The sequence below is a fragment of the Lutjanus erythropterus genome, chromosome 3, assembly GCF_056507025.1.
Source record: "Lutjanus erythropterus isolate fLutEry1 chromosome 3, fLutEry1.hap2, whole genome shotgun sequence".
NCBI classification, from domain to species: domain Eukaryota; kingdom Metazoa; phylum Chordata; class Actinopteri; order Lutjaniformes; family Lutjanidae; genus Lutjanus; species Lutjanus erythropterus.
Genome location: NC_139319.1, coordinates 38,386,506 through 38,502,719, shown reverse-complemented (window position 1 = coordinate 38,502,719; position 116,214 = coordinate 38,386,506). Strand labels below are relative to the sequence as shown.

At 38.9% G+C, this 116,214-nt stretch overlaps 8 protein-coding genes across 11 annotated transcripts; 1 reads left to right on the top strand and 7 right to left on the bottom strand.

Moving 5' to 3' along the window:
* Positions 1-12,450: 12,450 nt before the first annotated feature.
* Positions 12,451-17,614, bottom strand: LOC146330537 (uncharacterized). Its single transcript, XM_084711528.1, has 6 exons — positions 17,539-17,614; positions 17,112-17,441; positions 16,674-16,718; positions 15,349-15,390; positions 15,116-15,252; positions 12,451-12,840 (listed from the first exon to the last, which is right to left on the bottom strand). Exons 1-6 carry the CDS (start codon positions 17,597-17,599, stop codon positions 12,520-12,522), a joined length of 936 nt encoding a protein of 311 aa, XP_084567654.1. The 5' UTR covers positions 17,600-17,614; the 3' UTR covers positions 12,451-12,519.
* A 4,140-nt stretch (positions 17,615-21,754) lies between these two features.
* LOC146330536 (uncharacterized) lies at positions 21,755-25,307 on the bottom strand. Its single transcript, XM_084714163.1, has 6 exons — positions 25,175-25,307; positions 24,543-24,863; positions 22,987-23,112; positions 22,864-22,905; positions 22,614-22,756; positions 21,755-22,183 (listed from the first exon to the last, which is right to left on the bottom strand). Exons 1-6 carry the CDS (start codon positions 25,209-25,211, stop codon positions 21,782-21,784), a joined length of 1,071 nt encoding a protein of 356 aa, XP_084570289.1. The 5' UTR covers positions 25,212-25,307; the 3' UTR covers positions 21,755-21,781.
* A 5,168-nt stretch (positions 25,308-30,475) lies between these two features.
* Positions 30,476-37,151, bottom strand: LOC146330535 (uncharacterized). Its single transcript, XM_084714162.1, has 5 exons — positions 36,807-37,151; positions 35,966-36,130; positions 33,266-33,361; positions 30,822-30,853; positions 30,476-30,703 (listed from the first exon to the last, which is right to left on the bottom strand). Exons 1-5 carry the CDS (start codon positions 37,117-37,119, stop codon positions 30,548-30,550), a joined length of 762 nt encoding a protein of 253 aa, XP_084570288.1. The 5' UTR covers positions 37,120-37,151; the 3' UTR covers positions 30,476-30,547.
* A 9,623-nt stretch (positions 37,152-46,774) lies between these two features.
* dnajb1b (DnaJ heat shock protein family (Hsp40) member B1b) lies at positions 46,775-52,332 on the bottom strand. The gene is made up of 3 exons (XM_084716098.1): positions 51,926-52,332; positions 48,074-48,675; positions 46,775-47,127 (listed from the first exon to the last, which is right to left on the bottom strand). Exons 1-3 carry the CDS (start codon positions 52,134-52,136, stop codon positions 46,894-46,896), a joined length of 1,047 nt encoding a protein of 348 aa, XP_084572224.1. The 5' UTR covers positions 52,137-52,332; the 3' UTR covers positions 46,775-46,893.
* A 6,006-nt stretch (positions 52,333-58,338) lies between these two features.
* tecrb (trans-2,3-enoyl-CoA reductase b) lies at positions 58,339-75,798 on the top strand. Of its 2 annotated transcripts, XM_084716097.1 has the most exons (12): positions 58,339-58,430; positions 63,598-63,648; positions 69,785-69,836; positions 69,976-70,020; positions 70,822-70,925; positions 71,330-71,445; positions 72,034-72,139; positions 72,427-72,499; positions 72,582-72,625; positions 72,763-72,820; positions 74,722-74,810; positions 75,051-75,798. In XM_084716097.1, exons 1-12 carry the CDS (start codon positions 58,416-58,418, stop codon positions 75,222-75,224), a joined length of 927 nt encoding a protein of 308 aa, XP_084572223.1. In that variant the 5' UTR covers positions 58,339-58,415; the 3' UTR covers positions 75,225-75,798. The 2 variants fall into 2 exon arrangements, with proteins under 2 accessions (XP_084572223.1, XP_084572222.1); XM_084716096.1 differs by lacking the exon at positions 58,339-58,430 and having other exon boundaries at positions 63,296-63,648.
* A 2,451-nt stretch (positions 75,799-78,249) lies between these two features.
* ndufb7 (NADH:ubiquinone oxidoreductase subunit B7) lies at positions 78,250-81,961 on the bottom strand. Its single transcript, XM_084716095.1, has 3 exons — positions 81,687-81,961; positions 80,181-80,349; positions 78,250-78,421 (listed from the first exon to the last, which is right to left on the bottom strand). The coding sequence occupies exons 1-3, from the start codon at positions 81,796-81,798 to the stop codon at positions 78,334-78,336; spliced, it is 369 nt and encodes a 122-aa protein (XP_084572221.1). The 5' UTR covers positions 81,799-81,961; the 3' UTR covers positions 78,250-78,333.
* Positions 81,962-84,471: 2,510 nt separating this feature from the next.
* On the bottom strand, positions 84,472-96,891 carry LOC146330531 (transitional endoplasmic reticulum ATPase-like). Of its 3 annotated transcripts, XM_084716092.1 has the most exons (18): positions 96,498-96,891; positions 96,077-96,188; positions 94,325-94,497; positions 92,898-93,040; positions 92,493-92,623; positions 91,577-91,708; positions 91,373-91,475; positions 90,010-90,143; positions 89,727-89,862; positions 89,526-89,638; positions 88,775-88,939; positions 88,493-88,615; positions 88,177-88,389; positions 87,890-88,068; positions 87,645-87,774; positions 86,580-86,738; positions 85,676-85,827; positions 84,472-85,571 (listed from the first exon to the last, which is right to left on the bottom strand). In XM_084716092.1, the coding sequence occupies exons 1-18, from the start codon at positions 96,518-96,520 to the stop codon at positions 85,466-85,468; spliced, it is 2,427 nt and encodes an 808-aa protein (XP_084572218.1). In that variant the 5' UTR covers positions 96,521-96,891; the 3' UTR covers positions 84,472-85,465. The 3 variants fall into 3 exon arrangements, with proteins under 3 accessions (XP_084572218.1, XP_084572219.1, XP_084572220.1); XM_084716093.1 differs by lacking the exon at positions 96,077-96,188 and having other exon boundaries at positions 96,498-96,888; XM_084716094.1 differs by lacking the exons at positions 92,898-93,040; positions 96,077-96,188; positions 96,498-96,891 and having other exon boundaries at positions 94,325-94,466.
* A 3,425-nt stretch (positions 96,892-100,316) lies between these two features.
* On the bottom strand, positions 100,317-116,004 carry samd1b (sterile alpha motif domain containing 1b). The gene is made up of 7 exons (XM_084716090.1): positions 114,483-116,004; positions 111,028-111,274; positions 108,903-109,024; positions 103,893-103,941; positions 103,662-103,779; positions 101,865-101,979; positions 100,317-101,739 (listed from the first exon to the last, which is right to left on the bottom strand). Exons 1-7 carry the CDS (start codon positions 115,656-115,658, stop codon positions 101,596-101,598), a joined length of 1,971 nt encoding a protein of 656 aa, XP_084572216.1. The 5' UTR covers positions 115,659-116,004; the 3' UTR covers positions 100,317-101,595.
* Positions 116,005-116,214: the final 210 nt, after the last annotated feature.

Here is a 116,214-nt window from a genome sequence, read left to right as displayed (position 1 = left end):
TCTGTCTGTTCTCTCTGTGTCTGTCTGCTGCTCCTCTCTCAGTCTGATTATTCAGGTCTCTCTCTCCTCATGGGGATCCCTAAAATATCCCAGAATCTAAGGAAGTGTTCTCCGGACTTGGAAAGTCCGGAGCTTTGGCAGATTCTTTGGGGATTTCAGAGAATACAGCGGTCACACAGGTTTTCCATCCCACTGTACGGGACATTAAAACCCTTCTACCACATTAGTGAATCAGTAACATTAATTATGATAACAGGCTAAGCTGTTGAGAAGTTACATTAAACCAAAGTGAAATATGTCAGGGACGACTTTTTGCAACATCAGCGGCGTTCTTAAAGCAGGAATGAGAGGAGGAAACGCACGATGCAACAGAAAACAACATGTAACCAATCCAAACACCAAACAAAACCATTGTGATAGTGGGAGAGATCAACAGACTGACAGCCAGCAGGTGAACCAAAAGTCCCTGTGAGGAGAGACTGGGGGAGGCGTTACATTCTGTGTCAGCAGACAAGACCTTACTGAAAGCCTACAAGTAATATTGTTAAACAGTTTCAAATTGAAGCTGCACACTGTCCTCGCTGTGCTTTGTGCTACTTCTCCAGACTCCAGCCCCCCACGACCCCTCGGGAATAAGCGATACAGAAAATGGAGAGATGGATGAACTTCACAGTAAATTGATTTTTACAAAACTCAGTTTAAGGGCTTGTATCAAAAGTAAAAGGTCATGAACTGACCACATCCAGCAACAGAACAAGTCATGACATGTTTCTGCTCTCACTCACAGTCAAACTGACACCAAAGCATTTGTTCACAGACTCCGGGAGAGATAATACTTAACAAAATACATGAAAGTAACAATTTGCATGGTTTAATTTTAGATTTTATCCAAATGAGCAATACTGTTTTGCACTAGCTTTCTAACTTAACAAACGAGCTTGCACCGGTTCAAGAGGAGTTCTACTGAAGTCTGAAATACAAGATATCAAATTAGAGTTTTCAAGTTTTCAAAAGTAGTCTCCACAGAAGATGTCATTTGTAGTCCGTACCTGAATTTGACGATGTAACTTCTATTTATGTTGATCTTTATCAACAAATAAAAAGAATAAAGAAATATTTCACTTTTAGAGAACTTAACAGTGCCATCACTCAGCTTCCCTATATATGAACTGACAAAAGTGATTGTCCTCAGCCAGTGCATCAAGACTTTTCCTCACAAGAGAAGAATATACATACAAAAGTTAGTTAGAGTTAGTCAGACTTAATCATATTTACTACATTAATTCAGTGAATATAAATTATTGGTATTTAATACTTAATTTAATTAAGTGTCATGTAGTTAGATGCTGACCTTTTTGACAATGGTTAAACTCAATTTCTTGCCTGTTTCTGCTACATTGTACATATTTTTTTTAGCATACAGTCACAATACATTTCACTGAGTTTACTCGACAAGAAGTTCACTAAACTTTGAAAAAGTGGTTGGAAAATGTTGCCTCGGTTTTTTTGAGTTGCGTCTAAGCAACGTTTTTCAGAGTGCATGTTCATCAGTGTCACTAAACTTAAGGTTATTAAACATGTTCTCTCAACTGCAACTGAATTAATAATAATAGTAAAAAGTTGATTTTTACTAGAAAAGTTTGTTTTGAATCATTACAAAATTAGTCCTGAACCTGTCCTTTCAAATTCAGACAACTTAAAATTTTACAGTGGCCTGGAAGCTAACGTTTTAAAGTTAAAATATATCTCTTTAAAGTGTGTATTTCTTCAGACAGAACAGACAGACTTTAAAAGAACTGAAATTGTCATTTGAAAGTTGACCTGATTAAAAAACCAGGAGAGAATATTTAAGTCTCTGTCTCTCCATGTTTACCTCAGGTCATTTGTCTCTGTTACTGTCTGTTTGTTTCTCTGTATTTATGTCTCTTTCTTCCTCCTGTTCTTTGCATCTGTCTCTTCCATAGTTATTCTGTGCCTGCCAGTTGACTTCCAGCCATTTTAGGAATATCTGGTCTGTGTTTGGAGGGAGGTTATGCTTTTTTTGTTGTGTTTCTCCAGTCATACTCTCTCTCTCTCCCTCTCTCTCTGCCCCTGTGTTTTTTCCTGCCTCTCTCGCCCCACCATCTGGAATAGTTGTCCCATATTTTTCTTTCTCTCATTCTGCTGCCGTGGTTGTTTTCTCTTGTCAGGGCCTCTGCCTGACTTTGCTGATAAAGCAACATTTTATATCCTATGCAAGTTATTCACACATGTACACACACGCACACACACTCATACACACAGGACACCCACGTCATGCTCAGAGATCACTCTGAGCATTCAGGAAATCTAAGTGATGAAATAGATTTTCCTAACATGTGATAGTTGCATCTCTGAAGTGTCTTCTGTGGTCAGTGAGACACGCTGATAGAGACAGCTGTCAGCAGAGTCTCACTGACCGAATATATAATATATTTACTGCACTAAATCATAAAAACTATGACATGTCATCAGAGATTAGGGAAACATGCTAAGTTGAAATACTGTGTGGATCTGGGGGTGAATGGGGGCGGGGTTTGGAGGGTATGTAAAAGTGTGCATTTAGTTTGCCAATTTTTAAAATTATTTTTCATGTCACATTGGCAATCTCTTCAGGAGCGCTTTTGTTTTGTTTTTTTCCCTTAAAGTAAAAAAAAAAAAGTTCCCATACTAAGACAATACCCTAATAAGAGCTAACAAGCCATAATTTGTATAGACAAAAACTAGAAATAATTCATTTTATTAACCAGTAAACACACACAACTTTACCCTAATCAGACATAACAAGCCAAAATAGACAAAAACTATAAATAATACTCTATTAATTATTGTTAAGATTGTTAATGGATCTTATTAGACAGTAATTAGGGACACATTACTAAAGAACTGTACTGCAAACTGAGGTGTGTTATTTCCTACAGTGAGATCCTTAATAGACCTGTTTAAAGGTTAACTAGTGTCAAATAAATTATTAGATAATAGATAGATAATAATAAATTATCTTATTAGTGGACTGTAGAGTAAGAGTGACCAAAAAAAAAAGAAAGAGAAAAAGTTCAGATACTGGTTTCTCCAACAACAACAGCAAGTTCTCCTCTGAAATGTGATATCACTTCTTTGTCCTTTCAAAACACAAAAACCACATGATGAAAACCACATGAAACAGTGGATCAAACAGGTGTACAGACGCTTAGCGGCTTAACTGTAAACTCTCCAGTCAGGCATGAGACAAAAAAGCAACAGGGGAATTTACCTGTACGAAATCTATCAAATGTGCAACATTGGTTGACCTTGTTGTAAACTTTAGGTTGACATTGCGAGAGGGTGGACAGGGTTCAGACCAGCAGATCTGCTGTTGCAACAGTAATTTGGATATTGTGAAACAAAGTTGAATGAATATGATTTATTTAGGGCAAATAAACAGGTAAAAGTTTGCTGATTCTATCCATCTAAACTTTATGTCACTAAATTTAATCCTTTAAATCATTTTTTAGCTGTTTCACCCCCAATTATTGTTAATGATTGATAAAAACTGTGAGGTGGGGAGCAAAACTTCTGAAAGGGGGACATGGCATCTCTAAAAAATCCAGATTTTTCATTAAAAAAGAAGAAATGTTAAATGTGTTTTTCATTGAGCACAGCAGTGTTAAACTGGTTTAAACAGAATCAGATCGTATGAGGCATGTGTGTGCCGTATGGTGACACGGTTGGGTTTTTACTCATTTTTGTACAGATTTGAATGAAGTGTTTCATTTTGCAAAAGATCTGAGGTGTTCTCCTACTTGTGTGTGTGGTTGGGTGAATTGTATGTAGTGTTTTGACAAAATGAGCCCTGTTTTCAAAATTGTGCTTAAGCAACTGTAAAAAAAAAAAAAAAAAACTTTAATAATGGTTAAATCGAACAAAATGTTAATGGAGTTTGGTGGGCAGCCACTGAACTCCAACTCCAGCTAAACAGCTGATCAACTTACAGTAGAGGACTCATTGTTGCTTGTCATTATCAAAGTATAATGTTGTACTTGTCTTGCACTCCTGCGGTGTTCCTGGAGCCTGTCTGAGCTTCAAGTCTGAGGAGGAAACAACTCACCTCAACCACAGATCGTATATTAAATAGGGATTCATCCTATTTAATACACTGTCTATGGCTGCAACTCGCTATTTGGACTGCAGTACTCAGTTTTGAACGCTAGAGTTTTACATGTTGCTCCTTTAACCTCAAAGGATTAATGCATCAAAAGTGTGAAAATGTCTCTGGATGCTGAAACTAAGGCACTGACCCTTCAACAGAAGAGGAAGCAGGTTGAACATCAATTTAAAGCATGAATTATGAAGTAATAACACACACACATATGCTAATGAATACAGCTTTGTCCTTGTGGGCATGGATTAATGTACACACACACACACACGCACGCACACACACACACACACACACACACACACACACACACACACACACACACACACACACACACACACAGGCACAGATTATTACAGCACAGCTCTGCTGTAGTTCCCAGAGGAGAACCCGTGGCTATTTTTGGCAGTGTGGAGGACTTAATACTCTGAGAGAGGGAGTTTATAGGAAAAGGGATTGAATAACATAGGCGATCCTCTCTAGACTGAAGGAGAAGCAGGATGATTGCAGTATGTTCATTGGCATGATGACATAGCAAGACAAATCAGAATTTTAAAGGGATAGTTCAACGTTTTGAGAAATATCCCCATTTGCTTTTTTTGCAAGGAGTTTAATGAGAAAATTGATACCTCCAGTCTGTTCCCACGTTTGTAGCTACAGCCAGCAGCTGATATACTTAAAGATTAGAAGTGTGAGGAAACAGTTAGCCCAGCTCTGTCAGCATGAAAGTCCTGAGTTTGAATCCTCCAGACAACTGTGGGGCTGGGGAGTTTGTGGCTGGAGTAGGGCCTTTCTGAGTTTGCATGTTCTCCTCGTGTCTGCTTGGGTTCTATCCAGGTACTTCAGCTTCCTCCCACAGTCCAAGGACATGCATTACTTAGGTTAACTGGTGACAATTGCCCATAGGTGTGAATGTGGGTGTGAGTGGTTGTATGTCTCTATGTGTCAGCCTTGCGATGAGCTGGCGACTTGTCCAGGGTGAACCCCGCTTGTTGCTCAACGTCAGCTGGGAGAGGCTCCAGTCCCCAATGACCCTTCAAGGATAAGCAGCTCTGGACAATGAATGAATGAATGAATGTGTTTCATAAGTATGAGGACATCCTCCTCCACAGAGTCTGACATGATCCCCACCATGTTTAGACAGTAACCCAAACCAAACACTGGGTTGAGGTTAGGGTTAGATACAGCTGTCTGCCCAAGTTTCATGGCCATTGTTGGTTTTTTGACATCAAGGGAAAGGGGAGGGTGCGGTGAGGTGTTGATGCTACTACATCCTCCACACTGGTCCCTTAAAGCTCACCAATTAACACAGTATGTATTTTATTTAATTCTACAAAAACCAAAAAGTAAAATGACAACATACAGACAAAAATGGTCAACAAAGGCTGAACTTGAAAACTAAATGTGTATTTTTGATAATGTCGCACTTTAGCTTTAAAGGTGCTATTGACAACATTGATAATATTTAGCCACTAGAGGTCATTCTACCCCTGCCCCCTTTCATTCCAAGAACCAAACATCATGCATTTTACAAAGAGATAAACAAAACGTTAATTTTGGACCAGCCAATCTTAAAAACAATCACAATCTAAAATGTTTTTAAAGGAAAAGTGATTCTCTAAAACCTCTGTAGATGTATTATTTTTATTTTTATTTGTTTGTACAAACTTTTAAAGGGACAGTTCACCCCAAGATCAAAAATGTATATATTTCCCCTGCCCTGTAGTGCTTTATATCCATCTATACTGTTTTGGTGTGAGTTGCAGAGTTTTGGAAATATCAGATGCAGAGGTTTCTGCCTATTGTCTAATATATTTTTAATTGATGGCACTAGAACTGTGGTACTCAAAGCAGCAGAAAATACACTGAAAAAAAAACTCAGCAACAGTGTCTCTTTCCAGAAATTATGACCTGGTTGCTCAAAATAATTCCCAGACCTTGTGTACTTTCTTTCTATTAGAAAGAAAATAGTTCTGATAGATTCTAAAGTAGTTCCCATAGATTATAATGCAGAAAAAAAAATGTAATTCTTACATGAAACTGGTTATACAAGGGCTGTGGATTATCTTGAGTTACAGGGTCATGATATTTGGGTTTGAATTTACTATTTGGTGCCTTGAGCACCACCAGCTGAGCCCCATGTGGTCCAATTATGTTGGAGAGAAAGCAGACATCTCTACAGCTGATATCTCCAAAATTTTGTAACTCACAGTGGATAAACAGCACTACACTACAGGCCAGGGGGGAAAATATGTATTTGTGATTTTGTGGTGAGCTGTCCCTTTAAGGTTGAATGAAAGAAATTAGACTTCATAACAGGACTCTGCTTATGAACATTTGTCCCATTCTGGAAGCAAATAAAACATTAAATATTTCAAAGTCCTCTTCATGATCATTATGGAGGCTGCGTCCAACTGTCAGAATCACAGGGTTCAGTTTTATTGTAGCCTCTGCTTTTGCAAAATAATATGTTTCAGCAACTTTTGCAATTCAGAAAGGTTTTCAATTCCAGCAGCAGCACACTGAACAGCTGGATCTATTATTGGACAGCGGCAGCATTGAGAAACAATCTATCTCGGAGATGAAAGAAAACTCTGGCGATGAGAGCTCTGCAAGGGCATTCACATGCACCCACGAACACACAAGTGTGTGAGTTTTCTGTCTGTGACCTTGAAGCCAACTCAAAAAAAAGCAGGAAGATGAAAAGAGGAGGAAGACAAACGACGAGGACAAAAATGAGCATGACAAAACGAGGAGAGAAAAGAGCAGAGGTGTACAGAATAGGTGAGCAGCGAGGGAGGAAAGAAGGGCGGCAGAGCGGCACAGCTGCCCCAGTAAAGAACAGATGAGCCTCTTTTTTCGTTTCCCCCTCATGCTGCTCTCGCCGCATCCACGTGAGAGAGGAGGGGTAGGAGGGGGGAGGCTGGGAGGAGGAACATGAAGGGGATCAGGAGTGATGAACACTGCTGCATGACAATCCTGCTCCATCCTTCAGCCAAAAATCCAGCTTCACCACTTCTTTGGTTAAATATTGAGTCGTAAAAATTCATTTTCTTAAAAGCAGATGAAAGAAATAGGCCACGGGGGAGGGGAGGGGAAGGTATGGAAATTCTTTACCACCATTTGACTATTTGAATTGTATGCAGCAAAACTTAGATAAGGCAAGAATAAATCAATATCATCATGAAATATAAAGAAAAATCATTTAAAGAAGATATATATGAGATGAATAAATATTTAGAGATCAGGTTTATACTGTAAACAGACACAGTAAAGAGGGCTGCAGATGTACACATGTGCACACGTGCTCGGATTCAGGGTTTTATTGAGAACCAGAGTAAGCTGGTTTGGTGATTTTCTTGTCTAATGAGTTGGAGATAGAGATAAATCTGTTATGTGAGGGTTTTGGCCAGGCGAATGGGGAAATCGACTAAAGTATTCCATCATGATTTAGTCAGCCATGTTTCAGTCTCGAAAAAAAAAGAAAAAACCCTGAAGGAATCATTCCTCCTCATGCTGTGTCCATCCAAATCATCACACCAAAAATGGATGTGGATGAAATTTAACATGTTATGTAGTCATGATGGAAGCTGGGACTGATTAACACACGTCATTATTTATTTCATTATGGTATGTTTTTGTAATGAATTCTTTCGTGACAAACTGGGGGCTCATCTGGGATTTGAACCACCATCTTTCTCTTTTTAGAAAGATGTCTTAATCAAAAAAAGGATGAAATGAAACAAAGAAAAGAGACGGCAAGAAAGACGTTGAAGACGTAATGAAGCAACAACTACTTAAACTACTTAAAAAGATGAGAAAGACATAACAAGATGAATAAGAGGGGGAGACTTGACTGCAGGGAAAAGATGAGGTTCAGTTAACTACTTCTTACTTTTATACTTTGAGTACATTTCAGAGGCTGTACTGAGTCTTTTTTTTACAGTATCTGTACTTCTACTTGAATAAGGAATGTGTGTATTTTTCACACCTCTGGAGATAAATATTTACAGTAAGCAGCAGTCTTACAATGACTCATATCCTCAGTAGTCACGCAAGCAAGTATTTTGTGGGAGTTAGCCTTTCGCTTCGAGGAAATTGTGGTCGATGTCTCATTTAGAAACTTTCTGAAATCAGCCTCAGAGAGGAGCAATGTCTCTGAAAAATCAAGACATCATCTCTTTAAGGCTCTGAGCCCGGACGGAAATCAGCAAGTGTTGGGAAACCACAGCTTCTCCACAAAGCTATTGTCAGCTGCTTCCCTCTGCATGTGTGTGTATGTGTCACCGAAAGAGGAAAGATGTTGATGCATCAAACTCATTTATACCTCCTGCCATCATCAGCAGCCAGTGTCTGTTTTATGAAACTTAACTGAAAAAACATCGGCTCTGTAACTTGTTCTTTCCCTGCAGTGCTAACAGCCTTGCTAAGTGCTGACCAAATAAATAGAGCTAAAAATAGAAGAATGGCCTTCAGTTGCTTCTCTGCATACAAGAAAAAACAGGTCAACAGCCTCATTTCAGAGCTCATTATCTTTGACTTTTAAATTATATGGAGTGTCTATTTGTACTCCGGCACAAATATGCACACAGCACTAGATATTCCTTATTTTAGCCATACATGGCGACAAATTCACTGTTGCTGAGAGGCTGCAGTGGATGAATGGGTTAATTGCAAGGCTTCCCCTCAGGTGAATGGGGTTTGAGTCCCAACCTTTGTGACTAAGATTTGACAGTAGTGTGAAATTATGTCTCAGTGGTAGCTGTTCTTTACAGTTTGGTTAGGTTTTGGCAACAGTACTACTTGGATAAGTTTGGTTAGGTGTCTCTGCAATGTGGGTGTAAATAGCCACGTTGCCTATTTACACCCCAAGCGCAAATAGCATTGTTGGCTGCAGACACCTGGGTGCTTGTCTCTGCCATGCCAGGCAATACAAAGTAAAAAAAAACTGTGGTCCCAATTGTTTTTTCCCCCTTTTTGGTGTTTTAGAACAGACAACTAAAACAACACTGTCCTTCAACCCCCCCACCCCCCTCAAAATCTCGCAAGGAGAAATCAAACACACACAAAAAAATTTTTAAATACATAAACAGCAACAACAAAAACTAATTAAATAAATGAAACACATTCATAGAAATAAAAACATAGGAAGGGAAGTAATAATAAAAGGAATGTTCAAAATCTGTGTAAAGGAAAAAGGGAGTTTTTCTTCTAAGCACAGTATACATGTTAAAACAGAGTTGCTTCAAATGTGAAAACACTGAGATCTATGTAGTACTGAACTGTGGATCTGAGGATTTGATTTGATTCATTTTGAACATTTATCAAAAATAATATATATATCTAGAAAAAACCTAAAACAAGCAAAAAATGAATGAATATCCTAATCTACCAATAATCAATCTATTACATGAATCCATTCTCCTCCCCTTCAAACAATCCCACAGTTAAACCACTCTACTTCTTTATACCTAATCAACATTACCCCGTATAATTAAAAAAAAACCTGAAGTGAGGAAACAACAACAACAAATGTGGCCTGGTGATGTGCCGGAGCCACGGACCCCCAACACTATGGAAGCCCAGTGAGCCGACACATGAATGACGCTGCCTCTCTGAAAAATGTTATGCTGTCACTAAAGGAGTAATAAAGGCTGTTTTTCTCCTCACTCGATGATGATCGTGATGATGAAGGTGATTCATGGTAACTATTATGCTGTTCTGTTGCACTTAATTGCATCAGCACACTAAGTATTTAAATTTACCTGCATATTTGAAATTTCCATTACAACTAATCAAGCATTGAAGTCTAAGCATTGATTTTTTTGAATCTGCCAGATCAACAATTTCTGATAAAAAGAAATGGCTTGAATTTTCTTGCTATAATCTGTTGTATGATTTCTTATAGAACTGTTCTCCTCTACTTCTCTTTTTCTGTCTGCACTGCCTGTTTTATGTGCGTCTTACTCCCAGAAATATCGTACTGGCAGCGTTTCCCATCATTGCTGTTTATGTATGAAGGCCACAGTGTCTTCGTCTAGTCTGGTCTGAGCCATTTCAGTCTCACAGGGACAATATGTCCTCCCTCTGTGAAGGACAACGTTCCAGTGCAAGTAATAAAAGTGTCCATGTGTTTTAGTGTGTGTTCGTCTGTGTGAGCAGCATTCTGTGTGTGTTTTTATTCGTGTGTGCCCAAGTATTTTGTATGTGTGAGTGTGTGTGAGGCTGTTACATAATGACGTTTTCCCAAAGTCACCATGAAGGTCTGCATCTGTGGAGTGACTCATCCTGTTCTCCTTGGATGGCAGCAGCAGAAAAGCTGGACTCTAACACCATCTAGTGGACTGGTTCTGGAAAAGCACCTCCATAAGTAAAATGCCCATCTTTGTTTTTTCCTTTATGTCATTTTACCTGATGTGTCATTTAGTTGATTTTAAAACCGTGGAATGCTCTGGCTATTCATTATTACCATTTAGATATAAGTATGTACAGACTTGTGGAGTTAGGGATTACATGTGGCAGGATTATGTAATCTGGACCCGAAAAAGATAAATAACACATAATCAGATTGGAAATGTTATGTTTCATACTGATGAATTTTGGCCCCAACAAAAGACTGTTGTGTTTGATGATGAGGAATTTTGGCTCCAACGACAAGTGGCTGGGTGTCGTGGTCAGCAACGATGAATTTTGGCTCCAACGACACGCCGCCTGGCATTGTGTTTAATGGCGATGAATTTTGCCTCTGACAACAGGCAGCCGGGTGACGTGGTCAACAACGAATTTTGGGTCAGACAACGAAGTTGTCAAAGTTCAGGGAACATTACAGAAATAATGTTCAGGGAATGTTTCAAAAAATTTTGCAAAATGTTGTAGTTTTTTCCATAACGTTCCCTCAACTTTATTCTTTACAGAACATTCCAAGAATGTTTTCTGATGACCCTCTTAAAATGTTCAGTGACAACATTGCTAGAACATTGTGCCCTGATCTTCTTGAAAACGTTTTTAGCAGAAAGTTTTTGTAAGTTCCCAAATGTTCTAGGATGAGGTTCCCTCAACTTTATTCTTTACAGAACATTCTAAAAATGTTCTGTGATGAATTTATTAAAATGATCAGTGACAACATTGGTAGAACTTTGTCCCTAACATTCCTGACAACGTTTTCAGCGGGAAGTTTTTTTTAATTTTTGGAATTATACTATTTCAGCGTTGGAAAACATGCTTTGAAAAAAGAAATCTATAAATGTTTTGTTACATTAAAACATTAAAACATTATGACAACAATCCTGTTATATCTTAAGAAAAAAAATTCTTGACTGATCACAGATCACTAGGAACACTGATAAACTATTAACTATTGGCATTTGGACTATTAACATCTAACAACTATTGATAACATCAATATTCAAAAGTCTTTCAACAGAATAACTTGTTTCCATTCATTTATTTAAAAAAACACTTTTTAACTTCCACCTTCAACAACAAACAACAACAAAAAACCCAACAAACCCTAACCCTAAGTCCCTGAACAAGTGCAGTTAGAGGAAACATGTTTTCAAACAACATGTTGTTTAGCCTTTTTATTGACGTATGGAGCAAGTTAGGACATCTTCAGTGGGAAAAAGTGAAACAATTTTATGTTCACTCGCTCACAGGTTACAGGTGTGCATCACTTCCTTTGAGAAAGGTGTGATACACCCTAAATTACTGGCTTGGGTATTGGCGAGTATGCAAATCTATGTACCAATCTTCTTCCCAGCAGCTTCCAGTGTACTATTTTTTTTTAACCTGAGCCAGGCCATACAATTATAGAGGTATCACACCCATACAGGGGTAGCAATATATATACAGCAGTTAAATATTTATATGTTTTTGTGTGTTTTTTTTTCATATGGTGGCCAACAAGGGCAAACGCGCTGCATGTACAAAAACAAGTTACATATACAGAAATGAGTTGCATATACAGAAATGCGCCGCATATAAGAAAACAAATGCAAAAAGAAAACGTACATCCAATCATACAACAGAAGTGCTCCAGGCCTCTAGGGGCAATGCTGAGCTTCCACCCAAGAGACAGACAACGGGTTTAAGTATAAATAAATTAATTCATTTAAAACATGGATGTGCATGTATAGATATCCTTAATGTAATTTGCATGCAAAATAGGAACACTCATGCAGCAGGCAAAAAAAATCATCCCACAGCAACATTTCAAACAGCCATGTTGCATGGGAAAAGCATGGTAACCCTGATCAAAGGTCAACAAAAATTACTCTCTGTTGGACTGAATAATAACTGAAAGAGATGGTTGCCAAAATGTCAAACCCAAGATGTAATGAACCTGGAATTATCCTTTAACAGTATCAACAGTCAGTGTGCTCTTTGATTCCTAGAGGCCTGTCCTTTGGCCCGCAGTTTCCATTAAGGCTGTGATAGACGTGTTCTTCTAACTGGCTGAGATCCAGATGTTGGTAATGGCAGATGTGCCCTGCATCCACATCGTCATATTCACCGAGGCCGGTGCTGATGGCAGAATCTCTATGTTTCGATGTCAAGTGTGAGCAGAGGTCAGGTGGTAGAGGTGGGAGAGATGAAAAATCAGGGCAGTCTGGGGCCGAACAGCTACAGTGGAGCTCACATTCAGTTCTTACACCAGGCATCATTGTCTCATAGTCAGATGATATCTGTGGGATGAACAGAAACCTGTTGACAGTGAATCGTTTCTTACAGGAGAGCCCACATTATTCTGCAAATTCATTCATATTTACTGGACATGGTGGCATTTTCAGTAGACGAAAAACAGTGCAACTCTTAAAGGCTACTTAAACAAAGTGCTGCTATGATGTAAATGTTAACATCAGCATGCAATGCTAACATGGTGATGTACAGCAGGTATGTTTACCAGCTCGGTTTAGTGTGTCAGCATGCTAAAGCTGGATTTATGCTACGTTTAAGTGCTACCACACTGGTATGAAAGTAATGCTGTATGATAGCAACACTAACCAGATTTATCCACAAGGCTGTTTTTGTCTTTTCGTTGTGTTTATTGTTTCATGTATCATAGTCATGATAATTTGACAGATTATATAGGGCTTTCACACATCATGAGTCATTGTCATGGGGCCAGAGCAGAAGTAACAGTTTCTTTTTGTTGCTCTACCGTAACAACGTCCATCACGTATGTAGTCATATAATATAGTTACAGCAGCAGATTGAGGTCTGGTTGTCCTTTCTTGTCATTTGTTTGATTTTAACTTGTACAAATAAATATTCAACTAAAATAATAATAAATAATTAATATGAAATGATTCAATAAGTAATTTTAACATTAGTACAGCATCACATTAAAACAGTTATACAGCTCTTATTGTTGGTGTGAAACATTTGATGAAAATCTAATTGAAAATTGAAAATTAAATTGAATTTTGAATTTTATTAAGATAAGGAATATAATAGGGCTGCAACTAACAATTATTGTCATAGTCAATTAATCTGACGATCATTTTTCCGATTAAGGGATTAGTTGTTTGGTCAGAAAAATATCAATCAGTGCTTCCTAAAGCCCAAGATGATGTCCTCAAATGTCTTGTTCTGCTCACAACCCAATAATATTCAGTTTACTGTCAGAGTGGATTAAAAAAAAACAGATATTCACATTTAAGGGTTGAAATCAGAGAACTTTTTTTGCAATCAAACAGATTTAATGATTATTAAAGTAGTTGATTAATTTAATAATCAATTAATAATTGATTAATCATTTGATTGGAGCGGCTCTAGAATATAATATGAAGAAGGACACTGTCAGACATTTTTATTAAAAACATGAATAATGTAAACCATCGGTCTTCAACCTGGGGTCTGCAATCCCTAGGGGGCCCTAAGAGCTGCTGCAGGGTGTCAAACTAATTATTTTGTAATCATTTCTGCAAAGTTTTTTCTTCTCAGAAAAAAAAAACACATTAACATGAATCCAACATGTAACTCCATAAAGGCTAACAAGCTAGCTATGTATTATTGAAACATATTGGCCAATTAGCTGCATTGTTATCTCTTTCTAAGTGTAGCCCTGAGACACATTTTATTTTGTAATTTCACAATCAAGAGAGCCTGACATACCCTCCACCTCAAAAACCGAGAGCACAGAGGGTGAGGCTAACACATGACGTAACATTAGCCATGCATCTGACTTAGCAACTATGAATAAACTCAAACAAGAGAAGCCCAGAAAATATTCAATGCAGTGTATGTGGTAGGGGGTCCCTCCTCTGTGTCTCTCTATGGGGTCCACATTAAAGACTCCTGATATAAACAATTCATGTTTAAACTGTTAGTTTGTGGTAGTTTTTTTTTTTCTTCCATTGTGACTGGCTGGGTCAAAAGTTGTTCAGCATTTGTATAAAATAGCACCGGGTATTGATCATCAGGCTTGGAGAGTAGCGGATTACATGCAACAGGATTACATAATCTGGATACAAAAAAAGGTAACTGTATTCCATTACAGTGTTATGCCTCATAACACGGGTCATAACACCATTTACAGATAAAACAGCTACAGATACAGATACATTTAGTAACCGTGGGAATTATTATTATTAGTGAGATTACAGTTTTAAATCAAAAGTGATATACTAACATGCACAGTGTACACACTGGTGTCAATTCATCATCATGGCCTCTTGTGAAAAAATGCTTCACTGGGTGGGGATTTTATAATTTTTTGTCTTAAAATCAATCAATCAAAAAAATTGTGTACAACAGAGGAAGAGCTGGACAAACTAAACCCAACAATGAACATAAAAAAAAAACAATCATTATTATTATTGATCAGCTATTAATCTAAGCAAATTTATCTGCATTTATTTTGAGAAATGATTAATAATTTTTCAAGAAAAACCTAGCATTGCTATCCTGAGAGCCATGTTACTGCTGTGGGGCTAAATGTTTCTGTCATGCACGAACCTCTCTGTTCTGCTGCGGGACCGATCTTCCTGATTTTCGGTGTTTAACCAACAGCAGGAGGCAAAGTGTGAACAGACACACACTGAGTATGGCTGCCACACACATCACTGCAGTGAGGTACAGCGGCAGGTGGAGTTCTGCAGAAGAGAACAACAACTTGTTAACCTGGCAAGAGCCACTCACACGCACATATTATTAATACAGATGGACACACACATATGCATATTACTCACTGTCCACTGCACTGGCACTTGGAAAGAGGGGTAATGCAGTTACTGGAAAATTCAATAAATAAAAAGTATTAATATTGAACAACAAAATAAGGCAGGTGTGATTAGCATCGAGGTGTCAGAAGCTAAAAATGCTGCAATCTCAGAAATAAGGGTTCCAGAAGGGTTCTTCTTGAGGGGCTGAGGTTTTACCCAGAACCATTTACTTGTGAATTTCCCTTTTTTTTGAAGCAAGGGTTTGTCAAAGGTTTGTTGTAAGACTTCCAATCATTAAGAACGCTTTTCTTCCCAAAAAACATTTTTAGAAGAAAAATTTCTTCAAGGAATGTTGAAATCCTTTGAGAACTTTTAAATCAAGGGTTCTTTATACCACAGTATATCAATGTTCTCAATAGAACCCTCAGGATGGGATCTAGATAGAACCCTTGAAATATAGAAGGGTTCTCAGTAGAATCACCTGGGTGGGTTATAGATAAAACTCTTGGAATGCAAAAAGGTTCTCATTGAAGCCCATGAGTGCGCTCCAGATAAAATCCTGGGAATATAAGTTAATACACAGTGGAATGTCCTGGATGGGTTCTTGTTAGCACCCTTAGAGGGTGAAAAGATTCGGGATAGAACCCCGGAGAGTGGGCTCTGGTTGGTATCATTACACTATAGAATGGGTCTCTGTAGAACCACTCATAGGGGGTTCTTGATGAAACCTCTCACAGATGCTTCTAAGTATAACCCTCTATGTTGAGTTCTAAGTGGGGATCCAAATGGAACTTCTTTAAAACATTCTACCAGGAACCAAAAGGGGTTCTCTTATGAGGACAAACCAAAGAACCCTTTATGGCTTCAGTTACCATCTTTATTTCTAAGAGTGTATTTGCATGAATTTGAAATGCCATATGGCTATTTACACCCAGGTGTATATAGCCTGGTGTGGCAAAGACAACAATGGGTTGGCTATTTACACCCCCCATGGCAGAGACAAACCATGATCTTTTCCTAAACCTAAGTAGTATTTTTGTCGCCCAAAACTTAACCAAACAAGTAACAATAATAACAATTAAGTTTTAAAAAGATAAATAAATCAAAGAATAAGTCAAATACATCAAAATTAAAAGTCAACTCTGACTTCTAGTTTCACACTGGACTCAAACCATTCATCCACCACAATGACCTCTCTACATGGACTTTGTTGGTTTTTATAGCTAAATTAGCTAAACAGGTGTAAATAGTCAAGCAGATGCTGTGCAACTATTTTCATCCAGGTGCAAATAGACACTAATGAAAAAAAAATACCCAGACAGCTGATGTGTAGTTCCACAGATCATACTTACTGTAACGTGTAAGATTTTCTGGAGGGTTTGCTGCTGTGGAGGGTCAACAATAAAACATTAATTTAGCAAAACAGTTGTAGTTACAGTTGTAATAAGCTGTAATAACCACCATATACATATATATATATATATATATATATATATATATATATATATATATATATACACACACTAGCATTTTTATAGAAACAGAAAGTTAAGAAAAAGGGGAACATGTATGAGGGAAGTAACAGTGCTTATTTCTCATTTAGAGTACGAGTAGGCTGACATTTGTAAACCGCAACCTCCAGGTGGAAAGAAGCTATACACCATCTGTCTTGTGGGCTACGTATTTAGCTGTAGATTTTATTTTATGCTCTTGGATGAAATGTGCATAAGAGAAGAACACACATAAACAGTTAACCTATTGATCCTATGCTGTGTCATGATGAACTGTACCTTTGGAGACGTTCAGTTGAATGAAATCGATTTGATCAGACTGGGAGCTGATGTCCACCCCGCACCCGTACGTCCCGCTGTCCTCTGACATGAGTTTGTCCACGCTCACAGTGAAGAAGTTTTTGGTGGTGTTGTCGAACAGAGAGAAACGTCCATTTCTCTCCCACTTGTTGTGTTCACCTGTCTGTATGAGGTGACTGGAGGACCCATTGTCGTGAACATGGCTGAAGAACTTAACATTGTTCTGCTGACCATCTTGATATTTACATATGAAGTCAAATCTCTGACCTTCCACACCAGTAACAACTTTGGTTTTGACACTGATCAGAGCTGTCAGGCAGAATAAACTGTGTTAGTTGTGTTCATGTGTGTTTAACTGAACAGAAGTCAATTACATCAGCTTTAAAAGTCTAAATGCACAGCTCACCTTGGATTTGTAGTATGGCAATGATGGCCGTTGTTCTCCATGAGATCCACATCGGCCCCATCACTCCCAATTTATCTCTAGTCCTCGCAATTGAATTCTTCTCAGCTGTACAATGAGGCAGCGACCTGGATTATGTGTGTGTTCCATCAGATATTTTCAAGTTCATGTGTTTAAACCGCTTCCTCTTTCATTTGCAAAAAAGTCCACCCTGTTCCGTCCGTTCAGGCCATGAAAGTGAAAATCATGGCGGCCTCCATGTCTCAAAAAAAGAGACCTTTATGTGTCCTGCATATCTGGAAAGCACTGTTTTTTGTTTTTTTTTTTGTTTGGTTTTCAAGAAAACAATGTGGATTTAATTCACTGCATCCTTCCCATCCTCTGCAATCCACTTTAGTCATCTCAGACTGTTCTTGTGCTTGACACCAGTACTGCTGTCTGGAACCACTTCCTATAATTGTAATAAGCAAGCGTTAGGAGGATCAACACTGGCCAAAGTGAGACATTTTTCAGTGTGCTAAACTATATGTTATTAGTATTCTACGATACGTTAATAAATGATTTATTAACAATCAAAGTGCTCATGAAGTTTAAAGTCTGTGTAAAGGAAAAGTTTTTCTTCAAAACACACGTTAGAGCAAAGTTTCTGAAAATGTGCAAAAATATTGAAAATAGTTAGACCGGGAGACCGTTGTTCACAATTTCTGTGTTCAAGATTTTCTGGGTGGACTTGAAACATGGTTTGGTGACATGCTGGAGCCATGCTCCCCCAACACTATATAACCCTCACAAACCGACACACGGCCGACACGGCTCCTCCTCCCCTCACCCTCCCTAATGGTCAGTTACGAATGTATCTTCAGCAACTCTCTCGGTCCAAATCATCCCAGCAGCTCACTTCAGCTCACTTGAGTTCCAACAACCTGACACCGAAAGAAAAAAAAAAAAAGAAAACATCCTGTCACAGACCTCTGGTGACTCAAACATGTCTGGACATGTCCAATAAATGAGCGGAGAAAACTACTTGTTTCCTGACGGACAGACAGCTTGTTGCTTACGTAGATAACTGTTAGATGCCTTTAGTGGGCAGCAGAACCGGGCTCAGCAGCCTCTCAGTGAACGTGGCTGGTCATGGAGACAAACACAGCATCCCAGACCAACAGGGAATACAGTACCAAGGTTGTTCTGCAAAAAATTACCTTGGTACTGTAGCCCAGTCTCTATCGTCAAACTGGTCTCTGAGGTTGTTTTGGTCCCAGTGTTCACTGGAAGCTCTCAGTTTGGGAAGAGTTAGCTAATTGGACCGCTCTCCCTCTCAGATACATGGCAGTGGTCGTAACACACAGTGCTGTCAGCAACTGTAAATACCAATCAGTGTCTGCAGCAAATCTCTCCCTAACTGTCCAGTTAACAAGGGGAATGTAACCAACAGGAAAAGGGCAATATGGCTAAAAAAATAATAGTAATAATAATAATAATATCAATATACACATTTTCTCTAAAATAACATACTGTAAATTCTCAGATAGTGGAAACATGATGATCTTGTAGAATGTGATGCATTGCTGCAAACAGTATATAAATGAAGTAGTTAAAATGAGCACAACCTTAAAGTAGTAAAACACCATTTTACTGCTCAATGAGTAATACTAAATTTACTTTTGACACTTTCAGTAAATATAGCTATAATACTAACATTCATTTACCTTAGTTAAGTTTAGAATGACAAACTTCTACTTCTAGTGGGGTTATTTCACTGTACTTTTGCTTAGGTAATTGACTAAAATTACACACAACAAACAAAACAATACTTACAAACTTTGTTTTAAAGTATGTTTTATTCAAAAGTGCCATGTGTTAATCCTTGCAGTCATTGATATTTTAACACGTTATCAATAACATCTGTGCAACATCAGGCTACAATATTTGGTTTAAACATTCTGCTGACAAGTTCATGTGATATCTGGACATGTTTAAAATTTAACTGCGAAAGATTCAAGTTCGGGGGTCATACCATAAATGATATAAGGATGGAAATTTGTTGCAAAAGATCACAATCAATGCAACTTTGTGCGTAGGTAACTTCTTTGTTATCAGTCACTCTCTGCGCGCACTGTCTCCCTACTATTCTAACAAATGAAAATTCAAGAGGCAAGTCTGCATTTTCTTACATTTTTCCAAGCAAGTAAGCCTCACATCAAGCCTAACACAGCAACTCCATAATACACACATGATAATATGTTTCACAGTTTTACAGTAATGTGCAGGAAAATAGGTTTTGGTGGATCAATGTTCAGTGCTGTCTGGCCAACTCTGTGTCTTTATTGATATGACCACTAGGAGTCGCCAAAGTACCTTTAGCATACACATGGGGGCAGCAGCCAAAAAGTGCAGATGTGTGCATTAAATACTGACAAATATTATTACTGACACTGATTCATTGATGGTTAAAGCTCCCTCTCCATACTCACATGTTTCTACACACATTCAAATATGTATATGCATCCTGACATCATCAGGCACTGTCATATAATGTACAACCCCACTTCCAAAAAAGTTGGGACGTTGTGTAAAACATGAATAAAAACAGAATGTACAGATTTATAAAAACCTTTCAAACTGTATTCAATTGAATACAGCACAAAGATGAGATATTTTATGTTCAAACCAATAAAGTTTGTTGTTTTATGCTAATATATTTCAAATACACACACACACACAGTAATGTCATTAAGTTTGTGATACTTCATTGATAAATGAAGCGGTAGCTAATATGATCATAATGAAAAAAACACCTGAATAAATTAGTCCTGCTAAAAGGTCACTAGCCTAGCTTAGCAGATCAGCATAAACTGCTGTCTCTGCAGCTTTTTTATTTTAAGTCTACTGTGACAATGAATAATAATCAGCCTAAAAGCGGTTTCACAGTTTGGTTTGGTTCTCACTGTTTCTGTAGTTACTGATCTCGCCCTTTGTAAGGCTGTGCAATAAGTGCAACCAGTGAAACAAGTAGAATAGCTGTTCTGTGATGACAAAGTTCCATCAATAGTTGAAATAAAAGTAGACTGTATTAACATAGCATAAATGCTGCTCAAAGCAGACTGCAGTCCAATGTAAGAACACTGATGTTGCTCTGAAAGTGGCCACATTATGCTCATCTTCAAGCCCATACTTTTATTTGGGGTTTCTAATAGAATAAGTCCACACCATCACTGTAGAAGCACAGACTATAAAACTGTAGTCCAGACTCTGCCATCCACCTGACTGATAACAATTTCCAAAGCTATATTTTTATAGTTATACTTCTTGGTGTCGACGCCCTTTAATGCATGTGCTTCCTTTTTCCACATTAAAGAGTGTATTTCTGTCATCTATCGAATGCATATGTTGCATTTCATTGTCCCACCAGTGTTTGCAGTGATGTAGGTTTAGCCTCAGTCTTTTAGCATTAACATTATACCATGTATGCAGTTGTTAAGTAACTTAACATATTTAAGACACTTTTATAGGGTTCTCCTTTTAAAATGTGTCAGATAGAAATATAAAAAAAACAGCTGGAGACAGATTTCTCAGGTATTAGCATTAGCTTACATTAGCTAGCTACATTTATGAAATCTACCTGCAAAGGTCATCAATTGACAAAATCCACCATCATCAGCTAGAAATGAGAAGCAGCTTTTGTTTACTTTTTTGTGAAATCAATGACCTCATGTTTCAACAATTGCTACCAATTTTCAATGTTAAATTTGTCACTGTTATCGCTTTAAACTGCATATGTGTGGTGCGAGAAAGCTTGCAGGCGTAGCAATAGTAGCTAAGGATTGTGGGGCCTAGAGGAGGGTCAGTTTTGTTCCAAATGTGTTACAATGTGATGTCACTAAGTAACACAAGAAAGGCTGGATTTCAAATGAGGCATTTCCGGCAGTTCAGAGTGAGAAACTGCCTTTAGCAGATCTTTTGCAGGCACAAAAAGCTATATAACATTAAAGGAAAGGGAAAAACCTGAAAAGAATATTATAGCCACTTTAAAGTCTTAAAAGATTATCTCTCTCTCAAAAAAAAAAAAAACTTCACAAAAGTACATTTTAATCTAGGGCAGCAGTATCAGATTTCATTAATTTGTAAGGTAAATGTTACTGTGTACACACTGATCTCTCTAAGTTTAGACTGTCATCACCTTCACTTTATTCTATCAAGTACTGACTACCAAGCAAACAATCACACCAATCCCACCTTTGAGAGTATCTCAGATTGTTCCTGATAAATCCAAACCAAACCAAAGTGATCTGGGTCTCATTTCCATGGAATCACTCCCTGTTGGTTTGTTTGCCACCTGTCTAGTTGCTGTGTGTTTATTTTTACGTTTACTATGAGAACCGTCACCAGTTCTTTCAGGTATCGTAGCAGGCAGTGGTTTGAAATAGATCCCAGAGGCGTCGTCTTGAACGTTTGCAGCTGAATGTCTTGAACCTGTGGTACTTTTGATGTGGCAGATGTTTTCATAGATCTGAGAGGGTACGCTACACTCTGCTGCTGCAGATGCAGATGTTGGTGGGTCCTGTTTTGGGTGGTGACTACAAGAGACCCTTGTGGATAACTTTTTCACCGACTGTACTTCCGCTCCGATCTCATCGTTCTCACAGTCGACCTGTTGAAAATTGGCAAAGAAAAAACAAATCAGCAGCTGTTAGTTTGCGTTCTAACTGCGTCTTTGTATTAAATCTACTCAACCTCGATTACTGCAGCAGCCTTTTTACCTGCCTTAACCATCAATCTATTAATAGACTTAAGAATGTACAGAACATTCACTCCCAGTATCTTTTAGAGTATAGATTTTATTGATGACTTTTCATGCCCTTTTGGGTGCCTGTCAGATGACAAAACATGGCAAAGTTAGTTGTTGTTGTGGTTTTAGAAACTCAGAAATTTTTGGAAACCCCCTGTTCATACAGTGATTCTGAAAATACGAAACTTGTCATCAGCTTCATTTAATTGGCCATCAAGACGATCGTTGTGTTTCTCTGAAAAGGCAGTCAATCTGTGAAGAGACATGTTGAGCCTCAGTTTCTGTCACATACCTGCCCTTTATCTGCACTGACAGTGTCTGTGCTGCAGACTTGGGGGTGAGGTTTTGACGTTTTTCTGCGTTTCCTGAAGCACATCACCAGCACCAAGACAGTGAGCGCGGAAACAGCCGAGAGAGTGGCGAACAATACAGTGCCTGACCAAAATCAAAAGAGATGGCTTATCAGTTTCACATTTCAACTCTGTCACCAGCTGATATTCATGTGCCAACTTGACACGTCAAATCGTAAACCAGAAACTCACCAGTGCTGATGTTCTGCTCTCCTCCATCAGTGCAGTTTGAGGCTGTAAGGTTGGACTGAATATTACATTTATCTGTCTATCATTAATATTTTTTATGGGTTCAAATTTGATTGATTTGATTACCTGTTGGAATATTTGTAGGCCTGCTGGTGTCCATTCCAGATGGCATTTGTGTTGAGTAGGAAATACTCTGATATGGCCATGTGGGAGAACCTTCAGGTATGACAGTTGTTGTCTCATATGGAACAGCTGTTTGAGAACAAGGGTGAAAGAAGTAATCAACATCCTACTTAAGAAAAAGTCCCAATATGGCAATGTAAAAATACTTGATACTACGTACAAGTAAAAGTCCTTCATTCAAAATCTTTCTCAAGTAAAAATAAATAAGTATTATGAGCTTTATATACTTTAGGCATCAAAAGCAAAAGTACTGATTCTGCAGTAAAATGTCATGTGAATGCTTTATAATTTAAATATGATACTATCAAACTGACAGTACTTATGCATCGGTGTGCATGCAGCATTTTACTACTGTAGATTTTATATATAGTTTAGTCCAGTGGTTCCCAACCTATGGGTCAGGCCCCTCGTGAGGGTCACAGGATGAAGCTCTTCATGAAAAATAAGTCTAATTGCATTACACAGTGTGTGTGTGGGAGGTAACATCGCTCAGTGTTGCAGTAACAACTTGTAGTCAGAACTAGAGAGTCTGTTGGGCGGCTGCTGTCAGACTCGCTGCATCTGCAGAGCTAACTGAGCTAATATTAGTGACTGAGAGAAGCTGAGGCTCTGGGGGTGTGTGTGGCGAGGTGGGGGAGTTGGGGGTGTCAGTAGACCTTAGCCCTGCTGTTTGTCAGGGAAACATCAAAAGAAAGAACGCTGTCTGAATGCAGAATGCAGAAGTGCCAAAATACTAAGCAAAGAGTTGTTAAAAAAAAAAAAAAAAAAAGCATAACCTAAGCTGTTTCAAAGACTCAAGAGCGAGGGCTCGGGGAGGTGCTCTGAACTCTGAGCAGTCCAAAATGGTTGACTCTATGTCAGCATTGGCCCTGCAAGATTCAGGATGATTTTAAACAGTGAACCATCTTCAGCCCACGAAACGCTGGTTTAACCACTAAACACCCCCTCCTGTGAAAATTATGTTTTTTAACCTTGTGAAGTAGTTAACAATATGAAAGACACTCCATTTTATTCTGTTGATTTTTAAGTACAACACCAGTTCCAAAAAAGTTAGGACACTGTGTAAAAAGTAAAACAGACTGCAATGATTTGCAAAGGCACAATTTCCAAAAAGCTTATAAGCTATAAAGCTATAGTTTTGTGTTGAGAAATGCTGGACACGTAAAGTTCTTCATAAAGTGGTGAACCTGATCCGATCCTTCTGAACGACTGAGGCTTAATAACCAAACATTATACTCTGACCTTTTCCAAACAGGTGTTTTTTCAGCATTCGACAACTTTCCTAGACTTTTGTTGTTTTTTATCAATGTTTTACACAACATCCCAACTTTTTCAGATATGAGGATGCATACAGTACATACATTGCATACATAAAATGGTAAAAATACTTTTTCTACATTATGTGAGTAAATGTGCTTAGTTATATTCCACCATTGATTTGAAAATGTGAATGCAGAGATAAAAATAGAAGTTATCAGTATGTAAGATCATGCACATACCTTCATTCACAGTCAGATGTACTGCTGTGAATGTATCAAAACCAGGCCTGTCCACTCCACACCAGTATCTCCCCGAGTCCGACAGCTGGAGTTGACTGAAAGTCACAGTGAAGACTCCGTTTCCCAAGTCCACCAGAGTTATCCTCCCCGACTCCACTTTTCCCCCAGATCCTACTGTGATCATTATATCTTTACTGTCTTTGCATGGATCCTTGCAGAAGTATTTTTTGTTATACCACGCTAAATTGTGCGAACACTGGAACGAGACTTCTCCCCTCTCGTGTCCCTCTACATTGATGTCTCCTCCTTCTGTCCACATAGCTGCCACAATTAAATCATGTTACAAGAGTTAGAGCATCTTTGAGTGGTTTAAATGAATGAATGGATGGTTTCATTAATGTTTCTGCAACTACAGACATTTTTAAGTCCCAGCAGTGAAATTTTGGATCTATGTTAAATTTGTCATATGATTCTGTTATGAAACATCTTGACATAAAAATTATTACTGAATAATGTGTTTTGATAGCATTTATGAATCATTTATGGGTCCACTTTTGTTCACGTCCCACAACTAAAATGAGTTAATTCAGTCAAAAATGCTGGTAGTTGCAGAAACACCCTAACACACTTACCATAAAGAAGACAGAAGAAGATAGAAATGGTCTTCATTCTTACTGATAGTTGATAGTCCTTTATTCTGGGTAGTCCCTCCAGGTATTTATTTATTTATACCTATCTGTTCTTAACTGCCTCCTAGCAGTGGTTAAAGGTTTCATCGTGCTCTACCATGGCACAACCTCGAGCAAAGGACCATTATGTGCTCTCTTCCTGTGGTTTATGAGGGAGAGAGGGAGGGGTGCTGTGGGCGTCAGACATTAACCCAAGAGAAGAGGAACACGTATGTGGGAAGGTGAAGTGAAAAGTTCAGTGTTCAGCAGTTCCACACTAGTTCCAGCGTCATCAGATTCTTGTATCATCATGTGTGGTTTGCAAGGTGAATGTCAAGCAAATCAGGAATTGAAATTCAACAAAACCTACAATAATGTATCGAACCTTTCAAGGCAAGTTGCTGCACTACATTTAAGTTTTAAAAAAGTTTTACTAATCTTTTGTTATGATAATAACATTTTCTTCTTTTGATGAACTTGGATGAATCTTTAAGTTTTAGAAATGTATTTCAAAAATGAGTGAGTAAACTCATCGAGGCAAAAGTGAAAAATTCATATTTTGATACTTTAAATTAAAACAGTTTCATTAAAATTAATTTAAATAGCTCACTCATTTTTGAACTGGATTTTGTTTCCCAAAAGACTCAAAAATTTAAGTTTATTGAAAGAAGAAAATGAAATGATCTCAATTAAAGATTAGAGGTCAGCAGAACTTAAGAGGAAGTTTCCTTGAAATATTGAGTTGTCTCATCTTTATTTAATACTGTATATACTGTAAATAGACTACATAGAATATATACATGCATATACTGTACATAATAATTTCTATTATTATTATTAATTTCTAAATAACCATGCCCTGACCTACAAAGTTTGTTCTCATGTAAGATGACATTTGGTGCAGGCGTCAACAAATGTTATATCATCGTGATTTTTCATCATGATTTTTCTTGTTTGTTTGTTTGTTTGTTTTTTTAATATGAAAACTGTGATGCAAAAAGTATATTTCCACTAACCATGAATCATATCACAATAACAATCTATCAACGTAAATGAAATATGTTTTTTTTTCCATAATTAATTCATTATACTACAGTGTATAGAAGTATATAGTATAAAATTAGGCGTAGTACAGCTATTAGAGTTACTTCTCTTTACTATCCCTTTATTTGTTTAACTTTGTTCTTAGCTGTTGAGTCTGTTCTGTTCTATCCTGTATGTGTGCACATACTTGGCAAATAAAGTCAATTGACCTTTCGCTAAGCCCTGCCTCCAACAGCCACTGTCCTATCATAGCTTAGCAACAGTAACTAGAGCTAACAGGCTTTGCATTTCCCTACATATTAGGATGTTGTGCAGGAGGCTCTGAGGAGAGCGATACTCTGCTTTCATGAGTCTAGACGGTGGCATCTTTTCTGTAGTCTCTCAAAAACGTGAAACACAAGAGCACACATGTGGTGAATGGATTAAACTCTGTCTTCATCTGCTCTAACGTAAGCTGCAAATGTTAGCATGTCCAGCTAGCTAACACTAGCTTACTAGCTGCAATAACTTTACCTCCAGCCAAACGCGTCTTCATTTGTTCTGTGGGGGTTTGAGAGGGAGGATGTGGGCTGATGTAGAATCAAAGTGGGTCAATGACAGTGCATCTTTCTCTGGCTCGCTGTCTCAGGTCTACGCTGGGTTAGCTTAGCTCTTATCCCGCCTATCTTCCACTGTTGCGGTCCAGCTTGTCTGGCTGAATGACCTGTCTTTGAGGTCCACTGTAATAATTGAGTCCCTGCACTACCTTTTCACACATTAATGAGTGTATCTCTGTCCTCTATCATGTAGATATACCTGCTGTATTTCACCATCCGACCAATGTTTGCTGAGATGTAACCTAGCTTTAGCCTCAGTCTTTTAGCATTAAAGTTCTACCATGTGCGCAGCCGTCAGATAACTTACAATTTACACTTTCACAGTGTTAACATTGAAACAGACTTTTCGGTCAAGTTGAGCAGTTAGCAGTAGCTTACATCAACCAACTACACTTATAAAATCAACTTGAGTCATTATTTTAGCCGACAAAATCCGCCATCGTCAGCTAGAAATGAGAAAATGCTTTTGTTTAAGTCTAAGGATTCAAAGACCTCGTGTTTCAACAATTACTCCCAGTTTTGATGTTACATCTGTCACCGTTATCACTGTAAACTGCATAAATCCAATGCAAGAATGAAAAGTTTGGCAAACTTAGCAACAGTAACTGCGGAGAAGTGAGAAGGGTCAATTCTATTTCTGAAGTTCACCACATCAACTTAAAAGCTAATGACATGTCAAAGTTATGGGGTTGTTTGGGAAATATAGCATATTTATAACGGACATTTAGGCAAGAAGGTCAATGCTACAGTGTCTCATGTCTGTCCATGAAGCTATACAGTCAGCAGCTGTTTGACTGTTTGACTTTGACTGTTAATATGGAGAAACAGTTAGGATGGCTCTGTCTGAAAGTAACTGGGAATTGTATTTTTTGTACTTCGTTTTTGTCTGCATTGAACAAACAAGCCACAACAATTAATGAGGTGATGAGATGTGGATTTTGTTAACGTTGCACAGAGCCGACTTGCTGTTGCTCCCTGTTTGCAGATTTTAATCCAAGCTAACATACTGCCAGTTTAAAGTGTAGTTCCCAAAATTTTAAACTTAAAGCCACTGAAAACTTGGCTTGAAATAATAAAATGCATACATGGCATCAAAGTTTAGCTTCTCATTAAGCATCCACAAAGATCTGAATGAAAATAAACAGTCATAATTATTAGACATCCACATTCAACAACAGCTAATTTTGATGTTTAGTCTGCGGCTTAAATTCGGCATTGGTTGAGACAAGTGAAGCGGGGAAAATGTAATAAACATAGCGTGCACTGATATTGGTTTCAGGTGGGTTAAACCACTGTGTTAAAGGAGTGATGTAACAGCTTCAGCTACTTGTTTCTTGTTGCTCAGACTCAGAGAGCAGCTGGAGCAAAGTAAGATTTGTTGCAGACACTTAGCAACTGACGTGGATTTTTTTATGATTGGTTTGTGGAAGTAATTGAATAATTTTCATAATAAAAAACAAAACAAAACAAAAACTTAGATGAAAATATTTCAAATTTAGATTCAATTTGATTGCTATTACTTTTATATACTTAATATTACATACGTAAGACCATAAATTACATGGAAGACTACAGTGGATCTGGGTTTACAGAGGCTTTAAAATATGTCTAAAAGTTAGGCTTAATTAACATTTTCTAACCCTGCCCAAAATTACAATGGCAAAACATTTACAGATTGAAACTTTAGTTGCTCTATATGCAACTATACAAAGGCAGGAAATGAGTCTATTGTCATTTAAAGAACAGACAGGTGCCTTTAGAAGAAAGCGATGTTACAGATGTGAGTCACTGTGGTTGTGACACTTTCCACAAAGACTGGAGTTATAATGTCTCTTGGTGGGCTCTCTATTTGTGGACAGAGGTGTTAAAGTGTAAAGTGTATTTTTCTGACTTATCTCTTTTCTCTCTAATCTTCTCACATCTGCCATTGAAAGTTGGTGACTCAGTGAGTGACTGTAAGCAATCATCGCAAATCAGCAGACTTGAATCTGTCCATAATAATGAAATATTACTAATTATTAATAAGGCTAACAACTATTACCAATGAATTCTTAGTTTTTTATGTAATAATATGTCATGATAATAATTAGAAGTAATTAGAAGTAAAGCATTTTATGGTTAATGCAGCAGCAGCGCATTCAATCCATGTATCACGGTTATCAGCAGTTTGTCAGTTTGCATGACTACAATGCTACCTTAGTAACCAATGAACATAGCACCCACAAACCAATCATAGACTCTGAACTGACAGCTTCATTTGCAGAGGCGTCTGCAGAGTTTCGTAGTTTGAACGGAGCGCGGAGCTCTGTGCGGACCCTTCATAGGCCCTCTGTGGAGCTCCACACTTGCAAACACCAGACACACCACAGTAACCATAAATGACACTTAATAACAAGTAACTCTCATGTCTTAGGCTTCAATTCTTGAGCAAGTTACTGTTGTGAGAATCAAGCGTGTCAAGACTAGACTTTATCTACTCGTGCAAGGCCTGTCCGTTTCACAAGTTGCACGTCTGTTTATTTCCTGTCAGTGCTACAGTAACACTTCCTCTGATTCTAAACTTAGTCATTTGGTTACTTTACTTTTCACAGTTAGCTTGGCACATTTTGTTAATCATATTTACTCTTTATTTTGTATAAAGTGTTCTTGAGCAGTTTGATAATCACCACAGAGTCTTAGATAGCTGTTAACTAGCTAGCTAGCATCAGCATCTTTATTCAGTCTCAACAAAAACAACATCAAACTCACAAAAAAGGGCTTTCAGCTGCTCCAACAATCACCAACACTTGTTTTATTGAAATAAATTCGTACCTCACTCTGTTAAATATCACTTCAGGGAGCAGCGAGTGGGAGGTCAGACACATTTTTCAATATCTCATAGTTAAAGAGGTAGTGGTGGTAGGCTTCAGACACTTCATAAAACTTCATAAAGTTTAGTCAGAAATTAAGAGAGAGAAAGAGGTAGATGAAAAAAAAATCAGTATGACAATATGGAAATGTATTTTATAATTAATTATATGCCAGTATTAAAGCTATAATACGTAATATTTCTGCATTCAAATGTCTAAAATCACTACAGCAATGTTATATATTTTGTTAAGTTGTCATTTACGTTATCCCTGATGGTTCCAGCAATTTTTACAGGCATTAAAATCTACGATTTATTCAAAGTAACGGTGCATTTCCTGCTAGCTGTTGCTGGCTAGTTGCTATTACTTATGGGAAAACCTAGAGTACACTGCATATGTCGGATATGAGAGTGAGGAAGGAAGCTGGCGAACGTGACTTAACGTTATGTAAATATATCATTAACATCACCTCATCCATGAACTTGACTTATGCCTGACTCATGTTGATGAGATCTTCATCAACTGTGGTTATTTAAGTGTAAAGACACCCACGATCCCGCACCACTTCATGGTGTTGTCAAAAATTTTGTCTCAGAATTAAAATATTTTATGTTTAAATCTTTTTATCTATTACACTGGCAATAAATATTAGCTTAAGTAACGTGACTTCTGGTATAAGCCACGCCCATTTCTAGTCTTCTATCTTACAGATATACAAAATGTAAATGTAAATAATACGTACTCAAGCAGAAATATATTCAAACATTTTTCCTTTAATTTAATCAAAATACAGAGACAAGGGTGAGATTAGCTGTGAGCTCAGAAACAGACCAAACCCTGCTCCGTGTTCAGTCCAGACTTTTTGGATCGAGTGCCTGGTAGATGGCAGCATACTGGGTGGCATCCTGAGCACTGGACTCTGGATCAGTGTCCGGTTCTAAAGACTGCAGCCTCACTGCAGCCTGAGTGGAGGCAACATCTGCATTTTCCTCACAGCAGTCAGCCTGCAAATTTATAAAGAATCATCACGACTGACTCATCAAGACTGAGCAAGAAACTTTAATTCTTAGAGATGAACATTTCAATTAAAGTGAAAACTGGTATGATGACATGGTCACTCACCTCATCTTTATTTGCTTCAGGTCTGTTCTGACCTTATGAAAGAAACAAGAAACAAGATTTGTTAAAATATTTATCTGTACAGATAGGGCTGGGCGATATGGCTTAAAATATCTTGATATTTTTATTATTTATTTTGCGAGATACAGTAAAGTTTTAGAACACCCCAATTTTTCCAGTTTTTTATTGAGAATTATACAGTTTAATGTCTCATTGTATTCTGAAACGAAAGCATAGAACAAATAAACAAATGAAGTTAAAAAATAATTAATGGAATCAATTTATAAACCAAAATGTATTCTAAACTTTTGACTCATCAAAGTAGCCACCTTCGGCAGATATAACAGCTGAACACACTCGTGGCATTTTTTCTACAGTGGAAATCAAATATTCTTCAGAAAGTTCTTCCCATCTGTTGCAAAGTTCCCATAAATGTGTGGCACTTGTAGGTTGCTTTGCTTTCACTCTTCTGTCCAGTTCATCCCAAACCAGCTCGATGGGGTTTAAGTCTGGAGACTGTGTTGGCCACTCCATGTTTTCAAGCTTACCATCTTGTTCTTTTTTCCTAAGGAAGTTCTGGTATAGCTTGGACTTATGTTTTGGGTCATTATCATATCAGAGGTTACTGCATGGTGCTGCAGAATGCTGTGGTAGCCGTTTTGGTTCAGGGTGCCTCTCACTCTGTACAAGTCACTGACCCTGGATCCAGCAAAACAGCCCCAGACCATCATGCCTCCTCCATGTTTGACAGTTGATGTCACACACTGAGGAACCATCCTTTCGCCTACAAAACAGCATACAAAAATCCTGTGTGATGAGCCGAAGATTTCAAATTCTGATTCATCAGTCCATAACACCTTCTTCCAGTCTTCAGTAGTCCATTGGCAGTGTTTCATGGCCCAGGCAAGCCTCTTTTTCTTATTCTGACGTCTTAACAATGGCTTTCTGGCTGCAACTCGACCTGTCAAACCTGCAATTCAAAGTCTTCTCTTCACAGTTGAAACTGAGTCTTGTTTACTACGACCAGTATTAAGCTGTGCTTGAAGCTGTTGTCCTGTGAGCTGCCTATCACACAAGCTGTTGACTCTCAGAAACTTGTCTTGTGATTCTGTTGTGGCTTTGGGTCTGCTAGACCTCTTCCTGTCAGAATTTCCCCCCGTTTCTGAGTGTCTTTTGATGATGAAGGAAACTGTACTGACTGACACCTTGACTTTGCCATTTCTCTGTAGGAAAGACCTACAGTTTTAAGTGTTATGATGGTCTGTCTCTCTTCCATTGTTAACTGCTTTTTTCTCACCATTTCTATAGCAACACACTACTTGCTGCAGTACAATACTGTTCAAATAATGCTCATGAGGGTATGGTACCATAGTGTGTTCAAATACTACTTTTATGCAGACAGAGGGGGTTGTAAGGAATCAAGAAAAGTTGGGACACCTGTAGGAACTGGTAGCACCAACTTTCAAGGCTTGATCAACCTCCATTGCTGCAGAACACCTTTCAGTTGTTAACCCTTTTCTTGTTCTCTGAAAAAGGCCTTTTTGTATAATTCTGAAATGTACATTATTTTTCAGGTTTGGGTGGCCTTACCATTTTTTTAACCTCTGGCAGTTCACCACTTACCTTTGTACCATTTCAAGCTATTCATTGGACTTTAACTGCTCGAATTTCAATAAAAAACTGGAAAAATTTGGGGTGTTCTAAAACTTTTGACTGGTAGTATATATCGTGATATACACATTTTCTCTAAAATAACAACTATAAATTCTCAAATAGTGCAAACATATGATGATCTTATAGAATATGATGTGTTTCTGTAGATTAAACTATTGAACAATATATAAAGTAGTAACCTGACATGCCAGATGGTTTGTTACACATCTGTGAAGTTGTCCTTAAAAACTTTTAAGAAAAGGGCAGGCACTTTCAGAAAGACTTGAAAGCAGGTGATTGGATGTACCGTCTGTCTATCACATCTAACAGGGGCTAATTTCAACCAATCAGATCAACACAATCAGATCACACCTAAATTCACACCCGTAGCTGCCAGTGGTCCCTCCCAGGACACTGACTGGCTGTACCACTTTTTGTGTTGACACAAACAGATAACAGATAATGAGCTCAACCCTCAACATCTACAGCTATAAAATGCAACATACACATTAATGCAGCAGTAATATTAATCCAAAAACATACGATAAAATAATGAAGCACTGACAGACCATTTTCCTGCAGAATGAGTAATGCTACATTTACTTTTCACACTTTCAGTAAATTTTGCTGTAATACTGACATACCTTAATAAAGTGTGCATATGTTGGGATGTATAACCAGGAAGTAAACCTGGAAGCAAACTTTTTTTTTTTTTTTTTTTTGGGTGTGTGTGTGTGTGTGTGTGTGTGTGTGTTTGTGTGTGTGTGTGTGTGTGCGTGCGTGTGTCAGCTCACCTGGGTTAGTCCGGCAGTGTCCGTAGAATATAAGAGGTATAATGGCACAAACCAGAAGAGCCAGACTCACTGAAACAATGATGACCACTGTGGTATCTGCAGACAACAGAGCCAGACATACATGTGAGCTGATAACCAGACAGTTTACATGACAACAAGAGGCCCTTCAAATCAAATGAGAAAATAATCATACATACCAAGGACAGCAACTGCAACTGCATAAAAACATGCTTTTAATTCAGAATTAATGCCTTTCCACGCTAAATTTAAAAGCTAAAATATAACATTAGAAAAAGAAAGAGGGGGAAAATTATGTGCAAAAAGGGCAGGTGCTTGAGCACCACCTTGGGTCTATCTATGTACATGCCTGTTTTTAGAGTACTTTAGTTGGTAATTTCCTTCAGTGCACTCTGACATTCTGAACAGTGCGAACATGGTCTATTCAGTTGTGGGTTGGGTAAGAAAAACAAAGTAACACATTTTTGACCCTTAAAAAAAGGTTTGCCCCTTACTTAATACCCTTAATGTCTTGCCACTTTTCACTGAAACTGCTCGGGCTAACTCTGGTACAGAGGTAGCTTTATTAACTACAGTTTATCTCAAAATCAGTACTACAAAATAATAATGCTCTCCAAATCATAATAAGCTCAGTCTATATAATCTCCAAATATTGATTTAGTATCTCAAAATAATGACCTAGTATGTAAGAAATTATTATTATTATTTGAGGAAGTTTCTTATTATTCTGAGCTACTAATTCTTTATTTTGAGATACCATCATAATGTCATAGCCTGACATCAGATTGAATTGTCAGTTTGTTACACTTCATTTCCATATTCAGTCAGACATTGCATCCGCTCTATGCAATTTCTCAGGGGGAGGGACGATTGATTTCCCCTAACCAATCACTAGAGACCAACATCATTCTGAGCTGAGAGTGGTGCATTGCCATGACAGCATACTTTGTTTTTGCCCCCACAGTCATTATGAATGAATTATGTGAGTGGGGTGGTTATGTTGCTTTAGTCAGGCATAAAGTGTGTAGATTTTCTTTGCTGTGTAATGACTTACAGAAAAAGAGAAATCCCTGTCATGTAACTACAGTGTCATCATGTACTCTACAGGAGAGTTTGTCCAGACTGTGAAAACCTGTCTTTGACAGGCCAAAGACAGTTAAATAGCAACCAGAGATCTCCTGCTTTGGACCTGCAAAGACATATCGCCTCATAGTACACTCCTCTGGAAAATGTATATAGATAAACAACATCAGCTGATTGATCACATTTCCTTTTAGTTGCAGACCGACATGAAGTTAGCTCATGGCTACTAATTAGGTAACATTTACTGCTACATTATGTTACATAAACGGGCAATTCTGTTTCCTCTGCTTGGCAGCAATAACAACACAGAGCCTTTCAGTAACTATTATACTGCAACCCGAGCTGATCTGCACACTTTTCTTCTTTGGCCAACTTGAAACAGTTTTGATAGCAGCCACCGTTATAACTCCTCTTCCTCAAGCTTTTGCACGACATCTAGCACAGCTTGACAACGGCATTATGGCACTAACCAGCTAATCGTAATTCCCTCTGTGGCACTTACTGGTGGGTTATCTTATATTTCAAGAAACCGCTGTTACACGTCATGATACCAGACCAGAGAAACAGCCAACTGGGCGTATTTGAACGTCAAGACCCAGGATAATCATTTCAAGAAAGTTTCTCATGATAAAGAAAGACTGACAGGGTCTTCCTCTTTTTCATCACATTGGTAGTAATGGGCTTCTATAGGAGACAGATGTTTCAAAGAGCGAAGAAGAGTATAATGTGGATATCTGTCTGCTTCTCACTGTCAACGGACACTCCAGTCTGCAGTGTAATTCATATACTTCAGTGATAAACCACAGAATTATAGAGAAACATCAGGCTTATTGATAAAAAAAAAAAAAAATGTTGGTAGAGCTTTAGATCATAGCCTGCACCGAACTGTGTAATTACTTAATCAGTTATGGTGTATTGTGTTTTTACCTACCAGTACATATATGTAAGTACTGGGCAACAAGATAGAATAGAGGGGGTAACAATTCAGTATTTTACAAAGAAACTATACTGTAGTGATTGTTTAACTACTGGGTACCTTTTCCATTATTACGGGTTAAGTAACACTTTAAATTACAGCCCACATGTCCTGCACTGTACAGGATACAACCAAATGCTCATATTAATCACGTGTAATAAGTAGTAAAAACTTTAACTTTTCAGTTTAAGCTTTACTAAACATGAAGTAATTGTTTTTTATTGTTTAAATCAATCAGTTCTGTCCTGTTATTAAAAAAAAAAAAAGTTCAGAAAACTCAGTTCAAGGCAGTTGCCTTCACTAGATTTCTGAGTTTGAGAAAGTTTTGAAACCTTGAAAGTTTTGAAAGAAACCAAGCAAAGTTTTGCTGACCTATAATCTTTTGTTGAAATAATATACTTTTCTTCTTTAGATAAAATTGAACCTTGTGAGTTGTAGAAACCACCCCAAAAAATCATAGCGTAAAACAACCATTTTGCAAAATGAACCTCAAATATCCAAGAAAAGTAATAATGTTTTTGAGCAGATGTGAACTATATTATCCAAACTGACTAAGCCATCATTATGTAGCTGAGTTATAACATGACTTGCTATAGGAGAACAGCAGTTAAAATGTGAGAAACCTGTGAGTTTGGTTGCTGCTTGCTCATTGGTCTTCTCCTCTGCAGCGGGCAGGGTTGTTGGCGAAGCTGTAGTGCTGGATGGCGAGATGCCTTGAGGCAAAGTTTCAGCTTCAGCCTGCAGGTTGGTGGTGGTGGAGGGAGGAGGTCCAGGAGGAACAGTGGAAGCTTTGAGAGGACAGGATGGAGGGCGACTGTTGAGAAATACTGTCTGTGCATCTGTGTGTGTGTGCGGTCATGTGATATCTTTACTGCATTAGTGCCACATCACAAGATATATACAGTACGTTCCATCCAGTTTAGTTTGTGGACAGAATTAATAGTATGGTTTCTGCAGGTCTATATATATGTGTGTGTGCATATTTATGTATATATATATATATATATTTACATATAAATATATATGTATGTATGGATTATTGTATGTATGTTATGCATGTATGTTCATTTTTTTCATTTATCATTTTGGACAATGAAGCTTAATATCCTGTTGCCATGACATCCCTTTGTATCTTTTACAGGGATCATTGCAAAAATTAAAAAGAATATGTGTTTTCATGTAAATTCTATATTCTGTGATTTATATTTTGTATAAGGATGCAAATATCTCAACATGAGATTTTTTTTAATTCTCTCATACATTGTGTTAATCACACTCTGACATGGACTTGATTTTCCTCCATAACATTTCGATATGGACGTGAAATGGCTCTTAAATTACATTCCTAATGCATTCATAAGGTCTTAAGTCTTAAAGTCTTTAACTTATTGAAACCTGCAGAGACCCTGAAAAGTTTTAGTTTTCCTAAAACATTTCATGACCTGTACCAAATCGAAAACTTACCATTTAGGACTATAAGATTGACCTCCTGGTACAACACAATAAAAGAGTTGCCCACTCCACAGTGGTATCTCCCTGCGTCCGCCCTCCTCAGTCTCTTTATGGTTACATTGAAGGCTCCACCCCCTCTGCTGACCTCCATGCTGTATCTCCCACGCCGTGTGAAGGTCTGCATCTTCCTGTCAGTCTGAATGACGATGTTTTCTCTGGAGCAGTCTCCTTTGCAGAAGTACATGTTGTAGTGTTCAGAGCTGTTGTCTGTGGTCCAGCTCCCAGAGCAGTGGATGGAGACCTCTCCTCCAACATGGCCGCTCATCTCCTGCACCACTGAGGCCTCCACACGCCCAACTGCTGTAAAAAACAAAGGGCCTAGTTACAGCTGCAGTCACATGACTTTAGACTCGACAAAATCATAAAAAAACTGACTTTAATATCAGTGACTTGTGACTTCACTTGGACTTGATACATTCCTACAAACTCAAAAAAAAAAAAAAAAAGTTCCACAAATCAAATCATTCCATTCATTTCCTGAATCAGCTAACGTTAATTCCCTGCTATTTCCATCAAGTCAACATCTAAAAGGGAAATCTGTAATTTACTGTAATAAATCATGAAATGATCATGATAGATCATCATAGATGAAGGCAGGCAGTAAGATAGGCAGTCACTGAACCTAAAGTCCAGAGTGTGTATTTCCAGAGCAGTGGGCTTTTATTTTCAGGATAACGGGGCTAATAGCTGATCAACTTACAGTGTAGGACTTATTCTCACTTGTTATTGTGAATTTATGATATTGTGCACATTCTGCACTTGTGTTGTGCTCCTACAGTCTGCAGAGGTTGCCCAGGTCTGAGGAGGAGAGGGTGGAAAGAAACAACTCGCTTCAACCACAGATTGTATATTAAACAGGGTTCCAACTGATTTAATATACCATCTATGGCTCCAACTCACCGTTTGGACTGCTGATGTACTTTTTGCATGCACAGTTGCTGCATATTGCTCCTTTAATTCCTTGGATCCTGAAGGACCATGAACCATGAAGAACTAACATTATGTTACTGAGCTCCAGGTGGAAAAAAAAGACACCAAAGATAAGTTTGTTCATGTGCAAAAACTGCAAGGTGGTCAACAAAAACCAAATTGCAGCATGCAAAACAAGCTTCCAATTTCATCTGACGTTTGAAGTTGCACAAAGACCATTAAGGCAAGGTACTGGTCTTAAAATGGCATTACATTTGGTGAAGAGTGCATTACGACTTGTTTGGGACTTGAAACCTAACGTTAAGCACTTGGGACTCGTCAGTCTTGGCTAAGGACTTGAGTGCAAAGATGAGACTTATTTGGGACTTTTGACAAAACAATGACTCAGCCCGACCTCTGGCATCTACAGTACTACAGATGAAAAGACTGAAATCAGTGTTGAAACGTGGATGAGCTGCTTGACAGGAATCTCATTAAAACAAATGAACACATAACTACAGTCCCTTCTTGTTAATAAGAGTTAATAAGTTAATTATGTTACAGATTCTGTGAGATCAATATGACTATTCATTTAAAGTTGTGTTTCTGGCCACAAATAGAAGTCCAGTTTTCATTCATTTTAGCTCTGTTTTTGGTCTCCACCATCTCCTGAGGGAAGCATCTGGTTCTGTAGTGGCTAAATGCTCCCCCTTATGTTCATCTGCTGGTCACTAACTGTGTCTGTCTACTATTTGGTGCTAAGCAGATGTGCAGCTGGTAAATTAAAGCCCTTTTTACTGAAAAAAGCTGCCTGCATGCAGCTGAACACAACACTGTGAGAGTGATTAGAGTGAACAAAAACAGGCAACGACAGCTAAACTCAAACTTGCTACGAAGCTCTGAAAAGCTGAAGGAAGCTGCAGATTTTGGTGATAATTCTCTGTAGAAAAAATATCGAACATGGGTACTTTAAATTTTATAGTCCACTCAGAATTCCACTGTTAGTTTTACTTAACTTTATCAGTACCATGCAAATTGGGAAATCATGCTTTCTTTCTCCACATTTTGTAAATTAATCAGAAAAAAGACTCAAGTTTGATCTTGGTTTAGTTTGAACTGAGTCCTTACTACAGGGTTGACATAATATTCTTGACTTATCAAGGTCTCCATAGTTAATTTTGTATTATTTAATTTATGTACAATGACCACTTCAGCTGTTCAATTGTATGCAGTCACTCCCATAATTATGTACCTATGTTTGTTTTTCAAATTGTTTCAATATTTCGTTTTTTAATAGAAATTTAAAATGGTGATATGGAGTCGACCCAAATTATTGTTTCACCAGATGCCTCTTGTTTGAATGTGTTTTCTCTCTTAGACAGTTAATTTAATCTAAGAGTAGTTATAATCAGCTAATTCAGGTTTAAAACAAGTAAATAGAATTAAACATTAAGCATTAAGTAATTAAACTTTTGGCTGCTTTGTATTCCTTACTGTGGCATCTGTTTGCTAGCTTTCTATGTAAAAAAGTTAACAAAAATGTATATTATTTCCTAGCTAGCTAAAAAGTTAACAAAACGTTGTATTGTTTATTAGCTATTTATGTAAAAAGTTAACAAACGTTACATTGTTTGCTAGCTAGCTAAAAATGTAACAAAATGTTGCAACATTTGCAAACTATCTTCATAAAAAGTTAATGAAACATGACACTGTTTGCTAGCTAGCTAGAAAGTTTTTCTTTTAAATCAGTTATTGTGTGCTAGCTAGCTAAAACATTAGTTAGCCCTGTTAGCCTACTCAAGATGGCTGAACAGAGAAGCTCAAATTTCTTCTCCTATGAGAAATATTTGATGGCTGAATTAATGGAGAAATGGCTTAATAATCACCTAAAAACAGACAACACAGTGAGAAAAAAGAGACTGCCTGGGAGCAACCGGCAGAATATTTTAACCATGGTCCCCAGTTTCCAGGTCTTAAGTGTTTTCCTGATGTTTGGAGCAGGCAGCCAGCACAGGCATTGTTGTCAAATTAACAGGCCTGTGGCAGAGTGAACATGTAGGCTCTGCCTCAGCCTCACACTGTAATTTTGTACTTTCAAATGTCCTACAATGCTTTTGTATTTTTTTTTTTTTTTTGCAATTGACCAGTAACACAAATGATGAGATGTCAGATGCTGCAAATCAAGTTTGAATGACTCTTAATTAAGTTCTGAACAGTGAGTAATTGGCATGGTTTTAAATATTGACAGCCTTTTCTGTTTTTTAATTGAACAGCAGGTTTATCTTGTGTTACATACATAATAACAATAAAAATAAATTTACAAAAAACATAACTAAACACATACATACATGTACATAAATCTTTACAGATATATAAGAAATCATTTCTACCTAAATTCAGATTATGAAATTCACCCAATTGCAGGAAATAAAATGTAAGAAAAGGAAAAGTGTAATAATAAAGAACAATTGCAGTATCCCATATCTTTGTTCACTGCCAGGAACTCTGAACTCTTTATTTATGCCTATTTTTTGCCTCTACCTTTCAAAGTGATCTTTTCTTGCAAATAACAGTGACTGCAAAAAGAAACAAATGAACTCAAAACCCCTGTTTTTGAGTTGCAGAATATGAAAAATTTTGCCAAGCAGCACGCTAGTGTTGCATAGTGCATTCTGATCATCCCAAAAACCTCAAACTGCCTCGTTTTTCAAGGGGAAATTACATTAAAACTCACCTGAGAAGCAGCAGAAGATGAAAACATGAAGAATCTTCATTTTCTTAATCCAGATTAAAAACCAAAAGGCAGCAAAAATTTAGTCCAGAAGTATCAGAAAAAACGCTGCTGTCTGCTTCAAATTAGTCATCTGATCCAGTGCCATAAATACTGAGTGCCTTAAAAAAAAAAAAAAACAGAAAAGCCACAAAGATGGGATTGTGCAGAAAATGACTGCAACAGCTGTTTTGTCTTCAGCTTGTTCGAACAGTGATTCGGTTTTACAAATGCCTCAATTACAATGTTGTTGCATTTACCACTAGAGACTGTACTGTATATACTGTATATACTGTATATACTGTATCCTGTATAGTGATGGTTCCTTCGCCCCCTTCTGTCTGACACTGTGCTGTGAAGAAGCAGCGTATGGCTGTGATACAGTACAAACTCCTCAGTGTTTATAGTTATTGTTCAGGCTCTTGCAGCTGGATCTGTGTGCCTCTGTGCATACATGAAGCTGGAGGGCATCAAACTCAACAGGCTGACCTGCTGACTGTGTCACGGGTATCAGAGGGCAGTCTTGGGTCTGTTGCAAAAAGATTTACAGCTCAAAACCCACGTAGATCTGCAAATTAGACCTATTTTTTCAGCAAATTTTGGTTTATAATGTTGGTTTAAGTTTGTTCTAAGTTACCATGGAAACCTATCGCTCCACTCAGGCTAGTTTGTAGGCTTAGTACTTGTTTGCTCTCTTTACATATTTTAGTGCTTTGTCTATGGTCCGCATGATTGAATTTTGTGTTTTAACTGTTTTTATTGCTCTGCTTGGATTTTATTGTTATTATCCCCGCCAGGCATAAGCCAGGAGGGGATCATGTAGTTGATTCTGTGTGGTCGGTGTGTGTGTGTGTGTGTGTGTGTGTGTGTGTGTGTGTGTGTGTGTGTGTGTGTGTGTGTGTGAGTGTGTGCTTGTGTGATCACTGGACCTACAGCTTGTCTGCATCTAATCTCAAATGCTAATATCCTAAATTTTTTGCACAGTCATGACTTGGCCGGAGGCATTATGTTTTCAGGTTTCAAGAGCAGGATACCATGAAAAAATAACAACAGAGAGCCAAACAGGAGTAAACTAAGACTGAAGTAAAACAAGACACAAGCAAAGACACTAAAACATAGAAACACAATAAAACACAGTAAAAGAAATAAGAACAGTGAAACTAGAAAAACATGACACTAAGAATAAGTTAAAATGAAGAGGGCAGAGAATACAGAGACATAACATGATGTTGTCAAATCAATATAAATAATAAAGGAATGGAATAAGACAACACCATGTAATGTCAGTATAAATAAGTGCAAATAAAAGATTAAAATTAAATACATAAAAAAAGAGATGATGACATCACATAAAAGCAAGTCTATAAAAGTGGGTTTTAAGAAGTAATTTTTAAAGATGTCACTGAATCTGCAAGCCTTATCTCCTCGGGCAGGTCGTTCCAAAGTCGAGGGGCCCTGATGGAGAAAGCACGGTCACCTTTAGATTTAAGCCTCGACTTTGGAACAGCTAGGAAACCCCCGCCTGAGGATCTAAGGCTGCGTACTGGCTCGTAGGGAGTTAACATTTCGGCTATGTAGCTAGGGGCCAGACCCAGGCGGGCTTTAAAAGTGATCAGTAAAATCTTAAAATCAATTCTAAAAAATGTATGGGAAGCCAGTGGAGGGACTCCAGGATTGGGGTGATGTGATGTCGTCTGTTAAAACCAGTAAGAAGCCTAGCTGCTGCGTTCTGAACCAGTTGGAGGCGGTATTTTTGGTGAATACCACACAGGAGTGAATTGTAGTAATCGAGTCTGGAGAATATGAATGAGTGGATGATTTTTTCCAGGTCAGAGTGTGGCAGCAGTGGTTTGATTCTTGAAATGGTACGTAGCTGGAGAAAACAGGACTGGACAACTTTATTGATGTGTGTTTGGAAACTGAGGTCTGAATCAAAAATTACTCCGAGATTTCTGGCAGTGGAAGTGAGATTTCACTTAATATGTTATTTATGACAAAATTACACACAGATATCTAACAGGATAAAATGATGACATTTTATATCCAAAAGTTCAAAGGTCAACCTCGCTGTGACATCATAAAGATCAGCTCTCGATCAGTCTTCTGCTCCTCTGTAAAAATAGTCTCTAAGTGAAGACTGTATGTTTCTCACTGGAAAGGACCCCACCTCTCCCTCATGTCACAGCAGGTGTCAGTGTTTACAACTTTGATGAAAGGATGAAGCAGAACTAAAGAGAAAATAACATATCAAGAGTGACTGTGGTGAACAATATTCAGGTAAACTTGTGTTTCCTCCTCTCCAAGTTTGATATCATTCATTCAGAGATAAATAGAGGGACTACCAGTGTACAGTACACAGGCTCTCGCCCAACCGGCGCTGCTGCAGGAAAGAAACAATGTTCCTCTTCTATGCCTGCTTCCAGGTAGCATGTAAACACAGATGTGAAGGTATCGCAAGATCTCGTGTTGTGCCACTCGTGTGTTCCCACTTCAGGTGTGTGCATGCAGATCAGGTCTGAGAGGCTACAGTTGACATTTAGGCTAAAAACATGGTGTAAATGGCGTCTTTTTGGGTCAAATTTTAATGTTGTGGCTTACAGACACTTGGATTACACAACACGAGCAGTATGGAGACATTTTGTGTTTTTTGTGTGTTCTTTTTTTACATTTTAAAACTGGTCACGTTCACTTCAGTTGTACTGGATTTGGCTGCAACGCTGTTTTCTGCTGAAGCTCCAGGAGTGTTTTGTGAACTGGAGATCTTCACCCATCATCACATCAGCACAGGGGTCAGTATATATTGAGTGAAATTTCATTTTTGGGTGAATTATCACTTTAAATACATTTAACCAGATAAAACCGGCAATTACTGGCTGTCGGAAATCCTACAGCCTTTCATTTATTACACTACAGACCTCTAGTATGAAGCCGCAAAGCTAAAAAATATCTTCAAACAAGCCTTGTTTGCTTTATTTTTATTTCTACAACGATCTGAAAACTGAAAAGACTGCAGCTAACTCGCCCAACTTTGCAAACTTTATTCTTATCTTGAAGTTCAGTCCACACCGTCCTCTGTCAAGGAGTTTGGTTAATGTCCAACAGTCGCTGCATAAAATAGTGGACCTTGCAGTGAAAGAGGTCACTTACTTTGCAGAGTAAATTCAACAATAAAATGTTTGTTGCGTGGTTGTGTGAAAGAAGATTAGATGGTATTACATAAATACATACATTTTTCTTGTTAACATCATAGATTTAATGGTGTTACAGTTACATCCTCCCATGATCATTTTTTCAGTGTGTTATGTGTTTGTCACTTTCTAGTTGTAGTCTACTCCACCACATTTCATGGGAAAATTTTATTTTTAAGTAGGCAATAGTGTTATTAACAAATAAAAAATCTTGTATGCACAATACTGTAATTTACTTATAAATTATCATGTTTCATCATAAACTAAACTAAGTGCAGCTAAAATGATCAGTTCATTAATAAATCAGAAAGATTTGGCATCTACTTTTGCCCTTTAATTTCACAGCCTAATATAAAAAATGATTGTGAATATCATGCCATTTTTCCTAAGGCATTATAATACCAATGTTTTACACATGAATGGTCTGTTTTGTTTATTAGTTTTCTTTGGCTTGTTTTTAAATGTTTTCAGTGCAAAGAGACCGGTGAAGGATCTGCTTCCTCTGCCACTGTGTGGCGCTGTTTTTTTCAACATTCAGACATGTGCAGATCACTCCGCCTCGTGGTGCACTACCTTACTCTTAAAGATGTCTGGACACGCCCAACTGCTGGTGGATATAATTTCAACAGCAGCAGCCATTCTTGTCAGCATTACTGTGATTCTTGTGTTTGTTACACTGATTTGATGAGTAAATAATTTTATGCTGTCTTGTAGAAATTCAGCAGCAGGTTTATGTTCTTGCTGGTTAGGGATAACTTAGCTTATCTGTTATATCACCAACAACATGTGGTCATACTGCTGCAACGTGACTAACAAAGATAAAAATGTACAACCCAGGACTTTGAACACTTTATGTAAATTCCTCACCTTTCAGCAAACTCACCAGTCTAAGTTCAAAATGAGAAAAAACAGTCAGCGACTACATCAGTGTGGATCTGATGAGAAACTGGGTGGGGGGTTGAGGATGAAGGGTGTTCAGTTCACAGTGTTACCTTATATAGCGAGTCATCTGGCCAGTGTTTATAGATACACAAAGTGTTGATATGAGTTTTGCACACTTACACATTTTGGGAAACAAGTATTCGCTTCCTGGCAGAGATTTAATGACATAATTGATATGAAGACTGAAAGCAGGGAAAAACACCCAGCGTGGCCTGTCAAACAGTTTTTTTTAAAAAATGTGTCTATGAGCATCTTTAAAACTGAGTAATTAACACATCAAACCTAATTTCTAATTTGTACAAAAACTGAAGTGTGAACAGACGGTTATGAGATGAATTTATCTTCTAATCTAACTCTTGGCAAGAAAGGGAAAAAGTGTGTTTTCAAAAATGTCAAGCTTGTCCTTGGAAGCATGGTTTTGTGACATCACAACCTGTTTGGAAACCAATCATAGCTCTGTAATGTGGAAACATCAAATGTCCAGGGTTTCTGCGGTATTCCAGCCAACAAACTGAGAGAGAGAGATCAGTTTTAAGTGTGTAACAGCATTTATTGATGATAGTAATGGAGAAAGACTTTTAGCAAGCAGATCCTGTCAGATACTGAATGTCACCACTTGTTTTGCTCAGTGCTCCAGTAACAGTTGAGCAAGCTTGGTGCCCAGCTGAATGTCAGATTTCTCCTTTTCCGTGTCCTGTACTTTTATATTCTCTGTGTTAGGCTTGTCTATGTTGAGAAGAAAACCAAATATTGCAAATGGTTAAAAGATGTTGCTGTGGGATCTGTAAAAACAACATACTCACTTCTTTAGCTGTTAGCAAAACACTAGCTAAATGGTTAGCAAACAATTGGTATGGATTAACTAACTAGTCTGCTCATGTTTTGCAAAAATTAGCTATCACATGTAACTAGCTACTGTAGCTAACAACTGATGTAGATTAGCTACCTAGTTAGCTATCTTAAAGGGGCAGTTCACCTGAAAACATAAAACTGCTTGCAGCAAGGTCTATGTATTATCTTGAGTAGCCAGGTCATGATTTTGGAAGGAGACATTGCAGTGTATTTGTTGGTGTTTAAGCACCACATACTGAGTACCATTTAGTCCCATTCTATTGGAAAGAGGGTAGAAATATCTACAGTCGATGTCTCCCAAACTCTGCAACTCACACCAAAACATTCTCGATGAATAAATAGCACTACAGGCCAGGTGAAAATCTTTCTTCAGCCATCTATTAACCATGTTATTTTTATATCTTTTCAACATAGATGGATCTGTCATAAGCACATAGCTTATCTAAGTACAGGAAACAGGAAAGGAGAAAGTTGACTGAGGTTTCAAAAGGGGCGGGACTTATGAAGGGTCAGTTTGTACACATAATCTGAAAATTGTGATGATGTTGAAAATGTGTGGGAAAAATAGCAGGAATTCACCCACAGAGGAATTAAGGCAAAATATGAGAAAAAAACTTTTATATTGTACTCTTGCCAAAGCTTCATTTTGTGCTTCTAAACACAGCAGACATACTTTTTGCATGATTGAAACAAGAGACTCTGTTAGCATTTGCTGCAGGGAAAATGCACAAACTGTAAGGCCACTCTGGTTCATGTTTTTTTAAAAGCACCATTTTCATTTCTTTATTGTTCTTTCCATAACAGTGACAATGGTCAGTTTGCCACACAACTTTTCATTTGGATATAAAGTTGTCATTTTTCTCTGCATGAGCTGCAGTGCTGGTGTTTCAAACAATATAATATAAAATCTTTCTCCACATCTTACAAGTGCAGGTTTCTCCTCTAAAATCCTTCTTACCCATTAGTATACACTTAACAAGCAATCCAGCTTAACTATGTAAACAATTCAATACCGATCGTCATACAAAAAGAAAACATCTTTCTCAGAGAGAACCTTTATTACCAACATAACAGTTCTCACAAAATAGTGAACATATATTTATCATATATATTATAATACACATATTTTCATCAAAATAGAATCTTATTCAATAAAACCAAACAAAAAGCAAAGTCATATTTACATTCTAGCCTGTGAAATGCTGCAGTCATTTTCCAAACGTGTTTTATACACTACAGTTGTCAGTCCCATCCCATTATTCCTTATTGTCTGGTGTGATTTTTAACTCCACATGAATGTCCATGTGCTGCTCGACAAAAAAAATAGTTGGCAATTTAGTGTGATGACTGTCAAGTCCTGGAGGTCCGTTGGTCTCGTTTAAGATCGTGGGAGGACCTGAGCAATGGTGTCCCGGGCGCTCTGGCTGAGCCTTTCTGGGAACTTAACCTCATACTCCACTATGAGGTCACCACGACGATCAGGGCGTTTTGGATAAGGCAACCCCTCGCCACTAACACGTCGCTTCATCCCTGGCTGCACAATGTCAGTTGTTGAGACCGTAACCGTTTTTCCTTCCAGGGTGGGTGCGTTGACTGTGCAGCCACACAAGGCCTGATGAGAGAGAAGGGGAAACATGGGAAGAAATGATTAAATAAGATCAAAAATAGACACTAATAAGAACTGTGTTCTACTCGTGGTTTTCAGCTGATACCAATTCTATAAGTTTGTTTTCTAGCACTTTTATGACCGTTTTAAAGAAAAATAAGTGACAAAAACTTATTAGAGCTGACATCTTGTGGTTGGCTGTTCAATTGGTTTATCAATGCGCTCTTGTTAAATTCTCATCGGTCAGACAGTTGCTGGGGTTTCATAAGGAGAGAAGCACTTCTCAATACATTATTGTTGGGGAGGATATATACAGACCTGATTTATTTCTGAGTCAAAGGCTATTTACTAAACATGTATTCAACTCCAAACTAACTAACATCATGTCAAAGTTCCAGCCTGTCTGTAACCTGATTTCAAATTTTAAAGCTTTCAGTTATGTCATCTATTATGTTGTTTAACTGTTTATTTTGTAGGTTATCCTGTTGCATTTGGCTTTGCGTGTTGTGTGGCCACGCCCATTGGAGCAATGTTGGACTGATGTAGTAATATTGAGGGACAGTCAAGAGAAACTGTGTGAACATTAAGCCTTATTTGAAGCAGTAGTAGTAGGTTGGATGGAAGTAGCTGATGCTAGTGTTAGTTTTGTTGTTATATGGAAGCTGGATCTGCTCTGTTATCCTCGTTGCCGGTGTGTGTGTTGTTACTGTTACAGTTAATGATATAGCTACATGTGTAAAACGTGTAAAATGTGTAAAAAATGGTCAAACTGCAGCAATTTCACTTGCTTGGCAGCGCTGTGTAGTGCGCTGTGGTCAATTTAATTAATCTAGAAATAATTTGCAGTTTGTTTTCCTCATCGACCAGTCGATTGGCTGAAAAGCAGGTAGAATTTCAGTCAACCAAAATTTTCTTTGGTTGATAAGAGCTCTTAAAGTTAATCTTAACTTACATCTCTGAGTGAGATCCTTGCTGGGTAAACGATGTCAGAGCCGTTACGTTTGAACACTGAATGTGGCTTGTCCTTCAGCACAAACACAATGTCAGCTGGAATGTTTGTGGGAGTCTGGTCCCCCTCTTTGGGAAACGTGATTTTCGTGCCCTCTTTCCATCCCTTCTTTATCTGCACCTCCAGGATTTTATCTTCTGTCCGCACTGTTCGCCCATCTGGGTTCAGCCTTTTACGTGAGATCTTCATTTTCTTTGTGCAACCCAATAGAACTTCCTCCAAGGAGACCTGGAGATCGTGAACTACAGGTGGGTCCTGCTGCTTCTTCACAACGCTACTGTGACTGCCCATTCCTCCCATACCGGAGCTGAAGGACCGAGGGAACCCACCCATTCCAGCGCCCCCCATCCCAAAGCGAGCAAAAGGGTCGTCAATGTCCATGTCCTCGTCCATGCCTCCATTCCGGGCACCAAAGAACTGTCCGAAAGGGTTACGTCCGCCGAAGAATTCTTCAAAGATGGCATGAGGGTCGCCTTGGAAGGTGTAGCTGAAGGTGCCAGGACCACCACCACCACCTCCACCTGAGGGGCCTCCGCCTTTCAGACCTGAGTGAGAGAAACAATCAGTTAATACATGTATCACTTTTAACAGACTGAATCTTTGTGTGATACATTTTTACATAGTACATTTTTGGTACTTTTTCTGTGTTGCTTTATTGTTATACAATAATTGTTGTTCATAAGGTAGAAACCTGGTGCCATTATATTACTACATTAAGGATATGACATATGATATTTTCATTATCGATTCATCTGCCAATTATTTCCTCGATTCATCGTTTAGTCTATGAAACATAAAAAAAAATGTTAAAAGTGCTCATTAGTATGTCCCAGAGCACAAAGTGGCGTCTTTTGTCCGACCCAAAGGCCCAAAAGCCAAAGATTTTTCATTCAGTATCATAATTGACAAAGAAAAACAACAAATCTTGGAATGTAATTAGCTGGAATCATCAAATGTTGAACATTTTTGCTTGAAAAAATAATTAATTGAGTGTCAAAATAGTCGGCAACTAATTTTCTTTCAACTGTCCAATTGACTGACTAATTGTTGCTGCTGTGCATTACATCCTACAATTCATAAAGCACTGCATGTTATATTGGATTGAACATTCACACATTTTTATATTTATACATTATTAGAATTTTCAGAACTTACCAGAACATTCTACCTGTACTATTATTTGCCTTTACCTATTTAGCCATTATATCCACATTACTGATGATTATTTATCAAAAATCTTATTTTATTATATATCCAATCTTTTCTGAAAGCATTAATAGTTAACCCTGCAATATTTCTACAGCACTGATGTCAAGATATTTGGTAAAATATGTGATATATTTGATTTTGTCCCTATTGCCCAGCCATAATCATTATGTTTGCAATGTTTGAGAATTTACTTTTTCTTTTTTGAGAAAATATGTATATAAAGATATATATCATATATCAGCACATAGCCCAAAAACATTGAGAGTATAAGACATATCACCATGCCCTAAGCTACAGCATCTCAGTGACATTAATGTCATAATTGATTTTGCTAATATATAATCTGGATTCTTGATCAGTTTTGATTCTGTTAACATGTCACAAAGTAAAAGATTAATAATTCATGATGCTCTGGAAATTCATCTACATAAACACCAGAATACCCCTTCCTGTTACTATTATAGATGAACTACAGAAAATGCCTCTTTTTAAAGTATCACAAACAGGCCCTGAAAACTTCGACCTCACTGTTTGTACAGACACCATCCTAAAAAATGTTGCACAAACCTACAAAATCCTACGGCTGCAGCTGTGGTGGTTGTTTAGTGGTCTCCTGAAGTAGTAGTTGTCAATCTCCATATTTAGAAATGTTCTTAAAGAAGAAATAATTAATGATTAATGTTTATGAATTGTGTATGTGGTATTATCAGCCTGATATTGACCTATACAGCTATACTGCTATCTGCATAGGCTTTTTTTTGTTTGTTTGTTTTGTTTGTTTTTACAGAATATAATGCAGGCTGTTGTTATTTGTTAGCTTTATAGGCTGCATTTATGTTTATTTGATGCCTTTTCTTAACTCTGGTTTGTTACATATACATTTCTTTATGTGTTTTATTTTTTGTTTACATTTATTCATAATTATTAAAAATACCAGTGAACATTTACAGTTTTGGTACCCTTGTATCATTTTAGACAATAAAATGTATTGTTTAACTGTAAAATATCCTCCCTCCACTACGTGTATTTGACACAAGTGTTGTAATGTGTGTCAATGTATATATCCTATTTCCTGTATAAATAATATATGCTGATATATATCAATATCATAATCTGTAGTCCCTAATATCTGCATTGTCACCAACAATCCAGTATCCCTCAGGCCCTTTAAGTATGTGTCCGCTTTCGGGTTTAATAAATTATGTGGCATTACATCGATGGATGGACACATGTACTTGCCAATAGGGCTAGATAATATAACATTGTCCTCACTGGTTTTAAAGGCTGCATTACAGTATAGTGATGTAATTTTCTTAACTTATCAGACTGTTCTAGCTGTTCTATTTACCCACTTAGTCATTAATCAGCACCGATGATTATTCACCATCATATCTCATTGGTTTAATATTTTGTGAAAGCACCAATAGTTATCCCTACAATACTGTTGCAATATCAAGGTATTCAGTAAAAAATAATATAATAATTACTCATTTTATTCCCTCAGCTGCTTCTACTCCTTGGGGTACAAAACATGCCATCAGTCACAACCAACATGATCAATAATTATCAATATTGACTGATATTAAACTTCACTATCATGATTGGCATTTTGTGCTGTATCACCCAGGCCTACTTGCGAATACTGATCGGAGCATTTCAGGCAGTAACAGAGGCTGAAGCCAATACCGGTATGGACACATGTTTTTCAGTGAAAATGTGAATAATGATGTAAAAACTAGTCTCTAATATCACAATTAGGTATTTTTTCAGAATCGTTCAGCCCTAATGGAAGCCTGTGGAATGTCCATCCAAATGATGATGTTGCCATGGTAACATATCAGAGATGTCTTATCTCTGGCCATAACTTAAAATCTTAAGTGTAATATAAGATGCAAGACTCTTTTAATTAAAGTAAATTAATGTCTTTCATTAATCAATTTTCATTCATCTATTCATCGTGTCCCTCCTTAGTTAAAATAGTTACCAAACAGCTGATAATGATGATGACAACAACAACAACAACAACAACAATAAGGACAGAGTATTTCAGAACAATAATAAGGACAGAGTATTTCAGAACAATAATAACAAGGACAAAGTATTTCAGAACATTTGTGTAACACTGCTACACCTGTCAGGTTTCCATGCACCAAAAACAAAACACTGCCTTCAGTGACAACACCAGTAAAACATCCCACTGTAAGCATGGCTGACGCTAATCCCCGCCCTTTCCTGACGTCAAACACACACTTTTTAGCTCCGCTCCTGAACTCAGGTACTATATACTGTCACTATGAGTTTGGCATGAACTTCTTGTACAAACACGTAACGTTACTGTGAGTTTTTCTTTGAGCAGAGCCTCGCCTTTCCACACTCAGAAACAAGTCCTGAGTGAAGGACAGAGCAGAGGGGAACTGGGAGCGCCATGACACACGCCACCATGGTCTCATGTTATTTTATCTTTAACCTTTCCGGCGAGCTCATTTCACCTTCTCATTTTACTGACAACCAAAGAGTCACGGTGTAAAGCTAACACCTGGTTCCACTCCCTGCATCATGGCACTCTTTAAATAAGTTAAATCTTACCTTCTTCGCCAAAGCGGTCATATATGTCCTTTTTCTTTGGGTCGCTCAAAACGTCATAAGCTTCGGCGATTTCTTTGAATTTCTCCTCGGCTCCCGGTGACTTGTTTTTGTCGGGGTGATAGCGCAGTGCCTGCTTACGATAAGCCTTCTTTATATCGTCCTCCGACGCTCCTCTCTTAATTCCCAAAATGTCGTAGTAGTCTTTGCCCATTTTGACCACCCAACTGCCTCTTCAGTAGAGGTTAAAGTTGTTTGGACAGAGCTGTTTAAGAACTTAAGTGGTGAATCTTCTGTCTGTCCTCGGTCCCAACTCAGATCTCTACGCCCCGGAGATTTTCCTTTATAAACGGCGCAGGAACTTCCAGAGTTTTCCACAACCAGCCTGAACAATCTCAACTGTCACAGTTTAGCTAAGACACGCCTATAGGGACGGCACGTCATGCTGCGTTCACAGGCTGTTGGAACTATTCCTGCACAGTAACATACCATGCCTTAACTGTCTCACAAAATCATATCTGTGCCCAAAACTCGACATGGCTCGGTGATGTCTAGAAGAGAACCTCAGATAAGAGTTGCTCTCCCAGATCAGTTCTTTTATGGAAATTCTTAAGTTTGGTCAGACCATCAGAAGTTCATCAGTTCAAACAAATATATATAAAATAAAAAAGGTCACGCCCCTTCCGGTGGACCACCATAAGGGCTAAATTAGGAAAAAATAGGAACTGTAGTCAATGGCTGTAGACATAGGCGCCAACTTGAGTTGAACAGTGGTGGGGCAAAAAATATCAGTCTATATATGTTGATGAAGTGAGGGGTAGGGATGGAAATTTTCCCGAAAATGACTTTAGAAATTGACTTTAGTCTGTTATCTGGTGGTATTTATAATTATTACTGAGGCAGAAACATTAATCAGCGCCATAATGAACGTAATATTCTGCATGCTGCATGCAGCTTGACCTTTGCTGCGGCTGGATTCAAGGATGAAATGCCAATTTCAGCCTGTGATCTGTCACTGCCTGACTGAACAGCCTCATGGAAGTAATATTTTACAATTCTTCATATTTCAACCTAACGAAATCATTGGGTGTTTTCAAAGCCATGATATTGAGCCGAAACAGATTCCACAGTGAGTTCGCGTTCAGAGGCTGCTGCTGAGCGCAGTAGATGGCTCCTTCAGTGCGCACTTCGATGGTTAACATAGTAGGCTGAATAAAGTTAATGATCACTGAAAGTTAGGAAGTAAAGTTCTAAGAAACATTCTCACTAACTTTGTGTGAGGCTTTGGATAGATTCTTCGTGAGACTTTGGTGTCTTTCTTCAGTGAGGAGCACCCAGTGCTGGGTTTGGCTGGTAGAAGGACCTTGAGTCACTGGATAAAACAGTTTGGGTAAAATAATTTTAAGTACAGTGATGTTTGTGTTGATGACGTGGCCTATATTGTGCAAGACAAGAGATGCAGTTCACTGAGCGGTTTAACAATGTAATGTTGTCTTTTACATTGACAAACATGTGAAATTCATAGCACAGCTAAAATGGAATCAGAAAATACTTTGTCATTTGCCATATGACATTTTTTTCAAAGTCAGGCCCCTTGTGGCACACTGGAAGGGGTGTGACTTCATCTCCCAACTACCTTTGTAATAAGTTATTACATCAATTTAAAGGGACAGTTCAACCCAAAACCAGAAATCCATATTTTTCCTATTTTTATTTTTCCTCTTACCTGTAGTGGTGTGAATTGCAAAGTCTTGGAGAAAATGGGGCGGCACGGTGGTGCAGTGGTTAGCACTGCCGTCTCACAGAAGGTCCTGAGTTCGATCCCCAGCTTGCTGGGGGAGTTTCCATGTTCTCCCCGTGTCTGCATGGGTTCTCTCCAGGTTCTCCGGCTTCCTCCCACAGTCCAAAGTCCATGCATGCTAGGTTAATTGGTGACACTAAATTTCCCGTAGGTGTGAATGTGAGTGGGTGTCTATCTCTATGTGTCAGCCCTGTGATGAACTGGTGACTTGTTCAGGGTGAACCCCGCCTCTCGCCCAGTGTCAGCTGGGATAGACTCCAGCAGCCCGAGACCCTTCCAGAATAAGCAGTTACAGAAAATGGATGGATGGATGGAGAAAATGGCTACAGAGATGTCAGCCTTCTCTTAAATATGGGGCTAAATGACACTCAGGAGTTCTGGGTTGAAGTTGCTCTACTGGTTTATGACATTTATTTTGTGATGAAATAAAGTACGTCTTTGACTCTGCCTCAGAAATAACAATCGACAAGACAGCTGTTATGACGCCTCAAATAACTGGGAAATTATTATGTTAGGCAAAATATAGATAGAGTCGGGTCAGTTGTATTTAAGTTTTTACTTCCCTCGTACAGTCTGTTTTTAACTGTATATTTTTATTTTTGCTGTTTGTTTATTTATTTGCTTTGTTTTTATGTTCCTTTTTAATTATGTTTAATGGCATTGTTCTGTTTGTGATGTGAAAACACATCATTTTGCAATATGGTCGATTGTAATATACAGCTCTTTGTAAAATGTTATGTTAAATGAATTGTGATGACTTAAAGAAAAAGAAGTTAACCCTTCATCTCATGAAAGTTCTCACAAGAGTGATCATTCTAACCCAAAGTATTATCTGTCCCTAACCCTAACCAAGTGTTTTCTGTCACGAAACCTACCAGCACTGTCGCATTATAATACATAATTTTTTGTACATTGCACATAATGAAAAAACAGCGTGTACAAATCTGTCAAGTTAGGTTCCCTTCCAAACACACCCGTATGGCTTTTGTGACTTAAGGCCCATTCTGTCAAAAAAATTCAAGAACCGACTTCTTGACTACATTAGAAAAAAAAAACATAACATGCCCAAAAAAGGGAGAAAAAATAAACTGTGCCAGCCCACAGTACTGCCCTTTTAGGCCCAGCAGTGGATCACGGCCGGGTGGTTGAGACTGGATGATAGAGGCCATCTTTTCAAACAAGCTTGTAATATGTTTGATTTTATTTTTTACAATCAAAAAACAATGGTTCCATGCTTAAATTTACCTGTCCCCATGGACATCACATGGCAGACCAGTTCACAAGCAGTCACAGCTAAGGCCATGAACAATGGATACACCACAATAAAAAATAGCTTAGAAGTACTTGCTATCCATGCCCTGTACAAACTTTAAAAGGAAGTCCAGTCACTGAACCCTACTCTGCCAAAATGAAACAGTGAATAGATTGCTGGCAGGAGCTTTTGTTATGCTTGGGTGTAGCCCAGATTTAAAACAAGTCAAGTACTGGCTGGTAGTGAGCTCCAAGAGAGGGATATATGCCGGGAATAACATTTTGGCACTTTACCTTCACAAGGACAAGGTCCTCCAAAATAAATATCTCCAATTTGAACCCATTTCTTAGGCCTTTGCTTGAGATTAAATCCGAGATTTAGGTGGAGGTCATCATTACTGTCATGTGAATAATTGTAAAAATACAGTAAGATTCTTGTGCCCCGGCTCTCTCTGTCATTATATAAAGGGCACACACTACATATGTATAGATATGTACTCAAGACGAGCCACTCACACCGAGTCACCATAGTACGGAGCCATCTCGGATCAAAGAGTTTGATTCATATAAGTGATATTTAATGAAAGTGTGAGGGAAAAGAGAGTTTGTCTTCATGTTGGAAAATTGAAAACATGTGAAAACACTGAGAACTACGTAGTACCGAATCTTGGGGTTTGACCATTAAACTGTTGATGATGATTTCTTTGTTCAAGGTTTCTTAAACAGACCTGAAATATGGCTCGGTGCCAGAGTCATTTTTACGTAATTTTTGTTTTGTTAGTTCTTCATCATTTTCAACTTGTTACATCTTCGTTGTTTTCATTTCAGTACGTGTTGTACTTCATTTTAATCTTGTTACATCTTCATTGTTTTCGTCTTGTTTTTACCTATTTTTTGTCTAGTTACATCTTCACTGTTTTCGTCCTTATGTCTTTTACACCATTTTTGTCTTGGTACATCTTCTTGTGACATCTTGTTATGGATTTTATGTTGTTTTCAGTTTGGGTTTTACATGATTTTACACAATTTTTGTCTGCGTGTTTTACAGGGTTTTTGTTTTGTTAAATGTTTTTCATCTTGTTTTGTCTGTCGTGTGTGATATGCACTGATGGATACACCAAGGAATCATCTTCTCAGTGTGTTATTGTCCCATCCATTTAGGTTGAAATATGTCTCGATGTTCAGAAGGAGGCGCACAGTGGTGCAAAACTTACCGCATCTGTCCTTTGCTAAAGTGTCTGTCTGAAAATGTCAAATGAAATTATTTTGAACAGTGTTTCGATTTTGTCTCAGACCCTGTAACATGGCTCAGCATGGCTTTTAAAGTAAGAAAAGGTATGATGCAAGTGTACGAGCAGCACTTGAAGGCAGCTTTTCAGATTCAGTGTACAGCACACATGAGCATGCTGCTCTTTCACACAACTGGCCAGCAGAGATTTGTTGGCACTGGTAAAAACTGTGCTTTCAGTGTCAGTATTTACATTGAAAACAGTGCACAGTAAGTTACTGAGAGCATATACAACACTGAATTATTCATACAACTTTTACACCCTTTAAATAGTGGAATGTAACTAGAAAATGTGTTCAGGAAAAATAATTTACTTGAGAATTTGGATGTAACAAACTAGCCTAAATGGCTTCTCATAGAAGTTTTCAATCAATAATTTACAGTACACCTTTGGTGTTGTCTTTTATATACTGACTACACCTTTGTTGTCTCTGTTAGGTGGAGCAAAACCTGTTTGAGGCATTTTAAATATCACTGCAGGTATCAACAGCTCCACAGACCCACCCAAATCACTGCAGGATTTAAGGTGGAGCTCAGAACAATATTCTATTAGAAAGGCCATATTTTTTTGGTATGGTTCTTACTGTCGATTTTTTTAGGGTATCAGTTCAAATGTACTCATACAGCCCTGTGTATTGAAGCATTTTGCCTGATTGTTTTAGTATTATTTTAGGCATTTTAAACTCATTAAAACAACAACCAGCTGATTTGCACACAGTTAATCTCTCACATCCCAAATGTACAATTTATCGTGTTTTTATTTTTACACTCTTAAATCATCTTCCATGCAATAATATCTTCATACTGTGAATCATCCCATGGATTTGCTGCTTGTACTCTGTGCAATCCAAATCTCTCTGCCTCTGTACAATTATGCATTCACTATTAATGTTTTTTCTCTTAATCTAGTGTTACACATCATTTGTGTATTTTCAACCTGTGTCCAATTACCCTGCACAGTTATCCATATATCTGTTCAAATAACTGTATACTTTTCCACATATCAGTACAAGTGAAAGGTGTATATAGTTTTGGATTTTTGTATTTAATTTACTTTAGTTTCAGTTAGTTTCCGAAGTGGGTTGGATTGTTTTGGTTCAATTTTAGCTTAGTTCTTATGAGTTTCAGAATTAGTTTTAGGATTTAAAGATATAAGTGAGTGTGCTGCCTTCGCACTCTCAATAAACTTATACACTAGTGCCTCCTCCTGCTGGTCTTGAACATTTTAGCCAAATTGACAAAGACAAAGACATTTGCTGTATATTTTGTGTTTAACTTTATTTAGTTTTCTAAGTATACAATATTGTTTCAGTTAGTTTTCTTTTTCAAAAATCTAGTTTTATTTTATTTCAGTTAACCAAAATGTTTTTCATATCTAGTTTTTAGTTAACTAACTGTGGTTGTGTCAGAACTGTCCTCCTTGAATGTATTTTTACTTTTCACATTGATGTGTCTTCATTCTGTCCTCACTGTAGTGTTTTCCTGTACAAGAAAATGATATTTCACTAGATGCTCCCGACCCAATACAAGCAATTTATAGCCTGATCATTTTTAATCGGTATTGGTGACAACACATGAGTCAAATTGAAAACTTTATTTATGTAACGTAACACAGAGAACATAACATAACACAGAGAGAATACAATGTACACAGAAATGCATTAAACAAGATAAAGCAAATATTAAAATGAGATCACATGGTGTACAATTTGTGGGGAAAAAACGAGGAGACTACTAAAAGATATTGGAAAATAATGGCATTTGGGAAAAAAGTTGGAAAAAGTAACTTGACAGACAAATTATTTTCTATTCAGCTTAAAGAAAAAGAAAATGTAAGCGGTCCATAGTGTTTTGTGACCAGTTGGACCAGTGAGCATGCGCACAAACAGACAGCGCTTCTATTCAAAGAGCAATAAACCCTATGGACATCCAATTATGTTGGCATAGCCGCGACCTCTCCGTCTGCTGAAATCTCATTGGCTACGTCGCTGATGGTGTGGGTGTATTCCATTGAATGCTCCTCGTTTTGATTGGCTGCGACACGGCCGTAGCGCCCGCCTACGCTGGCTTCAGCAGCGGCATATTACCGCGCTGATTGGAGGCGGCTCTGTCACTCATCTGGGACATTAAGGAAGGGGGTGCTAACTGCCAAGATGAAGCACTACGAGGTAAGTAGTGTTTATGAAACTCAAAACCGTCAATGGGGCGCTGCACAGGATCACAATTTAAAAACTGAAGCCAATTAAGATTTTTACTGTTATTTCTTTAAGCGTAAATTCCACCAGAATAATCAAATTTAAAGGTTCAAACGTGAGCAGTGAGGGTCGCATGCTGCTGCAACACCGCCTGTCATGGGCTGGTTGCTATGGCCGGGGATTTGTGGCCTCTCGTATACGGATTATAACGGTTGTATTTAGTAAATTCATGGCTGAAAGTTAAGCTGCAGTCACAATTGTGATTAATTATAGTTGCGCTGTGTATTTGTTGGGTTTTTGATAAACACTGAATGTCTCTGTATGCTAAAGACTGAGCCCTCTTTATGAGATAATTCTCGCCATTATCGCCATCTCTGGCTGGAATGACTCATGGCGCTTCTTATCTTGTTATTACCCAATAGTGCAGGTGAACAGTCAAGTGTGCAATCTCAGCCCTATGTAATTAACCCTCGTAGCCTCGATGTCATTTTCTTTAACGTTACAAAATCACTCAGATCCTAAGTTGAAGAGAGAGGCTTAGTAAAAAAAGAGAACAGATAAAATATTGTGGTTAACTGTCTTAGAAACATCCAGACTTGACTTTATACAAAGGCCTGTTTTATCTTTAAACTGAAAATGTTCCTGCTTTTTTTGTTACTACTGTATAGATGCAAGCCCTGACAGTTTCTCTAAATGTTACCATACAGTTTCATGAGCACCAAAACCCACCAGACAGGATTTGAAGTAGTCTGACAGAAACTAACCCAGCCAGTGGCTGCTCCAGTTCCCCTTGTTTCACTTGACAGATGTGGCATGTGCAACCTATGAGGGGGGATACAGCATTAAATCATGGAAATGACAGACAACAGATAGGCAACAGCTAAGTTGACTGTTTTTCTCATAGCTCAACACTTTGTGGTGGTAAACATAAAATGTGTGCTTACTTGTCAAAGTTTTTCTTATGTATTGCCTTTATTATTCAGTAGTTGCACTGGTGTCAGCATTTATTTGCAATGGTCTCTGTAAGACATAGGCCACTCCTGACAACCATAGTTGATCTGCTCACCTTTTCATGGCCATCGTCAGTTATCACCTTCTGGACTCAGTTACTCAGTTACACCCTTGACTGCATTTCAGTATCTCAAGGCTGCATAATTTTGAAGTATGTCAGGGCACAGTGTGATACTCAGGCACATGATGTGCCCACATTGTAACCAGTGTGCCCAGTATTACACAGAAACACAAGGCCTTTAATAGTCTTAGAAGGTCAACTATGGAAGAACAGCTGACGTGCAGTCCACATATTGGCTGATGGTGTGGGCTTTACAGACAGACCCAAACCAATGTCTCCTACTTTTTCCACTATTAGAGCTGTGAGAATTTGTGATTGTTGCAAAATATTCTGAAGTCACAGTTTTTGTTGGCATTTTTGTCACTATTGTACAATTTTTTGCAGTAGGAATACACTTGGGTTAAAGGCTTTTGTACAACTGGTCAGCTAAACTGAATGATTAGCCAGTAAATAGGCATTGTTTAACATAAGCTTTAACAGGTTTGCTAATTAAAGTCACAAAATTGTGGACTGGAGGCCGAATGATATATGAGTTGACTTATATTACCAGCCCGATATTCACCTGTCACCACTATATTAGTCTAGATATTTTGTCTGATATGCATATGTATATACTGGAAGCTATATCTTGCCCCCATTGCATATCTTAGTCATGTTGTATCTTTGTTTTCAGGGATCAAAACAAGGTAAAAAAAAAAAAAATGTGTGTAAATATATCAGAATTGTTTTACCCCCTAATATCTGTTACAGAATCGGCCCCAAAAGTCCAGTATCGGTCAGGCCTTAGTGTAGACTGACTGACACCGTGACCAGTACACACGTTAAAAGATAAATGCACACACCAGTACAAACATATTCTTTTTGAGATATTTTTTACCATGCATTATTCTTCAGTGCTTTATCAAATAAATTTAAATCTTAACGTAATGGATTCAAATAATGATTTTTTTTTTAAATTGCATCCTTAATTGGGCACCAACGTATGAATCAGAAGCTAAACAGAAATACTTGAGCAAACTAAAACACATATAGTTGTTACATTTTTGTTGTTAGTGTTCACTATATCATGTAACATATATCAAACTCTTAATGTTTTCCACTTGTGCCATTTGACCAGATAATTCATAGTTTCACAGCATTTACACCAGATAGCACCAGAGAGCTGCATCACTTTCACGGTGATCTGTCTTGCTTACACACCGCAGTACATTACACTACGCTTACACTAGCATTTAGCACATAAAGGGCAAAGAAACATAAGATTGTCTGTTAATCTGTCTAAACAGGTAATCTTTCCAGATATCAAAAACTGTGCTTTACCTTGGGATAAGAGGTCCAGGCAAAACCAACAAACAAACAGGCAAAGTCCACAAGCAATTAAATCTTATTTCTCCCTGCTTCACACTCACCCCAGAGTGAATTAGTGGCACAGACTGTCACTGGCTGACAGAGGCTTTATATAGCAAGATGAGATTGGGGGGGGGGGGGGGGGGGGGGGGGGGGGGGGGGGGGGCAGTGGGTATGCCTGGCACACAGACAACTGAGATGGGTTTATTTCCCTGAAGTCCCCACTGCAGTGTCATGTGTCCTGCTTGATTTAAACATACGTGAATGTTTCATTTACAGTTATATGACAGATCAGTTGATTCATTTAAAATGATTGATTTTAAGTTGAAGTTTTAAAACGACAGGTGGCCTTGTGCACATTAAAACACACAAAATAAAGTCACATACAGACAAAATTTGCGTGCATCTCCACAAAACCTAATCGCCAGCAGGCCTATTTAACTTTTATGCCTCTGCCCTTGGCATCAACCAATACTGGGCAATACTGATACCGATATTAGGGAGGTAAAAAATTCTGATATCAATATATCAGTATATCGGTCAATACTGTCCAATTTTCTTTGTTGAAAATGTATTCTTTAAGGATTTATATATGTATATGTAATTTATAAAATCCTTTGGTATTCTTAATTTTTTTTAAATATCTGAAAACATTCTTGTCCCAGACAAGAATTCACAGCTTGAAACATTTTAAAAATGTGTTAAAAGCCTCCAAAATCAAAAACTAGCACCTACTTATAACATAGGTATAAAAATGTGCCATTATAAACATTTGTTGACCCTTTAATGTTTTGTCCTAGATTTCTGTCAATTTTTCCAGATTTTTACAACAACATGATTTAATCAGGCATAAAAAAGGGTTAGCTATACTCTAAGGACCCCTGCCTCGCTTCCTGGTTTAAAAATGCTGCTGCTCCCCTCAAAATACAGTTTTGTCTCAATTCTCAGGAATGAGTGAAAACTATAAACTAAAAACTAAATAAAAACAGTCTGTGTTATATTCTGTAAGAAAATATCAGACAACCTATACTTGGATACAAATGAAGACAGATATTGCTGTGCAAGGCCAATATCGGGCTGACTGATTTATGGATCTGGCTCTGCTCTGGACTAAATCTTTAGCATTTTGTATAACCATTTCATTTGAAACAGTAAATCAAAGTGTCTCAGATAATGTCTGAGCAGAACCTGTTATTTGCCATTATGTGTTAATATTTAGCTAGCAGATTAAGCACTTGGTATTTATGCATATAAAAAATGATTCAGCAGTCAAATAAATAAATTCAGGAATCATAAATAATTTGGACAGTGTTATATGTAAAGGAACAGTTCACCCCTGGTCTGTAGTGTCATTCCTTAAGATAATGTGCAGACCTTGTTGTGAGCAATTTCATGTAGGAACTATCTATCTAAAAAAAAAGTTACTGGATACTCGGTAGTTCCTATGTGAAACTACTCAAAGCAAGGTCTGTAGATTGTCTTGAGTAACCAGGTCATCATTTTCTAGAAAGAGACACTGGTTTTGAATTTTTCAAGTGTATTTTTTTTTTCAGGTGCTCTGAGCACCACAAGCTAAATGCCATTTAGTCCCATTATATTGGAGAGAAGGCAGACATTTCTTCGGCCGATATCTAAAATATATAAACATGTACTTTTGATTTTGTGGTGAACTGTCCCTTTAACATAGCAGAAAATGTTTCATAGATACACATACTGTACATCCATTATGTAGTGTCCATGTTACCAGTTGCGACTGTATGTCTTTCACTCATTATGGAAACTGTATCCCGACTGTTCGTCATTAGAGAGTAGAGGGTGGGGGTGAGCTCCACCAAGGGGAGTGCCCCAACTAATCCCTCACAGTCTTGAGTATTATCACCCGCTGGTGGCAGGAGAGGGAGACTCCGCGTGTGAGTGACTGAGAGATCTAGCAGTTCAGTTTGGTCGGTGGGTCTGCAGGGAGAGGGCCGGCTGAAGCAGTAGTTGTTTATATTTAGCTGAGGAAAGGAAGAGAAGGGGTCAAACTAGGAAAGGGGTGGTGCCATTTGTCATAATACCTCTCCTCCATCTACCCACTTATCCAGGGGTTGAGAGGTGTCAGGGGTCGTCAGGTGTCCCTTTTTTAGGGAGGAGTTCTGTTTCAAGTCACCACAGCTTTGAAATATAGATGCTGCTGTCCGCTCTAGAAGTTTCTCTCATGTTGAGAGATGCACAGATGATATACTGTAGACAGTCTGCCAGGGGGATACCGGGCATTCCTGTGTATGCAACTGTGCACACACATGTGGCATATGTCCGCGCTCTAGGGGTCGGCTGGCAGTTAAATAAGGCAGCGCACCAGAAGTGAAGGAATGAGACGGGGGCGAAGAGGGAGGGAGAGTGAGAGAATGACAGAGAGGAGGAAGAGGGAGGGGCAGAGGAGCAGGAGGAGAGACAGATTTATTTCCACAGCTGAGTGCTGCCCCTCTCCTCTATGGTTTTGGCGTGGATTTTGGACCGGCAGTCAAGAAGAGTGACAGGAACCAAAGGGGAAGAGCGAGGGGAAGACGGGAATAAACCGAGTTTAGGAGGAGGACTGTGGACATGGATACGCTAGCACTAGAAGCCACTAGCAGTAAAAAAACAGCTAATGGGGCGGCGGTGGTGGCCCCATTGCCACCTCCAGCCCCGGTTAAACGCAAACCTGCTAAAAAAGCTAAAAAGGCTGTTGTTTTCTTTGAGGTGGAGATACTGGATGCCAAGACCAAGGACAAGCTCTGCTTCCTGGACAAGGTGAGAACTTATTTCTTTTTTCTTCATGTGTTTGCAACAGTTTACATGTTGATTTAAGTTTTCTATCTTCATCTCTGCAGAAAGTCTAATTAAATGCCATACTTTCACATTTAAGCTGTCCCTGTGTCTGTGTTGTGCGTCTGTCTGTTTTCTAAGTGCAACAGGTGCAGTACATCTGGTCCTGTATTAACAGTAAAACATCACTGTGTCTGAGTCAGGCGTTTTCTAGAACATAGCAGACCTGCTGTAGCTCTAGTCCTTACTGGTGGTCTAAATGAGACGCTGGAACTCCGTCTGATACATGTGAAACAGCACTGCCGGGTTCAGTTATCTGGGTAGACTGCTGGCATGCATACAGGAGGTAGACAAAATATCATACAAAACTGTGCAACTGTGTTAACCAGGGGTTCTTAAATGTATTACTCAGGTCTGTATCTTTGAGTTTTATTAAAGGTCAGATGTTCAGAACATTTGGGGATAACAAAATAACATTTATTTCACATAAATACACTAATTTCTTGATCAAATTAAAACAATGACAAAAGACACAGTTTATTAACATTGTGAAGTGGGACCTTGGGAGTTCATATCTTCACTTTTAAACAACCACCATAACCAAAGTTGTTTTCACTTTACGTTTAGTCCTTCCTCATTCTCTGATGTATCTGACATATATGCATTTGAACATTGTTGGAAACATTTGAGAGAATGTAAGCACTTAACTCAAAAAATATATATATGAATATATGATGGTGAAATCAGTCCTTTCGCCTCACAGAGTTGATCTACCGGTGCCTTGATCTGTTAGTTTGTTTGTGTTATTGTGTGACTTAGGTATTGTAAAAATGTTAATTCCGATATATGAAAGTCACGCAATAACATGAAGAAACTAACGTGTGATCAGGGTTACAGTGATCAACCCCTTCATCCGTAAGCTTGGGGCAGAATCATTCCTGTATAAATGCTGTTACAAATACTTTGCTTATACCTATCAACAGTTTACCGTGTATATTTCCAGTTTTTTCATTCATGACAACATAGAGAAAAACACTTGACGTATTTTCTTTTTCTTACTTGACACCAGTAATACTTTGCCTCACAGTAACCGGTGTGAACTGCTTAATGCAGAACTGACATTTGTGCCGGATTATCTTAGAACTTGTTTACATTTGCTTAATGTTATTTTGCGACAGTGGTTCTCAATCTGGAGTTAGACAGATTATTTCCGTTGGTCACAGATGGTTGTAGAAAGTAAATTAAAATAAGATGTTATGGCAAGCTTGGAATGAGAGCCAGGAAGCTTGTGAAGTCAGCCCCTTAAAGACATTCAACATAAGTGTTAAAACTATGGTTAAAACTATACACCAACAGAAAAATGGCAGTTATCAGCATAAACCACCAGGCACTGAACAGATATCAACTAACACTAACAAAAAGTAAAATTTGCATTTTATAAGATAAAATAGAAAATTTAAACCGCTTAGTCAAGCGTGATGGGAAATGAGGGCTGTAGTTTAGACTGAGTAATATTTTTTAGTATCGCCTGTACCAACTATGTTATGTGAGTTAAGTAGTTTTTACGTGTTATACAGTAATTCCTGAAGAGTCTCAGACAGATTAGAAGGGTGAGATGAGCGTAGGGTTTGATTAAAAAAAATGTAGAAAAGGCCCTTCTCTTTGAACAAACAGACGAGTCTTTACATGATAAGGTGCATGTGAGAAATAAGGGATTTTATTAAAGTGGAAACAAAGGCTGTTTGTGAAAATCTGGAGAAAATGCAGTTTGCTGGACTTTTTTGGGGGAGAAATCAAAAAGCCTTTAGGCGAGATCCTCCTCACACCATGAGCAGTTTAGGTATTTGTAGCAAAGAATCCAGCCCTGCTGAGTGCAGGTGCAGCACAAAAGCTGCATGCATAATTTTAAAGAAAGGTAGTTTGCACGCAGAATATTGTTAGCTTTAAAAATGTCAAGTGGCACCGTTTTAATCAGCAAAGTCTTTGTAAAGCAAACAAGCTCTGTGTCTTTTACAAGAATGAGTTTGCACTATAGTGGCCAGAGTAATATTGACCAATAGAGTCAAGTTGTGTTTATAGTCAGGATTAAAGAGTATCATTGTTGTATTAGTCACATTTATTTTGGTAGGATGTTTAAGCCTATTGTTTTCCAGGTATATTTACAGTCATTTGTACTTGGCTTGTACTTTGTTATTATTGTGTTAGAAGGCTTTAATTTGTTAGTGGCAGACCTGTAAGTCAGTGCTGTTGCATTAGGAGGGTTTAGTGTGTTGTTGGTGTGAGGCCTGATAGTGTATAGAGTTGCATTAGCCAAGTTTACAGTGGTGTTAGTCTGTCAGCGAGGGCACGCTCATCTTATCAAAGGCTGCACCTCAAGACCACTAAGTCTAAAGTGCTATCCTTGCTGGATTATTACCAGATTAGCAGAGTTTCCATGGTGATAGCATGTGCAATCTTAACACCTTGGGAGAGCAAGTTTCACAGAATTGACAGATATAGATCTGGATCTGGGGGACTGGTTTCCTAAAGTAGGCTAACAGAGCTAAACTAACAGATTGAGTGAGAAATCAAACTTTAGTCCAGAATGTGGTGTGGTTCAGGGTTTGTTGGGCAGACGCAGTGATCTGTATACTGAGTGAAGCCTCTAGAAAGAACGGGGAGCTGCAGGGGTCACAGAGAGGTAGTTTCTCAGTGATGTCATCCTGCTGAAAATGGCCCGTGGAGCTCAGGGTGACGTGAACAGAGGCCAAGTCAGTTACAGCAGATGATCTCTACAGTCTACGGGGCCACCCACAGTCTGTGAGGAACTTCAGTAGGAAAATGATCACAGAATATAAATGTTTTACAATATCTTTCACAACAGAGCTGCTAGTTCTTAAGTTCTGGTTGCTCAGTTGCATAAACCAGGTTAAGTTTCAAACTTAAGGTTGTCACATAAGCAAAATATTTCCCCAAGGTAAGGGTTGTTCTTAGGAGTGTTTTTTATTTTTAATTTGACACACGGCTGACTCAATAGTGAGCAAAGCTGTCATGAAACACCCTTTTTATTTAATTAAAACCAAACTGATGAGAAAAATGAACACTTGGAACAAATATGAGCGAGATAAGAACTACCTAACATGCCAGAAAACACGAGAGAAAAATTTATTTTATGTGTACTTCGATGTTTTAGTTTGGCCCCCCTCCGACGTATTAACATTTGGGAGGCAGGATTTGTGACCTATACTGCAGCCAGCCACCAGTGGGTGATCGAGTCGTTCTGGCTTCACTTTTGTGGAGCTGTCATGTCGTCCATCTTTGTATATGTCAATGTTACTAGGGTTGCAAATTATAAGCACTTTCCTAAATCAATCATTGGTAATGTCAATCGTTGCTAATGACCACATATTAAACATATACTTGAATATCGAATAGCATGTGGATTTCACTCATAACAGTAATTGTTAAATTTCAGATCTTTATTTGAAAGTAAATAGATTAAATTTTACTGAATTGATCAAAGTCTCAATGACCAATTAATCATTATCACTAGTTCTTAAACTTCAAAACAAAAGCCCTGGCTCTACACCCTGCTTCACTGCTTTACCAGCTGCTTGATCAGTGCGATGCTGATATGATGGCATGATCGGTGCCGTTGGTGTGATCGGTTGCTCTCAAACTATAAACAAGGTTTTGTTGTGGGCTTGTTGAAATGGCAAAATTACTATACATTCGGCCTTTGTTGGAATTACTGATTGTATATCGTACGGTTGTTAAAATTATGGTACAAGTTAGCGTTGGGCAGTGTCTACCAAAGTGACATATGACGGTATCCACAGTGAAACATTGTGATAGATGATGATATTGTTGCTAAGTTTAAAACGGCCTTTGTCTCAATGCCACATGTCTGTGTACTTATTGGTAAAGCTGAGGGGATGCACCACCTCAAATACAGAGAGCTTTTAAATTGTGATGTTGCAATGGTTGGGGACTTAGTGGTCAATGACATTATCCATGTATCCTACTTGAATTGTCAGTTTTTCCTTGTGGCTCATTTAGCCACAGAACAACACACACACACACACACAGAAAAATATGCTTTTCCTTGCATTAGTCTCTTCCTATGTCAGACCTTTGCTGTAAAACATGATTAAGTATAGGAATACATTTCACAAAAGCATCTTAGCTGTAGCTCTCCACGTCTGTGCCAGCAGGGAAATATCCGATTACTCCTAAAATGTTTTGAGAACCCTGTCACCGAAGCTATGAATGTCAAAGGCTTGAGAGAAAGTTGATGCTGATGTCTGAGGTGCTGTTATGATGTAACATGTAGATAGTATTGCAGAGTTTGTTTTCATACTTTCTGATGCATTATTCTATTTGTCAGCTTCCATTCATTTCAGTTTAGTAACCTGAAAATCTGTCATTTACAAAATAATGATGGAAAGGTTGAGATTCACCTCAAGCATGTTTAAATGCCTCTGTAAGTTTATTTACATAACATTCTGGAATTAAGGGATATCGATGGATGCGTGAAAAATTACAGACATTTACAGATCGAAACATAAATATAGATTAGATTTCATAAGGGTGAGGGAAGGCCAACATACTATGTGCAGTAAATGGGCTAAAATGTGAAAAACACTGGTATTTTTTTATTTTGATAAGGTCAGACAGTGCCTCAGTAACTTTATTAACAAAGTCGTATATTAAACATTGGATGGAGCTTCTGGGTCTGAAAAGTGAAGCCAATGTGGAGGTGCCTTAAACCTGCATTCTTTCTAATGGCCAGCAGGGGGCGACTCCACCAGTTTCAATAAGAAGTCTGATTGTATGTAGCCTTATGGCAAAAAAAAACCTACTTCTGACCTGATTTATGACCTCAAGTAAATAGTTTTCTGAGTTTATGGTCTCTGTCACCTGTTTCAAGTCTGTCTTAAGTTTGTGGCAGAGTTATTATAGTTTTTTTTTTTTTTTCATTTTTAACTTTTCTTTTCAATACAGTTTAGCTTTGTTAAATTTCCGGAGTGGGTTTGCTCCGTTCAGTTTAGTTTTTATTGTTTAAAAATGTAAAAGTTTTAGATTATTTTGTATTAATTTCAGTATTTTAGAATTATCTTATTATTATTATTATTATTATTATTATTATTATTATTATTATTATTATTACATGTGTGGTATTTGTCTGGAGCAAGATTAAAGAAGTTCAGAATAGGTATTACAATAGAAACAACACTTTGTGAGACCAGTTGTCCCACAGTCATGGAGACATCCCAGTTGTAATAAATAGATGCACAAATGCCTCCTCATGTTCGTTGTGTTCAGAAATTTGACCGAATTAACAAAGACTAAACTAAACTAAAGACACATTCTGTATATTTTTATTTTATTGTGGTTAGTTTTGTAAGTTCACAAAATCATTTCAGTTAGGTTTTTTTCTAAAGTCTTCAATTTCAATTTGACATGTTCAGCTTAGTCAGTCAAATGTGGGGTGTAAAATAATCCAAAAGACTTTTTGTCAAATTCACCGACTTCTCATGGTCTGCAAGCTGTCTGTTTTGTGTGTGCGCCGAAAAACAAGAACTGCACAAAAATGCACGCCTTAACAAATATTGTGCCTCCCGTGATATAGATATTGCACTCGTCTATATTGTGACTTATATAGTGTGTAAGCTGCCTCAAGTCAAACACATAAATCTAGTTGGCCATAAAATGGGAATGCGGTGATGACTTTAAATCACCAAACTCAGCCTCAGTCCAGGAGTATCTGTAACAACTGTGTGTCCAGACTCGCCTGTGTGTGCTTCATGTTTCTGTTTTGTTGTCATTGTGTTTATATTTGGGGTCGTTGGGCCGTAGCTGGCAGCCTGGCACAAGGTCGTATACTTTGGCTGTGGTTATGTATGTATGTGTGCGTGTGTGTCTGTGTGTCTAGGCTCTTTGAAACTTTAATACCAGCTGTTGAATACCCCATGTCCACGGGGTGTGTGGGCACAGCCAGAGCTAAATTTACCACTAATCACCGCCATGAATGGAAAACAGGGTTATTATCTGTTCCTTTGTGTGTGTGTGTGTGTGTGTGTGTGTGTTTGTTTGTGTGTACATGTTCCTGCACTCTTATTTATTGTGGTGTTATTTGTAGGTCGAGCCAAATGCCACTATCGGGGAGATCAAGTCTATGTTCCACAAGAGCCGTGAGTGCCGTCTCTCTGCAGGCGACTTAAACCTCATAAATCTTATTTGAGATCAAGCAAATCTTCAAGCTGCACACAGAAATACCCACTTCATGTCCCGTCTTAAGATGTGTGTTAAGTATTCATCTGTCTGTTTCAGATCCACAGTGGTACCCAGCCAGACAGTCCATTCGCCTCGACCCCAGTAAGTCAGCCAAAGTATGAACTATTAGTATGCTTAGCCCAAAGATATACTTGCTGTTTAAACATGCGTTTGCGTTCCAATTGCATGCACATAGTGTTAATTTCTAAGGACGTGTGCAGCCATCACTCTGAACGGCTGCAGGATATGGGAGGCAGCCATGATGCATAGGGCTGCATATTTGATCACACAGTTAAAAATAAGTTTATGTTCAGCCTTAAAGCAATAGTTCATATTATTTTAGATTAAGCAGTATACTGGTGTAGACGGTGTCTGCAACAAAAGGTATTTTAGCCACCTAAAACAGGCTTACCCAAAAATATCAATATCACTTTATGTGCATGCTATATTTGGAATATTTTCACTGCTTTACTGGCCTTTTCCGAGAGGAAGCCGCCATCATATAAGGCAAGTATCTCTCCAACCAAACCAACCAAATTCCATTGGCAAAAACAGTTTGGTTGGTTTGGAGAGAGTGATATTTGGCTTATATAACTGTGGCTTCCTGTCAGAAAAAGCTGTCTGAAATCTGTGAAAATGTTCTCAATACAGAATATGTAATGTAGCGTTTTTTTAAGGTGGCTAAAATACCTTGAGAAGTACATTACTTAGCTTCTGTTCTGGTGCTCCTTTCCAAACTTTTGGTTGTCCCAACCATCATCGACTGTAGCTTACACTGACTATAGATAAATACCTCATACGGCCCCATTTTAAATAATCCAAACTTAAAGGGAATGTAGTTTTACATTTCTGTCTACAACCAGCTCATAATTTACTCATAAAGTAAATGTGTGTGTGTCTCAGAGGGGAAGTCTCTGAAGGATGAGGATGTTCTACAGCATCTCCCTGTGGGAACCACAGCAACCTTCTACTTCAGAGACCTGGGAGCCCAGATCAGCTGGGTCACGGTGAGTACAACACGGAGCAGACCAAAGACAGGGACACGTCGTGCCGTCACACTCAGGTCCAACGGTCTTGATGAGCACACATACATCAGACTGCAAGTGGGATCAAGCAGAGCTATATTGAGATTTCCCTCGGGGTGAAAAGTGAGTGAGTGAGTGTGTGTGTGTGTGGGTGTGTGTGTTTCTGTGTGTGAGGCGGCAGAAGTTTCCTTCTGATCTTGAGGTTAATTTGCTGCAGTGAAGTTCACTGTTAAAGTTGTATTGGCTCTGCTTGGAATTGAAGCAGGGGCAGGAAGAGGAAATAGATGGGGAGGGAAGATGGTACATTTATATTTCTGACACATTAACAAATCAATATGTCAGTAATACTTCTCTGAATTATCCTGTCCTACTTTCTTTTCTTTCAGGTCTTTCTGACAGAGTATACCGGCCCTCTGGTCATCTATCTGATGTTCTACTTCAGGGTCCCCTTCATCTACGCACCCAAATATGACTTTACCACCAGTAAACACTGGGTTGTACAGTGAGTGTCACCAACACACCTCCACAAACCATGGCAAATGTGTTGTTATTGTGTTGAGTCTGACCCAACCGTAAGGAATAGTTTGATGTTTTGTGAAATGCGCTTGTTTGTTTTCTTGCAAAGAGTTAGATGAGAAAACCACTCTCACATTTGTGGGTTAAATATGAAGCCACTGATTCTTTAAGCACTTCTAGTCAATCTAATCCCCGCTGTCTAAATCCACGCCAAATTCACTCTCACCTTGCATGAGCATAGCAATTATCATTCTGTTGGCCGATTGGAGATACCATTCACCCATCTAGTTACCACCCCGTCATTAATCATCAGAAATTAAATTAAAAGGTAAGTTCTGATTGCCAAGACTGAAACAGTTATTACTATGTTATTACATGGCTTTGTTAAATATTCAATTTTTATTGGTCAATTACAATATTCTAAGGTTGTTATTTCTATATAGGAGACCGCTGGTTTGTATAAGAGACGATGATGCTATGAAGAACAGACCCTTGCCATGGACACAGTTATGACCATAGACTCTGGAGGAATAAGAAATAATCCAACTAATGAAGGTGTCTGTTCTTTTTCCAGTCTCGCCTGTATGTGTCACTCTTTCCACTATGTTAAGAGGCTGCTGGAGACGCTGTTTGTCCATCGCTTCTCTCATGGAACAATGCCGTTACGCAACATCTTTAAGGTGAGATATTAAGACTATCATAACTTGCCTTAGATTAGTACGGGCAAAGGTCTGATGTAGGTTACATGGAGTAAAAGGTAGGGCTGTGACAGTGGATTTTCTCTCACTGCAGTGACAAAGCAACATATTCCTGCAGGTTTGCAGTTTGCCATGACTGCCTATTAATTCAAAATGTTGAGTTTAAGACCATAGTAGGCATCACATGCCTGTGGTAATGCAGTAATGTGGTTATCTACCACCACAAAAAAGTCTCATTAACAATGATCTTGTCACATTTTTCATTTCAGAACTGTACCTACTACTGGGGCTTTGCAGCATGGATGGCCTATTACATCAACCACCCGCTGTACACACCACCCAGTGAGCATGCAAACACACACACAACACTCACTAATTGTAACTCTTTTTCATCATCACTCATGTTAACTGTGTCCTGTTGCAGTCTACGGGGAGCAACAAATCAGACTGGCCCTCATCGTATTCTTGGTACGACTCTTAATATCCTCAACACATTGAGCTGTAACTGATTGTGTAATTTATCGTTTGCTCTACACACATCACTTTACTTACTACACACTTACTTTACTTTATTAAATCACTTGTGTGACTTTTTTCTTTCTTAGTTCTGTCAGATCGGCAACTTTTCCATCCACATTGCTCTTCGGAACCTCCGTCCACCAGGTACACACACCTCTATCACCTGTACACCTCAGATACACACAACTGTACAGTTCAGCTCACAGTGAATGTTAAGCACGTGGATGTTTTCTGGCTGGTTCCCTTTAAAAATTGCAATGGATATTTGACATGTTCAAATACACATTTTTCCTCTTACCTGCAGTGCTATTTATCCATCTAGATTGTTTTTGTATAGATGGATAAAGTTGAGGTAAAAGAGGTCAAATCTGTACTTTTGATTTTGAGGTCATGGCTCAAAATTCAATGCACATCAATTTATATCCTAATGTATTTGAGTGATTTTTCAATGAAAGACCCAGAAAACATGATTTCAGATTAAATATTCATGACTTTGTAAGCAACAATCAAAGTCAGCTTCAATGGAAGATCCTAATACAAATGTCGCTCCGTCCTCATTGGTGCAGATGTATATGGCACCACCTTTTTCCAGCTAAGCCCCACCCACTTCAAACTAGCAAGAAGAACAAACAAAACACAGGCCTTGGCGATAAAACTGTAATGATATGTATTGACAATAGATAAAGTGGTTAAACTCAACATTTTTTCTCCTGGTCTTCATTAAAATAGGTATTTATGAATAATTATTGATATTGACTCAAATAAAACATTTTACTGTGATATATTTTTTGGCTGAGGTGGCAAATTTTGTGTATTTTCCATAACTAACATACATTATTGATTAATATGTTTTGAATCCGTTACATTTGTAATGGTGATTATTCCAGACAAAAATCTCTCATGTGAAATTGAACTGTTCAGACTTCAGCAGAGAATTGTGGACTCATTGTTGCTCATAGTGAGAAGACGGTTGAAAAAACTGGGTTTCATGGGATTGAAAGTAGAGCAGAACAGATACTGGATTTCTGCAGCTGATATTGATATCTGAGAGTAAAAACTTTCTATGTATCAGCTGATATTCTGTATTTGTATATCACTTATGCTGGAAAATTGGGACAAATTATGTATTATATATACAAAAAAATATTATTGCCAACACACTAATTCCTTTTTTGGGGGTTGAAAATGTATTCTATAAGGATTTATATATATGAAATATATGTAATTTATGAAATGTTTTGTTTTTGTTTGCTTTAATTTTCTGAATGTCAGAAAACAGCCTTGTCTCAGACAAGAATTCACAACATCAAACAATTTGAAAATGTGTTAAAATCTTTCAAAATCTAAACTAACAGCACCTCCTGATAACATAGGTGTAAAAATTAGCTATTATAATCATCTGTTTTAAATGTTAAATGTTTTAATGAACATGGTGGCCCTTTAGAGTTGTGTCCCAGTTTCCCATCAACTCTGTCAGATTTTTACAAAAACATGATTTAATCAGGCATAAAAACATTTAGCTACACCTTACAATTAACAAAAACAAAAATTACTAGGAGGTTTGCCCCATACAAGATTTAATAGCTAAGAGTTTAATCTTTTGAAATATATGTAATATGTTAAAATCAAAACTTCTTCAAAATATACACACAAATAGAACAACTCAAATTTATAAAAGTTCTCAAATATACATTTAACACTGCCTATTAAACTAAAAAAAAAAGAAAAACAATCTGCATTATGTTCTGTAAAAAGAACAGTGGTCAAGAATGATCTGATACTGATACAGGCCTATAATATTGGCTGATTAATAAATCTGGCTTAAAGGCATAATATGCCTGCATCTACAGAGAGCCTGCTCTCTGCCTGTATCTTCTCATTATTTTGCTGTGCTCAGGACCAACCCAAAACTTTCTGGCATTTTTCTGGTGCATTTAGGAACAGCTCATTTTATGTTGGGCCAAAATGGAAACACTGGAACAAGGGGTTGGATTTTAAAATCAAAATTTCTTTGACATTCCTTTTCTTTTGCTACCTTCTTCCAGGCTCTAAGACCAGGAAGATTCCCTACCCAACCAAGAACCCCTTCACCTGGATCTTCCTGCTGGTCTCCTGCCCCAACTACACCTATGAGGTAACATGTTTTGTTCATCAAGTGATTCTAAAAAGAGATTTCTCTGCATGAACGTGGCATGGATTGATTGAAAAGTGGAGGGAGGCGTCAAATTTAGCTTTAAACAAGATTTCAACATTTATAGCACGTCTAGGTATTTGTATTGTGTCATTGTACAGTGAAAGTTAGTTTAATGTCCGGCTGCTGCCCTCTTGTGGCTGCAGCCTGCAGTGTGTAACAGCCCTCCTCTTCCTCTCGCAGCTGGGCTCCTGGCTGGGCTTCACCCTGATGACCCAGTGTCTGCCAGTGGCCTTCTTCACCTTGGTGGGTTTCATCCAGATGACCGTGTGGGCCAAGGGGAAGCACCGCAGCTACCTGAAGGAGTTCCGCGACTACCCTCCTCTGCGCTCACCCATCCTGCCCTTCGTCCTGTAGAGGAACGACCGACTGCTCCCTCGCCCCTTTCTGCTCTCCCCCCACCCGTAGGAGTCAAGTACACCCCCGCCTCTCCACCCCCAACCCTAACTGAGAGGGTGTTTCCATCCCCAAAACCTACACTGGAACTTAGTAGACTGACTGACTGACTGAAGAAAGCTAACCCCGTCCCTTTTCCCTCCTGCACCCCTCAACCAAATTGTCTCTTTCCCTTACTGTCTGCGATTCCTGTCTTGGTGTGTGAAAATGTAAAACACTACACTTGCTCTATTTTTTTATTGCCTCCAAACAAACCCATTCTGATTGGTTAGCTGACTTATGTACGTTTGAGTTTCCAGAGCAGTCTACACCTAAAAAAAAGCTCATAGTGAACGACCTGCTATATATAAATACTGTTAACCTTGCTTCTGTCATCTAATACTGTTGTTCTGAGGCTGAGTGTGCTCCTGGTGATAATCAGCTAAACCTAAACTGTTCAGTTTTGATATCCAATTCATCTAAATTTGAAATCATGATACCATTTAATTTTGTTGATGTCTGAAGTAATTTATTAAAAAAAAAATGTAAACCAGAATGTTGTTGCTTTGTTATGTTTTACATGTGTCAGTCTGAATGTGTACTGAAGACTTCACCATCAACACTCCTGTCCAGTAATACTGGAGCTTTATACAACCTAATTCCAAAAAAGGCTGGGATGTTGCGTAAAACATAAATAAAAGCAGAATGCAGTGATTTTCAAAAACGTTTGGACCTATATACAATTGAATACAGTGCAAAGACAAGATATTTAATGTTCAAACTGATCAACTTCATTGTTTTTTAATAAATATACACTCATTCTGAATTTGATGCCTGCAACATGTTCCAAAAACAGGAGCAGGTTGACCAGTGAATTACACCTCCTTTTCTTCTACATTCAGTAAGCGTTTGGAAACTTGTTGAAATTTTGAAAGTGAAATTTTGTCTCATTCTTGCTGTTATACAAACTTCAGGTGCTCAACAGTCTGGTGTCTTAGCATTGTTTAGCTGAAATAAGCAGGGACGTCTCAGAAAAAGACGATGGCAGCATATTTTGCTCCAAAACCTGTACGTCCCTTTCAGCGTCAATGGGGCCTCCACAGATGCGATAGTTACCCATGATGCCATGGGCACTAACACACCGCCATAACATCACAGATGCTGCTTTTGAAGTTGGCAACAATCGATGGTATTTTTTCTCTTTAGCCTGGAGGACACACTGTCCATGATTTCTGAAAACAATCTGAAACATGGATTCATCAGACCACAGCACACTTTTCCACTTTATATCAGTGGATCTCATATGAGCCTCACTTTGCATGGTGGAGTCTTAACTTGCATTTGTAAATGCAGCGGCATCGTGTCCTGAGCCCATGTAGTGTCATTTCTAACAGGTTTTCAATAACATGTCAGGATAATATCAGTTGATGTGGAGATGGTGGTAAAAATGGTCAGGAATGCTTCTTTATACACACATTAACTTCTTCCCAATATTTACTAATTAGGCCAATTGTCAATTGGTGATAGTTTCTCATTTTTAAAAAGTGGGTCCCCTGAAAAAATGCTGCCTTTGATGATATTATGGATTGTAGATGGTGAAATTCCTAAATTTTTGTGGTTTTGTGTTGAACAACGCTCTTAAATAGTTTGACTATTTGTCCAGAGTTTTTCACATCACAACTATTTGAACTGGGATTGTACAAGGGTGTATTATGAAAGGTGAATGGGACTTCTCACTGTTTAACTGAATCATATCAATGTAGTGTCACAAAAATAAAACACATTTTATAGGTTTATCCAGGATTCAAACATGCACATCATCTAAATTTAAACTATGGATGCATGATAATATGAGCACATCATCAGCTGATAAAGGCTTTAAAACAGACGCCCAGTGCTCCCAAAACAAACCATATGGATATTTTTTGACAATCATCTGCAAATGAAATGAACTAAAAATATTGTGAATACTACATTATTTTTTCTATGGCCTGCAGCCCTCCATCAACATTTCTCCCTGTGATTAGCATACTCTTACTGTTCTTACTCTCAACCGTCACTCAGTGGTGGACGCAGGCTGTCTGAGGGGCAGGGGCAACAAAATAAAAAGAGAACCAGCATGACTTTGCTCTCCTGCGACCGCAATCTGATAGCCAAGTTTTAATAGTCGTTCAACACGCCCATTTTGACTTCCCCTCTGCAGAATCCGTTATCTGTAAAACTCAAGTGATGTTGGTGAGGTCGACCCTCACAGGGTTAAGGAGCACAATGCTTATTTCTCATCATTACAGTTTCCATATCAATGTGAATGTGTAGGAGTTAGTTTTGACTTAGATTGTTGTGCTATTCAGCTTTTCCTTATTCTCAATATTATCTGTAAACACAGAGAAAACTGCTCTTTTCAAAGATGTCATAAACTCCTAGCGGTTTGTTATGACAGTGATGATACAGATCATGAACAGAAACGTCTAAATCAGTAACTGATACAGCTCATCACCAACACAGAAATCATTAAAATTAATTTGCAGGGATTTCCGATGTTTTGTAAAAAGTGGTATCATGATAGCCTACAACTGGTGGTTGATCCATGATAGTTTGGGCAGAAAGTGTAAAAAGGGAAGGCCATGAAAAATCCTCCATTCGTTCCCCACGCACTTTCCCTCTGCTGTCCATGCGGGCCCTGTGCAACGTAAGCTGTTTCAGGTTGAGGGTAAGTGAATGAGAGGAGTGGAACTACTAATGCAACACAGGGATACTGATTTGAAAAAAAACATAGATTTTTACTTCAACTCGTGGAAAATGGGAGCTGCATTTCGATTTCTGCTGAGTATATTCTGGGGAACATGGTTGTGGTCTACATATATTCTGTAGGTAGAATTGTTCTGAACCACGGAATGTAGATTTTAGCTTAAATATGAATTTAAAACCGTCGTCAACCAAAGATCACAGTTTTTGATGATGTGATCCACAGGGTTACTGGATGTTTTGACATGAGTAAGACTGAGAGTTTTAGAGCTTAAACAATATTGTTTATTGTGAACAGCAGCACATATATACAGAGAAGAAAAGGTTGTATCAGAGGATGTACTGATCATGCAGCTTCAGCCTGCGCCTCGATTCTCTTCTTCCTCAGCTGGAGCCTCCTCTCTCTCTCGTACTCCTTCATACGCATCACATAGCTGGAGACAGAGGAACACAGCAAACATCGTCAATGTTACAGGAGCAATAAGTACAATTACTTGTCCAAAAATGAGTACAGCAGTCCAAACAGTGAATTAGAACTACAAACTGTATATGATAAAAGGTTGAAAAACTATCCTATACATATGATCTATGGTTGAAGCAAGTTGTTTCCCCGCTCCCTCCTCACAAGACTTTAGGAACCTCAGGCAGGCTGCAAGAATAATCAGGAGTGTGAGACAAGTCCACTGCTCCGAAAATATAGTCTGGAGTTTGAGTTCAATGACTGCCTGTTAGAATCCATTAACTTAAATTAACCGTAACAAACATCTACTCCTTCTACAAGATTAATAATGATTTCTTTTGACTCATAAACAGACACTTACTAATTCAGCGAACATTCAGCATTGATTTGAACTTTAATTAACATGAAACGGGCAAACAATAACACAAGCTGTGGAGCAGAATAGAAACTTCAAAGGAGGACACTGAGGCTGCAGCATCAAATTCTGACAAGAGTTCAATTTTAAAATCTGAATGTTAACAACGATTCATTTCTTAGCGTCCAGTGTTTTCGTGCTTTTAGAATTGGAATTTTCAGAAAGGAAAACCCTATTTAGTTTACATCTTGAAGATCTTTTGAAACCAACATGGTTGAGCAGTCCTTAAAATGCTCACAATAATGGAAGTTTAAATATCTACAGTTCGCAGACAACAGGGCAACTTTGTCTGCTCACAAAGTGATACAATTAAAAGCTCGAGAACAGCCACATAGTAGACCTAGTGGTGAGAACTTTGTCAGTCTTGAAGATAAGAAACCAGCCACTTAAATTGGATAGAGGTTTTCTAAGCTCTTGTTACAACCACTTTTTTTTTCAGTTCAGTGCACCACACTCAATTCCTGTATCAGCCTACTTGAATATGCTTTACCAGTAAAACTCATATTTTATCACCTTTCCTCATACGTGCTGTGAAAATATTTTTACACACTCAGAGAAAATACAAGTAACTCCTTAGAGTTCAGGTATAAAATCTGCAGACCTGCAGACCTTGTCCTCCTCAGACTGCAGCAGTTTTAGATGAGTTTTTATTTTGTTTCTGTGGAGTTTGAATGAAACTGATGATGATGTTAAACCTACACTCTTTCAAAAGGAGTCTGGTCAATTTGGTGAGAGCAATTAATCAGCTGTTTATGTTTAAACAAAACGTATCTTTCTCTTAAAAAAAAAGGTACATTCCTTAACAATATCAGACACTAAGAGTAACAATCTGAGCTTGTCAGAGTCAAAAACAAACACAAGTAAACAACAAGCACCACCTGGCTTGCTTGCATCACAATTACTTTCGTGATTTTAGAGCCTCAATTTGTAAAGCTAGAGGGGTCTCTGACAAATGACTAAATTCTGCGACTATCTGCAGGCAGTTTTTTCAGGGGGCTTCATTTCTGAAACACAAATCACTTATGACAGAAATACACTCAGAGGCCGTGGAAAAGGAGGCGTCAGGTTTGGATTAAAGAGCAGGGGACCCTGAGACAGTCAACACCACAGTCAGCATCTTTCAAACATGCAGCCAGATCAGATGGATGCACAAGAGCGGACCACCCCAGGAGGAGTGGAAGAGAGCAGGGACATGAGCCATGCTACAGCTGGGACTTCAGGCTGTTCCTGGCTAATGTCCGGTCAGTAAAGTTAAACACAATGGGACTCAGGGATTAAAACCTAATGTCTCAACTTTTACTCTCCTGTAAACACTTACTCCTGGTGTTCGCAGTAGTCCCAGTCGTGTCTCTCATGCTTGCAGGCCAGGAAGTTGGGCCAGTTGTCCCTCTTGCACTTCATGAGTTTCAGGAGATACTGGGCACAGTAGTCCCTCTGCTCCAAAGGCAGCTGGGCCAAGTTCATCTGCTCCTGAGTTGCTACCATCTCTGGCAAAGGGAAACAAAGTTTCAGGCTCATCTTTCAATCTACAAGGACCTGATGTTCAGTATGGATGGTTGTTGGAGTCTTACAGAGTGCAGGACTGTTAGGCATGTTTTGCCTAGGCTAGAAGCTCTGTATATCCTTCATACTACATGCTAATCTAAGACTTTTGTAAATGTTGTAACCCTTCTACAAATTCTACACATTTTTAATGACTAGCTTTCATGGCACGGTGCCATTTAGATTGGCTTTACCTACTCACTGAAATGCTTTTCCTTCCAATATACTCAAAGTAGATTGTAAATTATCCATTCTTTGACATGACAAGGTGACTTTTCTTAAGCCGGGGCCCCTGACTTTGACCTCATGATGTATTTTGCACATTATGAAACAAAGCGTACACATTTTAGGCACATCTTACAAAAGTGTCTTTGGCTCACTAACTGCAAACACATTAAATGATCTTTGTGTTTGTCTGTTAACTGTGCTGTAATATATGTTGATAAAACCAACACTTCAAAACCATTATTACTAAGTATTGGGATACTTTATATATTGTCACTGCAAGAAATCCACAGAAAAGGTAAAAGGAAACAATAACTCACCCATATTCAGCATAAACTAGCGAATTACATACCTAACAGAATTATTGTATTTATTATCTAACAGTTATCTAACTTATTCCCTTACTTTTTTAAAAATTTTAACTATAAAAATGTCTGATTTGACAGATTATGTCAATATGTAAATTAATTGAAAAAATGCTCTATAAAATTTGAAAAAATAAAATAAAATAAATAAATAGAAAAACTAAGTGAACATTTCAAGAGCCAGAACTGTTTTTATTGTTGTTGTTGTTGTTGTTGTTGTTGCTGTTGCTGTTGTTGTAATAGTGATGTCAGTAGGATTTGGTTCAGTCAGAGCTGGAATATTAAATCATCCATTTTAGCTCACTATATCTTTCTTACCCGCAGGTTTGCATAAACAACAGGTTTTATGAACTCCTTTTGAAAACAAAAACATTTGATGTTATGGGTGATCTTACTGATATCATCTGAAAATAATCCATATCGTGCATCACTAACATGGATCAAGTTAGCTACAGACTGGAGCAGAGCACCAGCTCACTTTACACACAACTCCTCACACACCAGTTAGGTGTTAACGCTAAGCTAAACAGCATACTATTACTGGCAGTAGCACAAAGCTAGCTCTGCTAACGTTTGATGAGCTGAACTAAAAATAACATGGCTGATAATGAAATCAACTTAAATCCAGGTGATTATAAACACATTGTAGGATGCAGTTATATGTGTCTCCGAGCTGGTGGCTGCTGACAAACCTCTCTCTTTCCTCTCTGGGAAGCCAAACTCGGGGTCGAACTCAAATTTCCTCGCTGGGTCTGGCTCGGTGTCTGTCTCGGTGACATACCGTCTGACCAGGTGGGCTCCCATGGCACCGACGATGTTTATACACTGTTTGCTAAAATTAGTTTATTCTGTTTGTTGCTGCTGCTCCGCGCTAATCTAATATTTCCAAAATGTTTCTGCTGTCTGCCATTCGGTCACCTCCACAAGCCCCTGCAACCACTTCCGCCTCTCACAGGAAATAAACGGTCGTGTGTAGAAGAGAAGTCTTAATTTATGAAATTCTCGCGAGATTTGTCCGCATTTTTTCTTCATTGCGCACTTTGAACAAACTAATTATGTTTTATAATGCAACAACGCTGTAGTTAAGATCTGGGTCGGGTTAGACACAAATTGCACTTTGGTAGAATTAAAAAGAGATCAGGTTTGGATTATAATGATCACTCTCGCGAGAGATTTGTCGGGTCTGGGGTTCCCTTCTAGACACGACCGGAAATAAACAGCCGAGCGGTTCGTCAGAGAAACATCTCCCCTTTGAACAAAAAAACACGGGTTCCGCGTTAATTCCAGTGACTCTGTTGTTTACTAGTTTACTATTTGCCAAACGTACGAAAAATATATGCCAGTCCAAACTGCCATAGAATGCTAACACCAATGCTGAGTTTGCAAAGGTTCAACAACGTCTGTGCTTTTTAATGAAACTTAGAAGTTTAAATATGGACAGAACTATTCACATTGTTTTACAAGACCTTCATTCAGTGTATTGACTTTTTGTATTCAGTGTTGGGGCGTGGTATTATCTGTACAAAACAAGAACAAACTGGACAGTATAAAAGTAAAAAGTCACACTCTGAAGGACATTTCTACCAGCTGTTTCTGTGCAAAGCTAACCGAACCTTACCTTTTCTCCATGGTCAAGTCTCCCTCTCCTGACGGTTTTGTCTTGTCACGTCATCTTTTATGTTGTTTTCATCTTGTAACGTTGTTTTTGTCTTCTTATGTTTTTTTCATCTTAAGTCTTTTACACTGTTTCTGTGTTTTACATTGTTTCAGTCTTATATGTTGTTTTCTTTTTCTGATGTGTTTTCTGTCTTTTCTCGTTTTCATGTTACACCATTTTAGTTATTTTGTTTCGTTATCACATTGTTTTGGTCTTTTTATGTCTTGTTACATTTTTTGGTTTGTTACATAATTTTTGTCTAGCTACAACTTTTACATTGTTTTCATCTTGTTATGTCTTTCATGGCTTTTCCGCTTTCTTCTGTTTTTTATGCCATTTTTGTTTTGATACATCGTTTTCATCTTCTTACATCTTGCTACATAATTTCATCTTGTTACATAATTTTTTGTTGTGCTACCTTTTACATTGTTTTTATCTTGTTAAATTGTTTATGTCTTGTTATGTTGTTTTAGTCATGGTACACTGTTAAAGTCTTGCTATATCATTTACATCTTGTTACATTGTTTTTGTCTTCTTATATCATTTATGTCATGTTAAATCTTTTTCATCTTATGTGTTGTCTTCGTCTTGTTAAGTCTTTTTCATCTTAGTTTGCTGTTACGTCTTGTTAAAATGTTTTGCTAAGTTGTTTTGTTAAACCTTTTATGTTGTCAATCGTCTTCTTACATCTTGTTATGTAATTTTTGTCTTTTTCCTTGTTTTCATTGTTTATTCTCTTTACATTTTGTTACATTGTTTTCATTTCATTACATCATTTTTGTCTTGCTAGCTCTTGTAATTTCTTTTCATCTTGTTACGTTGCTTTCTCTGGCTTCCTCCCACAGTTCAAAGACATGCATGCCTGGTTGATTGGTGACTCTAAATTGCCTGTAGGTGTGAATGTGAGTGTGAGTGGTTGTCTGTCTCTATGTGTCAGCCCTGTGATGACCTGGTGACTTGTCCAGGGTGAACCCTGCCTCTCGCCCAGTGTCAGCTGGGATAGACTTCAGCAGCCCGTGACCCTTTGGGAATAAGCGGTTACAGAAAATGAATGAATGTTATGTTGTTAATTTCTTGTTACATTGTTTTAGTCATGTTATACTTGCTATGGCTTTCACATCTTTTTCATCTTGTTACATCTTGTTACGATGTTTTTTGTATTGTTACATATTTTTTGTTTTGGCACGTTGTTTACGTATTGTTATCTTGTTTTGTTTTGTTATGTTGTCTACATCTCATTATGTCTTTTTTGAAAATCTTATTCAGTCTTTTTACGTTTTTCTTATCTTATGTCTTGTCACATTGTTTTCATCTTGTGATGTTGTTATCTACTTCGTACGTCTTTCACATAGTTTTTGTCTCATTGTGTCTGTGTGCATGATATCCACTGATGGATACACATGTAATTATCTTTTCTATGTGTTCAGTCTTGATACATGATACACACACATATATATGTGTGTGTGTGTGTAAAGATAAGAGTACAAAATATGTGTATGTGTACATATATATATTTATATATATATATTTTTTTTTTAAGGGGAAGCATTTCGCTGCTTACCATGTTTCAATCAAATGATCTGAATTTTGTACCTTCTTGAACTGCACATGATGTCATGAATTTCCCAAATTACGCTTTTTATAATATTTCTTATGATACTTATGTTTTTATATTATGTGCTGTCATGTGTGGTTGTTGATGTCTTTTTATGCTCCTTGTACATAAAAAATTCCCTCGGGGCAATAAAGCTTTCATTCATAAACGATGCCTGATTCTTTTTAAGAGTGCTCTTAAATTATACATGTACAAAAATACTGCATTTAAAATTCCAATATGAACTTTATTAGAGCGATCTTAGAGGCATACAAATACATTTATCTGTCACATTTTACACTCACGCATACACACGACTTACATAATTTTCATGGTGCAAACAGATCACAGTGTGTAAACCAAGATTTCATATTTTTATGTTTGACATGTTTTTTGTTTTATCTAAGTACCATGAGGTTTGCTAGTGTATTAGTTTTTACATTTAAACAATTCAATATAATAACAAATAATTTTTCACCAGATTTCTTGTTTGATTTATGTTAAATCTTTAAGGATTGTGCAAAACAATAATTTAACCATCCATCAAAATTTGAAAGATTAAAAAAATTACTAAGTATATAAAATTAGGTCTCAGAATCATGAAAAAATGAGCAGTTTTCTCAGCTCTGAAATGCTGGAGTGTGTCCGCTTCACTGTCTCAGTGTCAAACACCACTACGACCTGAAAACAACCTGAAACATGGACGCTCCATCCAGCAGCTTTACTGGACATGTCCAGACATGTTTGAGCCACCAGAGCCAGAGGACGGAGACAGGATGGTATTTCTTTTTTAATTCTGTGTCGGGTTGTTGGAACTGAAGCGAGCTGAGGTGAACTGCTGGACTGAGAGAGTCACTGAAGGTACATTACTAACTGACCATTAGGGAGGGTGAGGGGAGGGGGAGGCGGCGTCATTATTGTGTCAGTTCATGGGACTTGTATAGTGTTGGGGGACCATGGCTCCGGCACATCATGTGTTTCAGGTCTGCCCAAAAAAATCCTGAACACAGAAATTGTGAACAACAGTTTAACAGTCTAACTCTAAACTATAATGTGTTCAGATATAAAACTCCCTTTTATTACTACAGTTGTGTCTCCACATTTCCCCTTATGTTTTCCATGTCCACTCCAATTACTCTTCCATTTCCATTCCTCCAAGGGAGCCAAGCACAGCAGAGGAAGAGGAAAGCATTGTGCAGCTGTTTGACTATGAGTTTTTGTCACTGATAGAGATCATCATTGCCTTCATCTCTGTACAGGTCTGGCCTCCCTGAGCCAGAACCTGAACTCGGTCCTACAGACCGGCTACCAGTGGCAGAAGGGAACCTAGGTGGAGAAAACAAAAGGATTGAGTCTTGAATGTTTCTTGAAGAAATCAAGACTGCATTCTCTGCAGCGACACATGTTTTATTGTACTTAAACATGTGTACCTGAAGTTTCCAAAACCTCGGCTCTGCTGCAGAGTTTGAGCAAACATTTCATATTTGCGGATGTCGTTGTCACTGACAGAGCGACGGGCAAATCGCATTGCCTCCTCAAAGTGGTCCTTCCTGATCTCTGGGACGGGATCAAAGTCCTCATCCTGAAGACAGAAAAATACATTATGAGCACTTAATGTGGAAACAATACACACTCTGTCTGTGTGTATGTGTGTGAGTGTGTGTGTGTTCCCAGTCCAAAGGCTGATAGTTACAAAACGTACAGCCGCCCTTTAGGGAACTTCTTTATCTTCCACAGTCTCTATCTGTACCAAGCACACACAGCTAGGTACTGCTTTGAGGAGTGGAACGTGTGTGTGTGTGTGTGTGTGTGTGTGTGTGTGTGTGTGTGTGTGTGTGTGTGTGTGTGTGTGTGTGTGTAAAAAAAATCATACAGGAATTTAGTGGAATTAACTAATCAGGAGGGCAAAACAGGAGGCGGCAGGATGACACACAATGGCAACAACGAACTGACAAAGAAACACAGGGACTGAATAGACAAAGAACTAATAAGACAGGACAGGTCAAACAAATGGCGATCAAAAAGAGCAGGAAAAGGACAAAGACAGAAAGTAAAGACAAAACACATGAGGGAAGACCAGAACTACAAAATAAAACAGGAAATAACCAAGAAAATTCAAACCATGACATATATTTATTTAATTCATTACATTAAGTTTTTAAAGAAATATTATCAGCATATTAGCTGACTTTCCCAACATGCACTGCAGGAGAATTAAAAGTCTATAAAACATCTATGATGGAAATGTGATGTGTGTTTCTAATACACTTTAACATAAATCAGTATAGTATGGTATAGATAAGTAAGTATGCAGTGCAGCAGTATCAGTCTGACCATGGGGATGCCTGGTCTGTTTTGCCTCTGACGCTCAGCCTTGATCTCAGCCTCGATGGCCTCACGGATAGCCAGCTTACAAGCCCGCTGGCAGATCTCTGTTAGGTCAGCTCCAGAGAAACCCTCTGTGATGCCAGACAGGTATTCCAGGTCCACATCCTATGAGAAAGAGAGGCAGGATGTGTAAAAGGAAAGAGAAAGAAATGCTGTGAAAATGTTCAACCTGAAGATTCACATTATTTAGTTAGTATCATTCAGACAGTTGGGATTGCTTTAGCCAAACATTTTAGGTTTTTAGGTAAAGACACTTCACTGGGCTTGAGTATTGATGTTAAAGGTCCAGTGTGTAAGATTTAGGGAGGTTATTGGCAGAATAAGTCAGAAACGGAATATAATATTTAGCAGTATGTTACTTACAGTGTGCTACTTACATGGGTGTCGTTTACACTAGGGATGCTTTGGACATGTCCCCATCACTTTTTAAAAGCAGAATTTGATAAAGATGTTCAGAAAAACAGCCTGTACTGCAGCACTTTTCCCCTAACACTGTTCTGCCTATTCCTGCCCTGCTCTACTGTGACTGGCAACTGCTACTGAAGTGTGATTGGCTGGTTCTTTTTGCCTTGATGATGTGTCCATGTGATTGGCAGAGGGCCTTTTTAATAGGGCTAGGCTACATCTACTGATTTGGCATATGACGATGTCCACAGTGAAACATTGTGATGGATGATCATTGCAGGTCTCAGCACCATAGACAGGGCATTCCTGCTCAGTTTGCCTCCAGCTTTTCCCAGTGGCACCTTAAAGGGCGCTTTATGTTTTATCTACCATAGGGGCATCCAAGAGAGCACTTTGTGTCATTTTTTTCAAAGATGGGAGTACCAGAGGGGTGATTGCCCCCCTTTGCTCCCTTGAGTCCACCAGTGGTAGCTACCATTTCTTTTGCAGCCTAAGGTTTTTCATGAAAAACACATAATAAGCACCACTGTCAGCAGTATTTGTAATAGTTTGATAAGCATTCATGAGGAAGGTCCTGTACAGCATGAGAGTTTGTGTATCACTAACTCGTGCAACAGGGGACTTGCGTAGGTTGGCGTTTAGGATCGCCGTGCGTGACGGTTTGTCTGGGAGTGGGATGTAGATCAGCTGGTCTAAACGGCCCGGCCGCAGGATGGCAGCGTCTATGATGTCTGGTCTGGTGTGACGAGAAAAGAAAGTGAGATGCACAGAGAGGAAAATCAATCGTGACTTGTAGTGAACTGACCTCTCAAACCATATTAAAATCATAATACAGATTCCCTCATGTGCACCTGTTCGTGGCACCAATGATGAAAACATTCTTTTTGTCAGACATGCCGTCCATTTCCGTGAGTATCTGGTTGATGACTCTGTCGGCTGCACCACCCGCATCCCCAGCTCCCCCTCCTCTGGATTTGGCGATGGAGTCTAGCTCGTCGAAAAACAAGATGCAGGGAGCTGCCTGCCTGGCCTGTAGGAGGAGATGAGACCAGGAGGTCAGAAGGGTTGCAGTTTGAAACATTACAAATGACTCTCCTTTCATGATTTATCAGCTCTTCTTTCCTTTCTCTGTGTTCACCTTATCAAACACGTCTCTGACATTAGCCTCTGATTCTCCAAACCACATGGTGAGCATCTCGGGTCCTTTGATGGAGACAAAGTTTGCTTGGCACTCGTTGGCAATGGCCTTCGCCAGTAGGGTTTTCCCACAGCCTGGAGGGCCGTAGAACAGCACTCCACGTGACGGGGTCATACCAAACTTCAGGAACTTGTCTGGATACTCGACGGGGTACTGAGGGGAGCAAGATGAAGACAGATGGATGGTTGATGGGACATGTGTTTGCAGGTATGTGCAGAGTCAGGTGGTGGTATGAGTGTGTGAGTGTTTCTTCCACCTGGACGAGCTCCTGCAGTTCTCTCTTGACCTCGTCCAATCCGCCGATGTCCTCCCAGGTCACCTGGGGCACCTCTGCAACGGTTTCTCTCAGAGCTGATGGGTTGCTCTGACTCAGCGCCCACTGAGGAAAGACATGATGGTGTCAAGGACAGGAGACAATTGTTCTACACCCACATGCAGGATGTCCTGGACGAGCAAAAGTCTGTGTGCATGTCTCTCTCTGTGTGTGTGTGTGTGTGTGTGTGTGTGTGTGTGTGTGTGTGTGTGTGTTTGTGTGTACTTTGAAGTCATCCATGGTGACAGCCAGTGAGTTGAGCAGGTCTGCGTCGATGGTTTCGTCCTCCAGGTCAATGAGGGTCATCTTCTTGCGGATGGTTTGCAGAGCAGCTTCTGAGCACAGAGCAGCCAGGTCAGCGCCTACATGACCGTGGGTCTCTGTGGCGATCTGAGATATGTTAAATAACACAGGAACATTAATATTGATTATATTCATATTCATTAATATAACAAACCCCAATTCCAAAAGGGCTGGGATGCTGTGTAAAAACTAAATGAAAATAGAATGCATGGTTTGCAAGTCATATTCAATTTGCGATGTTCAAACTGATCAACTTTATTGTTTTCTGTAAGTTTACTGGACAAAAAGCTGAAAAGAAATGTATCTATATTATTAGGGTTAAATTATGGAACTATACTAATATAAATTTAGGAATGAATGAAAGAATTGTTCAGGAAGCTGTTTGTGAGGATTACAAGAGTGAATGATTATTTGAAATTTCTTTCTTTATTATTTTTATTAATTTATTGTATATTGTATACTGTTTATACTAACTGTGTTGTGAGTAATAAAACTGAATTTAAAAAATCTACCACTACTACCACTAAATTTGATGTTTTGTGTGTCTTACCATAAGCAGCAGATGTTTATGAGCATTCTAGTCGCAACAAAATTTCCAGACACTCTTAAAAAATGTAAAATTGTTTCATCATTGGATGATGTTTGTTTGACGCAGGCGGCTGCTCTTTCTCACCCTCTCCAGGTCGACATCGTCAGCCAGTTTCATGTTTTTGGTGTGAATCTGCAGGATCTCCAGTCTGCCCGTCGAGTCTGGGATTCCAATGTCAATCTCCCGGTCAAACCTGCCTGGAGAGAGACATCACCATACTTGTAAATGTGTGTGTGTGTGTGTGTGTATGTGTGTGCGTATTTGTGTATGTGTGTGCATCCTGACCGAAGCGTCTAAGAGCAGGGTCCACACTGTTTGGTCGGTTCGTGGCTGCCATGACAACTACATGAGCTCTTTGCTTTAGGCCATCCATCAGGGTTAGGAGCTGGGAGACTATACGCCTCTCCACTTCACCATGGGTCTAGACACACACACACACACACACACACACACACACACACACACACACACACACACACACACACACACACACACACACACACACACACACAAAGTTACATCCTATACAGCAGAAATGGACATTCTGTGCTTGCTCTCTGTTGTTCACCTTCTCTCTCTTGGGAGCGATGGCATCCAGCTCATCAATAAAGATGATGGCCGGAGCATTTTTCTCTGCCTCTTCAAACGCCTTTCTGAGGTTGCTCTCTGACTCTCCTGCCAGCTTACTCATGATCTCAGGACCTTCACAGAATAATGCAGAGCATGTAATAGGTATCTTCCCAAACACAGATGGACAAATAAGAAAACAATGAGTAAATAACAATTTACAAACAGGTTCAGGAAAAAAAAGATTGTCATTGTCGATTATTTTCTTGATCAATTGATTAGTTCCTTGGTCCATAAAATGTAAGAAAATGGTGAAAAATGTCACTCTGTGGTTTCAAAAGTCCAAGATGACATCCTCAAACGTCAAATATTTTGTCCACAACCCAAATATATTCAGTTTATGCTCATAAAAGAGCAAGCAATTAAGAAGCTGCAATCAGAGAATTTTGACCTTTTGTTTATTAAAAAAAATACTCAAACCAATTCATTGATTATCAAAATAGTTGGCAATTAATTTAATAATCGATTATTTGATTTTTTTTGTTGCAAATTTGTTTAGGTTTTGAGACAGCCTTTTATGACAGGTGGAACTGAAACCAACATTTATGCTCTCTTAAAAGTCACCAAGACTATCTTGAAAAAAAACATTAATTGCACCTCATAGAGTTCCTGCACCACTGCTGCCACGATCTGTTAGTTTGTTTGTGTTATTTTGTGACTTCTGTGTTTTACCACGTCAGTTTGGATTCAAATGAACGTTATTTGCGGTTTGAGGCAGCAGTAGACCAGCAACTCTGTTTTGCACAGTAAAATAACGTTGTAAAAGGCTGTCTCACAGCAAAATAAAGTGGCAAAAATGCTCTAAATATAGTGTACACTTAAATTGGTTTCTGCAAGGTATAATTAGTTTTCTTCAAAGTAGTCTGAAGGCTCAGACAGAGTCAGAGGCAGATTAAAGGCATAATATGCAAAATTTTCCTTAAAAAATAAAAACTGTATGGACTCGGAAACATAATTTTCTCAGTCATCCCTTTACCAACTCAAACGGTCAGTATTTGACATCCTTGGAATAAGACACAACAACAAACTATCTTTATGGTGCATTTATGAACAGCTCAGACAAAATACATACATACTTATACATGCATACATGTTACACTAACAAATGTTAGTGTAACTTTTTCTTCTTCTGCTGTTGTATTGCAGGTAGGGAGGGTGTTGGAAGAATGTGGACTGGAGGAACACAAACCACTCTCCTGTGATATTTGTATGACGTACTTTATTTTCAAACTTTTTCACTTTGTAAAAACAGGATTAGCTGTTTTCTTCCCGTGTGAACAACAACAACAAAAAAAGCACCTTACCATTGATGAGGAAGAAGAAGGCACCAGTTTCGTTGGCTACAGCCCGGGCCACCAGGGTCTTCCCTGTGCCTGCAGGGCCGTAGAGCAGGATCCCTCTGGGGGGCTGAGAGAGACGAGGGGGGAACACACTCAGTCACACTTAGAATCAAAGGGAGCAGAAATATGAGTGGAAGTGATCAGGGTTTGTGTGTGTATGTATGACACCTTGACTCCTATAGCCTTGAAAAGGCCGGGGTGTCTGAGAGGAAGCTCAACCATCTCTTTGATCTGGGCCAGCTGCTTCCGACAGCCTCCGATGTCGTCGTAGCCGACGTCATGAAGGCTCTCCTCCTCATCCTGTCACAGAGAAATACGCAAGAGTTACAGCTGGTTGAGTTATGTAATTTTACTTAGAAATGTCTATTTCCAGGGGAGATTTTTGCCTTACCATTCAATTTCATAAAGTTACAATATCAAGTGAGGTCGAACCCAACACTGTAATAACTGTTAATATCTGTAAACTGTGTGCCAATGTAAAGTTAAGACAATTATCCTGAAAATAAAACCCCACTGCTCTGAAAATACTCACTCTGCCTGTCTCACTGCCCGCCAAACTCCATTAACCTATTGCTCAATTTAACCATAACAAATATCTACACCTTCTGCAAGATTATTAATGATTTCTTATGAATCATAAACAGACGCTAACTCATTCTGTAAACATGTGGCATTAATTTGAACTCTAATTAACATTAAGTAAGCATACAAAAAGTTATTCTGGCCTGGAATAGACATTTCAAAGGAGAACATGCATATTAAAACCTTGAGGAAGGTATTTTTTTCTTCTGTGTCAGGCTGTTGGAACTTTAAAATTCCAACCTACACACATAAATTCACACATTTTTGAGTGTGTGGAATATTTTCTCTTGGTACAAACAGTATATTATCTTCCACACTAACTACCAAAATAGTGGATTTACATAAGTACATATTCTGTACTACAACATAAAAGTAGTTTTATATAAGCACAAGCAAGTGATTGTAATCATTTCCAGCATGTTGTTATATCAGGAGTCTGTCCTGATGTCAGCTCGGTGTCCCACAGTTCAAAAGTTTAGAGGTGCATAAGTCTCCCACAGACCTCTCTCTTGATCGGCTCTCCTTCACAGTAGATGACAGTGTCTGGGGCGACGATGCAGTGAGGGCTGGGATCAGTCTCCACCACCTTGAACTCCACTGCCCGCATGCTCCCCCTCACCAAGAAGATGTCATCTGGCAAAGCAAATAAAAAAAATAAATTAGCTGGCACATACAAGATCATCTGAATGTCTTGGACGCCCATTTCCACCAGTGTGTTAAAAGGAAGAACCTGTAAGTCATTATAATGAATGTTGAGTGATGACATAATCAAATGTTTTATGCTGTTGAAGAATGAACAAGCTGATCACAAACAGGTTGTCACACCTGATAGTGACATCTCTTGAGAGATCATGTTATGAACAGAGCTGATATTCTGGTATGACCAGTGGCAGAGGTGATGTAGTACCTTTATGTACGGGCCGGTAAGCCTCCAAAAAATACGGTTTGAGGAAAACCTCAAACAGGTTTCCTGTCAGGCCCTCGATGGTTTCATCTATTGGGAGGACATGGATCCTTTTCCCATACTTGATATCAGGGCAGGCATGAATACTGTGATGAAACACACATCAGCAGCAATTAATGGATTCATCCTGATGATCTCATGTGGTGTCAAACCTCACATGTAACACAAAGACACAGGCAGTGCTGGAATGTAACTAAGTACATTTACTTTACCCCATGTACTGTGTTTAAGTACAAATTTGAGGTATTTCTATTTTATGCATCTTTATACTGCACCTAACTTTTTTTTTTTACTGCACTACACTTGTCTGACAATTTACTAGTTACTTGTCAGATTAACATGTTTCATAGTCAATTTAGTGAAGATTTATTATGAATATTTGTGTTAAACTGAAGAATGAAGTGTTCTTTTATGATTAGAGAAGTCCTACTTCTTCAGTTAAATAAACAATTTAAAACCCTCTTGGATTAGCTGGAACATACATTATTACAAAGCTGAAAACAGGGCTGTTTTTTTTCTGATACCATGAAAAGTTGACTTTTTAGAGATACATGGTTCTCACAGGACAGCAACACTAAAAACATCTGATAAAATTTATGATGCACTGCTGTAGATTAAAATAATATATAAAAGTGGAGGTGCATGTCATTATTTGTATCTGATCTGTTCAAACAATAGTAACTTCAGTTACCATGGTTACGCTTCACTCACTCCATTCTTTAAAGTTACTAGATAGCAAGCCTAGCTAACACACTTAGTTAGCCTATGCTAGCTAGCTTTTCCAAAATGGACAACAAAGAGAAAACAAAAAGAAAAAGATGAGAGTGTTGTTCTCTTCAAGGAATATGGAAAGAACAAGCACACAGTCCAAAGTAAATTAATCCAGCAGCCATAATAAATATACACAAGTAGAAAATGTGAGCTAACTGACAAAATCAAATCTAGTGTCAAAACAAACTGTAGATAGGAGCTGACAGAAAAAGGTATGTTTCAATACATGGTGTTGCTAATGTTAATAAGAGTTGCTAGCATTGTTCATAGTGTCCAGTCTCTGTCCTAAAAAATGCCTCTTGGTATTTCGTCCTCCTCTCCAATCACCATAAATTCAGCCATTGTCTTATGTTCCTCAAATTATTTCACTTTTGAGAGACTGTTATGTCTCTTAGCTAAGGACAAACACTGAGAAATGAAAGGATGTTCCCTTACAACATTCTAAGGAAAGTGTTATGATTTTATGCAACTCATTTTTTTCCATCTTTAGTCATCCTGATGCATGTAGATGAAAATTTAAGGCAAACTTCAGCCAAGTTGTTTTATGCAACTGGACACCAAATACTTCTTCCACTACTGGACACAGGCGTGAGATCTACCTGATGACATCACCGAGCCGGACGCGCAGGTTGTTGCGCGTCACACGATTCATGCGTATTCGTTCATCCCCACAGGTGCCGTCAGTGAGGACGATACACACTGTTTGACGACGCTTCCTCCCCTTCAACACCACTGTGTCCCCTCGGAAGAGCTGCAGCTCCTCTGTCTTATTCTGGTGGAAACACACAGAGAAATATCAGAGGAAATGCACACACATGATGCAGAGTTGTATTCAGTTGAGCACAGCACAAAGACAAGATATTTGATGTTCAAACTTTTTTCTGTTTTTTCATAAATATAAACTTATTATGAATATAATGACTGCAACACTTCAAAAAAAGTTGGACAGGAGCAACAAAAGCCTGAGAATGTTGTGGAATGCTTAAAAACACCCTACTGGAACATTCCTCAGGTAAACAGTTTAACTGGTGCCACATGACAGTATCATGATTGGGTATTAAACGGGCATTCTTGAAACGTTCACTCGTTCAGAGGCATGGATAGGACAAGATTCACCAGTATAGCCAAACAGTTTAAGAACAGAATTTCTCAACACAAAACTGCAAGGAATTTAGGGATTTCACCATCTACATTCCATAATATCATTAAAAGATTCAGAAATCTCTGCATGTTAGGGGCAAGGCTGAAGACAACAATGAATGCCTGTGACCTTTGACCTTTGAGGAGGCTCAGGCTCAGCATTAAAAACCCACACAGTTGTATAAAGGATACTACATGAGCTCAGGAACACTTTGGATAAAGGTAGACAGTAAACACAGTTTTCATGGTAGAGTCTTAACTTGCATTTGTAGATGCAGCAACAAAGAGAAAGCCGTGTATCAACAACATCCAGAAACTCTGCAGACTTCTCTGGGTCTGGGTCTGGGTCTGGGTCTGGGTCTGGGTCTGGGTCTGAGCTCAGCTAAGACGGACTGAAAGACAGTGGAAAAGTGTGCTGTGGCCTGAGTCTACATTTCAGATTGTTTTTGGAAATCATGAACGTTGTGTCCACCAGGACAAAGAGAAAAAGGACCATCCAGATTTTTACCAGCACTGACTTCAAAAGCAGCATCTGTGATGTTATGGGGGCGTGTTAGTGCCCATGGCATCATGGGTAATTGTCACATCTATGAAGGGCCCATTAATACTGAAAGGTACATAAACATTTTGGAGCAACATATGCTGCCATCCAGACGATAACTTTTTCAGAGACGTCCCTGCATATTTTAGCAAGACAATGCCAAGACACATTCTGCTCGTGTTACAACAGTGTGGCTTCATAGTAAAAGAGTTCAGGTACCAGACTGACCTGCCTGCAGTCCAGACCTGTCTCCCATTGAAAATGTGTGGCACATTATGAAGCACAAATATGTCAACAGAGACCCTGGACTGTTGAGTGATTGAGGTTGTATATCAAGCAAGAATGAGAAAGAATTTCACTTTCAAATCTTCAAGTGTCCACAAACACTCACTCAGTGTTGTTAAAAGAAAAGGTGATGTATCACAGTGGTAAACGTGACCCTGTCACAACTTTTTTAGAACATGTTGCAGGCATCAAATTCAGAATGAGTTTAAATTTACAAAAATCAATGAACTTTATTAGTTTGAATATTAAATATATTGGCCTTAAATTGTATTCAATTGAATACTGGTGGGAAAGTTTATTCATGTTTTACTCAACATCCCAACTTTTTTGGAATCAGAGTTTGTGTATTTAGACCCTACACAGACCTACACACACACACACAGACCTGTGACAGGCTGACAATGCTGCTGTCTTCATTGAGAGCTTCGTCCACAATAAGTCTGTTTGGTCTGTGTTTCTGTTTCAGGATGGCAGTGGAGAAATCTTCTCCCTTCGGACTTTCAAACAAGAGACACATTATGACTCTCTCACATGCAGGCTCTGCACTTGTAGCTCTAATTTCCTCATGTGATGCTGAGCTTTATTTAGACTCTCTTTGGCTCAGCACCTAGCAACTATATGAGTGAAAATATCTTATCAATAGTTCTGAGTTTAATGTAAATATGGTTTGCTGGTAAATGGCACCAGTTTTATGAGACAAACATGTATACGGATAAAATATGTCAATAAAATATTGTAAAGTAGGTTCAAATATGCATACATACATACACATACATATACAGTACACATGCAGCTGTTGCACTCACTCTGCTCCTCCTGAGCCTGGCATGACTGCTCCCCTCTGTCTCGTAAGATTTCAGATATCCTCAGTTTTTCACACTACAGTCTGGTCCCTCACTCTCGTCTGCAGTTGTTTACTGTGGTATATTCGGGAGCTGATCTTTTATGGTCTTGTATTTCTGTTGTGATGAGTGCCAAAGGTTTCAGGTTCTGCCTGATCTGCTTTGATCTGGTGTGGTTTTGGTCTTCCTGGAGCCCAGAAGTTCCCAGCAGAGAGTTTCAGTCTTTTCTTTTTCCTCTGTTGCCTTGAACCACCATGTTTGTGGGAGCTGCACCCCGTCTGTTTATCAGTGAAGGTATAAATATGCCCGTCTGCTTCCCTGTCTTATTTGTAACCCAATCGTGCACACACATACACACACACACACACACACACACAAACACACACACACACACACACACACACACACACACACACACACACACACACACACACACACACACACACACTTTCACACACGCTGAGATCCCAAGCACTTACCTTGGAGAGTGTCCCAGGACAGATATAGCGTGATATTCCCTCCTCCCCCTGCTTCTAACCAGCAGATTCTGGGACAAGTGCCTAGCTGGTCATGGAGAACACTTCCCAACTTACTGTGAAATATGGATGGGTCAAAATAAATTCTGTATAGAGCCTAGTTTTCAAAAGAACAGACTTATAGTCTGTCTCTTCTGGATAAGTCTTTTCTTTTGTAAAACGTAGCATGGTCTCTCCTTCTTCGACTCCTTGTCGTTGTGACTGAAAGGCACTGCTGGTTTAACCCAGCTGCTCTAAACACTTGTTGGAGTCCCTCCCTCACACACAACTGTGTTTCTATCACTTCAGAGGACTTGCATTAATTTCCTGGAGACTTACCCTACCCCTAACCATAATGACTACTTGCCTAACCCTTACCACAACCCTTAACCAACCCTAACCCTAACCCTAGTCTTCACCCTAAAATTTATATATATATATATATATATGTTGATATGGTGAGTAGTCAGTAATGTATTGGAAAAGTAGTGACTGATGGTTGTATATTTAAATGTATGTAGATTTGTAAATGGGTTTATTATGTGACTTGCAGTGCAACAATTATATAAATCGCTTTTACATGTCCCCCAGCAAAAACCTTTAAAGATCTCCAAAATGTGTTCTTCTTTTCAACAGATGAGTCTAGCACAAAGCATATCTAAGTACAGAAAACAGGCAAGGAGGTGAGACAACTGGTTCAGCCGTAAGGAACATACGGCTGGTCTTAGAAAATTGTTACAGGGGATCATAATGTTGAGAATTGGCTTTTAAATGTTATATTGTTTACTTTTCTGCATCGATTCATAATCTTCAAAAAAAGAATCACGATACATCTCAGAATATTTTTTTCCCTTAATCCTCAAACAGCCTTTTAACCTCGTGGGACCTAACACTGTGGTCCCCACAACATTGTTGGACCCCACAAGTAGAGTTGGTTCCCAATTTTTGGGACTCCATGAATATAGTTAAACAAGCCAACACACACACAGATCTCACTTGAACACAAGCTTACACAAACACTATAGAAGCATGCGCTCACACACACTTAGCATGGACACATTGTGGTGTTTTAATTAAAACTTTTATTACTAAAATTGTCTTTTAACAAATAACTTGAAACAAGCAACAAGGGCATCGACGCACTGGACTGTACATTCCCCTGGTGAGAATCTGGACTCGAACACAGCTGTCCTCTCCTACAGAGTTACCTAATAAGGATGAAGCGGTCCGAATGCTGACAGTGGCAACAAACACCGCGACGTATGCCTTCAACTAACCTGAAAATGTCTTCTTGAAAGTTGCAAACAAAGTGAAAGTGAAGGGGATAACAAAGGGAGAGAGGTAGAGGAGGTTTGAATGCACAAAGAAACATTGATTTTAACATCGGCGTGTGGAGAGTGGACTTAAAACATTCACAAAATGAAACCAACATGCTGAAAACAGAAATACAAACATACAACATACATCTTTTTACAATGCATGCACAGAGGAGATGCCAAACTTGGAATGTCAAGGTGGGAATGAAATGTGTGATAATTTGACAGCATTTGGTTTCTAAGGTTTGACTGGTACAAACAGTTAAAAAATGCTGGTGGTGTGAGATTATTTGATTGATTGACTCAGCTTTACCCTGCGACAACATCTTTCAGTTAGATCATTGTTTTTCCATCATTTACAAACGGAGGCTGATGTATCAAATTGACGAAATATATTTACATATTCACTCTTTTACATATTGTTGAGATTTGATTGTTCTACTGATTTCAGTTCAGTTAGCCGGAGCGCTTGTTCCACATGTCTGCAGCCGACTCCGAGGCCAGTTTCACAAAGACCCTTTAGACTGGTCTGTAGTGTTAGGCCGCTCTTAAAGGACCAGTGTGTGGATTTAGTGGTATCTGCTCACCTAACTCTCATCCTCCAAGCTTGCAAAATGCAAAAGCCCCTAATTAGAGCCAGTATTTGGTTTGTCCGTTGAGGGCTACTGTAGAAACATGGTGATTCAAATTTAACAAAAACAATTCACTAATAAAAACATTTATGAGTATTATAACTCTGAACTAGGAGTCGTGTTTGCAGGGTAACAATCAGCGACACCTGCAGACCAGAGGCACCAAATAACAAAGGAGGAAAACTTGGCTCATAACAATGTTGTGGAACGAGAAAAAAAAAGGGGAAGAGTTTTTACTAAATAAACAGCACTAATGACATTCTCAGCTGCTTTCATTTTTCCAAAGAAACTGTCCTGAGCTTGACTGACAAGTTAGCAGAAATACAGAGTCCTACAACGTTAAGAAGACACAGCATCTACGCTCTGCAACAGGTCTGAACTGTGTTGAGAAAAAATGATGCAGTTGCTCAGTTAGCCATCATTTTTGAAAATAATTTTTAAAGTAATAGTTTATAATGCACTGCTGTGGTCAGGGTCAGCAACAAAAAGTATTTTTTTTTGTCATTTTAAAGGAGAAATCTGTAATATATTCACTGTAATTGATCATAAAATGACCATGATTTGTCATCGAAGATCAAGGAAAAAAATGTTGAAATACTTGGGCTGGAATAACTGTTTTTATTTACCTGTTTCACTTTAATTAGAGTTCAAATTAATGGAGAATGTTCACCAAAAGAGTAAATGTCTCAATATAAGTTGTAAGAAATCATTAACTATCTTTAAGAAGGTGTAGATTTTTCTAATGGTTAAATTGATTATTATGTTAATGGATTCTGACAGGCAGTAAGACACTTAACTCTAACTCTGTGTTATTTCAGAGCAGTGGGCTTTTGTTTTCAGGATAACTGGCTGAACTTTACATTGACAGACACCTGACAGTTATAAACAACTTATCATCTTACAGAATGAGACTTTTTTGCTAACAAATTTATGATGTTGAGCTCTTTTTTGTGCTCCTGCAGCCAGCCCAAGCTTCCCTGTATCTGGAAAGGAGCGGGTGGGGGAAATCACCTCGCTTCAACCATAGACTCTGTAATAAATAGGATTCGAACCTATTCAATATACAGTCTTTGGCTCCAGCTCGCTTTTAAGACAGCCATACTAATTTTTGCATGTGCAATTGCTTCATATCGCTCCTTTAAGTGTGCACTATATTTAGTAATATTTCCAGTGCTTTACTTTGCTGTCAGACAGCCTTTTCATGCAGAAAACAGTTGTTATATGAGCCAATTATCACACTTTCCAAACCTACCAAATTCCATAGGAAAAATCAATAGTTTTACTTTGCAGAACATTGGGTCTTGCTGGTTTACCCCTGCCTTGATCTGTTAGTTTGTGTTTTTGTGCAACTTTGGTGAACGCAAACTGACCTTTTTAAAACACATAAGTCACATGATAACACAAACAAACTAACAGACTGAGGCAGTTACAGACCAGCAACTCTCCTATTCTGCGAGGTAAAATGGCTGGAGTTTGGTTGGTTTGAAGAGAGTGATATTTGGCTTATATGACAGCATTTTGTTTTTTTTGTTTTTTTTTCTATTGGAAAAGGCTGTCAGATGGTAAGGTAAAGCAGAGACAATATTCTAAATGTAATGTATACTTAAATTTACCCACAATTCATTGCAAATCTACACTGGAATGAGGCAGCTTTGTGCAATGGATGAATTCTGATTTCTATCTGAAATCTGACTAATTTGACTGAAGCCAGTCAAAGTCTGTCTTTGTGCAACTGGCCCCTGATGTGGTGATGCATAGGCTAGAACAGATCACATGCTCTGTTCAAAAATTTTCATGACAAACATTCAAAATCAACCACCGATTGTACTACGAGCTGACAAGGTTCAACCAACTCTCAAACCTTGGGGGAAGTTATCAGCTTATTGCTTTGACCAACAGCCGTTTGCACAAAGTTGTGAATTTTGCACTGGATTTTATCACAACACTCCAGTTTCAGGGAATGTAGTTAATCTGGTCAACTTCTAACTTGTTCCTTTTCAATCCGACATCCTCTGTCAAGCCGCCACACACATACAATATGTGTGACAAAACATGCGCTCGCAACCAAGAAACCCCTGACCTAACAGTCTAAAAAAAAAAAAAAATCAACCACTATTTACCCATTCAGAATAACCACGACCTCTTTCAAAATGTGCATAAAAGTCAGCACAAAATAACAGCTTGAAAACAAACTATCTTGCACAGTTTAATCGAGAAATTGCAAAGTGCGTCATCATTGTAAATAGAAAAAGAGAAATTGCATGTTCTTTTGAACCTCTGCGTTTTTAAGTTTACTTCTCCCTCCAACACTGCTGCTCTGTTTGGTAGAAAATCCTTGATGTCCAGGAAATCCAGTCTCATTTCTGTGTTGTTTCTGGACCAGAGCAGTCGCAGAGAGCCAGGAGGAAGAGAGACAGAGGTGTGTGTGTGTCTGTGTGTGTGTGTGTGTGTGTGTGTGTGTGTGTGTGTGTGTGTGTGTGTGTGTGTGTGTGTGCTGTTTAACATGAGATGAAAACCATGCATATATTTTTATGAGTAGTTGAGCTATATGTAGATACAGACGTAACAGTCTCTGTGTGTATTTCATGTGTGTGTGTTGTTAGCAGTCGTCTTCCTCAAAGTGCGTTTTCTGCAGAACCTTTACATGACGCTCATAGATCTTGAGGGCGGGACCGAGTCTGATTGACAGGCCAGTCAAAACATCGTTACGCTGCATGAGGAGGAGAGACTTGCCATCGATTTCCTAATGAAGAGAGCAAAGTATCGTGGGTGGGTAGATGGAGGTTACAAATGTTAGATGTTAAATTACAGCCATTAATCCTGTCTCTGGAGGCCTCTAGTGGTTATCTGAAGAGATTACAGACTCACCTGGGTCCTGAAGGCAGCAGCCTGCTCTGGGAAACCTGCTGCTGTGAAATAACTGACCACATCGGACACTGTCCAGTCCACCGGGCTCCCGATGGTCCCCTCAGACTTCATAAACCTAGAGAGATGAGGAGCAGGGCGGTCGGCCCGTGGGTCCATTATCAAACTTACAGTAAACTCTCAGTAAAGTTATGTCAGAACTAAAAGAGAAAGTAATGAAGAAATGTAGTTTTATCTCTGTTTTTTATTTAAAAAAGTGAAAGGGGTCATTCTTATCATTGTTTATCTGTCTGGCCCAACTTTGCTGTTCTGGTTCACTCTCACTGCTCTCATAGTCTCAAAAAAGCTCTAAAACCTCTTCCTGCTCAACACCAGACAGATTGAGTTGCACCAAAAAAGATTAATTTAGTCTAAATTCTAATCAGAGTTTAGTAAAACTAGATTTAAAATTACACCGTTAGAAACTAATGTAGCGCAAACATCCAATGAAAACATTCAGCATATTGATCATTTCTGATCCACCAACCAAAAAGCATATAAAGGTTGTTGTTTATTATCTAGCTCCATGTAAACATTCAAACTTCCTTGTACACATACGCGTCTGCTTCACATTAAAAACCACGCCTGCTTCACGCATTGTTTTCTTCAGTTTTCTGACTTTGCGCTAAAACAGTTGGGCTTATTTACAGTGAATCCACAGGGCAGAAAATAGACTTTGTAACAGATCCAGAAAAGCAAGCAACAGAGGAGCAGTCAAAACCAAATCCAGCAGATCCCTTTTGTGTTGCTAAAGTTTTATTTTGTGGGCAAACTTAGGATGAGGCAGAAGAAATTCCTGAAACACACTAGTTTCAGGAATTTTGGAAGTTTTGTTGCCTTGTTTTATTAAAAATAGCTGAAGAAAGGTTTTTTTTTCTAAATATGTACGGTCACTCACCGGGATTGCAAGTGTTACTTGAAAAGTTCACATTAACCAATGGGAGCAGACTGGCCGACTCGTACACGCTCACTCAGTGGAAGGATGATCTTGTACAATTGCCAACAATTGATTGGACGAATATATCAATAGTTGTGTTTTTTGGGGGGCGATCTTTGTGATTTGATTTTACTAACTTAACGGTCTGCGTGCTGGTGACAGCTGCTCAGGAGGCTGCTGTTGGCCGGAGGCTGATGCACTGAGCTGGACTGAGAGGAAAACAGCCTGTAGAGCCAGACTGTTTTCACATGTAGCAGTGAATCAAGCATTTATTCTGACCAAACCAGACTTGGTGACTGTTGTAACAGTGGTAAGACTGACATAGACAATTTTGGTGAGTTTTATTTTATTTCTGTCTGTCGACTTTAAATGAAGTTTGTTTTATGAGGTAATGGAGACATTTAAAGCTTGTCTTAATTCGGTAAAAGAGAGAAATTTGAATTCAGAAGGTGATCAGTTGTATTGTTCTGTTTAATAAGGAAAACAGGTTAGAGAATATTTCCTTTCTGATTTTCCTCTCTCAGTGTGAGTTCATCTTGTTTATTTTGTCGCTGCTTGCACACATCTCCCAGCTTTTAACTTAGCATGTTTAACCTCTAAACTTCAATTTTGAGCCAATAAGTCTTGATTCTGGCACAAACAACACAGCAAGATGACATTTCAGCATGATTATGTGACCTACTACTCCATGTTTGCCTCCATTTTTTTCTTGCGTTTTGCCTCCAGCTAATACTGTCATCATGACAGTCATGACATCAGCCCAGAAAGGGGTACATAAATCTGTTTGGTATCATCAGTGTCCCCAGTATCTCTGCTGTACTCACCCTCCGCTGCTAACTCCTCCGTTTATCCCTCGCTCCTCAGACATGCTGGAGTCTCTCGGGGAGGCAGTGGGCGTGAGCAGACAGGATGACACGCCAACCTCTGTCTTAGACTCCGAGCCTATGAGGGAAAAATTAAGCACAGTCTGATTACCTGTCATCATTGCTAACCACCAAACACAAACATGCACAATAACACGCACATTTCGGGGTTTTCTGTAAAGCAGAACTTACAGTTAAAGCCTGAGGAGTTGTGGTTGATTCTGTCATGCTGCATCTCATTCTGTGTGCAGGGAGAAGAAAGAGGGTCAAATAAAGATAAAAAATAAATGAGCACGACAAAAAGATGATATCTCCTCCCTGGAATAAGTCAGAGTCACACCGTGCCAGAGGAGGAATCATGTTGAAAGCATCAGAGTGGTAAGACTTTAAACTAACTCAAAGGTTAAAGGAGCTGGCTGTATCAAGATTACGACATGAACATCTGCTGTGGAAGTGTATGAGCGAGGTAGGAAGTGTCCATGATGCAAAACTGTGTACCAAAAATGATGTACTAAATTTAGCACAAGAAAAACACTTGCAAACAAGAGTAATAGCATAGAAACTAGAGATCACTCAGTAGAGTGCAGATCCCCACCAGGCAACAGATGGCGAAGCACCTACTGCAATGCCACCACAACTTCCAGATGCAACCAGCAGAGATTTGCAAAATTCTGCTAACATTAGCACCTTTACCCCTCTCACCCTTTGGGGAGGTAAGCCGCAGTGTCCACAATACTGACTCTAAAACTATAGCAGCTAGATGGAATTCAGCCATCATTAAAGCTACTACAAGGAGATTGTAACTGATTATGAAACCCATCCATCCATTTTCCGTAACCGCTTATTCCTGAAGGGTCACAGGGGGCTGGAGTCGATCCCAGCTGACATTAGGCGAGAGGCGGGGTTCACCCTGGACAAGTCACCAGTTTATCACACATAGACAGACAACCACTCACACTCGCATTCACACCTACGGGAAATTTAGAGTCACCAATTAACCTAACATGCATGTCTTTGGACTGTGGGAGGAAGCCAGAGGACCCAGAGAGAACCCACGCAGACACAGGGAGAACATGCAAACTCCACACAGAAAGGCCCTGACCCAGCAAGCGGAGGGATCGAACTCAGGACCTTCTTGCTGTGAGGCGGCAGTGCTAACCACTGCACCACTGTGCCGCCCCAATCATGAAACAGTTTCAATTTATTACTAATGCCTCTATGTGACTGTCACAAGTTAACTAGACCATAAGCAAGAAGGTTAGCTATTTCTGTGTAGTTTTTCTTAATACCTGTCACCAGGTCACATTCTCCTCTGTTTACATTTTCCCACACAAAGTTACAGTGAGTAGTACATTAGTCAGTTTAAAAAAAAAAAGCAGGAGGAGATTTATTATTTTATTTAGATCATTCATGAGCAATTTTGGTGCTATATTTTGTGGTTATTATGGGAGGAAAGCTAGTGCTTTTGTCCACAGGGACCTGCAAAATCAACAAAATGTTAAAGTTCCTTTTGGTAGTTTTAATGTTATGGTTTACATCTATGATTTTCCTAATGTGACATGTCAAAATGCCTGAGAAAAAGACAAATTGTATGTAAAAGAAAGAACTAGTCACAATTCAGAATTCACAGAGTAAGAATGTATGTCGCTGTACGAAATCATCACTGTACATAGATTAGTTGAAGATGCAGTACAGCAACAATAAATGTGTGTTCTGAGTTTGTCACACAACAGAAACATGCATTATTAACCACCCAGGCAAATTTGAATGATTAAAAAAAATCACTATGGACATAAAATTAGGTCTCAAAATGATGAAAAATGAGCAGTTTTCTTTGCTCTTGAATCACAGGGGGCGTGTCTGCTCTGCTGTCTCTGAGCCAGAGGACAGTGACAGGATGGTGTTTATTTTTTCTTCTGTGTCAGGTTGTTGGAACTGAAGACTTTAAACTGTTTAAAGAAATAATTATTTTCATATATAATTGTTTTGTCATGTCGGTTTTCATTCCACAAATGTTCCAAATTCATGTGCTAACAACATGTTAATCATAATAATTCTATATCAGGTCGATTTTTTTGTTTTAAAGGCTAAATATACTCTATTCCAAGATGCATTTTGCTCAAATTGTAATACATTCTGTATCACAAACCAAGGCCCAAAATGCAGCACGTACCACACTGTACCTCATATGATATTTGCCTAGAAATCGTAGCCTTTATTGGTTTGGGTTGAGTAGGTTTTGGGTAGCTTTGGGCACAAATGTTATTTTTTCTCTGTTTCAAAGTGATGTTGTCCTGAAGCCTCATGTCATTACATACTGGAGTAACTTTACTCAGAATATTCCTTGGATAAAAATGTAATCATTGCTGCACAAAAACTTTATAGTTAATAACATTAGAGAGTTTTTTTGTTTGTTTTTTTAATTCTACACAGGTTTTCCTCAGCAAAGCATTTCCTCAAGAAACTGAAGTCTGATAAAATTATAAATTGTACTTTTGCACAGCTCACCCTTAAAACTGTAACCCATCTTTTTGGCCTTGTCAGTGCTCTCTAAAAATGACTGAAAGATGTTTCTAGATTTATTATTGACACTTTGTACAAAGATTTTGCATTATTTTATGAACACATTATAATAGGATTCTTAAAAAAAAAGAAAAAGAAAAAGAAAAAGGCAAAAAGCCTCTTCTTACTGTGTTTTACAAAGATTCTGAACAGTACATAAAATCCATTAAATCTTATAACAACAGGAAAACCATAAAAACTGTGGCATGAGGAGTGTGATTGGGTAGGGTTTTGGTAAGCCAATTAGAGGCAGAGTACAGCAGAACGTGGCTTCACCATCCTGGGAAAAAAAATATAGTGTACCTCAGCTTGGAAAAATATTTAATAGTCTAATGTAATTCATGTGGTTCTGCACATTCAGTCCAATTTTTCATGTTTTGCATGTTCGTCTATAAGAATTTTCACGAACACTGATCACAAATTAACAAATATTGTTCTCTCTCATCCCTTTCATTTTTTTCTTTGGATAAATATTCATTTTGGACACCCCATACTGTGTGTGTCTTTGTTTGTTGAGCTGTTGCACCTAGTGTACATATTGCTGCTCATGCTGACTACTGATTCTCCACAGAGCGAGGGCTGTTGCTGCTACCAGAGATGTATAATGCATCAGTGTGCACACAATATGAGCCTTCAGGGGGTCAGAACAGCACAAAAATCTTTCATGAACTGTGCGTAGGATGAATCATGGTTTTGTGTTAACATTTGACAGTTTGGCTTCATAAAAACAACATTTGGATTATCATAATCCACCAGTACATCCAACAAAAATACTGTATATGACAGAAATATGATGTCCATCCTGGTTCTATGGATTCAGTTTAAAAGAGTGCAGATGAATGAGCTTCAGGTGTCATAGTGTCTTTGTTTTCCCTCACCAAATAGTGAACTCTCTGATGCTGGTTACAGCCGTGGTAAGTTCATATAAATGAAATGAGTGCTGATCCCTGCCAGGCACCACATGGTGAAGCACCTGCTGCAATGCCACCATTACTGCCAGATGCAACCCGCAGAGATATGCAAAAGTTCCACCAACATTAACATGATCACTATGTTTATATGGGGTAGACATGCCTCTACACTGAGCACTTTTAAAACCATTTTAAAAACCATACTCCTCACGATAGCCTATGGCTCCTAGTGTGTGTGTGTGCGCGCACGCATGTGTGTGTGCGCATTTGTGTATTTTGCACTGACTTTTGTGTAACTTTTTGGTGTATCTATGTATTTTATTTCTGCATTTGCATTTTTTGATGTGTATACTGACACCTAATGTAAAGCACGCTGTGATGCCCTGAGTGAAATCTGCTATATAAATAAAGCTTGAGTTATTATGATGGAAACATGACCTCAACAAAATATGAGAGTTCCTTGTATTAGCAATAGTATTAGAATTTGTATAATATAATAGTATTGCATTAGTATTGTATTACTGTTCTCCCACTACTGGTTACGGAATTGAGATGTTCACCCAAAAATGAAATTTAACTCAATATCTACTGACCCCTGTGCTGATGTGATGATGGGTGAAGATCTCCAGTTCACAAAACACTCCTGGAGCTTCAGTGGAAAACAGTGTTGCAGCCGAATCCAGTACAATTGAAGTGAACGTGACCAGTTTATTAAAATGTAAAGAAGAACACACAAACAAAAAAAACACAAAATGTCTCCATACTGCTCGTGTGGCATAATCCAAGTGTCCATAAGCCCCAACATTAAAATCTAACCCAAAAAAGATGCCATTTACATCATGTTTTTAGCCTAAATGTCAACTGTAGCCTCTCCCCTCTGAAGGGGGTACACAAGCTCTCGCCAAGGCAGCACAGCTGGACCAAAGAAATGATGTTCCTCTTCTATGTCGAAGTCCTCTGACATTTTCTTCTTTGTTGAAAGTTTGCGAAGTCAACTTTCTTTGGTGTGTTTTTTTTACATGTTAAAACTGGTCACCATTCACTTCAATTGTATTGGATTTGGCTGCAATGCTTTCCACTGAAGCTCCAGGAGTGTTTTGTGAACTGGAGGTGTTCATCCTCACATCAGCACAGAGGTGAGTAGATTAATTTTTGGGTGAACGCTTTAAGTACTTTTTGGGCCTTTGATTAAAGACTAATGGAGAGATGACAGAGAGTGAGGGAAATGCAACAAGGTTTCCTGTCAGACTCAAACACAGGACGTTGTTTTTCCTGGTCAGTGTCTAAACCAGTGGTTCCCAAACTCTTCTGCATGCCACCCTTCAGAAGCCAATAAAAAATGCATGCCCCCGCCACCCCTCCCCTCCCCCACCCCACAATTATTATCAATCATTAACAATAACTGGGGAAGCCACTGATAAAAAAAGTGGAGGAAGTTGAGTTTTAGTGAAATAAAGGTCATGATAGCAACAGCAAATCTTGTCTGTTTATGTCCCTACATAAATCACAATTGTTTTAACTTTGGTTCCGTCTATATTTCTCCCCTGGGCATCCAAGCCCCCCCCTGCAGTGGCTTCACCACCCCCTCCCCGGATACCCGTCCCCCAGTTTGGGAATGACCTGTCTCAGCTGTGTTTGAGTAATTTTGACTCATTTTGATAATACATGGGAAATAACCATCATGCAGCAGTAAAAAACCAACAGGACAGTTGCACGTGCTTGCACTTACCTGTGCCTCCATGTGTAGCTGATCAGCTCTCTCTGCCATGTGTGCACTGTTACATTGCGACAGGGAAGCTCCCTGATCAGGTGGACACGACGTCCTGGTGAGGCGATCGGGGCTGGATGTCCCTGAGAGACCAGCAGCCAAACCCAGATGAAAAGAGGGAGGAGAAAAAGATGACAGACTATAAAACTTTTACTACTGTTATTATTATTATTATCATCATTATTAATATTATTATCATTAGTAGTAGTAGTAGTCGTTGTAATAGCAGTAGAGCTTTTTTCTTTCTTTCTTTCTTTTTATTTCTTTCCATATATATGTGTATATATTACAAATTACAAATAGTTGTTCATCAAATGTATTAAATCAAAATACAATTTGTCATTAAAAAATACAGTAAACACATTATATACAAACTGATATGATCATAGTTTATGAGTCCTCAGTATGGGTCTGGTCTTAACCCCACTACATTGAAAAGTTGTGCTCTGCTGATTTCCCACGTCACTGTTTTAAAGTGACCAATCAGGATATCTTGGAGATGGGAGGCTGTGAATTCAGAGGTGCATGCTGGGAGATTTCAGCCCGCCCTCACAACAAATACAGGTGCAGACTACTGACTGGCCAGAGAAGCATATTATAGTGAGTATGTAACTTTAGAGCGTGTGAAAGAGGGTGAGTGGCAGACAGATTTCTGTCTGTGGTGGCAGAGTGACAGAGTGTGCACTGAGTGGAGGAAAAGGTGAGCAGTTAAAGTTGTTGGTCTGGCAGTAAATGTACAGTTTAGGTTACAGTTTGTCAGTGTGTGTGTGTGTGTGTTGTTTCTCAGTTGTGGGAATAGCATCATTATGATGATCTGCTTCGCCTACATTAAGGGAGTATGGTCTGCAGTGGAGTACAGTTGAGTGAAGTCATTTTACACAAGTATTACAGAAGTACCACCATCGTGACTTACACTGCACACTTAAGGTTGCTGGTACTCTCCAGTGGTCATATATGTTATTTTGGGAGCCACTGACGAACGACCTGTTCTGTTGTTATGGTGTGAGGACGTGTCGGTGGTTTCTAACTAGTATTTGCCAGTAGTAGAGCACATGTCTGATAACTGCTCTTTTCTTCTGTTGTATTTTAGTGCCATTCAGTAAACTTGCCTTAGCTACAATATGATCATATTTTCATAATCTTTTATAATCTTCAATCTTTTATCTGCTTTGTTGTTTGCATCGAACAACAAAGCAGCTTCTTTCTTCAAGCTACAGGTCACGAGGAACACAAATGAAATACGGAGTCCGACAGGACACATGATTTGCTTACATTTAACAACAGACTGTAGTATATATTCATTTCCTTTTTTCCCCCCTACACTTTAAACTTGGGAATAAAATGTGTCTTTTTCGAGAATAAAGTGACATGTTCAATAATGCATTGAAGTATCAAGCATACGCAAAAACAAGTTCTTAAACAAAATTTTATTTCTAATTTTTTTCTGCCCAGCAAAATACAAAATACAATACAAAATACTAAAAAGTTAAATTAGTTACTAAACTAAATTAGTGATTAAATTAACTAAATTAGTGATCATAATAAGTGGGTGTGTTTTTATAGTTATTTATAACTATTCAAGATAATGGTGAAAGTTTACTGTTTCAGTGCCCTGATGTCATTTTGGATAATAAAGTTAATTGTTAAACTGTAAAGTTTCTGCCTCCATTACATATCTTTGCCACAGGTGTTTGATAACCTCATTTGCGGGATCAATGCAGTATCAGTCCAATATAGTGATATGGGAATTTCTTAAATCAGTTATTGGTCCCAGTAAAACACTATTGGTCTGGTCCTACAAGTAGTAGTCAAAAGTCATAATTAATAATAGCTGTGTTGTTAGTAATCATGTATTGTTTTCAAAATGATATCAATGTGAATGTTAATTATTTTAGTTATACAGTTATTTTTTTTTTCTCCACAAAAAGAAACAAAAAACAAAACACAAAGGAAAATGACAGTACTGTAAAAATAATATATAAATTATCATAAAAAAAGTTATAGTAGTACTGATACTACTATGGTACTAGTAGTGATAATTAGAGCTGGTGCACATATACACACTCACACATTGATGCACACAAACCTTTGCCAGCATGCTGCTGCTGCTGGTGGGGGCTCTCCTGCTTTGATGCTGTCTGGATCTCAGCATCTTCTGTGGTTTTCTCAATGAGCTCTGGTTCGGTTGTCATGGCTACCGGGGATAGTCCTCCCTCCTCATCAGAACTCCGGGGATCCTCCTCATCCTCATCCTCCTCCTCATTCTCCTCCCGTTCCTCTTCTTCACTGCCTGTTTCCATCGGCTCGTGCTCTTGGCTAGAGGGGGACGGCGGCTGCAATGACGCATAAAGTCAAAAAATAAAGGTCTCTGTCAAAGAAAGGGGGCGCAAAGTGGAGTTTGATCTAAGTTCTCACTCAGGCCTGGTTCATTGTATAGAAGCATATCAGATCTGCTGTGCTCAGAATTATTGGGATAATTCTGATACCATATATGTCTATTTCATAATAAAAGAGTTCATGCTTATGTTCATGAATCGTTCCAACAGTGACTGCGTGATGGAAAATGTCCCAGCTGTTGAATGTTGTATAAACTCTTTCAAATTACAACTTCTCAAATGACTGAGTGATTTTTGGAGGTACTTTGGAGGTACTTTGTTGTATTTTTTCAAGTCTGTAATTTTACTTGTACTTAAGTATGCATTATATTATGTGATCTACATAGCTACTTTTAAAATCTTAATTGAGTACTGACGACAATTTGAACTAATATCCAAACCTTTCATCTGTATTTTTGGAGCCAATTAGCTATCTGATTGTTAACAAGCCAATAATAATATGGACCAAAAAAAAAAAACCTGCTGCAGAAGGCAAAAGTTTGGAGAGGTGACTGTGGCAACTGAGCAGCAAACCAGTAGTTTGAATTGTAATTGAGTAATATTTTAGTAATGTAACAGCACTTGTACTTGAGTACAGATTTTTCTGTCTCTGTCCACAACTCTTCGAATGTTACCAAAGCAGCTACTAAATGCAGTAAAGTATCTGATTTATCTGTCAATACTTGCATCAAGTTAATTTAATTAAAGGAGCAATATGTAGCAATTGTGTATGCAAAAATGAGTACAGCAGTCCAAATAGCAATTAGGAGGTACTGAGGGTATATAGGTTGAAGTCCTATTTAATATACTGTCTGGGGTTGAAGTGAGTTGTTTCCTCCCACCCCCCTCCTCTGCAGACTCGGGGAAGCTTACACAGGCTGCAGGAACACTGCAGGAGTGCAGGGCATGCACAACAAGTTGATCAACTGTTAATAACTGTCAGTTGTCTGTCAATGTAAAGCTAAGCCTGTCATCCTGAAAACAAAAGCCCACTGCTTTGACAATACACTCTCTGGAGTCCAGTCACTGCCTGTCTTACTGCCTGCCAGACTCCATTAACATATTGCACAATTTAACCGTTATAAATATCTACTCCCTTTAAAAGGTTATTAATGAATTCTTATGACTCATAAACAGAACACTTAATTATTTGGCGAACAGTCAGCATTAATTTGAACTCTAATTAATGTGAAACAGGCAAACAAAAATGTATTCCAGGCTGGCGTGGAAATTTCAGAGGGAGAAAGAAGCAAGTACTTCAGCATAACCTGATCTCTGATGACATCTGTCGTCCTTTTATGATAAATTACAGTGACTATATTACAAATTTCTCCTTTGGTATATTTCATTTTAAAAAATAAAGACTTACAAAGAAATGAGAGGCTTTTCATGTCTGTTGATTTTATCTGACAAATAATCAAATTATTATGTGTGTTTATTAACTGTCACTCTGTGAAAGTGGACCCCGGGCAAAGCAAGTTGAGCATCCCTGGAGTAGATCAAAAACACCTCCCACTTGGAGAAACACACAAAAATAACAATAGCCGCCTACTGTAGCCTACTCAAGTGTGCACCCACAGGGGAGGAAGAGAGGGAGGAAAGCGTGCTGTCAGGAGTGATACAAAGGATTTAATGAGGCTCACAAAGGGGGAGATGCGGGGATAGAAAGGAGAGAAAAAACAAGACTACGGGGTTAGAAATGCACCTCAAAATAGGGGAGAGCAGGCACAAATGCATAACTTTTTTCTATTTCCCACTTTACACTGAGATGCAACCACATTTTACTAACACTAACCCTAACCCTCTCTCTCTCTTTTTTTTTAAATTAGTCAGATGCATTCAGAGTTTAAATTGATGTTCAGTATTGATATTTTTGCCCCTGATTGTCTGGACGAAAGAAAAACAGGTGGGACAAATATAATGGTTGAATAAATTGTCCACAAAACAAGAAAGTACTTAATATTTCTGGCATATAATGCTCATTAATGACCATGTTACTCTAAATCAATTCATCATATTAATTGCTGCAATTGTATAAGGCTGCAACGAACAATTATTTTCATTGTCGATTTATCTGTAGATCATTTATCAATTACTTAAAAATGTCAGAAAATGGATAAAAATGTCCACAAGCGACAGACATTCAGTTTACTGTCATTCATGGTGAAATGCTGAGAATGAATTTAGGAGTCTCTGAGGAAAGAGGTAGAATGTTTTTTGAGGACTGAAGAATAAAAGGTGGAAGCTTTATATTATATTTGTATGGTGCCACTGTGATTGACAGGACTATTTAACTTTTAAATACAAAATGTAAACACATGAATATAAGATACTGCAGTGTTAACAATTAAAGTAGATGAGAGAAATGGTAAATTAATATGTGCGCATGTACATTATGCCACCCCTGCATAAGTCAGTGCCCTGCTTAGGCCACCCCAATCAAAAAAGTCTAGACACGCCCCTGTTCTATTGTAGTTACATTATTTAGTGTAGTTATATGGCGAACCAACTCATCAGCCATCATAGCTCCGACTGGGGACATTCTTATTGTTCCCACCAGCCGTGGCGTGAGACATCCGCCCCTGACTCCATGAACAAACACGATGCTCGGGCTGAGTGAGCAGCGCTCCGCTCCGGAGAGAGCGGCACGTCTCAAGTTTACAGACAGACAGACACCGCCTCCTGCGCGGCAGACAGGCCCCGACACTCCGCGCTGCGCTCCGCACTGCCAAAGTTCCTGAGAGCCCAAATCAAACGCTTCTTTACGTTTCTGGAGCCCGAACTGCGATAAATGTGGCGACCAAAGCGCAAACTGGTCGTGAGACGCTCTTTACGGCGGTCTGCTCATGTTTGTAACCCGCACCTTTTGTGCAGGAAGCTGAGCTACACACATACACACACACACACACACACACACACACACACGTTTAGCGAGGCTACAGAGGACACACGCAGCACAGGCACGCTGACAATAAGAGAAACAACAACTCGTCTTCGTAAATGTGCGAAAAATCTCCCTCAAACATCGAGGCTGAAACAAAAAATATTTGGCGTGGGAAGCCGAGCGCGTCCTGGAGCCGCGTTCGCTCATTAATTTATCAGCTGTTCAGTGCGCCCTGTACGGCCAACCGGGACGTGTTGGAAATATTAAGTTATCGGTGCCCACCTTTTTCACTGTGTGCTTGTCCTGCAGTGCGCTCTTCAGAAGTCTCTCAGCGGACGCGTTCTTCGGCATCGGCTCCTCCGCCACCATCCCCCTCAGAGGAAGAGTGATGTTCCCGCAGCGGGTCCTGCGCAGCCTGCCCCTCGCCACCTCTCTCTCCATGACCACTTTGACTTTGCCTCGGGTCAGCTTCTCCTCCGACAGCCGCTCCTGGCTGCTCAGATACCCCAGAATCTCCTTCAGCCCGAGCGGCTTCATGTGGCCTCTGGTGGCGGCGGCGGGGGAGCCCCCTCCTCGGAGGCTCCTCTCGGACAGGCTGCGGACAGAAGCCACCAGCCTGTCGCCCAGGTCGGAGTTGGCGTGGTTCCCCGCTGTTTTGGTGCCCCCTCCTCCGACTCGAAGTTTGGGCTTGAGGGGCGCAGTCTGCTTCTGCTTCTGTTGTTGAGGGAGGCTACCGACGCTCCCTGAGCAAGTTTTGTTGTGGGTGTCAGCCCCGGACGAGCCCGGCTCTTTCTCTCCGCGGACCGCATCGCCTTTGCTCGGCGTTATCCTGCTGGCATCACCGCCGTCGTGTGCGCTTGTTCTGTGGCCGAGCCCGGGCGACGGGCAGTCCCCGGCTCCCTGCTGTCCTAATCTCTTGTCTCTCGGTGCACTTGCTTTCTCCTCTTTACAGCCGCTCCCGACATCGCAGCCCGTTGTTGCGCCACAGCTGAGACACCCGTTTCCGCTACTCGGGCTGGAGGCAGGCTTGAGCCTCTTGCCGGCGGCTGATGTTGGAGTGAGGGGATCTGGGCTGGGCTCCGAGTCCTCCTCTCCCTCCTCCTGGTCGGTGAAGCTGTGCGCACTGTCGCCGTTGTTGTTCAGATGGTCGTGTTTGGTCGTTGCCTCCGCGTTGCCGCCGCCGCTGCTGCTGCCAGCGGCCGTAAACTCACTCTTCTTTCTGCTTTTCCTCTGCACCTTCGCCGCGTTTCGGTACGATATTGAGCCCTTGTAGCTAACTTTGAGCACCGTCTGCTCTTGAATCAGTTTTTCCAGTTCCGTCCTGGTTCGGTCCGGGTCTGACCCGTGCCGTCTCCGGACCATTCGACAGATCCTCTCCAGATCCGGACGGGCTTTCCTGGAGCGGAGGGAGTCGATTGTTTCCAGGATCCACTCTCGGTACTTATTGGGCTCGGACATCTTCTCCCGCTGCAGCCGATGAGCTTCGGCCCGAGTGCGTCTTTCTTCTCCTCTGTTGTCTCACAAGTGACGCTACTGTGTCAAAGCTGGAAGCCAGGGTGCGATCCCCGGCTGGAGAACGAGGACGGAAGCCTGGCTGGTGCGCTTGCGTTCGCTGGCCACATTGTGCGCTTAAGGTGGACCGAAGATGGCGCCTAGGTCTCCGCCACAGACGCGAACGGTATTTAAGGTGGAATCGGGTGGCTTTTAGCGCATCGAAGCGCGGTTCTTTGTTCGCAGTCTAGTCCTGATCAACCCGCAGTTTATCAGATCGGAGTGTAACACAAAGAAAGCTCAGATGTACAGTCCGAACAGCGAGCAGAGGACGCGCCAGAGTTATTGTGTGTTGTGTTTTTAAGTGAATCAGATTGGGCGGTCAACAGATGGGTGGGTGACGGCTCCAGTCCGCATCAGGCGGCAGTGATGGATGTTTGACCTCTGGGCGACAACAATCCACCACCACATGAGAACATTTCAAATATCTCATCATCCGCAGTTCACTCTTTTCCAAACGATC

What these genes read in the sequence shown, in the direction of transcription:
- tecrb (XM_084716096.1), top strand. Translation starts at nt 63,460, where the DNA reads ATGGATACGCTAGCACTAGAAGCCACTAGCAGTAAAAAAACAGCTAAT. An exon ending in CGTTACGCAACATCTTTAAG is followed by an intron (nt 72,140 to 72,426) that starts GTGAGATATTAA and finishes TTTTCATTTCAG; the next exon opens with AACTGTACCTACTACTGGGG. An exon ending in CCCGCTGTACACACCACCCA is followed by an intron (nt 72,500 to 72,581) that starts GTGAGCATGCAA and finishes GTCCTGTTGCAG; the next exon opens with TCTACGGGGAGCAACAAATC.
- LOC146330531 (XM_084716092.1), bottom strand. Translation starts at nt 96,520, where the DNA reads ATGCCAGGCTCAGGAGGAGCAGA. An exon ending in CCAGGCTCAGGAGGAGCAGA is followed by an intron (nt 96,189 to 96,497) that starts GTGAGTGCAACA and finishes CTTGTTTGAAAG; the next exon opens with TCCGAAGGGAGAAGATTTCT. An exon ending in CGGCTCGGTGATGTCATCAG is followed by an intron (nt 93,041 to 94,324) that starts GTAGATCTCACG and finishes GTTTCATCACAG; the next exon opens with TATTCATGCCTGCCCTGATA.
- ndufb7 (XM_084716095.1), bottom strand. Translation starts at nt 81,798, where the DNA reads ATGGGAGCCCACCTGGTCAGACGGTATGTCACCGAGACAGACACCGAG. An exon ending in CCCAGAGAGGAAAGAGAGAG is followed by an intron (nt 80,350 to 81,686) that starts GTTTGTCAGCAG and finishes TCCCTTTGCCAG; the next exon opens with AGATGGTAGCAACTCAGGAG. An exon ending in GACTACTGCGAACACCAGGA is followed by an intron (nt 78,422 to 80,180) that starts GTAAGTGTTTAC and finishes CTCTGTCTCCAG; the next exon opens with CTATGTGATGCGTATGAAGG.
- LOC146330536 (XM_084714163.1), bottom strand. Translation starts at nt 25,211, where the DNA reads ATGAAGACCATTTCTATCTTCTTCTGTCTTCTTTATG. An exon ending in CTTCTTCTGTCTTCTTTATG is followed by an intron (nt 24,864 to 25,174) that starts GTAAGTGTGTTA and finishes TAATTGTGGCAG; the next exon opens with CTATGTGGACAGAAGGAGGA. An exon ending in ACATCTGACTGTGAATGAAG is followed by an intron (nt 23,113 to 24,542) that starts GTATGTGCATGA and finishes GTTCTCAAACAG; the next exon opens with CTGTTCCATATGAGACAACA.
- dnajb1b (XM_084716098.1), bottom strand. Translation starts at nt 52,136, where the DNA reads ATGGGCAAAGACTACTACGACATTTTGGGAATTAAGAGAGGAGCGTCG. An exon ending in TGACCGCTTTGGCGAAGAAG is followed by an intron (nt 48,676 to 51,925) that starts GTAAGATTTAAC and finishes TCTCTCACTCAG; the next exon opens with GTCTGAAAGGCGGAGGCCCC. An exon ending in CAAGGATCTCACTCAGAGAT is followed by an intron (nt 47,128 to 48,073) that starts GTAAGTTAAGAT and finishes CTCTCTCATCAG; the next exon opens with GCCTTGTGTGGCTGCACAGT.
- LOC146330535 (XM_084714162.1), bottom strand. Translation starts at nt 37,119, where the DNA reads ATGAGCGGCCATGTTGGAGGAGAGGTCTCCATCCACTGCTCTGGGAGC. An exon ending in CAATCTTATAGTCCTAAATG is followed by an intron (nt 36,131 to 36,806) that starts GTAAGTTTTCGA and finishes GTCCTCTCAAAG; the next exon opens with CTTCCACTGTTCCTCCTGGA. An exon ending in AGCAGCAACCAAACTCACAG is followed by an intron (nt 33,362 to 35,965) that starts GTTTCTCACATT and finishes TGTTGTCTGCAG; the next exon opens with ATACCACAGTGGTCATCATT.
- LOC146330537 (XM_084711528.1), bottom strand. Translation starts at nt 17,599, where the DNA reads ATGGGGCCGATGTGGATCTCATGGAGAACAACGGCCATCATTGCCATA. An exon ending in TGCCATACTACAAATCCAAG is followed by an intron (nt 17,442 to 17,538) that starts GTGAGCTGTGCA and finishes TCTGCCTGACAG; the next exon opens with CTCTGATCAGTGTCAAAACC. An exon ending in TCAACTGAACGTCTCCAAAG is followed by an intron (nt 16,719 to 17,111) that starts GTACAGTTCATC and finishes TGTTTTATTGTT; the next exon opens with GACCCTCCACAGCAGCAAAC.
- samd1b (XM_084716090.1), bottom strand. Translation starts at nt 115,658, where the DNA reads ATGTCCGAGCCCAATAAGTACCGAGAGTGGATCCTGGAAACAATCGAC. An exon ending in GCAGCAGCATGCTGGCAAAG is followed by an intron (nt 109,025 to 111,027) that starts GTTTGTGTGCAT and finishes CTGGTCTCTCAG; the next exon opens with GGACATCCAGCCCCGATCGC. An exon ending in CTGCTGCCTTCAGGACCCAG is followed by an intron (nt 101,740 to 101,864) that starts GTGAGTCTGTAA and finishes TCTCTTCATTAG; the next exon opens with GAAATCGATGGCAAGTCTCT.